The 144,179-nt window shown below is 35.9% G+C and overlaps 1 protein-coding gene across 2 annotated transcripts; it reads right to left on the reverse strand.

Moving 5' to 3' along the window:
* Window positions 1-72,539: 72,539 nt before the first annotated feature.
* On the reverse strand, window positions 72,540-117,386 carry LOC149791906 (homeobox protein Hox-B1b-like). Of its 2 annotated transcripts, XM_089970422.1 has the most exons (3): window positions 117,141-117,386; window positions 116,376-117,050; window positions 72,540-79,645 (listed from the first exon to the last, which is right to left on the reverse strand). In XM_089970422.1, exons 2-3 carry the CDS (start codon window positions 116,971-116,973, stop codon window positions 79,326-79,328), a joined length of 918 nt encoding a protein of 305 aa, XP_089826548.1. In that variant the 5' UTR covers window positions 116,974-117,050; window positions 117,141-117,386; the 3' UTR covers window positions 72,540-79,325. The 2 variants fall into 2 exon arrangements, with proteins under 2 accessions (XP_089826548.1, XP_089826547.1); XM_089970421.1 differs by having other exon boundaries at window positions 116,376-117,386.
* Window positions 117,387-144,179: the final 26,793 nt, after the last annotated feature.

Here is a 144,179-nt window from a genome sequence, read left to right on the forward strand (position 1 = left end):
GCAAATCGCTAAGTGCAAAACGAAACTATAGAACGAAAATTTTTATATTCAGAAGGCTGTCCAGGTTGAATTTTAATTTGTTAATTTACAATCAAGCACACACTCACCCTAAGTAAACCCCGGGTGCTATATTGGGTTAGGGGAGGAGACCATGCAAGTGCACCTGGGTCAAGATTTACAATTACCCATTCAATGATATTTCATTTTTTTCAATTGCTCGTAGCCGTCTCCCCACTTATAATATTTTTCTACTAATTCCCACAATATTGTCGGTCACGTGTAGCTAAAGTAAGTTTCCACACGTGGATCAAAATATTGTATGTCCGTCCACATTACTATCGGTTGTGTTAAGTATATACACTTAAAGTAAATTACATAAACGATACCAGCGGTGATCACAGGTTATTTTATCAGTATAAACAGGCAGCTAATTTTATCAGTATACAAGCATTTATAGACAGAGAAATTTAATTTTTATCCAAGCATTTCAAACCAAAAGTCATGTATAATTGTAACTGGTATCGATTTTGCTTTAGCGTGGGCGTATTAAAACCGTATGTTATTGTTAGTTGGTGAATGCGGCATAGACATATTTAAATTAGGCTGTGATATTGTTTAGCTGATTTAAAATATTTTGTTTTTACTGTATCAACGATTTTTACTGGTCCTGGTGGCGTTTTTTTGCTTCAGTGTATTGAGTTTTCTCTCTGTGTAAGAGCGTGCACATTTTCTAGACGGTTATCTTGCTTATCAGAGATTACGCGATCGATGACAAGATTATCGTTGGTTGTGCCATTGAAAGGTTCATAAACCAACCTGTGAGCAAGATATTTTCTGTGCCAGATATTCAAATACGATTTTGATGTAACCAATCTTGTTTCCGTAGTCGACAGTTTCTGATTACAGCAGTTATATTTGCTTGTAGTTAGTGAATATCGGATGACATCGAAACTCATCAACGTTAATGTCATTTTTAACTTTCTCCATTAATATAAATTTATCTTTCTCTAATATTACATTATTTTTTAATTTATCTCTCAATGTAATCTTTGGCGTCTATTATTCTTAATTCATCAGAAGCCTTTTGTACCTTGTAATATATTTTTAGTGCACGATAGTTTCGTCCTCCACACGATGCACATAATTGTGTTTCCTTTGGCCCAACGTTACATTTTTGACATGGGTTTGGTTAAATACTACCATTTGACAGCCGCAGTACTCACAACGACTATTTATTCCACGAGTTGTGATTGATCCGATCATGAGTCCTGGTTTGTCCGATATCTTAATAAACTGATAACAGTGTTAATCCCAATGACTGTTGTGCAAACAGTCATTGTGGCTGGTCTCCATTGACCATGACGATATATTTTGGACGCTAAGATTGTCACATTGTCAACTATGACATCAGCGATAATTTCGTACAGGCCGGCGAGGACAATTTAGTTACCGCACGATGATAATGATACATGCAGAAAAGGTATTGGTAAGTTTATATCTGATGCGTCATCTGATAATACATGCCGTTGTAGAAAATTAATTATCGATCCAGCAGAATTAGATTTTGTGATTGCAGATAAGGCGGAGAGAAGTGTATTGATGTCAAGGATCAGTGACGGCACACATATTGGTACGGTCGTTAGCTACTACGATGGCGTTTCGCCTCAGTTTACTCATCTGAAATATTCGATGCTTGCATATGCGTCGATAAACCTATTATCTATGATTTACCGATTTCCGAATGACTCTGTACCATGAATTATGTTTATATCAGTTAATCGCGAATGGGCCTTGTCAACACCGACGATTCTAATTAGGATCATTGGAGAATTAAAAAATATCAACAAATGTGTAATTATTCTGAATCTGCGAATGTTAAACCACCCGCCGCGCATTACTGCAATGACAAATTATCCCAATCTTCATCGAGTCGGTCAGAGAATGATCCAATCGCGATAAATAGCACGGACTGTCTTAATGGTCCTGGTGGTTCTGGTAGAACAAAACGTGGGATATAATTATTTAAAAATTTAGATGTGATTGTGTTAACTCCCAGCTTATCATCTTGCCAGAGAGATGAAACACCGAGGTGTTAAGTCATGCACGTATCACAGCTTCTTTCGATGGCGGGTGATGTGTGGACCCCAGGCAAATGGGTTAAAATATATTTCTAAAATCAACATTTGGGGCGAAATATGCACGGCCTGAAAAGACACCTCAACAATGTTTCTCGACTGGCTGTCGTAAAACGGAAATTATCATGTGAGGCGATCAAAGACAACCTCGTCCGTTTACGTGAGAATCGCCACATAACTTGCCTTAAAAATTACGTCAACGTGTGCGAGGAAATGTTGTACGACCACCGATTGCGATAGGATTCATTTACGACGGCTGAAAGAGTGAATTAGACTTCATCCAGAATGGATTCTGCTTGAGATGTTGGAGTTTTGGAACTGATGACGCATTAATAAAATGATACTTGTAACACGAAAAAACATCCGTGATTCACTTCAGCTGTCACGGAATTGTATAAATCCTTTTATTTATTAAACACGTGTACTCGGGTTTCGTTTTTGTGTACAACGATACCCAAGGGTGATTTATGTATATTGTACAATATTTAGAAATAGTGAGTTCGGTTCATCCCATGCCGCACGTGCGAAGTGCTTTCAATGGGAAAAACCGAATGCTTCCAGCGCACAGACAGTATATGACGAATTCGTCTGTGTATAAATGCCTCAACGTAAGATTAAATCTACACATTACGGAACGTCTTCTCAGTGAGCGGTCTTGTTGTTGTTGTTGTATAGTTTAACGCTATTTTCAGCACACGATAGGCTATACATGGCGGCCAGTATTATTGGTGGAGGAAGAACCTGGGAAAACCCCGGAAAGAACCACCAACCCACGAGAAGCTACTGGCAAGCTTTCTCACATACCCACATTGGCTGAATCCGTGACTCGAACCCACGCAGACAGAGGTGAGATGGCAGTGATCCGTAACGGAGAGCGCTTTAGACCACTCGGAGCCCCCAGTGAGTGGTCTACTTTAAAGACTTGTACATCATGAGCTGTAGGGGTATGTGAATTATTAATTTCTTGTGTATAAGGTGTAACTATTGCACTACCACGTTTAGTTGTGTATGTTTGCTATGCAGCTTCGGTTTAAGTAGTATAATGTAATTATTTTTTATTCTTGTTTTGTAACTTAGCAAGGGATTTATATTAGCAATATAAAGCTGCATTTTTAAGAAACATTTAGTACCGTAGGATATTTGTCTTCCACGGTTAGGTTTACTTCTGAACCTGTTTGTTGTTTTGTAATTATTGTGTCAATAATGTAATCTTTGTAGCTTACCGTATATAACGTCATTACGTTTTATCGTATATGCCCGTGTCATTCATAGTTGTTGTTGTTGTTGTTGTTGTGGGGTTTAACGCCATTTTTCAGCACACGATACATGCCGGCCAGCATTAATGGTGGAGGAAGAACCCGGGAAAATCCCGGAAAGAACCACCCACGACAAGCTACTGGCAAGCTTTCTCACATACCCACATTGGCTGAATCTTAGTCTCGAACGGACGCAGACAGAGGTGAGATGGCAGTGATCCGTAACGAAGAGTGCTTTAGACCACTCGGCCACTCGGGGCCCCATAGAGCTGAGTAAAGTGTTGCTGATTGAGTAGCAGGTGATCGGTCGGTGCTGACCGAGATTGGTGGGCGCTGATTGCTTGATTATGGAAATACTGACTGCTTGATTGACCACTGTGACTGGTAGCCGAGCGGGCTGATGACGGAGTGTGTGTTTCCATACATGTAATCTTTTAGCCGTGGGTTAATTATGGGGGTTTGTAAAACCCAGTGTGTTTTGGGGACTGTAAAGATAATTTGTATATTTTAGTGAATACATTTTACTATATGAGTGAAATACTACATCTGGTTTACTATTTGAGTAAAAGAAGACATCAATCTTTTCGTTGTGAAATCACTATAAATCATTCACCCCTTGTCCTTGTACTGTGTAAGGTCATGTATTTGTATTTTCATTATTAGGTCCGTGCGTTTTATGTTAATTGATCCAATATTTGGATGATATACACGCACATAATAATAATTAATTGCTCATTCAAATCGTTCGATATTACACATTGTATTTGTATCACCATCAAAAGTGTTCTGTTGTAAATCCGAAATCCCACCCGGTTATCTTGCTAAATCAGCGCTGATTATTTGAGCTTCAGCAGGAAAGATTGCCGAAGCTGCTATTTCCATTGTGTTATTGTCCAGCAAATACCTGTGTAAAAAATATTCTAGTAACTATTCCACGAACGTATAGACAAAAAAGCTCTTGCTTAATGATATCGTTGAATTTTCCACAGAGGTTGTACAACATGCTCTGGCGCAACAGCCACCGTGCTCGACTCTAAGTTATGCAATAACAATTCATTCGTTGCAGGGGCTAACAATCTCAGATACCAATATCTGGATTGTCAATGATCGCATCGAATGGTCAAATTTAGTATATTTGGCAGTATCGATAGTTACAAAAATATCTCAACTACGAAGAATTGTTTACTGAGACAAATCCGACGACAGTCCAACGGCGGCGTTATCTTCGACGACACCGCTGACAACCATAAAAAAAAGATCAGCCGGCTTGATCTTGATGTTCAATTTATCATTACTCTGAAACGACGACCAAAAAATAATCACTGCGCCTGCTGTAACACAACAATGTTGTGGAAATATTTTCCTAATGACTTACGACAATTTGCCGTGGACAGAGTTTATAGTACTCTCGGCCACACACGTCGCACTCTCGTGCCTTGAATGTAATAGACGTAGGTGTACACACCTGTAAGTGCTCGCCAGTTAATTTTTCGTCGTTGTTGCCTTTCACCCAGATCTATCCGTGACCGTCTTACATCGAACACAACACATACTCATGATTATAAATAATACTATATTTGTACAATATGAACGTGATTTACTTTTCAGCGACACACAAGCAATCTCAAGTCAAGCATCATCCAGTGTTATTATATTGAAGTTATTATAATTTGTCCATCTGTGTCTGGTAAACTTCAGTTGTTGCTCAACCTGATAATGAGGAGGCTCAAATGGGACAAACTTTATTTAGTGGCCCTATCCGTAGATGACCAACGATGCTATGATTTTCTCAAAGAATTTAATGAAAATGCAAAAGATGACAATGATGTTATTGAATTTATCAATGAATGATGATGAAGCATTCATCAAGGATCTTACTAGAGATTTAAAAAATCTAGTGGTTTACAATGATGTCATCCTTGACAAACAAACAAATCCAGCCAGAATGTTTTTACGGGGCAAAATTAAAAAAACAAATGTCATCTACGTTACACAGCAGTACACCCAAATCTCCAAAGTGCTCAGAGATAATTGTACTTTTTGGTTAATTTTAACGGTTTTGGCACACATATTTATTAGCCTTTGTGACAGGGCCATAACGATGTTTAAAAACGTCTTTGCACATACTCAAAAAGACGTACATGGGTTCATCACATTAAGTTAACACGATCGAGCAACATGTTATTGAATTAGTCTTGATAAAATATTTTATTAAAGAAATATATTTGCTGTATAATGAATCAGGAAAATATTAACGAGATTATCTCTGAGATTGAATATTTACAACAAGATGGTCTAGCGAATCAACTTGATGTTGAAAAAAATCAAAGATGATTTTCAAATGATATAACAGCGACGGGATTAGGGTAGATATACAGAAAATCGCGCTTTCAAATTGCTCCAACGCGAAATGGAATTGTCTTCGGCGGGTTTAGTCAACGATGAACGTGAGATAGCTAACTTTGTTCCACTCAAAAATAACATTGAGAAAATACAATCAGAGCTATATCGGCAATATGAAACTCGTGCGGCTGTAAGTACGCGTGCGAGACAACTAAAAAAACTGTGTTCGAATCTAGCAAAGTTCCCAGTACCAAATACAAATTAACGAAACACAATTATGACATCGTAAATAAACATAATTAATGGGCACTGACACAATCAAATGACCTGGCGGGACCACCAGAGAAAAGCTGCAAAGAGCATATCCCTGGTGGGGCTGCCCCGCCTGTGATCCGGATACGGTATAGTTACAGTCAACTGAGTCGCGTAAAAGATTTACAGAATTCGTCGACGTGATATTAACTACAAGCGGCGATACATGGCGACCACCACTCGTTCGATCGTTGTTATTTCAGAGAATATTTTAGGGCCTTTTAGTTTCTCCCATACGGCATAAATCTTCAGAATATATTCGCTAATTAGGCCATCCAGACCCTGCTGCATCTGATCGGTATCCAACCCAGGTAGTTTGAACATATGCAATTGGTCTTCGGTGATTTTAAAATGATCAACATTTTCGATAATATATTTTGTATGAGACGAAGCATCGAAATTCACCTGGTTCAGATGTCTTATTGTATAAGAATTTTTGTTTACATCATTATTCGGATATTCCATAACATACTGTTCAAATTGCGCTTGTAGATAGTGCCGTGCAGTTTCATGTTGGCGATTTCTTCTACTTGAGGGAATACTAAGCAGCAGAGGGGGCGAATCCGACATTTTGTCCAATCGTCATTTGGCTTAATTAATACTTTCTGCACTCAGCGGATCCGGTGTCGTCAGCGCCTGGTAAAAAAAAAAAACGTCGTCGTCGGGGGGATCGTCCAATCGTCATTTGGTTTAATTAACACCTTCTGCGCGCCGATCCCAGCGTCGTCAGCGTCCGGTAAACACATCGACGACCGCGTCGATGTCATCGCCCCCTCTGCTGCTAAGTGGTTATTTACAATTTAACCGAATATTTGGTCGAGTCCGATACGATATCGTGTCCGAGGATCATGTAAATTTATCGTTACAAATCCATGTGGGGTCGACTGAGCATGACTAAAAAAGTTTCGAAAAACATTAAAGTCCATGTCACCGCCGCACCATGTCTGCCAAATATTTCGTAGCGTGTGTGTATCAACGCCGTTGAATACAGCAAGAATATTACAGTTGTCTCTGATTACTTTTGGAATCTGAGTGTATCGTTGAGTGACATATATCACGTCGGTGTTTTTATGCCTGCCTCTGGAAAATATCCTAGCTGGTTTTTTTTGATTGTCTAACATAACATCATCGTACACGACTAGATTGTTAACGTCGCCATCAATATCATCGATACCTGGTGCATCATTGATATCTGTAATAAACTCGATGACATTTTTTTTAGCGATCGCTGATGCATTCTCGTTGAAATCTTTCAACACCTCGTAGCATCGTTGATCATCTACGCTAGGAGCAACCAAATACAACTTATCCCACTTCATCCATCTCATTATTAAATTGAGTAACAATTGCGTCTTGCCGGATCCAGATGGTCCGATGATAATCATCCGGATCGAGTTTGGTAACGCTGCAACATGCTTAACTGGTTCTCTTGTTTTAGTCGCCGAAAAATCAATTATATTCATATCTCTATACATAAATTATGGATCTATATTGTGTGAAGTGTGGAGTGCGTACTGGCACAAATGATATGACAACCGTTACAACAAGAAATAACAGATCGGCCCTTACTGGTAAGTGTGTACAATGCGGTACAAAGAAATTTAGATTTATTTCTATTAGACCCGGAGATGTTTTAAAAAAAAGCGAGGAGGTGATATTGCAGCCAAGTTATCAAAACTCCCCGGAACACCGTGGGCAAAGTATCCAGGAGAAAAGCACCTCCCAGGATATAGCTACTGTGGCCCCGGAACACGATTAGATATCAGACTCGATGATCAAAATCAACCCAAACCCGGTGAGTATCCAATAAATGCTATCGATAAGGCGTGTCATGCTCATGATGTTGCTTACAAAAGTAGCGATCTGCAACAGCGTCATATTGCGGATGTAAAATTAATTCACGCGTTAAATGCTATTCCTGATAAATCCGTCAAAGAAAAATTGGCCTCATGGTTGGTAAAATCGGCTATGAAAGGTAAATTAATGATTGGAAGCGGAGCTTCTCGCGCCGGTAATTGAAAACGCTAGCGTTTATAATAACAACATGGAATCCATCTATTATTCTCCGAGAGGATACTGGAAGGGGAAGGCCGCAATTGGTAAGCTTGCAAGCGCTGCAAAAGTAACGAGGGCCACCGCGGCTAATTGGTTATCCAAACAGGCTATATGGCAAATTTATCTACCACCGCCTAAACAAATCAACTTTTCGCGCTTTGATGTCAGCGTACCCAATGAAGTTCATCAGGCTGATATACTATTTTTGCCGCATGACAACGGTTACAAATACGCGCTAACCGTAGTTGATGTTGCGAGTCGATACAAACAAGCGGAGCCGTTAAAAACAAAGTCAGCAACTGAAGTAGCCGATGCGTTTGAGCGGATTTATCGAAGAGGTCCTCTGCGCTGGCCAAATCTATTACAAGTTGATCCCGGTAGTGAATTTCGCGGCGCTGTTCTATCAACGCTAAAACATCATAGCGTCGCGGTACGACGAGGTCATACTGCGCTACATCGTGATCAGGCAATTGTTGAACGATTCAATCGGACTCTTGCTGAACGGTTATTTGGATATCAATACGCGAAGGAATTCATCCAAGAAAAACGATCTCGTGAATGGGTCAAAAGGTTGCCAGGCGTAATTGCAGCGTTAAATAACGAGATTACCCGAGCAATCAACATGAAGCTCAGCGACGCGATTAAATACGAGTATATACCCGGAAGATCAAAAATAGATAGCGTTTCCAAGCCGATTCTCGGCGATGTCACTGTTAGATATCTATATGAACCAGGAGAGCTTGAAGGCGGTAAAAAAAGAGCTACTGATCCTATTTGCAGTGTTACCACACATAACATATCAACGATAACACGATCAACTGGTAGACCACCGATCTATAGACTGGATTCAACTGCCCCACAGCGGGGGTTTACACGCGAGCAACTACAAGTGATATCTGACGATACTCAATTGCCCCCGCGTGGTCTTAACTAGCGCCGTTGCGTCTATTGCACTCAAGAGAGGTCAACTTCACATTGGTTTTGACATGACCGAGACTGTTATCGATCCTGTCCACGGTTAATTGGCGAGCGTCTTTATCCGAATAACGCCAACTCATTATACAATTGCAACTCGCGCAGTGATTATTCTGTTGTTGTCGTAACGCAATTATTAATTCGGCATCAATATCAAAACGCCGCTGTTTTTTTTATCCTGTTGGCGGTAACCCGAGAGTTTTCTATCGATGACGCTTGCATCGATGATGTCGTTGTCGTTGGTGACTCCGTCACTGACTCCGTCAACAACAATTCTTCGAAGCTGATTTATCCTCCGTACTCTGGACACTGCAAGATAGACTAGATTTGACCATTCGATGCGATTATCAACCATCCAAACAATTGTGTCCGTGATGGTTAGTCCCTGCGAGGAATGTGTTGTCGTTGCGTATCCTAGCGTCCACGGGGATTTATCAGCACGTAGCGCGTCCTCGACGACGCTGATATCAACGAGCACAATATCATTCAGCACGAGAATTTGTTTTTTTATCCCCGACGCTGTCGGGCCTGGAATTTCAACTTCAATGTTCTGCCGCCGTGTAGCCGCGTGTCTATAACACAGCGGCACTGGGCGCATTGGAAACTTTTCCTTATGCAACGTAAACAACTTTTGCTGAAGTGTGTCTCTGACTATCTTTCTACTCGCTACAATTAAATCGTTTGGTTTCCATGTTTCCCAGAATTCATTTAACGGCGTTTCCGGAATCACCTCGCGAATTATTTCACATTGAATTCTATCCGGCTGTAATCTGATTAATTTTTTAACCTCGCGCAGTTGTTCATCAAGTGCCCGGTAGTCAGTATCGGTTTCTTCATAATAGTCCACGAACCCGCTCAACCAATCATGTGGACCCTCGCCGACAAATGGTGGTGGTTGGCCATGATCCCCACACATGATTACCGCTGTATTCGCACGCAGCAACCAATCAAGAAACATTTGTAAAACATCTAACGAAACAGTACATATTTCGTCCCAGATGATAACCTCCGGAATAAATTTTTCACCCATTCGATCAGGAGTCCACTCACCACCGCTGTATCGAAAAAAGCTGTGATAAGTAACGGCGTCAACATTTCGTTGTTTTATCTCTCGCGCTAGTCTATGGGTCGGTGTAAGCACAATTATACTTGCCCGCGTTCGAAATAATTCAATTGCCCGAGTCGTCTTTCCCGACCCGCCACAGCCGCTTAAATAAACTGTTTTGTGTCTACAAATTGGATCAGAACACGGTGGTGCATTAGACCATTCTGACAATTTATCACTGCGTAAGTAATTGTTCTCAACGGTGACATCTGCTGACGGGGAATAATCGCGTCGTATTTCATTTTTAATTCTCCATGTACCCCAACTCTCGTCCGGACTAGTAAACTCGGCTATGTTTCCCTTATACTTTACGTCAATATAAAATGAATCAACGGCTACTCTAACTGCGGTGTCAGGAAATCTATTTATCATCGAGAATAAATTGATAGCGGCGTAACCCAGCATAGACGCCCTCAAATGCGGGTATGCCGGGCTGTCTCCATCGCTGTAGGTAACAACTGTACCCAACTTTGTTCCATTGGACAAGAAAGCTGTTTTGCAGTTCACGTATCTATTTTTCGCCACTGCGTCCTTGATTACGAAATCATATTCTGCGTCATCTATAATCAGCCGTGAGCAATATCGTTTGTAGTCGCAGTTTTTTCCACCTTGTGTGAATTTACCAATTATTTTTCTACCGAGATCTTTTGCCTCGCGGTTTCGTTGGTTGAATATCCTCCTGGACCATTCGATGATATATTTCTCGTCGGCATCAATGTTTTTTCTGGACTCGTCAATTATGCTATCTAGACGCTCCGGTTCTGGTAACCAGACTTCAGTCTGTGCCCGGTATGATATAATCGCGTCACTGACAATCAACGAAACTAGCATGCTACAATCAATCATATACCGTAGCAGCGCTATTGGCAGCCACTTCTTTTCAGTCATGTGTCTACCGATCCAAATATAGCAACAGCGATGAAGTCCTGCTGCGAATTCAAATGATACTATGCGAGCGAATCCGGTTAAATCAAAATCAGGCAGTGGTCCATTAATAGCAACACGAGTCATTTCATGTCTGGGGTGTCCAAATCGTTTGAAATACTCAGCGGCGGATCCATACCCGAGAAAACTCGCTGGATAACAGGCAACCATATCAACGGAAATCATAGCGTCGCGGTTGTATTCAGTGTTCCATAATCCACCGTGATAATACTCCAAACAACTGGATTGTACATCCGGTAGAAATTCCCTGCGCGTTGGTCTCCACGCATTTTTCCTTGCTGCAACATGAGCCGCAACCGATGGAATCGTAAAACAATTTGTTAGCAGTTGTTCATCATGCTCCTCAAATTCTATGGCAGTTTTTTTCATCTTGTTGTGAAACGCTTCAGTGCGGTATAATTCACCGTTTGGTCTTACAAACTGATCAAAGGTATCCGCATCGTTTTCAGCGCTGCGAAGTAACCACACTGATACAGGGTCGTTTTTACACAAACAAGCAATAGCATCAAATAGTTTCCTCTCCGCGAGAAAACCATCCCGGAAGAATTCTTTTCCCAAAAATTCCCCCGGGATATACTTTACTGTTCTATCCCGTGGAAATATTGTGATCGCGGGCGTCCATGCGTGTTCGTTATGATCAATAATTTTGATTGGGGCCCCATTTGATTTATACTTCGATTCGTATAATACTTCACCGGTTATCGTTGTAACGGTTATTGGAAATCTCAACGACGTTTCTAATCTCGCTATGTCGCTGATGGTTGCTCCACGCTCTTTTACGGTTAGTTCCCACTGGTTGATTTTGCTACGTCGTAAATCAGTCAATTTGTTTCCTCGACATGCATTTGTAAAATGCTCTATTATTCGTTCTGCTACACAATTTATCCCCGTTGACTGTTTCATTGGTTTCAGTTTTCGGATATCAGGTTTCTTATTTAACGGGTATATTCCATAAACAACTGCTGTTTCAGGATACGCTCGTTCATAGTATGGTCTGTCAATTCCGGTTAACAACCCCGGCTTGGAGTCGCGGCTGACAATGACTGTTTTCTTGTCGCTGAGAACTGGTTCAAATTTATCACGTATGATCCAATCGCCTGATTCCACCCGGACAATGAATTTTACTCTAAAGAAATACTTGCTGGAGCCAAGTTGTGATATTATCGTTGCTGCGCGGTTGTCGTTCATGGTAGCATCAAAAACACCATCAATTCGAAATGTTGACCAACTATGAGATGCACCATCACGCTTGAATTCATTGATACAATCACGTATTTTATTCAACAGGGTTCTATCGTTTATTAACGCTTTTGGTGTGTCCTTGAGGACTCTATCGAGATTTAATTTAATATTTTTCCAGGGCTTAATTGCTGCTAATCTCTCGAACTCATCCATATAATTAAAACAAGTATTTAAATAAAAGAATATAGTATAATGAATAAATGCAAATGGTTGATGATTGGGTCGACAACCCCGTGCAATAAATCATGTAGAGGTGAATTCTGCGGGTATCATTTACAAAGCGTTCGTAATGGTTCTCTTGGCCCCCTCCCGTGCTTGGTTTGCCGTGTTGGTGTAAGAGGAAAATCGCAGTTGTGTATTAATTGTGGCGGAAAGCGATACAGGGAACGAAAACGCTATTATGACAAGCGAATTAAAAACGCCGTCATTGACCCCACCGCTGACTCCGTCATCAAAACTCCTCAAGACTACGTTGAAAGATTTATAATTAAACCAAATAATAAATTAGACAAGTAGTATTATTATATAAATGGACCAAGAATTTCAGCCGCATCCCCTGCTCGTCAATTACGAGGCATCTCGCGACGGCATTGTTAGAAACCGCAGACTGAAGAAGCCGGTTGGTACCGTAAATAATCAGGGGTATTTGATGTTTGGTGCCGGAAAGAAGAAGTATTATGTTCATAGGGCGGTATTTGAGGTATTCAACGGATTAATCGAGAATGGACTTGTGATTGATCATATTAATAATAATAAGACTGATAATTCTCTTATAAACTTGCAAGCTATCTCGCAAAGTCAAAATACCAAAAAAGGCCAAACCGGTAAATACTCAAAGAAAGCAAAACCCGTAAAGTCATTTGATACAACAACTCACGAGGAAAAAATATTTCAGTCGATGAATGAAGCCAGTAGATATTTTGACATTTGTGGAGCCTCGATACGATTTGTTGCAGAAGGAATACAGAATTCAGCGATCTCAAAAAAGACCGGACGCAAAATTCGATTTTCATATGTAAATATCAGCGAGTGACGAAGTCACCGGCGCCTATGGCGCTGACGAAGTCACCGGCGCCTATGGCGCTGACGAAGTCACCATGACAGTGCGAACGCGTCTGTTCCGGTATCCTACGGTTAACACACCTCGGATTGATACGCGGGGTTTCATTTTTTTTATTTAAAAACAAGATGTTTTATAAGAATAATGAATATCGAAGACATCAATAATATATTAGCCGAGATTTCAAAATTAAAAAATCAAGGAATTGAATTATCTGATGGTCTCAACAGCGAAAAAATATTATCCGATTATGAGATTATTAACGAACAATCGAAACGGGGGCGTTTTACCCTGGCCCGCGAGTACTTTTTTTATAAAACGATTACAACATACGATTAATGAGAACTTGTACCACAATGACGCAAATGCATTCATTGGACTATTTACTGCCGTTGAAATAATACGAAAAAAACTTGGACGTGTTTATGAACGACGCCGGGAGATTTCTAGTAAGATCAAAAACATTAGAAGGATTATAGACGGAGCCCCCGATGGCACACTCGGCGGGAAATTAGAAATTGCGGAGCAATTGCAATAATGGTAGGCGAATCACTTACTACTCGGCTAGCCAGAGAGCGGCTAGCGGCGCTTAAAAAGTTCATACCGTTACGAGACAGGGTCCGAGAACAACTTCAAACGCGGCAACAAATGCAAACTGATTTTGCTGTTGGAAGCGAACAACTCTTTGCCCCGGTAACTAAAGCGACAAAAGATGTTACGGCGGTAACTGTGCCCGTCCTCGGTGCGCTTAAAAAGATAGCAACTCAGACCGAACAAACAAAAAGGTCTTTAGAAACACTCCCTGCAAAAATAGTGGCTGCTACAACACGGAGGCCACCACCACTCGCTATAACGGACCCACAAGAACCTTATGTTACAATGGCCGACGAAGAAGAACTAGGTGCTACTGCGAAAGAACCAGAAGAAGAAATACCGGAAGAAATACCGGAAGAAATACCGGAAAAAAAAAGAAAGAGGGGAGAATATACCCCGTAATGTGCTTAGAAAGGACACAATAGATCAAATTAGAGCTCTCGACAGCGAGGAAGAATTAGTTGATTTTGCCGATGCAAATTTTACTAAGGGCATACGAGATAAAAAGCATATCAATAGCGGTTACGAGAAAAATATAAAGACGTTAAAGGATTGGACAAGAATGGTGTATTTAGCAAGTAAACACAAAGATGCATTACCACATCGTGGTGATCCCGATTACGACGCATTCCACAAGAAAGTTGAAAGTAAAAGACCAAAAAAAGGAAAAGGATACTCTGTTGGTAAAGAATCCTACGGCGTTACCTGTCCTGGTAGTGTTCTCAGTGATATATCACGGCTGGAAGTACTAATTGGAGGAAAACGAGCCGGAAATAACTCTCCGGAAATAATCAATGAGGCCGCTGATATTTGCAGGCGTTTATTTGCGGGCGGTATTATGGACATTAATGCATATCGAACGCTCATAGACGAGCTCGTGGATGATTAATTGGAAAACTGGTGTTTTTATAATAAAGATGATCATACACTACAACCATGATAAACCAGTACTCGTCCACGTGGTAAACTCGCGATTGCCTGTTTACCGCGCGTACTATGGAGATGGTCTCGGTAGCACCATTGCGGGGTTATTTACAAGAATGGCTCCAAAAGTAGCGCCGTTAGCCAAACAATTAGGAATGAAGGCTATTGATGTTATTCGTGATAGGGGTATTAGTGCTATTGGAGATGTTGCCGGAAAGGCGCTTTCAGCCGCGCGGGACAAACTAATGTCGTTGGTGAGAAAACGAAAACAGATGCCATCAACGACAGTGATGCCTGCAAATGTCAGTAAAGTAATAAATAACGCCGTGGAAGAAAAACTAGAGTCGTTGGCGGCTCAGTCATTGATGACGACTCCGCCAATGGCGACTTCGCCATCCGCCGATGCGGCAACCAACGCGCTCATGAACGCGATAGCGGGAAGTGGTCTACGACGAAAACGACGTTGATGGATTTCAATTGAAAACACCGACATGAATAATAATAAAATGTTTGCGCGAACCGCTGATCCCGCGTTTGATATGGACGCCCCAGTGCGCAGGGATGATTCTGTCCGTGATTATCAATTTTATTCTTATTATGCAGCGCAACCTGACCTACGATCGCGAATTGAACTTCAAGTCCAAGAAACCAGTAAATATTTTTTGCCGTGTGAAGCGTTTATCGAAATTGAGGGAGAACTCGTGACAAATGCTGCCGATAATGCATCATACGCAGATGACGATCGTGTTCGAGTTGGCTTCGTTAACAACGGTATCATGGCGTTATTTTGAGAGCGCCAGATATCTTATTGACGGGCGAGAAATTGAATCAATAGAACGCGAGGTTGATGTTGCAACGACGATAATTGGGTTAGCGAGATACTCGGATGATTATACAAGATCGGCGGGCCCATCTATGATGTTTGCGAAGGACACCACTAATAACGCTGATCATCTTCAGTACGTTAACATGCTGGCGGAAAGAGATACCGCAGTTGACCCACAGGCTGAAGCAAATAACCCAGACCGCAGAGCAAGACCAGGAGCTAATTTCAATATTATAAAGAGTATCAACAATGATTACAATCTAGGATTCGCAGCACGAGTAGGGATGTTGCAAAGACCACGCCGACAGTTTTCATGCGCGATTCCACTCCATCACATATTTGGATTCTGCAGAAATGTCAGAAAAGTTATCTATGGGGCTAAGCATACAATCGCGCTGACGCGAAGGGGCGATGATAACAATGCAATATGGCGTGCTGCTGGCGTCGCTGCCGGTAAAGTCATTTTAACTAAAATGGCATTGTGGATGCCGGTGCTGACTCCATCAGTTACCACGGAAGCACGATTGTTATCATTTATGGAACAGGGAGGAAAATCGTTGTTGAGTTGGCTAGCGGTAACAACTGATGCTAAAGAGGATAACGTCGCCGATACGTTTACATGGCACTTGGCGTCAAAACAGGGTGTTTCAGCCCCGCGTCATATATTCATAGCGCTACAGAATAGGGAACGATTGGGTAATCAAGAACGCAGCCATATGATATTTGATCAATTAGGAGTCAGGGATGTTTCGCTGAGAATAAACGGACAACAGGAACCATCCGAGGATATACAGCTTAATTACGGCGACAACCATATCGCACGTGTGTATCATCGATTGCTGTCATATATGGGTCGTGATCAAAACGTCGACACTGGTTTGCAAATATCACAACTTGATTTTAAAAACCTGTATCCGATTTATTATTTTTCGTTGGAACATCTTGATTTAACGAGACAATCCGTCGTTGATATACACTTCCGAGCTCGTATAACCCCGGGTGGTGCCAATTATAGAGCGGTTGCTGTCATTCTCAGCGATAAATCAATGCTGCTAGAAGGCGTTGGTGGACGAATGAGAATCGTTGATGCGCCAGTGGAAAACATGTAATTGAAAACACAAACGCGTTTACAATAAAATGTCGTATAGTGTTGTCAGTGTAGAGTTGACTGATGGTCAAGTCAAGAAATTACGATCAAAGTCGGCTAAACAATGCGGGACCACAATAACGCTGAAGCCGTCACAGATGGCAGGTGGTAATCATAAGATATCGTTGACGGCGCGTCAAATAAAACATTTCAATAATGCGATGAAGAATAAAAAGGGTGTTCAAATAGATTTCTCAGCCGCAGCGATTAAAAACATGGAAAAGACCGGTGGGATATTTCCGCTGTTAGCTGCGATTCCAGCGTTGATTGCCGCGGCCGCACCAGCAGTGGCTAAGGCGGCGGCGTTGGGGGCCGTTGGTACCGCGGCGGGAATGGCATTGAAGAAGGCAACCGGGAAAGGCTACAAAAAAAAAAAAACGACCCGTAGCCGGAAAGGGTCTAAGACTACCGGGGACCCCGTATTCATGGTACTCGGGAAAGGGTCTAAGACTACCGGGAACCGTTTATTAACTCCTATGTCTAATTTTGATTTAATAGACGCCGCAAACGCGCTAGCGATAAAAAACTTCAGAGGTGTTTTTATGAGGGATCAATTACCGGCGGCACCAAGGAATACTGAAACCGGCATAATTAACCTCGATGGGTCCTCCGGAGCGGGAACTCATTGGGTTGCATACGCAATTGATCCGCGTGCGATCGTCTATTTTGATTCATACGGGTTAGCCCCGCCGAACGAGTTCATGCGGTATATCCGGGCGTGTTCAGCCCGGGTTTTTTATTCCACGCTGCCAACACAGCAGTTAAGTGACCCGCCGATATGCGGCCGCGAGGTATTGAACGTACTCGCGGCGATTTCATCATCGCGAAAACCACCTCATGTGGTTGTAAACGAATACACTAGTGGGGTCGTAGAGGCCCGGCGGGTTAATTAGAAACGCTGTTTTTTTTACAATAACGATGATTAATATTTGGGGGCAACTGTTTTCGGCGCTGAAAGAATCCACGGAAACGCTCGCCACCGATGACATAAAAAAACTAATTGAGGATGAAATCGCTGATACGTTGAATTTAACCAGTGTTGACCCAGGTGAAATAGTTGTATTTCAGGACCGCCAGGGTAAATTGAAATCCAGTAATGTGTCGCTGGATGACGTTTTAACACGACAGCGTAATGCCGCCGAGGACACTATCGCGTTGTATACCGGCGACGGACGACTCAAATCAGGTGAATCCATCTTGACAATAAATGGAAAAATAAATACACTAGACGACAATTATATATTCATGTCGAATTCGTTTAAAAATTTATATGATAAATTTAACGCGCAAGCAAATCAGTTCGAGGGGATACAAAAGTCTGTCACCGATATACAACTCACTACTGCTAGTTTTTTTGGGACCCCGACGGTGACCGAACCAAATCTTGTAGGGATAAAAAATAGTATTTTGGAGTTTACAACGCTGTCGGGCCAATTTACCTCGTTACGAAAAAATTTTAACAGGGTTGATAACGCCGTTGATAAATTCTTTGGTAGAAAAAATGTCAAACCGGATGAGATTACAATAACCATAAATGATATCACTGCGTATAGACAGGAAATAGAAACAATCAAAACTGATGTTGCAACGAACAAAGGGAGTGTGGACGTGCATGAACGGGAAATAGAAATAATCGGCGCTAATGTTGCAACGATCATAAATAATGTAGACTCGCATGGACGGAAAATAGAAACAATCAAAACTGATGTTACAACGATCATAAATAATGTAGACGCGCATACACAGGACATAATGACAATCAAAACTGATGTTGAAGCGAACAAAAAGGGTGTAGACGCGCATACACAGGAAATAGGAACAATCAAAACTGATGTTGAAGCGAACAAAAAAAATGTAGACGCGTATTGGCGGGGAATATGAATAATCAAAACTGATGTTGCAGCGAACAAAAAAGGTATAGACGTGCATACATATGAAATAGGAACAATTAAACTTGATGTTGCAGCGAACAAAAAAAGTATGACCGAGAATACACGGGAAATAGAAACAATCAAAACTAATGTTGCAGCGAACAAGAATAATATAGACGCGAGTTGGCGGGAAGTAGAAACGATCAAAACTGATGTTGAAGCGATTAAAGACAAACTACCGAGAATAACAGAGCAACTCAAAAAAATAGAAACCCCTCATAAGAACACCATCAACACAGTATACACGATTCGGCATGGATCATTCGATTGGACTCCTACACAGAATACAGTAAATATTACCGCAACTGTTAAGGGCATTTATCGATTGACACTGGTTTCAATGATGCAGTTTAATATATTATCGTCGAGTTCATCCTGGTTTAACAATACAATATCAACAATTATAGACAAGGACGCAACTGAACCGTTTACAATTTATGCCGTTGATAGAAATTTAACCAGGGCAAACATCACATGGTATGTGGAATTTGTAGTGGATCTAAGTAATTAAAAACACTAGCTCTTTTAAAATAAAATGACCACCAAGGTAATTGAATCAGAGGTATCAGCGACGTCACATCAATATCGATTCGATACCGTAAAAGAGTTCTCCGCGAATTTGAAAACGCTTTCCGAACAATACCGCGCAAAAATAAAAAAATACCGTCGAAAAATAACCGCCATCGACGCGGTCGTGTACTCGGTGTCAGGTATAGTAGCCGGTACCGGTGTTATTTTATCCACGGTGACCACGATAGCCCCGATCGCTGTTCCAATCGCTATCTCCGCGATGACAACAATTGCTGGAGTTGCCAACGCAATCACTAGGAAGATATCATCGTGTTTTCAGAAAAAAACTCAACGAGTATACAGTAAAACATCAAATAGTATCCGACGCGTACTCGAAATTATCCGGGTTGATCTCGTTGTCGATTGATAATTTGTTTATATCCGATGTTGAATTCTCCACGATGGTCCAGTTGTATAGCTCCGCGATGTCAAAAATCGAGGATTTTCAACTGGAAGCCGGAACCACTTCAATGGGCTCTGGTTGTTGAAATTAGACACTAAAGACAACGAATAATAATAATGTCGCTGAACCCCGAAGGGTTTCAATTACTTCAGCGGATCGCGGAGAATACCACTCCGGTACAAACAAATATGATATCGATAACGTCAACGAAGCCCGAATTCAGTGTGAACTTCCCATCGCCGGTTCCAGTGAAGGAAATAGCGCTGGCAAAATTGCGAATATATCACAGTTGGCCTAATATTCGAGCGGAAGCATTTAACGGACAACAACCTAATAACTCGCTGGTTTTTGCATGGACAAATAAACCCAATGGGACCCCAGACTGGAAGGAGGTTACAATATCAACTGGGTCATACCAAATAGAACAAATCAATAAAGAATTTCAACGCAGGATAAAATCGATCACAGGAAAAGAATCAAAAATCGCTATTACGGTTCATGAACCGACGTTATCGTCGACGATTGAAATAAGCACACCGGGGTATATGGTTGATATTTATAACAGTTCAATAAGAACCATACTAGGATGGCCTGAGAATCCACCTCATAAAATCGCCGCGGACTTACACACGAATGCGCAATCGTATCATGAGATTACCCCCCGGTATCGAATTGATTTGTCTATTATAAAAAGCGCGTTATTACCCAGCGAGTTTATATTTCAAGACGGGAATACCATGCAATGGTATTTTCCGTATAAGGAAACTCCTAAATTGTCCGCTGCGGTCACAGTTAGTTTAAATGATATCACTGGTGCGTTTGCCGAGATTAATCATATTTACCGATCACAACTAGAACAGCTACGGAAAACAAAAGCACGAAAACACGTTGAGGTGTTAAATCAACTTATATCAGACATGGAATATATCAATGAACGAATCGTTAAAACAATATCCGCTAACAGAACCGATGATAAACAAAAATTCCTAGCCGAGTATAATATCGCAGAAGCCAATTTACCCGATTTCAAGTTTCCAGGATACAACGCACCAGAACTAAGAAAATCTCTTGATGATTTTCTCGGTCCATCAACTTATATCCTCAGACACGATAACGGAGATGGTGGTATGCATATTGCTCCATACAACGTAAATATCGCATCGGTGATAGCAATCAATCTAGTGTGTGATGCTATCGAAGGGAGTTACCAGGTGGATACCAAGCAATCAAATCAAGCTCAACAGGGGTATATCCTTTATTCATTTTCACCAACAGCCCCTCCGGGATTCTTAATCGTTGAGAGTCCAATTAATCCGGTCTATATGCGATGACATAATCGGTTTTTAACGAGAATTAATTTTAGACTTACCGATCAGTCAAATAACCTAATTGATCTACAAGAGGAGGAGTTAGTGATCACTCTATTTGTAAGATCATAGCAGCAGAGGGGGCGATGACATCGACGCGGTCGTCGATGTGTTTACCGGACGCTGACGACGCTGGGATCGGCGCGCAGAAGGTGTTAATTAAACCAAATGACGATTGGACGATCCCCCCGACGACGACGTCGTTTTTTTTTTACCAGGCGCTGACGACACCGGATCCGCTGAGTGCAGAAAGTATTAATTAAGCCAAATGACGATTGGACAAAATGTCGGATTCGCCCCCTCTGCTGCTTACTATGCTACTACCCAGAAATAACCATCTAGAGAAGGGTCTCCAGTACTCTGGTTCTCTCATATCAACAAATGTTCTCGTTGAATAATCCGATAGCGTTGGTTGTGGTGGTGTACTATAAACTGGTGCTGCCTGAGACCACCGAGCTCTTGTTGATTATTATTAACACCGTTCTGTATATTATTTGATTCTGTTTTCAACGCATTTATCTTTCCATCAACTCCTTTAACTGATCCTGATATTTCTGCGAGCGTTCTGTTAATCGTTTCGATTGAGGCATTAACGCTGACTAGATCTTGTGTTGTGTGCGAATGCCAGCGAACTTAGTGTTGACGAGTATTAGGTTTCCAACGAAACCTTAGGCAACTTCAAGAAGAATTTGACATGACTCGTAAACGCAGTTACATGTCCTTTATATTCGGATCTCATTCTACCACTCGTTGTCGTTAATGGGGTCCTCATAACTGATTTGCTGTCGTCCACGTACTTCTTCATTGCAGCAGCATGGACTAATTATGGTTCCCCCAAACCAGCAATTATATTGCAAGTCATGGCGAGTAAACCAGTCATTGAATAACCGGATATAGGAACATATCTACGGAACTCACTGGGATCGCTGTGATTGATATATTCGAGATTTGTATTCTTCGTCGTCGGTAAATAACTAGATGTTATCGTTGGTTGCAAATAAAACTCGTAGGATAATATCTGCCCACATGATATTACTCGTCTTTAACCGTCCAGGCTGATCCTGAAAAACAACTTCATTCTGGCCAACCCCGGTCAAACTCATAAGATCAGCAAGTTCATCTCGCATCACATACACGGATAAGTCAACGTAACTTGTTTAATTACGTGTAGCATATCTACCATTATAAATTATTAAATTGTTTAAAATGACGTTGCACGGCTATGCCGTCTCCTGGTTTACTCATGCACCACTTTATGCGGTGGCGCAGATGCCCTTGATACGACGTTAAGAATATGAAGTCTTTTGAACCGCCTATAGGTGGATCCATTAATGTCTGTGTTGATAATGTTAAATACCTTATATGTATGTTGTAGGTATGTCAAAGGCTTGCAACTTCTTAATCTAACCGGAGGTCAGAATAACGGTTGCATGATGATATAACATTCCAACATCATAAATTATCTAATTACCTGTTTTCCACTGGTACATCAATGACTTTCATTCGTCTACCAACCTCTTTCGAGCAGCATTAATTTGTCTGACAACATAACAGCGATTACTCTGTAACAACTAGGACCAGCCGGTATGTCACTGCCAGTAGCTCGCACGTGTATATCAAAGAAATATTGGTTGAACAAATCCACATGTTTCAGCGAGAAATATTAGATTGCAAAGAGCGTTGGTATCCTAGTCGCCCTGTGTTATGCTGTGTATGGTCATGGTGGTCAGCTACATCCTTTGAGAACATCATTGATAGACCAGCAGACTTTGAATAATTATCGGAATATCTTGCAAGACGGGTATCATCGTAGCAACATCGACGTCATTGTAGCATACTCCTATTGGTCTACTATCAATCATAAACACGGCTCTTTCAAATAACGCCATAATACCATAATTAATAAATTCACATTTGTCTTCTGCAGCGTATGCATTATTGTTATCTTCAATGAATGCCTCGACAGGTAGAAAATACCTTAATGTAAATTGGACTTTTAGTTTGATTCGTCCACGATTGTTTGCTTCTCGTGCTTCATAAGAATAATATTGGCAATCATGCACCGACTCATTTGTGGGTACTGGTAAATCCATGTCAACGCGCGTGAACATTGTATTATATTCGTTGTTGTCTAAAACGATGTTCTGACACCTATCAAGAAGGGGTTGATCTCCGACGATGACGGACCAGATCCCTACCCACTATTAGGTTTGGCGGTATATTTTTTCCATCATGGCTGCGGCTTGATAGAGACAACAGTGTCAAGACCCTTATCTTAACAACTTCGATGACCTCCATGCCTAATTGTTTTGCAATCGGGATCCTTCTGAATAAACCTTGAATAACATGACAAGCCCATCTCCGTAGATCATTTTATAAACCAGTAATCATAAATATATCACACTGACGATTTGAAGTCCACGTTGGGGATTGTGAATGATCATGTTATTTTGTTATCTAACAGGTAATCGCTGTAGTAATTCATCAATTAGTGTCCGATAGACGCTGCCGTCCACGATGCCACCAGTGAATAAACAATGACAAATAGCGTCTGCTTCATTGATGATTTCGTGGGAATTATTGCCAGTTCGTCATCTAACAATCAGAATTTCTAGTCGACAACATTAGCGAGGAGTTTATCTTGAATCACCGAATAGGTTTATTTTTTACGACTTCGGTTACTTCTTCAAGTGATTCGTCGTTCGGGTCAGGATGTGTATCAGGAGAACGCTGCGGGAGTGCCTCTGATTCAGCTTTTCTCTTTTCCATCATTGTTATATATATATACACATATATATATATATATATATATATATATATATATATATATATATATATATATATATATATATATATATATATATATATATATATATATATATATATATATATATATATATGTGTGTGTGCATGTGTGTCCTTGAAAGCTGCAGTACCTTCCTCGGCAAATCTATCCATAATATCAATTCTTACTTTTGGTGGTGGTGGTAGTTGAACTTCGGGTAGCAGCTGTACTATTGGAGGTGGGAGCTGAAGACGCCCAGCAATACGAACAGGTAATGTCTCAAGAGCTTTTAGTGTTGCATCAGTTGATGTAAAAATAAACTGGGTTGGTTCCACAATTGGTTTAAATAACTTTTATGTACCTTCTGTAAGTTCCACATAAGCTTCCTGTCTCTATTGTAGCTGCTGTTTGACAAAATCACGGAGTGGAATATATTTTAATTGCATCTAGTCGTTGACAAGCTAATTTGGCCGTTCCAGATTCTTAGGAAGCGCAGAATCACTCATTATTATTATTATTACAACAATGATTTAATTACAAAGTTATATATATATATATATATATATATATATATATATATATATATATATATATATATATATATATATATATATAATGTGTATATATATATAATGTGTATGTGTATGTGCATGTATGTATATGTATATGTATGTATATGTACGTATATGTATATGCATGTTTTCTTTTGTGCTTGCCAATTCGACTCGCAATTTAGAGTCCTCGAGTCACAGCCTAGCCGAGAAATGTCTATGACGCATTGACCCACTAACAATTGCACGCGGTTCTAATGCGCCCACGGTTTAAAATTTTCTTTTTATAAGTGCGTAAATATTGATAAAATTCTCTGTCAATAAATTATAAGTACGTGTATACTTATTAAATTTTCTCTGATCACCGCTGATATCGCTGGTACCACATTTGTAATTTATTATAACTGTATATTCTTAACACAGCCGATAATAATGTGGTTAGCATCGGAGGACAGACAATCTATAAGTGGAAACTTAACTTCAAGCTCGATCCGAGCAACACGCGACCGAACATATTGTGTTGAGTTCTCCACAATATTGTCGGCGTTAGTAAAACAATTATTATGAGTATGGAGGCGGTCACGAGCAATCAAAAAGATGAAATATCATTGAATGAGTAATTGAAAAACTTGACATGGGTGCACTTGCCTGACACCCCGCGGGACAAAATAAGGGAGTTCGTTTTATAGCATCCGGGGTTTTCTTGGGGGTACTTGATTAAAATTTAACAAATTAAAATTCAGCCTGGACCGCCCTCTGAATTTCTAAAATTTCGTTCACAATTTTTGTTTCGCACTTAGCGATTCGCCCGGTGGGAGAGGGGTCACTTACGATGGAACATTTCAATTTTAAGTAGATCCATCAGTGTAACAGGAAATTTAGTATTGTTGAAGTTTAATTTCAGGATTTGTTTCAGCAGATTCTTTTGAACTGTATGTTGTCACTTACTATTGTATTTTCCCCTAGTACTTAGACTATTTGCAACTGAGGACCTATTGTCTTGAAAAGTTTATTATGACTACTGTTTTCATGCACTTTAGCACTATAATCACCTGGTCTTGTACTTGAACATACTTTTTTCAAACTTAATATACGTTTGATCTCATCGTCTTGTTCTTCGGGTGCTAAAGGTTTGAGTCTTAATTAATTTGGCTTTAATGCTGGCTTACTAGTTAGCTTTGGTAACGGTTTTTCTGCAACAGTGGCAACACCAATACGTTTCCATATTTTGCCATTTTTCGGAGCATTTAAACAAAATGTGTACGGCATTCATCAATATCATAGCCCATGCTAAACACTGGGTTTTAATTATATTTTGCTTTTCCTTTAAGAATAACTACTTTTACTAGCTTTAGATATTTGATTTTGTTTAAGGGCTTCGAATGGGATTTTGTTTTTGGATTTTGGACTGGTAGCTATGCCAAGATTTGTTGGTACCTTGGACACATATTTACTCTGTTAGCTTTTATAGATATCTAACAGCCCACAATTCCCAATAATGTTAGCTTCTCTTATAACTGGTTAGTTTGCAAATCAAGAAATTACAGGTTTATTTTAATAATATATATACTGTTTTATTTCATTTAAACGCAGTTTTTGTCCTCAGTTTTCCAGATGCTAAATAATACAACTTTGTTTTTTTTATTTAATCCCATTTAGGTCTAAATATTCGATCAATTTGGCATATTTGCTCAATATTAAACAGGCTCAAAGAAATATTGACTACGTATTATTATAAAACGTATGAAAGGTACAATTTAATTTCAGCCACGGTATTTCTTTGATATATAACGTAACCAGTCGTATTCTGCACTGTACAAATGTTGATGAAATACCCTACAGAAATAGCAGAATTAGCTAATTTTGCATTAATTTGATTTAAGTGATAAGATAATCGAGAAAATATCACCAACCATAAGCAACTCGGCAAGTTTAAAGGTACTACACCTTAAAACGAATAAAATACAGTTAATAGCTACAATTGATATCGATATATTAACGTACAAAATCTTAATTTAAATAATAATAAAATAGATACAATGCCACTGGGCAGAATTAACAAGACCAATATGGAGGAAATTGTGTAACAGTTTCATAAATTACACAAAATTCCTCATGAGATATATAAGCAATTTAACTTACAGAAATTATATCAAAGCAAAAATTAAAAAAATTACCAGCAGAAATGGCCAACGTAATTAATATGTAAGATCTCGGAGATAGTTTTAATGAAATGAAACCAAATTCTGTGGTTTTCACTAAAAATACCTTCCATCAAATATTGAAGATATGCCTGTAAGGGTTTACTAACTTGATTGATCCCATGAGATAAATTATAATTCGCTGTTTAATATACAAGTTGTTAATTCACAGGGCAAATTAATACGTTTTGTGCTGAAAATTCTTAAAGTATTCTTAAGTATATTGTACATATGTATAAGATTCATAAAACATTCATCAAAGAATCAGACAGTTTCCACAGGAAAATCTTTTAGATTAAAAGAATGATCATGTGGATTGATATAAATTAAAGAATGGCAGCGAAACCAACAATGAGGCTACTGATTTCTGTTGAGACAACAAACTGATATTGATAGCAGCTATGTTTGTTTGTATTACGCGTGTCATCACCGATAGAAGTGTCTGTAAAAGATAGGTTTAAAACACGTAATCGTAATATAGAATCAGAAGAACATTACATTATAACAAAAAATGTCGCATACAAATTTTATTAGATGATTTTTAAACTTTAAACGGTACAACTTTAAACTGCGAAACGAGAGAGAAAATGCCGACAAAGTGTTAATAACACAGCTAATTTGCGCAAAAGTCATTTGCCAGATGAAACAGGGGCACGAAAACTTGATAGTATCTATCTAGTAGCTGCATAAATCAACATTAAGATATCTAAAATAAAATGAAAACGTTATACAATGCCTTGTGGAATAACATTAAAAAAATTCTTTGCGATTTTAACACCAGCATAGTGTTTAGTACATAATTATATATTATTCTTATAAACAGTAACAAAAGAAAGAGTGGAAACAACAAGCTTTAAAAAAAAACATCACATATAATGTATTTCCCTGGAAAAAATAAGAACTTACGGTTTTAAGACTCAAATCCAAAAATAATCCAAGAATATTTGAGTGCTCAGTTTTGTCTCAATCAATGTCGGGAACTAAGTAAAAAAAATAGTGTTTCTATTATTAGGTATTTATGAAAAGATTCAGGTCAAACTGAATTTCTGGAAAACATACAGTTCCTAGTAAACAAAATTACATGACATCGACATGTAATGAAATAAAAAAAATTTAAAACTTACAACCAGACCATTAAATGAAATCAAATCAAAGTTACATAACATTATAATGAGCTAGACAAAATCGTAAATACTAACTGATTGCATAAGCGTTGTTCAATAAGTTACAAATTAAATTTGCAACAAGAATTGAAGTTATTAAGGAGCCCGAGATCTGTTTCCTAATCCGAGATCTCGATTTACTAATCCGAGATCTCTGTTTACTAATTCTAGATCTCTGTTTGCTAATCCGAGATCTCGATTTACTAATCCGAGATCTCGGTTTACTAATCCGAGATCTCGATTTAGTAATCCGAGATCTCGATTTACTAAATCGGTTTACTAATCCGAGATCTCGGTTTGCTAATCCGATATCTCGATTTAGTAATCCGAGATCTCGATTTAGTATTCCGAAATCTCGATTTACTAATCCGAGATCTCGGTTTACTATATGTAGATTTAAATTGATGAATTTGTCATTTGGGTGCCTCGTTTTGACTGGATGCGTTTATTATGGATAAACTGCTGTAGGTTGGAGGCGAAATATTCAAGCATCTGAGGTAAGTTGTATCTGTAGAGTTTTGTTATAAGGGTGTTTATTACAATTAAAATAAAATACTACTCGATAGATACGACGATAGATAAGAAAGTATTCTTTGCTGTATCAAGTAAGCCAAGCCTTCTCACTGTCAGTGATCCTGTAGTAAAGCCCAACTTCTAAAATATTTAAGTGTTCATGATTATTACGTTTGAGATAACGCTTTCATAATACCTGCTTGTACGATAAATCAGGTATATTTGTTTTGTCACGGCAGTTGAGTGTTTGTCAACTAGTCCGTCTGAACGTCCGTCGTTTTTTCATTGTCTCTTGAAGCCCCAATTTAGAGTATATAGTTAGGTTCCGTATAGGGCTTGTTTATACTGTGTAGATTTTGGATTCGGGTTCGATCATAGAGAACCCTTGTTCGGGTTGAAAGATCTAAAGATTACATGTCTTTGTTAATATTGAAAAGTCTACACTGTGATTCTTTGTTTTCAAATTAGATGAGGTGTATGTGGCTTAATCAATTAGTTCTTGGTTTTCGATTTGACCTCATGCAATTCATAGAGAGAAGGCATAGAGATGAAAAGGTAAAAGTATGTTTAATTTAGTACTCCAATATCTCGATTTAGTAATCCGAGATCTTGGTTTAATAATCCGAGATCTCGGTTTACTAATCCGAGATCTCGGTTTAGTGAACTGTCATGCGCAAACCTCACTTTGATTCTTGCAAATGGAAGGAGGGACGTTGGAGAGAAGTAAAGCAGCTGAAGTCAGTAATTATATTTTTTGCTAGTCAGTAGTACAGGACAGTGAAATGCCGCCTAAGCAAGCAAGTGGAAGCAAAGGATAGAATAGAATAGTGGTATGAATTTTGTTGATTAATTGCAATTTCTTGTTTCTTTTTTCCTTTTCAATATATGCTTTGGTGTTATGCTCGTATCCCGGCTGGGAAACGTTGCACAATTTGTAATTTTGTTTAGAATTTTCGTTTGTATTAATGACCTTCATTCATGGAAAGGAGTGTAGGAAATTTTTGAGGTAAGGCATTAGTTAATACCTTGCGTGCAAATTCAGTAGGGCGTGAACGCCTTGATTTTGGATCAGTAGAGGTTTCTTAAATAGAAATTTAACATTAGTGGTGTGCGACCTGTACTTGTGTGATTATTGCTCAAATACTTACGATGGATTCAGTTGAAACTGAAACCATGCCCGCTAGAGCGGTGCCGAGAAGGTCAAAATTAAATCAGTTTTTTCACACAAGAGTAGAAGACAGAAAGTTGATTGTGTGCTACCCAGAAGAGTGTCAGACACTCGACTTTGGTAACGTAGCATCAGTACCAAAACAAGGAGAAATCCTTATGGCTTTACATACAATGGGCATCAATATTGGCAAAATAGATGGGTTAAACACATATGTGATATACCCTAAGCACCCTTCCCCCCTACTGGAAATGACGAATATTGACATAGATGGACTGACAGCGATAGTACAGAAAACAGAACCTTTCGTGCGTGAAATTGAGCCCAGGGCAACAGAAATCTACATCATAAGCCTACCGCTCGAAGTTACAACTGCAGAGGTAGTGAGGAAAATAGAGGAAAAAGTTCACGCCAAGGTCATCACCCATAAAATGGCTACCATATGGGATTTCGCACCAATAAAATCTGGAATTAGAGTGATCTACGATGCTAAAAGAATTCCAATGTTTTTCTATGTACTTGGTTTTAGACTAAAGTGTTTGTGTAAGGGATCAGAGCAGGACTGGAAATGCCCACGATGTTTCCAAACAGGTCATGGACCTAGAGATTGCCCCTGCCCCGGCCCAACAATGCAGCCTGTAGCATCCAACAAAGCCACGTATGCGAGTAAAGCTGCTACACCGGCAATTTCCCAGACGATAGACCCACAAGACCAGATTTTAACTTTGATACAACAAATCAGAGCAGAGAAAGAGAAGGACGGAAATAACAGAAACATAAACAATGAAGAGGAAACTGACACAGTAAACTCTTTACCAAGCATTGATGTGACGGAGATACAAGAAGATGAACAAAAAAACCAGAAGGGGCTCAATATCTGAGCCCAAATAAAACGGGAAAGTTAAAGACTCCAGACGAGGAAGATATTTTGGCACTGCGAGAAGAAGGAACATAAGAGGAAAGTCCAACAGAGAAAACAGAAAATGACCTGATGGGGATTAAACCACTCCAATACCCAGAAGAAATAGGAAAAAGAGGAAAGCCGACTCAGGCCCTGGATCACCCCAAGAGAAAGAGAGGGAGGGAGCCAGTCAAAACACACCGAACGCAGACCAAGAGGAAAACGTGACCATGAAGATAAACACCAAACTCAAAAAGAAAAGAGCAGAAGAAAATGAGGAAGGAGAGCTATGAAAGGAAGCAGGAAGTGAACTGGAAAATGATGATGAAAATAGCGAAGAAGATAAAAATTTGGAAATCGGAAACGAAGACGAAAGCGACACACAGGACACACAAGACATGGAAATGGATAACGACACAACGGAAATGACAATTGATCAAACAAATAAGACAGAAAGTAATACAACAGGGGAAGAGACCCCTCCCAACAGCACCGCTGGGGGTTGGGGTGGGTTGAGACCAGTGCCCACATTGAATAAAAAATAAATTCTAATAAATTCTAAAACCACTATTAGGAAACTACTATATAAAATATTTTATTATCAACCATCACTGCGGCAACCTGGAAGAGACAAAAATGGAAGGGAAAAACTTCCAAGTTTTGTCAATAAATATAAGCTGAGTAAATAAGGAGAAAATCTCAAATTTAGAAAAGACCTAACTTACGACTTATTATTTATGCAGGAAACACATAATGGGTTCACAAATGATTTAAAAGATTATTGTGAGAATCACCTAGATGGGATATTAATAACAAACGATTATGAAGGGGAAGATATAAGAGTGTGAGTGGCAACTCTAATAAAATATAAACGGGGGATTAACTGGGAAAGGATAGAGGAAGGCAAAGATTTTAAAGGTAGACTACTGTATATAGAAAAAATACATTTTATAAACCTATACATGCCTGCAAATAAGTATCATAAGCATGAATTCCTGAGGAAACTAACAAAACACTTAGAAAAATATACTATGGAAAATGTTATATTTGGAGGCGATTTCAGCTGGGTAGGGGATAATATAGATAACGGGATCTAACAACAAACGACATTAGGTTTAAACAGGAAATGGAAAATTTTATCGCAAAACATAAATTTACTGACGTATATAGACTCTTAAATATGCATCGGAAGGAATACACATTTGAATATAAAATTAATAAAGGCAGTAGACTAGATAAGTTTTTATGTACTAACTATGATAAAGAAACACATATAGAAGCAGGGATAACAGATTTCAAGATTTCCGACCATAAACTAATATATATAAGATTGGAATTTAAAAATAAAAGCAAATGGGGAAAAGGGAGTTGGAAATTAATTAACAAAATATTAGAAGATCCAGAATTCGTAAAAGAAATGAAAAAAGGAAATAAAAACTATCGTGAATAACGGGAATATAAATATATTTAGTGAATGGGACCATTTAAAAATAAATTAAAAAAGATAGCAATTAAAAGTTCACAAATGAGGAGTAAAAAACTGGAAATGGAACAGGAAGCAATAGATTTTCAACTAAAGATAAACAACACCACAGAAATAGAGAAACAGCTAAAAGATAGACCAAATAAAATTATAGGAGAGAAGAGGAGGGTAGGGAAATTAGAGCAGGGAAATATACACATTTATATAGAAATGCAGAGGGTTTGTATAAACGCGAAGATATAAGGGGAGGGGGATTATGGATAGCCTGAAAATAAATGGAAATAAGCGATCAACAGACAAACATGAAATCTTACAGTACATTAAGGAATTTTACAGCCACTTAGATTCATCACAGGTTATTGTAGATGGTACAATAGAGGAATATGTACAAGAAATTCAGTGCGAGATGATATCAACAGAACATAGACTTATGTGATGATTTCATCTCGCAGGAACAAATTATGAGAAGTATCTAAAATCTCACTAAAAGAAAATCCCCAGATAAAGATGGACTCAACACGGATTTCTATATGAAATTCTGTGGTGAGCTGTCGCTCATACTAGAATGGTTATACAACAGTATTTTATTAGGGATGATACAATGACAGAAATTATGAGGGAAAGGATTATAACTCTAACTTATAAAAGGAAAGGAGATAGGGAAGATCTAAAAAAATCTGGAGGCCCATCTCCCTCCTAAATACGGATTATAAAATATTAAGTAAAGTACTAGCGGGAAGAATAAAGAATGGAATGGGAAAAATTATAAATATAAATCAGACATGTGGAACGAAGGATAGGGACATACAAAACAATATATTGAGCATCAAAACAATTATAGAATACATAAATGAAAGCGGACAAAAGCTGCCATGGTACTTTTTGATCAGGAAAAAAAGCTTTTGACAGATTGGAACATAACTATATACAACAAGTGCTAGAAAAATTTGGATTTGGAAACAATTTCCAGAAATGGACTAAAATCCTGTTTAAAAAATAACCTCAAAAGTGCAGGTAAATGGAACAAAGACAGGTAAATTTGATATTAAAAGATCGGTTAGGCAAGGCTGCCCACTATCTGTTATTATATGTAATAGCAATTGAAATTCTAAGTATAAAAGTTCTACTAAACAAAGACATTGAAGGGATAAAAGTTCCAAATATAAAAGAAGAGGTAAAAATGCTGCAACACGCTGATGATTGCACTAACTTTATAAGGGTTCAAAATTCCTTTAAACACCTGATCAAGGAATTAGAAAAATTTGGAAAAGCTTCAGGATCCCAAATCAATCATGACAAAACTGAAATTTTAAAAATAGGAAACTGGAGAGGAAATCACCCAAGATTACCCCCCCCCCCCCCCATCAGAGAAAAGGTCAAAGCATTAGGAATCTATTTTGGAGCAGGAGATGAGAAGAAAAACTGTAAAAACAGATGGAAGAAGCAATTGGAAAAAATGTGAAAATCTGGGCACTAACGCCACTATGCCTTATAGAACGAGCCCAAGTGGCAAAAACGTATATGTATGCCAATACTAATTTTATCTTAAAACCTACAGATATTAGCAATGCGACACTAAATACAACAGATAATAAAATAATAGATTGTATTTGGGGTTTTAAAATGCATTATATTAATAAAGAAACATTATATAGGACAGAGAAGGGGCGCTAGCACTACCTAGCCCCATACTACTTAAAGTTTCAAATATTTTAAACAGATTTAAAAGGATACAAGTCGAAACAGAGTCACCATGGGAAGGAATTTGCATATACTGGTATGGATTTACATTAAGAAGCAGAATAGACATATATGAAAATAATAAACTTACCAAGAAACTAGAAATACCCAGAAAATTCAGATATATATTAAAGAATTATTACTAAAATACAGGGACAAAAAAGATCTTTGGGATCTAGAGGAAAAATTAACATACAATTGGGTAAGAGAGGACATTACAAAGAACATAAAAAGTAAAGTGGAAGAAAAAAAACATACACATAGACTGGAACAGAGCATGGGGGCACTGGGTCGAATTACGCTCCCTAAAATTGAAAGCCTCTGCTTCAAATACATGCACGATGCATGGTTGACGGGAGAGGTTGCAATGAGACGGCACATGGCCAGAGTACCGCCTAAATGTCCTATGTGCAAAGAAGGACCTTTCACCAAAATACACTATGACACAATGTGAAAAATCCAAGGATAATAGAATAAAAGCCATAGCAGAAATAAACAAAAACGAAAAGTACAGAAAACAAAATATTTTATATTTAGATGGCAACTTTAATAAAAGAACACTATATGCGATAACCGACTATATTGTCACAACAATAAGAGCCTGCGGCCAAATAATAGTACTAGACAGATAGGTACAGGGGGTAGAAAGGGAAGGGGTAGGGACCATGAGACTATCCCCAGTGGATAGGTACCCAAAAGGGACATAGCACCTCCACCCCACCCCCGCCGGCTAGTGTTTAAACCTGTTGAAGTCTAATAGGCTTTCTATATACTAATTCTTTGAAAATTACTTGTTTCTAAAGAAGAGGGACAGGGACCACCTATGGGGGAAAGTACGAGATAAGGACGCCGTGGGGCTATGTCACATGGCGCCACGCGAAGGGAACAGGCCCACGGAAGAGTCGTGAAAAACAACCCCATGGGTGAGATCGATATGAACAAATCAAATAAACAAAGACATTACCTTTCTAGAAATACTAACACCAGTACAGCTCCCGTACTGTACTGCATACCCCCAGTGGGGAACTAAAACGTTTTGGACAGTCCTATGACAATAATAAAATAAATAAAGGCAGCCAAATTCGAGAGGGTGAAGTACACTAAATAAAGAAAATACGGAGCTCACTCGAACACAGCTGACCTTAGCCATTAAATAGAATTGCGAAGAAAAACACCCAATAAAGCACGCACTAAACAATAGAAGTTTTTTTCTTCTGAAAAATCATTATCGCACCGTTGCTTCGCCCGAATTCCAAATTTAAATATAAACATCAAAACATATTGAACAAATATTATTTGGATCCATTTAATAAGGATCGATATAAAAGGCTACCCCTACACGAACTTATGTATAGCACTAACAACATATAGCATACACACAAATAGCACACATGGGACATAGGAGACCTCTGGCCAAGGTCACGGAAAAGAACATAGGAAAGAGACTCCGAGTTAGGTGATAGAAACCTACTCGGGATGAATAATCCTATAGATTACACTAGGGACTTTAAATACCCCGTCAAAAATTCAAAAAATCTTTGATCAAAATGCTTTTATAAATTTACAAACAAACTACATACCTGGGTGACACAACAACACATAAAACACCTTTTTCTTTGGTTAAGGGGGGAGGGGCACCAGACAGATGCCCCCCCCCCCCAGTAATTATGTTTGTTGCAATCAAAGTAAAATCATTATCGGGAAAGTGACGAAGCGAGAAAGTTTGTGAGAAATGCGTTCGGTATATTACACAAGTAAGATCCTCTCACCGTTAGCCAACCTGTATTGATTAAGTCATTTATAAAAATATGCAAAAGTCACGGAGCTTGTGCTAATATTTTGAGGATAACTTTTACGTCGCAATATATATACCTATTGTACTGTAACTAAAATATGGTTTAATACTTTGTGTATGTACCATGCCTCATTATTATTCGTTTTCTGTTTATGACATTTGTATGATCCACGATATGCAAAAGGTGTTATTCCTGCATCGTGATACGAACAACAAAACTTATTTAACATGAACATTTAAAATCACATATAGGTAACCCCACAAGGCTTACAGAAAATACTTCTTGACATTATCTCTTTGGATCAAAACTTTCCTTTAGTTCATACGAAAAACTGTACAAATGTGAAGTTATGGCTAAAAGTCGCTACGCCTATAAATCAAAACATTCCTCGGAATAATGTTCCCTGATTTAAAATATGATTCGCTTTTAAGGCTCAAATAGAGAACATTATAAAGAAGGAGCACTGCTTAGCAGATGCACTTTACATTTGTATGAGATGTACATGACTGGAAAGCATTGGGGGGGGGGGGGGTTGATCATTATAATAAGTAAAGGTCTATCGACGTACACAGACCAATATATATATATATATATATATATATATATATATATATATATATATATATATATATATATATATATATATATATATATATATATATATGGAGAATAAATGTTAAAATTATGATTTGCAAAGTTAAACTTAAATGCTGCAATATAAATAGAAGAATTTTTTTTTTAAAAAACATTTACCTCCAGAGTTGTACTGAGAGAAGCAAATCCTTCGAATGTGCTCTGCATACTAGTTTTAGAAGAGCAGTTCAGTGGTTCTTATCTTTACAAAGGGATGAGGTTTTGAAGTTTTTGTTCGTTTCACACTTCTCTTGCACTGAGAAATGGTGTTAAACTCAACAAGAACAACATGTATACATCACATGTCCACATTAAAATATGTAATTAAACCATATGTTGTTGTTTTTTTAAATTTATTTTGATTAATTAATCTCTATATATATGTTCATCTACTGTATGCATTCATTTATTCATCCATCTGTCTGACCATCCATGTATCCATTAATTGATGCAAACACGGCTTAGAGGAGTCATGCTGTGTTGTGATTTACTGGTATATATGTAACCAGTTAAATCACTTAGTTTTAAAAAAATAAAGGTTATGTGCTAGTTGTTGATGTGGCTTGAGATGTTATTTTCTGGATCAGTATAATATATAGGAGTTACTTTGACTCTAGATGAATATGAAAGGGTTGTAATATATAGGACTTTGGCTCTAGATGAACATGAAAGGGTTGTAATATATAGGAGTTACGTTGACTCTCGATGAATATGAAAGGTTTGTAATATATAGGAGTTACTTTGACTCTAGATGATTATGAAAGGGTTGTAATATATAGGAGTTACTTTGACTCTAAATGAATATGAAAGGGTTGTAATATATAGGAGTTACGTTGACTCTTCTAGATGAATATGAAAGGTTTGTAATATATAGGAGTTACGTTGACTCTAGATCAATATGAAAGGGTTGTAATATATAGGACTTACTTTGACTCTTGATGAATATGAAAGGGTTGTAATATATAGGACTTACTTTGACTCTAGATGAATATGAAAGGGTTGTAATATATAGGACTTACTTTGACTCTAGATGGATATGAAAGGATTGTAATATATAGGAGTTACTTTGACTCTAGATGAATAAGAAAGGGTTGTAATATATAGGAGTTACTTTGACTCTAGATGAATATGAAAGGGTTGTAATATATAGGAGTTACTTTGACTCTAGATGAATATGAAAGGGTTGTAATATATAGGAGTTACTTTGACTCTAGATGAATAAGAAAGGGTTGTAATATATAGGAGTTACTTTGACTCTAGATGAATAAGAAAGGGTTGTAATATATAGGAGTTACTTTGACTCTCGATGAATATGAAAGGGTTGTAATATATAGGACTTACTTTGTCTCTAGATGAATATGAAATGGTTGTAATATATAGGACTTACTTTGACTCTAGATGAATATAAAAGGGTTGTAATATAAAGGATTGTATCCCTGATTACAAGATTCAGATTCATTTTACCTGATGAATTCCCCAGATGTACCAGGGTCTTAAGTGTTGCAGTGCCAGATATTGTTGAACACTTTATATTCTGGGTCAGAGGTCAAGGTAAATGTAACAGAAGCCAGAGATGGATGTGGTACAGTTTTTAAAATGGTTACTTTATAAGAGAGAGAGAGAGAGAGAGAGAGATTATACTGAAAACATTCCGTGCATTTGGCACGTAGGATCCCATGATCAAGATGGAATGAGAAGAATCTGTCATGAAGAGGAATTCAGCATCTTCGCTTATGAAGGTATGATGATTATAAAAGGTAAGTATTGTATTTTATTATGTACCAATAATTTCACAGTAAGTCACTTAATAATTCAGGCACTTATTCAAAATATTGAATGTAAGATATATTTTTATTTTATGTATAGTAGATCCTGATGGAAGAAGGTAGACAACTTGAGGATTTTTTGAAGAAAAGGTGACTTCAGCAAGATTTGATTGCGAAAATGCAAGAGCAGAAGGTATAATAGATTGGGAAATTTAGTGTCGTCCATGATTTCTCTTTTCAGGATGTAAGTCACATGAATGATCTGATTGTATGCATAAGGAATCACGCTGGTAGCCTAAGTGGTTACAACGTCTGCCTTGGATGCAGGAGGTCGCAGGTTTGAATCCTGGCTGAGTCATACCAAAGACTTCTAAAAATGGTACTAGCGGCTGTCTCACTTGGTTCTCAGCATCAAGAGGTTGGTGTTAGGACTGGTGTCAGGAAAGTTTGACTGGGTGGGAAGTGATGCTACATGTCTTCAGCCTGATGCCCCATTGCTAGACATCATTATAAACTACCACACTGTACACATCATAGCAGTATGACTGAAAAATTGTTAAAACTATGTTCAAAATCCAAATCACACACACACACACACACACACACACACACAAATATAAGGCTATATTTATGTATCGGCTCACTTTGGCCACTGGCTTGGTTGATGCTATTTTGATTATAATTTGCATACCTGTCGTCTGCCCTTAAATATGTTAATGTTACCAGGATAAACTGAGTAAACTTAATAAAATGTTCAGACCAGTAGACACATATTTAATACAGACTTCTTACAAATTTAGTACCTGTAATATATCTGTAATCTTATGGAAAAGTGTAAAAGGCACCACTATCTTGAACATTTATTGGACTTCATTCTTCTTTAGTCTTAATTTGCAAATTTTATATTGTGGCTCTAATAGCTCTAATATGACACAATTATTGGAACCTTGGAAAGGACATAGCCATTATAACATATGAAGTCTATTATATCATGAATTGAGAAGTTTGTGAGGTTACGGTTGTTACTATTATTATTTTGGGTAAGTAATGCAATCAGTTTGCATTTTACTGCTATGTAAAGTGATACATGTATTTTTTTAATTAGTAACCTAAACAATAGACAACAAGGATCCATGTGACTAATATCAAACCTATGTAGACCTACCTCCATGTGTCCATTGTTTGTTAATACTGTGCATTAATGCTCCATTAAACGACTTGTCAATTTTTTTTAAAATTCTCAATGAATGATTCTTGGACCTTGACCTTTCAATATTGCACAGATGACATCATTTTCATTTCTCTTATTATGTCTGTCTCTATCTCTCTCTCTCTCTCTTGGAGAGATTTTATAATATACAAAGAAATTTATAATATCTGCAAATAACACAACATTAAAGTCTGCAACATTTACATGTGCAGTCATGTAAGTGTAGGTTATTGGCTGGAGACATTTACAAAATTGGCAATAGTATAGGTATGCAAGAACTGTCCATATCATGTCTGTATACAGTAGCAATGTGAAACAGTATCTTGAAGAAACCAAAGTTGTTTGTCCTATATTTTTCAGATGTGTTAGAAAACACTTGTCTTGCCAACTGAATCCTCTCACATTCAAGAAATCAGGAAGCGGTAAAAAGAATACCAGCATGAAACTAAATATTTTTAATTGTGATGCTAACACGCCTAATATGTTATCCATCTTATCATTTTCAGGAACACTCAATGTGAACTCTTCACTCTTCTGATATAACTCAACTTCTGTTTAGTGAGAGTGAGGAACTTGCAGGAATACACCACAGCCTAATCATTAGATCAAATTCTCTTTTCAGCCACTTGGACACTGTGATTTCTGAAAAGTCACTTGTCCCTTTTGCATTTTCACTTGTCCCAAAATTTTAGTCTCTTGCCTGAACTGGATTAGATGTATGTATTTTAATCAATATTAGACTTGTTAGCCACAAAGAAATGTACAACATATTTAGTTCTTCAAAGGACTTGTTGTTTTAGTTTATGTTACTGTCAAGGTAGCTTATATACACTATTTCTTGCTCCATTATGGTAGCATCCATCTGCAAGAATGGAAATGAAATTACTCGAATTCAGACATTTCCTAAATTCTTCTCACAAGACTCAGTCAATGGACAGAACAAAGTCTCTTGCCCTGATTTGTTTTAATAGTTTAAAACCATCTTCTCCTGGAGTGCACACACCGTTTCCATATCAAGATATTGTATTCCATCTTAGGCCATGGTGTAGGCTGTGTTAAGAATTGTATTCCATCTTAGGCCATGGTGTAGGCTGTGTTAAGAATTGTATTTGTCTTAGGCCATGGTGTAGGCTGTGTTAAGAATTGTATTCCATCTTAGGCCATGGTGTAGGCTGTGTTAAGAATTGTATTCCATCTTAGGCCATGGTGTAGGCTGTGTTAAGAATTGTATTCCATCTTAGGCCATGGTATAGGCTGTGTTAAAAATTGTATTCCATCTTAGGCCATGGTGTAGGCTGTGTTAAGAATTTGTTTTGGATTTTATTCTCATTTAGTTTTAAAATAGCCTTTCCTAGTAAAGTGTTAGCAACTCTAACTTTCAGGATTTTCAACACATGCTGGTTAGTGTCATGCAATACATTGCAGCACAGAATTTTCAAAGTCCAAAACTCTCATAAGTGTGCTTGATTTAATACTGATATTTTCAGTTCCATTCACAAATACAATGGCTGAATTTCCGGTCTGTGCCAGTTGGGATATTGTTTGTAATAACTGGAGAACATCTTTTCTCCTTCTCAATAAATTCAAACCATGGATAATTATTAACCCAATGTATCAGAAAATTTCTTTGGCTCATAGTTTTGTCATATCTTACATTTCTTGCTGCCACAGTATCTGTCTTACGTCTCTTTGGAATAATAGTTACATCAGACTCATTGGCAACCTTACATTTTATCCTACAAATTTTTCTTTTGATGAATTTCCTTGCAAAAATGATTTAGTAAACTCATTTTATCCAAATAGAAAAGATCTCCTCATTGGACAATGTCTTCTACTAAAGTGATCATAACAAACATCTTGTCGTGTAAATGCAGACACATACGGCTGCCTTAGTGTAATTATTCGACTTCAAATGCAGTACAGCATGCTAAAATAAATCTTCTGTGCAATCATTTAAAAAATTAGCAACTCATTACTGTCATTTAATGAGTTCATAAATGAAAAGGACACTTGTGCTGATAAATCGCCTTTCATTAATTTCAGTTCATGGTGGATTGAAATCAAATGGTGATCTGCTCATGAGTTTCTTTTGAGTAAACACAATAACAAGATCATTTTAAAAAGATGCTGTTGAGTAAACACAATAACAAGGCCATTTTAAAAGATGTTGTTGAGTAAACACAATAACAAGTCCATTTAAAAAAGATGCTGTTGAGTAAACACAATAACAAGGCCATTTAAAAAAGATGTTGTTGAGTAAACACAATAACAAGGTCATTTAAAAAAGATACTGTCGAGTAAACACAATAACAAGGTCATTTAAAAAAGATGCTGTCGAGTAAACACAATAACAAGGTCATTTAAAAAGATGCTATTTCATCATGTCAGATTTGTTTGTTTTAGATGTTTTGATTAGTTGATAATTGGGCCCAATATGCAGTCAAGTAGGAATATAAATGTATTACAGTCCTTTACATCAGGCTGTAGGTTTTCACCAGCTCTGCACTATGGTGCCAACAGTGAGCCAATGTTTAATGTTACCAGTCTCTCTCATTTACTTGCACGTATCACAAGAAATTTGTATGACTGAAATGATTGACCTTAATTTTTTGTTTGTGTTTTAGATTGACTGCCAAACCCTGTGTGCAATGCCAGACAGTCAGTTATAACTGTATATTCCAAAGCTTGGTGATGTACATGCCACAAAAGTATTTTGCTAGGAATTATTTAGCAAACAACAGAAGTATAATAGAAAAACCACATTGTTGGAGAAGCTACGTAGAAAGCTAGGACCAAAATACAACAAACATGATTTATCTGATGCAGAAGATGAGTCATCAGATCAAAGAAGAGCCAAGCTTTGGGGCAATGGAAATGCTTCTATAAATGAGAGAAAGATTGAACTTGGCTGGTGCGATTTTAATATATGCTCAGAAAAGTACCAACGGGTTAGAAATAAAAATGGTGGTGGGACAAGGGAAACAAAAGTAAGCAAATATTGGAAAGCAGAAGACATTCTTAAATATTAAAATGGACTTTTTTCCCTGGAGGTGTATCAAAAAAGGGTTGTGAATTAGAATTTGAATTTCATTTAAAAGATTTCCATCAGTCAGCAGTTGATGATTCGGCAACAGTGGAAGATCTGTACAAAATAACACAAATGACAATACTTAGATTCTATGTTTATACGAGAAAAAAGCAGCCTGTTATTGCTGTAGATGCAAGTGATAAAGGTCCTCTGGAGGATAATTTGTCTGGATTAACCACTTGTGTTGGGGAATCAGTCCTTGGATTAGATTTATCATCTGCCTCAGCCTCTGTCAGTCCTGAAGGATATGTGCCAACAACATACACAGCATTTTGTGAAACCCCAACGGCACCGAATGCCTTTACACCATCATCAACCATACAATCCAGTGATTCAGATCCGCAGTCAAGTTTGTTGACAGTTCAAGTAGATAATGAAATAATGTTTTCACTTTGTGCCGAAAGATACAAGATTTTGTCATCAAAGGAGTCTCCTTCAGTCTCGTGCAATTCCTTACCCAATACTGCAATATCAGAGGCTGGAACTTTATGCATGGATGACATAGATGATATTGTTGTGTTTGAATCAGTATCTTCTGAATCTGGCAATACTTTACCATCAGAAGTTCCAACTCCACAAACAAATACGCTTCAGTCTGCACAGGAGCAAGAGACCTGATTCGACACTTAGGATACATCAAGGTAACAGTTTTACTGAACTGATAAAGCTATATCAGAAGGAAGAGATGTGTCTTAACAGTTGCACAGTGAAAAGGGTATTACCCAATGGAGAAGATGAAAGAGGTGATGGTGTTGGACTTCTCAGACATATTTCCACTGAATTCTGGGAAAGCTTCTATTCCAAATGTTGTGAGGCTGCTGATATCAAGGTTCCTATTTTGTGACATGATATGGGTGAAGATGAATGGAAATCAGTTGGTAGAATTATATGTGATGGTTGGTCAACCTTGAAATACTTTCCAGTACAACTTGCGCAACCTGTACTTTAAGATGCGATATTTGGTATGATTACAGTAAGCCTTACAACAAACTTTCTTGGCTTCATACCAGTTTCAGAAAGAACCATCATTCAAGCAGCATTAGATAACTTTTGAGTTGGTTGATATGAATGCCCTGTTGGAGGTTTTGGAATCCCATGAGTGTAAAAAGTTGCCAAAACCTGCAAACATCCAGTCCATCATTGAAGAAATTGCACACAAGGAAATCTTAAAGGAGCCAAAGTTTGTCGTTGAAAGATGGAGAAAGGTGTTTGGAACCAATTTGGAAATGAACCAAAATGTGCTTTGTGACATTTTTTAAGAAAAGCAGCCAGCAGTGAAGAAAATATTGAATGCTTTGAACTTTCCAGATGTGATGGACTGCAACCAGCAAACCTCATCTAACTACCTAAACGTTTTGTAAAAGCGTTGGACAAGAAAGGTATGGAAAACTTTCTGCGGTTTTGCACAGGTTCCATTCTTATGAGTGAGAAGATCACTGTTGAATTTACAAGGTTATATGGCTTTGAAAGATGCCCAGTAGCACATACATGTTGAAGTATTCTAAGAATGCCAATAACTTATGAAACCTTCTCAGATATGCGAGAAGAATTTGAAAATATCCTTTCAAGCAGTGTTTGGGAGATGAGTTTTGTTTAATGTAATCAAAGCATATAGGACGGATATTTATTGTTAGTGTTGTTTCTTAGTAGATACAATATTAGTACATATAATATTATTTGACCTATGTCATTGTCAACGAGGAAAAGATCTATCCATGTACAAAAAACCCACGAAACACTTAGAATAATGTGCTTAGCAGTCCGGAGAAGTGTGACAGTAATTTCTTTTCTAGATACTGCTGAATATCAACTGATGTAAGAGGTAATAACAATAATATTCAAAGATAGATGGTACCATCATTACATTCATTAATCATCATTTAATATCAATCAGTATGTTATTGTATTTAATTCGGAAATGTTCAATACATTGATTAAGATTCTTTGTCATTGTTCAGGTCTCTTTGTAGCTTTCTTGTTTCATTGTAACGATGTTAATATTACAATTTATTGGAATACCTGCTTATTCTGAAGGAAAAACAAAAGAATGTTGTATCCTGAAAAGGTCAGAAAAATAATGGATAATTATGTTCAATTTGTATTATGTGAAACATTGCATTTAAGCTTGTGTAACTGGATAATATATTCAGACACAGATAAAAACATATATTTATGTTACCTACCATTATAATTTTGTTTCATGTTTTTCTAAAGCATGAAAGTTTAAGGACATTGAAATAAATCTTGGTTCTATATTTCAGACCTCTGATGATTACATCACAGCTGCATGTACTTTGATTAATAATGTGATTTCTGTTTGTGTCCATAAATTCAGATGACAAAGAATTTTTGTATTTTGACAGTGCTAGAAAGTAAATGAGACATATTTGTTTCTTTGTGAATTATTCCAGTAGAGCACATACTCCATTTCTTCTCAGGGTAAAAGTTGACTTATTTCTGTTCCTTTCAGGATTAAAAGACTTATTTCTGTTCCTTTTAGGATTGAAAGACTTATTTCTGTTCTTTTTAGGATTGAAAGACTTATTTCTGTTCTTTTTAGGATTGAAAGACTTATTTCTGTTCCTTTTAGGATTGAAAGACTTATTTCTGTTCTTTTTAGGATTGAAAGACTTATTTCTGTTCTTTTTAGGATTGAAAGACTTATTTATGTTCTTTTTTAGGATTGAAAGACTTATTTCTGTTCTTTTTAGGATTGAAATACTTATTTCTGTTCTTTTTAGGATTGAAGTTGTGATTGATTACATTGTTTTACATCTTCATTATGATTCAGTACTTTCCAAACAAGTTTCATTAACTTAAATGGTGTTGCATCTTTCATATCAGTTAATGTTTCAATATATATCAATTGGATTTGATTTATAAGTATATTATGTATAGATTGCATAATATGCAGATCTTCTGTTTAAATAATGTACGAATATTGTCTCTGGAATGCAAGAATAACGAGTCTAAGAAGTCTTTGCGGCTGAATTTCATATTGCAGGACATGTGATAAAAGTCAGTATTGATATTTTGCCTTTCCTCCATGATTATCAACTCTTTTTGTCTGTCGATCCATCATACTACATTTATGAATAATAGCTTGAATACTAGTAACGGGATTTACAATTTACTTCTTGTCTGTTTCATACATGGGATTAAATTGACCCATTTGATTTCAGGGCTTAGTGATTTACTTTAGAATATAAGAAAAAAAAAATGGTAATTTCAATCAAGCATAATTGCAAAGATTTGGTTTATACAGTTATGTTTTGGCAGAACATCAATCTCATGAGTTCTCTTGTCGATACATAATGTATCCCCATCCACATTCTATAATTGTTTATGCATACCATGGATTACTATACGGCTGAAATAGATTACCAAGTTTTATACTATTATTCATTTCTTGGACTATCGATTTTGTGAAGGTTTATAAAATACGTATGATTAACCACACAAAGTTATGCATTTTTTTATATTTATATGTATCAAATGAGCAGCTGCGCAAGAAAATATCCATTTGGACACTGTGACATCATCATAGACACTGACACTATCCAGAGAAATTTCCAACGTGTGGACGTTTTTTGCAACATTCAAGCCATGATCTCTCCATTAAGATTCATGATATTAGCATACTGTACATGTTTTATTTATACCCACACACATACACATACTTATGTTTCCAACTCGTGTAAGATTGACTACAGGAAACTGCAATGAGGGAGGGAGTGTTCTTTATACATCCATTCCCAGTGTGCCCGGTACGAAATATCGTTTTGGCTTAACATTTTTCAGCCCAAGATAGGTCATGCATGGCTGTCAGTATAACTGGTGGAGGAAGAACCTGGAAATACCTCGATAAGAACTACCGACCCATGGGAAGTCATTGGCAAGCTTTTTCACATACCTACATAGGCCAGGCCCGAGAATAGAACCCTCGAGGACAGGTGGGATGGCATTGATCGGTAAAGGTGGGCACTTTCGACTACACGGCCACGTGGGGCCCCTGCTACGAAATATAGCTCTGCATCTGTCGTAGTTACTCACAATCCTTTTGGAAATTTTTAGTTTGCTCTATTTTTGAGCTTCATTTACATTTGTTATAGTCGCGTAGAATTTAAAAATGAAATTTTGATTAATGAAGAGTGCACTACAAGCATTGTATGGCTAGCATACAGAACAGTGAACGTGCTGCCATTCGATAACCGGCAAATACTTCTAAACGAGTGAGGAATATGCTAATTGTTGTTACTGTTGTGGGGTTTAACGTCATTTTTCAGCACACGGTAGAATATGCATGGCGGCCAGTATTAATGATGGAGGATGAACCCGGGAAGAACCACCGACCCACGAGAAGCTACTGGCAAGCTTTCTGACATACCCACATTGGCCGAATCATAGACTCGAACCCACGCAGACAGAGGTGAGATGGCAGTGATCCGTAACGGAGAGCGCTTTAGACCACTCGGCCAATCGGGCCCCCATATGCTAATTGAAATTACTAACCAACGAGAGGTAATTCAAACATTGAAGTTTTGGTTTGGTTTAGTGCTTTACGGTACAGCAGCACAAGTTAGTTACCTATGGCACAACAACACAGGTAGGCTATTTAAGTAATTGGAGTAAAGTACCTTGCCCAAGGGCACACCACTATAACTGACCTAAGCTGGTCTGATGGTAGGATTCGAACCCGCACTATTTCGCTAATGAGTCCGGCTCCCTAACCTTTGAATCATTGCATCACCCATGTTACAGTTATTTACGGGTTCGAATCTAGGATTCGGCCAATGTGGGTATGTGAGAAAACTTGCCAGTAGTTTCTCGTGAGTTGGTTGTTCTTCCCGGGGTTTTCCCGGGTTCTCCCGCCACCATTAATACTGGCTGCATACATAGCATATCGTGTGCTGCAAAATGGCGTGAAACCCCAGAACAACAGTTATTTACATTGCTTTACTTATCGTTGCTACTGACCATAAGATTGTTTTTATCCTCCATATCTCTCTCGCTGTTGGTCAGTTTGTCTGTCAGACTTACCATCATAGACCGGGTCTCATGCAAATCCGATACGCCCTTTGATTTCCGCCTGTGTCTTGCGACGATCAGAGAGAGATGGGGGTATTCTGGATCAATTATTTTTCGGGGGAAGGGGCTGTCCATAACATTGTATATATCGTCCATCTCTTTGGAATTTTGTTGCTCGATTAGTCTGTCCGTTTTTACCATCATAGATCCAGTGAGAGACAGAGCGTGATCATGATTAGTTAAGGTAAAAATGTACATGCTAACTGACCAACGTGCACAGAGAGAGAGAGAGAGAGAGGGGGGGGGGGTCTTAAGCCAGTTTATTATTTACAAATGTTACATTTATAGGTTAAAGAGAACTTAAGAGCAGAATCAAGCATACAGTAGATTATAAGTATATAAGTGCCACCTGGCCAAGAACGGCCTCATCGTTTCGACTTGTAAGTTGTGTCTTTAGTATTGTGTAAGACTCAACAAATCCCAAGGAAAGATGTACACATAATATTATAACTGCTCCGGTCCCTCTAGGATGCTTAGTATAAGTTCAAGGTTTTCATCCAGCTCAAACTATTTCTTTCTCTCTCTCCATCCACATTTTTCCACGTAATTTTGTCCATCATGAGAGAGACAGAAGGAGGGATGGAGAAAGATAAAAGGATGTAGTGAAATGACTTCGAAATACATTCGGAAGCCTCAGTCGTTACGCCTTTCCTTTGCCTGACGTTATTTGTGACGCCAGTATGTGTTACACACACAAAATATTATTTGGGTATATTAACGTAAATAACACAGCAGTCTTGAGATACATTTATATTTAACTGAATAACAATATCAGTAAGTATTTCTTGCAACGCGGGAGCATTAGATTACAATTGCTGAGAATGCGCGCGAGGCAATAGGCATCACATCTCACAACTCCATGACAACACGCAATGTCATTCAGCTAACATAGAATGTACCTAGCTCATATTATAATTTATGTTGGCGGTGCCATCGAAACTAATTAATATTTTATTTTATTCCCGCAACATTGGAATGTACAAATTGAAGAAATCGTTTGCTTTCCAAGATCTAAAGTTATTGTTTACGTTGCCGTTATTGATGACACGTAATGTAGTCATTGTGTTCTCATTAACTTATTATAATGTAACTCTAACGGATGTCAGAGAAGTTCGAAATGGTTATTGTTTATATCAGAGGTGGTTTGTTGCATCATGCGATGGAAAATGCAAGGGACGTCCCGATTGCGCCGGATTCGTGTTACACATTATGAAGTAATTAAAGTGCGTCGTAATCACACCGTCATGTGAAGACATGAGTCAACGTATAAGATAACCAATTAGAGACGACGAGTCCAAAATATAAAAAGCCACGATAGTGTTACACGTACAGGGGTATTTACTTGACCGTGCGGTTGTCAAAACCCTGGCGCGATTCTCGCTAGAAGTCATAAGTTTACCCCAACTTTCCAAAGACTTCCATACAACTTCATTTGTAAATTAGAAAGCCCGACGTGTCCATTATATACCTAAATTTTACTCTAATCAATGCAAGACCACAGATAAATCAATCTGCCAAATATATATTACCTACACGTCTGCATGGTTTATCTTCATCAGGTTTCCGTACCGCCACCCGTTCACGCGGTAGAAACTATAGCAATGGGAACTATTTTAACTGGACATAGAACACAATTAAATTTACTATATGTTGTCTACATTTGTTTCTCAGTACTGACCTTTCCACTGTGTGACAATCAATGCAAATCATATGTTAATCTAAAATACCTTCAAAGATGACTTCACGGTGAAGTTCTTGTCAAAGGTTGACATGCTCCTTTTTGAGATGCCGGACTGTCAACATAGCAGCATGTAAACAACTCAGATTTCACTTCCGGATCATCACCAAGGCCTTATTACTCACTGTGCACTGTCGCCAAAATACACACAGACAACAACACCCTGAGCTCATATTATCAAGAATAAAGAGTTACCTTTAAATCCCTTCCAAAAATGTATAAATAAAACTCTTCTATCACCACAAAAATGAGAGAGGAAAAAGTTTCTAAAAATAGACTAGAACTACATTCGTGGTTACTGAACTGGGTACTGAACTTGAAGTATTAATTGTGACCCGATTCTAACTACGCCACGCTAGGCCAGTCAACCCATATATTCCAGGCACATTTCGCCACCATTGCGACATAAACGGTATCTGCCGAGTCCCTTCTAATTTATCCCTTTGTGTAATTTACCGGTTTCCTACCGTAAATACTGCCACTGCAGTCACACCACCAATGTACACCACTCGATTTTGATAAGGACTATCTTACGAATGGGACATTCATTCGGTTTTGGCCTGAATTCACTACTAGTGAACCATGGCACCATGGAAACTCACTAACACTTCACTCCGTGACGTTTGCTCCTAGTAATTGGCTAATTATTTCGGACTAAGGATATTTCCATTGCGCCGAATTCCATAAATCACACAAGTAATCACGCAAATCTAAGAATTCCTTAAAACTGGGAGCTATAACCAAATGCGCATAATCCAACTGTATTACAATAGCAATGCCCAACATACCCTGATATTACAATCAATTCGCATTCAAAAAGTGAGACATATCCAAATCGCTAATATCAATTTGTTAACAAGTCCAAGGTCACAGCTCCGAGCTGAATCTGAATGTAAAATATATGTGCAATCTCAAAATAAAATTTGCAGAAATGTACCAAAGGAACGTTTCTTTATTTTACTTTTCATGTATTAATTACACCGGTGAGGTATCGTTCTTTTGTATTCATGTAACATTTATTTTACCGCAGCCCAGCGCACTGTGGAAAGATGGCTGAAATTTATTTATTATTTTGATTTTTAGCGTTACAAGATTTCATTGGAGCTGCAGGGTGATCGTGTTTGTGTCATACCAACACCATTTTCATTTAGAACAAACTATATTAAATATTTTCCTAAGTTTTGCTCTGTTGAAAATGTCGTCCACTAAGGAAAAGCGATGACAAGATTTTTTAAGGATGCGGCCATTTCGGACATGTTAATCATGCAGGATTTTGGACCAGCACATTTTTTTTTAAATATAAGACCGATTATCTGTCGTATAAAGTGTTCAAGTGAGAAACTATATATCGATGTTACTATCTGTTCACACGGTGAGGCGATTTCACGGCCTTAGGCCTATGGCTTCTACGAAGGCCATGCTATTGGATATTAGATCAGGACGATTTTTATTTATTTATTTTACTAGCAATGCGTTGTAAGAAGTGTTCCTGGAGAAGAGAAAATTTCGTGTTGATATGACCATCCATCCAGTAGGAGTAACGATTTAAAAACTTTCAAGATGACTGCATCGAGTTGAATGCCAGAAAGCAAAATCATTTTCATTTAGCACCCATTAGACCTCAATACAAAGATATTTGCCTTGTTTCTTGACCATCAGATGTGGGAGGAGTGAGAAATAAAAACCCAGGTGCAAAGCGGGCAACCTATCGACAGCGACATATCTTGGCCTAAACCTCTGTCAACCTTAATGCCTACAGAGCTAATAATAATGCGAAGTAATTTGAGAGCATATTACATATAACTCGTCTAATTCATCCTGAAATAAACACAGTTACCGTATTTGTTATAGCATGGTGATATTGGTACACAGAAGAACATGCCATTCCTTCAGGTAGACATTAATTATAAAAGTTGGAAAAGTCCTCTACATTGAGCAAAGAAAAGCTGTTAAAAATGTTCAATGAAGAAGTTCAAAAGAGAACGAGTAAATAGGTTAAAATTCCATAAGAAGAATAAGACAACAGTGGGGAGTATGAATTTTGTCCTTGCGTTTCAATGTACACTAATTTGATATGAAGGTTTCTAGAATACACCCTCTAGAATGGAACCATTCGCCTAATAGCCATATCTCTCATGTTGTAAAACTGCAATTGTGTAATTGTGACTATTTAATTTGTATTCATTTTTTTTTCGTTCGTTGATCCTATTTTTGTACCATGTTTTATGTATTGAGATTACACGTAATTTGTTTTCAAATCTGGTGAAATGTATTCAATACTCAAAGTCAACTTAAACTAAACAATTATATTTGGCCAAATCAGGTGATACTAATGACAAACGTTATTACATTATCACCACAAAAATATGCATTGTGTGTGTTCTTTATATGTTGGAAACAATTGTGAAATTAGTAACTTTGGCTTTTTCCCCGATGTTTACTTATGAAAGACATTTTTTAAGTATGATGGTGGGGTAGATTACACCTATAGGTTATTTAAATATTTGTCTCGATGTTCTATATTTTAGGAAAAATGGAGACACATACCTACCTAACTATCTACCTACACACACACACACGCACGCGCGCGCGCGCGCACACACACACACTTGCATACATACATACATACATACATACATACTTACATACATACATACATACATACATACATACATACATACATACATACATGCATGCATGCATACATAATACTGTACCTGCAATAACCCCATAAGGCAAAATTGTACGAGGCTGATGTCTAGTGCATTCCCTGAGAATAAACCACTATCTCGAAGTACCTTTATTTCTTCCATCCAAATCTGACAGCACTCTTTTCTAAGTATTCCACACCATGACTCAATTCTGGTGTTCAGAGTGCTTTTGCCGTATATGAAAGTTCTGTCATTGTCAATATCCATGCCATCAGATCGTCGAATGAACCTCTGCATAGCTGCAACTCTGACGTTTTCTGTATCCATATCGCCACGCATAAACGTTGGACATCCTCCATATTCTTCAACAGCATCAAGAAAATAATTTGCAATGACTTTTGGGTCACTGTTAGATCTTCCAGCCTTTAACCAGATTAATTTCCTGGAATATTCGTCAATGCAGCCATTTATGCGCAATCCATACGGTTTAAGTTTGTCATATGAGTCAATGTGCCAGCAGCAGTTTGGGCCTTTGGAGAAGTATTGTCGGCGTCGTAAGCATCGTCTTTGTCTTCACTCAACTCCTTATGGATCCAGTATCTTAAGCACGAGTCTAATTTCTTCCTTCTTCACTTCACCATTTATAAGGCACTTTTGACACATCCATCTGTATCCGTGCATCTGTCCAGATGTTAACTGATATTCAATAAATGAAAGCACAATATCTAAATCAGAATAACCTTTCCTCCTTGTTAATTTAAGTTCACGCAATTTCCGTTTTAGATGACGCACAGAGATCTTGATATTGTGCTTTATTGATAAAATCATCGTTATTTCGTCATATGTGAAGCCCACATAGAAGTACAGCTCAATTAAATGCCTTGTGTACATCTCAAACATGAAAAACTTAATTTAAAATTAGTAACTTTTTAACCCTTTTCCTACATACAAATATGTAGCTTTCTGCAGTCGTTGAACTTTGGTTCTTGCTCAGATACGATAACTCGTCTGGTCATGTTTTCTTCTTCCACCAAATGTCACCTTCATGAAATTAACTTCTAAGAAAACTATATGAATCAGAAACTTTACCAATGATAATATAAAGTGATCGCAAAAACTAGCTTTTCTTCCTGAAGGTCAGGCTCTGAAATGAGGTCGGTTTATCACATTTATCGTTTATATGTCTTTTATCCTTGTAGACTGATGAGGTATACACTATCCTTGCCAAAGTGCTAGCTTTTACATTTCTAATGTTATTTTTGGGTAAAGTTCCAGTTTCTAATCCGATAATAAAAGTGCATCTATCTCCAGTCATTGAACTCGGGTTCTTACAGAGATACGGTATCACTATACTAACTGAGCCATTCAATATTTTTTGTGTCCTATTGTAATCTCGAAGAAAATAATTGAAATTTATTCTAAACAATTTCCCCCTGAAAATTTGCTAACAGTGAACAATTTGATTTGCATTGAATCGAAAGCGGTAATAAAGCTTAAACAGAAAATACAGTGTTTGTTTTAGTTCAGCCCATGGTTTCTGCATAGGAAGATCAAACAAACAAGTGTTGTTCAACCATATTTTGAAAAGGTTTATCGCAGTATAAAATCCAATGATTTAAGTCAGATGTAGCTATTTCCATAAAATCCCACGTAACTTAAACCGATTTTTGGACAGGGTGCATCCAAGTTAGTGCCTAACATAAGTAAATAGTCTTGATGCACCTGCAGTTCTAATTATTTTAATGGATTTCATAAAAAAAAAAAATATGTCGAATAATGAAGAAAACATGTATGGAACTTAAATAGCGGAGTAATACCTATAGAAAGATTTGTAAAACAGTTTATCAAAGTCACTTTTCCAGACCTTGAAATAGCATCATATCAACTTTGCAGGACGTGATAAAGTCCTGCTTATTTATTTATAAAGATAAATCCTTACCCTATTGCTGTGGAATACTCAGTTCTGAAAAGACCACTCTGCCCATAAAAGCACAACCTTTTATCAGTTTCACGAGTAAAACTACTTAAGGGATGAAATATATCCGTTATTCACACGGAGCAAGCAAAATTTCTTTTTAATTGAATGCCTAAACGTATTGTCAAGCAATATGTATAACAAATATTACTGTATCTCGCTCGGTAATATCAGAGGTTTCAAGTTTGTTCTACAGTGTGCTATTGCATTCGCACATAAAATATAAATAGTGTCATATATCTCGTACCTACTTCAAGGTAAAACAAAGCGAATAAAAAATAATGTTTGCACATTGTAGGATTTGAACTTTCTTCGTCTCTCTGCGAGATGCCCATCTCTACCAAGAGACTAATCAATCGTCTACTATTAGCTAAAACTTCTTGGCCATAATATTATCGACGCCAATATAATGGGAGGTATAAAAAAAATACTCCAGTGAATTATCAAAATTATTTCTCTTGAAATATCAGCAATTCACAAATGAAATTTTTCGTTGTCTATACTTAAAAAAAAAAACTAGTTTCTTTTAACTTTCATATATACTTTGATTTCGATTTGCATGGATGTGTTCTCCATTCCGTTTCAATGCAATTAACGGATTCATTACTACATCAATTAAACGAAGTTCCGAAACGATAAAATTAATATTAGGAAGGCGATTTTTACAAATTTAACTTGTATCTATAATGCCACACTAAAATTAAGAGATTTTTTAACAGATATTTTCATTAACCTAATTCTTTCTCGGATTGATATAAGAAAAAATTCCTAGTGTGAGTAGTAAGGTTATAAAATGCGAAATTAAACCCAGTTGCAGAGCCACCTTGAAACTTGAATGTCCCTCGCTCAGCCAAACATAATAACGCTTCAGTGGCATTAATGTTATCCAGATCTGAGGTAATATAAATGCAGAATACCGGTGGAATATTTCCATTCCGATAGCAACGGATCCAGCGGTCGCATGTGGTATTAGGAGTTGCTGGAACTGCATCCGGGATGGCGCTCTAAAAGGCGGTTGGTGGTCGTATAAGAATAAAAAGGAAAGGACTTCGATTACAATGAACAAGTTGTCAAATACCACCGGAAGGTGGCTACTCGGTACAACACCCAGAAGACCACGCGTCCATTGACCAATCTTGATTTATTCGTGATGTAAAAATCAGTCAAACATTTTTATGCTGTCTTTATGCGAAATGAACTTGCCTCGATGGTGCCACACACAAATGAAACTATTATTGTCAACCTGGATTGGACAATAAGACTTGACACTGACTGGGTCGCATACGTGGTGTCACCTTGACATCGTTATTTTTTGACACATATGGACTTGTGCCAACAGCTGAAGTTGTTAATTATTTAACAAAGAGCAGTGGACCAGAATGATAGAGTGGTCTACCATTATTTTATTCGACTATACCAGTACAAGTCGGTTGGATGGATCATTATATGGTCATCTTCTTGTTGCAGCATTGCGTGCACTTGAGCGTTAACCAACCCCTCAAACACGTATTGATTTCACATTAAAGTAGGTCTAATATCATATAAAATGTCTAGCAATATTTAGAGACGTTTCGTATGTTATATGTGCAGGCTCGAATAAACAACAACACAAGAAAGAGTGAAAATTACAAGCTTTGAAAAATTTAACAAATAATTTATTTCCCTGGAAAAATACTGTAAAAATGAAAAACATAATAACTTACGGTTTTAAGAATCAAATCCAAAAATAATCCAAGAATAATCCAAGAATAAAATTTTAGAAGTCCTAATAATAAAATGTTCAAATGATTTCGCGTCCCTACGAAGAATCCATGATGGTAGGCGATGACTTATGCCGTATCCTGTATTGTGTTGATGTCTACAGTTCCTTGTAGAAACACAAGAAATAATTCGGTGTTTGAATTAATGAAATTTCTTTGTTCAAGAGCTCTGCATGAGCACTCAAAATATTTCCAGAGAAACGAATTTAATCTTTTAGAATCCAAATATTCGAATAAAAATTATAACTTCAACTGACACAGCAGACACTTTCCAGTGTAAAAGCCCAACTGAGATTATTTCTCTGAAACAGTGGTTATACAGTAATTTTGAGGCGCATAATGGATGCCCGTATGCGGGTCACATGATCATGTTTACATCACGTCCTCAAAATAGCCCCTGACGAAAATCAATCATTTTACTCTAAGAAAAAAAAAAATAATATAAAGTTGTTTACTTCAGTGAAAACTACTTACAAGCCTAGGGTCACGTATCCAATACAGCATCGATTTCACGATTATCATTCACACATTAAAACTTAATTTAAAAAAAAAAGAAGTTGTTTACTTGGCCCCCAATCAAGGCAAATAACTAAGTCAAAATTAGAAACAGTGTTTCTAATATTAGGTATGAAAAGATTCAGGTCAAACTGAATTTTCTGGAAAATATTAAATTCCTAGTAAACGAAACTACATTATTTTGAAATATAATGAAATTTAACAAAATAAAACGATTTTAAAACTTACAAACAATTAAATCAGATATAAATTAAATCAAATATACATAACACGTTACTCAGCCAAACGATAGGGTGCTGAGCAGGTTTTCTACGAACGGGGTTTTGACTGAATTTGCTAGTCGTTAGTTTGTTGGCGTTGACACAGGTGAGCTTACTTAAGATGAATGTGATAAACTTAAAACATCTAATGTTGAAATCCAAAACAAAGGCGACTTTGTTGTAAAGAATCACCGAAAACGGTGGAATCAGAGACGCTACTGTGTCGATATCAAAGAGAACGTTGATGATAATAATGATTCAACAAAGCAATACGTGGATTAACAAATCGCTAACGTGTCCGCAACCACCACGTGTAGTATGTTGGGGGGGGGGGAGGGGTGTATATTTTTGGACATATTAACCAGTGTAGAAGAGATATAAACTCTAGGCATATCACATAGTCGACACTATTTCATGTTTTGTCGAGAATGGCTTTGATATACCTAAATCTCACACCTTAAAGGTTTGGATCATATTTATTAATCCTGGTCGGTTGTAATGGCAAATGGACATAGTATAATCAATAATAATGCCCCTAGGGGTTAATCATCAGTAACACGTAGTATTAACGACGATACTATTAAAAAATTGTTCATATATACAAACTCGGTGTCTTTGGCTGCCGGAGATGAAATTCAGGTCGAAGCACTCATCATGTTTCCAAAAGGGTATTTAACCATTTTTGGTATTTGTTTTCAAGATTTATCATACGTGATGGATTCTGATTGAGGTGATGAGCATGCGGAACTTAACGAGGGGATGCTAGACCAAATGTCAGCGGATGCTTACTTTGATGATGATTTTGATCCACTTCTTGAGGAACATTTGCTTCAGAGTTGTATTAACAGACTCTCGTATACGCAAAAATGTAATCTTTTTAAAGGTCAAATAGACATTGACCGCTGGGGCTATCATGATGAACAACTATTAACTCGATGTCAGCTTTGGCAAACGCCGAAAAGTTGACTTCACCAATTGATATTAAAAAACACTGGGATTTATTCTATGACAGCTAAGTGGTATTCATCGCTGTATCCATCCCGGTTACGCTCACCAACAAAAGTTTTACATCAACATTAACTCGGATGAGTAAAAGAAAGATCTCAAATTTTATTCAACAAGGGCGTACATGTTCGAGTAACAATTATTGGGCAAAGAAGATAGTCAGATGCAATAAAGGACATACATAATTGGGGTTTTATTAAAAAATGGTGCTAGACCTCCAGAATGCACAATCACCGGAAATTTAAATATTCCCCAGGAAGATATTTTCTATTATTGAATGACGGTTTAAAAAAGGGACAATTGGCTAGACTTGCGTTTGCTTGTTGTACTGTGACATTATGAGTTTAGAGAGTGGCTGTCATACCTGCAATCAATCTACTACGCAACTGTAGTAATAATAGAACAACTATGATAGACATTCAATGTTACCGACGTGGGGAAAAAAATCAAGGAGCAGCAGCTGCGAGATGAAATTACAAAAGAACTACATTGATCATGAAATACAAGCGCGCGTGTTTGGTCGTAGATACTATTTGTAGTCTTGCTACAGCAACCACTATATTTCATGGTGTGTTTGGAATCGCAACCATTATAGGTGCACCAATCGGAACTATGGTCCGGGCTGTATCGATAGTAACCGGTATCTCTGGTGGTGCTAGCAAATTAACAATACGTGTTTATTCGGACTGCTTGCAGCGTCATAAAGTAGTCTCAACAAGATTAGTAAACTGTATAATGAATAAAACAATTTGCATGGTCGAATTCGAAACAATGTTGATCGAAATGGAAAGTCACCGACAACTCCGAGCACACACAAAAAACCGTGCGGGTGAGGATTTATATACAATGAAAGTCGAGTACAACAATCGTCACTTTCGTGAATTATTAATAATCCACATGTTGCACGTAGTATGTAGCTTACTTGCCAAAATGGGCACAAGTAATGGCTGTGACTTATATCAGGAATTAAAAACGGCATAATAACACAACTCCATTTTTCAGCACGTGACATGACATACATGACGGGCCAATTTAATGGTTTGATGAAGAACCCGGAAAAAAACCTACTGACAAGCCTTCTTACATACCTACGCTGGCCCAGCCCGAGACACAAACCGGCTCGGCCAGAGATGAGATGGCAACGGTTTGGACGAGAGAGAGAGAGAGAGAGAGAGAGAGACGATGATGATGATGATGACCTAGGATTTGTCGGTTGTAAATCCACATGTAAAAATACGCGCACAGAATTCATAATATGCCATTCCACAGATAAAAAAATATTTCAAGCTAGTTATTTCCCTTGCACTGCTCCGTCCAAATCAATGAGGATTTTGAAAATTTAATCCAACAAGAGTATTTGATTTTTGCAATGTAGATCTAAACATTTGAATGTAAATATACGGCATCGATTCATTGAAATGTATGGTCTATGTTCTTTTCCCCAGTCCGTAATTAGGTCAAAACATGTTGGTTCTCTGTGCTACATGTGCGATAATCCTTTATTTGATTTTTGTTATTATACTTTGTTGCGCTGACCGCAGGAAATTTTAGACATAGTTTACCGCGTTGGTTGTAACCGTTTTCAGTTTATTTTTCTTTCTTTCCACTGTTACATTTATCTTTTGTTGATGACTATGGACAATAAAACAAACATGTATGAATCAGGATTTTCTCTTGGCTTATGTGTTAAGTGGGTCTTTTTTGTGATACTGTTTTGCTTTTGCGTCGTTATATGCATTGTTTGTCAGTTTTTTTTATATCATTATATGCTATAGATAATTGTATTTTGGACTTGTCCCTGTCCATATTCAAGTTCATTTTGTACCTAACTTGAATCAATGATCTTGGTTTTGTAAACAAGATGCTTATCTTAATATGGGTCCAGAACATTGGAAATTCCTCATGAAATGCCGGGCGTACCTGTCGCTTGCCTATTTTATATTATAAGTTAGTAGCACACTTTCCAATTATAACTAAGATTTTATCTCATAAACATTTGGAACCTAGAAAGAAATTATCCATTGGGTTGTTTTCTTTTATAAAATGTTAATTGTGACCTGAGAGTAAATAGATGACTATATAATATTGCTTATCAATAAACTATTCATTCGTGCTGTAATATCTGAGCTGAATCATTTGTAATAGGGCTTTGTCCAGTATTTCGTTTGGGCTGGAACTGATTAATTCAAATTATTTAATTCAAGTTATTGTTCTCTGAAAAAAGTGCTAAAGGTAACATTCTTGGAAATATAAATTTGGATTTAGAGTGAAATTCAATTAAAGATATATTTATTGGATATTATTATTATTACTATTATTATTATTATTATTATTATTATTATCATTATTATTATTACTACTATTATTATTACGATTCAACAAAGGAATGTTAGCACCGCATTACTATTCAGGCCATTACAGGCATATCAACATTTACTGCATTGGATTTAGTTTTCAATACCACGAAAGTTTATTCCAACCTTTATTTATTATGACTTGTGTTAGTATTTCTATGATTATTTTGGGATTTAATTCGCAATACGGTAAGTTATTTTTTTTTTTCATTTTCGCTTTGCATTTTAGGGATATAAATTCTTTATTGAATTTTACAAAACTTGTTGGGTTTCGCTCTTTTGTGTTACTTTGTTGAAGACCATACAGTCGTAACAATATATAAAACGATGTAGACTGCAGGACTGATAGATCGATAGATAACCATTATTATTATTATTATTAGTTGCTTTTATTGTTGTTGTTTTCGTTTTCGTCATGTTTTAAACGCAACTAGCTTTATTGCTTGGACAATATCTCATTTATCTCCGTTAGGATCACTTCCCTTACCAGTTTCAGCCCTAAGATGACACCAGTTCCCTTGGGAAACGTTCTCCTGCCTCAGTCACAAAAAAAAAAGAAAAAATACTTCAGATTATGTAGGCGTCAAAGCTGACTTTATGTTTACAATTTTGCGTAACACTCACCTAGCTCGAAGCCACAAGGTTGACTTGCTCCCGTCAGTACTGTATTTTTTTAACATTATTGGTAGTATAGTCTACAAGAATTGCGATTAGGCAAACTGATCGCGCAAATTACAATACATTTATCTTTGAAATATTTTCTTTACTTATTTGTTTATTTATTTATTCTTGTCGAATGATTGCATTTTAAATAGTATTATAGTGTTCAAGGAATTTTTTAAAACTTTAATATAATTATTTTCCACAATTTATTTATCTAATTTTTTGTTCTTTCTTAAGCGCGTTCATATACACTTATAAACATGCAAATACGACTATATGGGGAAAATCATATTTCATAACACGAGAACGTATTTGCTTTAATTCTGATTTTCTAATACATCTATGTTTTACATGAACACTAAAATCATTACCGATCTGGTCGTGCAAGAACTCATTAAAAATAGCTAACATAAAATCAATTGATTCCTGTATTATTAGACATTTGGTAGAGGAAAACAAATCCCAATTTGTTTTTTTGTTTTTTTTTCAATGTGCTTGTTTTCTTTTGTGTTCCTTCCAAAAATGGATTACGACTTGTTACATCTTCTATACAAAGGATAGGAAATCCGCATTAAGGCTATTTACATTTTATTTAACTGTTTATTCTAATAAAAGTGTCCCAGTTTATAATCGTAAATTTTAGGAATCTATAATTTGCTACCCGATGTTGACTTTTGATGCATTGAATTAGAATGCTTGACTTGGTTTGTTGGCATACTGCACAGTAATACTATGTTAGGGTTATATTGTACTTAGACCAGTATAGTCAAGTGTCTTGCCAATGGACACATCGCGGTTGTCTATACAAACTGATCCGATAGTGGGAATTAAAACCAGTACCATTCTGATCAGACAAGTTCAACTCCTTAGCCAGTCAGACAACGTCATTCCGCATCACCATGTCCAAAGGTAAATGATATTTATCCATAGTCAGTAGTCTCTTAATTGAAATCCATCCACTAGCCCAATTTTAGTTTTATTACTTCATTGGTTGCATGCAATCAATATGAATAACAAATACATTATTTTATCATTCTTTTATAGGGGGTCCAGAGTGGCCGAGTGGTCTAAATCACGTGACGGATCACTGCCATCTCACCTCCGTCTTCGTGGGTTGCAGTCTCGTTCTCGGCCAATGTGAGTACGTGAGAAGGCTTGCTAGTAGGTTCTCGTGGGTCGGTAGTTCTTTCGCGGATTTTCCTGGTTTCTTCCAGTACCATTTATACTAGCCGCCACGTATAGTCTATCTTATGCTGAAAAATAGCGTTAAACCTTCAACAACAACAACAACATTTTTCAATCCTCTTCTGTCTTCCTTTTCGTTCCTTCCTTTTTATTCATTCAATGTAATCACATTCATCATCATTTTCATCATTCCTCTCGCATCCTGGTTGTTCGCAAGCGCGCCACGTATGACTTTGCGACATGCTCTTTAAATTTTGCCCTGTTTTCGACTGCTTTTTGGGACTTTGCGAACTCATGCCTCTCTACTCTTTCATGTGATCTTCCCATCTCTTCTTCTGCCTGCCTCGTTTTCTCCGTTCTTTCACTGTGCCCCGTAATAATTTCTTTGACAGGCTAGATGACCGTGAGACCTAACCATGCCATCTTAGTTGGTTTCTTACAGTGGTGAGCAGATCTTCGTATGATAAAATTGCACTTTGGATTCTATTGTACACCTCTACATTAGAAAGTATGAGATGGATTCAGGATTCTTTGATAACATCTCATCTCTAAGGTATCAATTCTTCTCTCCAGTTCCGCTGTCAGTGTTCATGTCTCGCTTGCGTACAGGAAGGTGGACATGACGAAGGAGCGCATCAGCTTGATCTTGGACCCAATCGTGATGTTGTCCTTCCAAATAAGCTTCAGCCTAGCCAGTGCAGCTGTTGTTTGTGCAAAACTGGAAAGAGCCTTAGATTTTGTAACCTTCATCAGATACAATAACACCTAGGTACTTGAAGCCTGTCACTGTGCTCAGCTTCTGCCCATTCGCTCTTATTTCCTTCTGGATGCCACTCGTGTTGTTAGTCATTAGTTGGCCTTTTCAGCACTGATCTACATCCAAAACCTTAGTGATGCTTTACTGAGACGGTTAACTAAGGTTTCCAGTTCTTGTTCTTGGGGTCTGTTCTTGGACCTGTTCTCTTCATTCTGTACACGCAGCCGCTTTCAAGTGTCATAGATCATCATCCAGTGTCTCACCAATTGTACGCTGATGACACCCAAATATACAAATCTAGCCAACCAACTGAAGTTGAGGCTACCATCCAAGGTGTAGAGAGGTGCATTTCTGATGTGAAATCATGGATGACATGTAACAAGCTGCAGATGGATGATGACTCTGTCATTCACATCCTTTACCTCAAACAATAAATATCAGCAACGCCAGGATTAAATTCACACAATCAGTACGAAACCTAGGTGTTACTCTGGACAGTACTCTCACATTGCACCAACATGTCATGAACATATGCAAGGCAGCATATCTTGAGCTGAGACGCATCAGCTCAATTCGCAAATATCTTTCAGTTGATGCCACTAAAACACTTGTGTGTTCATTAGTACTTTCAAGACTGGACTATTGTAACTCAATTCTGTCTGGTTCATCACAATATCTACTCCAGAAACTTCAAAAAGTTCAAAACACAGCTGCTTAGATCATACTTAGAGTACCACGATCAGAGCACACCTCCCCGCTGCTCTGTACCCTACAATGGCTATCCATTCGATCCAGAATCAAACACAAAATTTGTTCTCTATGCTACGTTTCACTGTCGGACTCTAGTCCAACATACCTATCCGATCTCACCCATGTGTATACACCAGCAATATACTTACGCTCCTCTTCTGACAATCGTATACTCATTATTCCCACTATGAAAACAAAGTCATATGGACAGCGTTCTTTTGCATACGAAGGCCCAGCAACGTGGAATGAATTGCCCACTGAATTTAGACACAAAGACACAGTGATCACATTCAAGAGGGCTCTCAAAACTCACTTATTTCGACTGCAAGAACAAACTTAAAGATCTAATAATGTTTCCTACCTTAAATATTCTCAGCATGTTTTTTATTTTTTAATGTTTTTTTCTTATTTCATGGTGTTTGTTTTTGTAATAATATTATTATATGTTTTTTTATCTTAAAGGGGTTGTCTAATATTGTAAAGCGCTTAGAGCTTCTAAAGATTAGGCGCTATACAAAGTCCTCGTTATTATTATTATTATTATTATTGTTCATCTCCTGCTAATACATCGATATCACCACTGATGTGTATGTTGGTGATTGTGTTGCCTTCAACGCTGTCACTGTCCTCTTGGCTTCCAAGGCATCTGACAATCCTTCTCAGGTAGATATTAAAGAGAGTGGACGAGAGGAGATACTCCTGTCTGACTCCCATTGCCGTTCTGAAAAAGCTCTTATATTGCCATTGATGACTACTTCGCTAGTCGCCTTGCCATAAAGTTTATCTATGGCGCTGATTAGTTATGCGTTTATGTTTTTATCTGCATGGTGGCCCGCAAAGCAGCATAATTTTTTGAGCCTTCTTGAAGCCAATGAAGATATGATCGAGGTCATGTTGATGCTGCAGATACTTTTCACAGAGGATTCTATGGTCGAAGATCTATCCTATAGTGTTACATACTTCTCTGAATCAGTCTGTTTCGGCAATGATGCGTTCCGCTTGAGAATTCAGTATATTGAGGATGATATTAAGAATAAACATGCGTTGATGACTGATGAGGCTGATTGTTCGGTAGTTCTGGCTGCTGTTTCCCTTTCTTAGGGAGAGTGATGATCAGATACTGGGTCCATGGGGTAGGCCATTCTCTTGTTTGCCTAATTTTGTTGCAAATTGTAGTGAGGACATTTATCACAGAGGTTCCTCCGGCTTAAACAAGCTCTGTTGATATAGTATCTACCCAGCTGATATCCCTTTCTTCGGTGCCTTTTATTATGGCCTCTACTTCTTCCCTGAGAATCTGTTGGTCAACCTCAGTTGGAGTCAGTTTAGTAAGTTTTGTGTCCAGACGTCTTCTGGTTGGTTAGCTTAGATCAGTAAGAATCGTTTTGTATTCAGTGAGACTCTTTCCAACCTTGTCCTGGATCCTGGTAGATCTCGTCTGTTTCTCTTTTCAGGTTATTCACCAAATGACATCCCTTTTTACTATTATTCTGGTTCAGGCTTTTCTCGAATTCCTTACATTGGTCCTGTAACCAGTTTCTCTCTCTCTCTCTCTCTCTCTCTCTCTCTCTCTCTCTGTCTCAATCTTTCTCTCTGATTTTGTTGTTGCCAAGATTACTAAAACAGCATTTTTCTCTCTCTTTTTAAGCTCTTCTAAATTCTGTTGTTAATCTCCCTCTATATTTCTGCTTTTTCAAGGTCTCTCCGCTTCCTCCTCAATTTTGTCTTCAAAGCACAGAGGTCGAGAATATCTGCTATGATCCAGGGCTTATTTATCGTACGATGTTTACTTAGGATCTTGCTGGCTGTGCCAATTACTACCGTGTTGAATGTGGTCATCAAGGAGTCTGTGTTTATTTAGTAAGCCCTCGGAATTGTAATTGTTGCGAATTTGCCGCCTAGTCTTGCAACACATGTTTGTGCCACGCATGGATTGTTAAGTGTTTCAAGTTCAAACCTGATCCTAACCTGGCTTGGCTCTTTTCACTTCCTCGGACCAAGTTTGATAATCATCATTACCAAGTCATGGTCGTTTCCTGTGTCAGCTCCTGTGAAGCTACGTGTTTTGGGAATGCTGACGCTATACCGGTAGCGCCTCTACATCAAGACAGTCAATCTGGTTGTGGCCGTTTCCGTCTGTGCCAATTTCAACATATAAATGATTTGTGTTGGCCAAGGGTGTTCGTTAACACTAGGTTAGTATAGGTGCCAGTGTCTAGGAGCTTTAGTCATCTCTCACGGGTATGTTCATTACCGCATGGACCACATACTTCTCACCAGCACGCCTGTTCTTCGTCTCCTTTACATTTCACTCTCCTTGAATAACTAGAATATCTTTCTTGGGTGTCTGGTCAATGAGTGTTTGAAGCTACTGGCTTGGACAATAGTTTAAAACGGAGTTGCAGAGCTGACAACCCATTATAATTACCATTCAACTAGTGAAGGCTATTATATTATATTGGGGAATTACAGCTGGTTCTGATTTTAAGGGGCACATAACTTGGAGATAAATAGAGAATACTTACACCTGTTTATCAGGTTTCACACAAATATTTCACGAGAAGTGAAAAATTCGTATCGTCAGGATTTAAATATATCCTTAATTAATAATTAAGGGTAGGAGTTTGAACCTAGCCAACTTATAAACAGCATATTGCATATCTAATTCTTGTCTGAGATTTCGGATTATAAATTAAGATCACTATTACTTTTGACCTTGGAAGTATCATGGTTCTGCTATTTTGTCTTCGTTTTTTATATAAGGGAGATATATACAAAATTCTATATTCCTATCTTATCACCAGTCTTTAAAGGAATACATTTTAGTTGTGTTAAGCTAATATCTTAGAGTATTTATTTACTTAAATTATTCACTGGAATTACCTGCTCTTTAAAAAATAACATTCTAGGAAATACATTATTTTTCTGAATTTTACTTAACTTTTAACTCTCTTCTGTTACTTAGTTTAAGACCATATAGTCGTAACAATATACACAAAGGACTAATCCTTCGATTTGACTGGATTTGTTTCTCTATTCTGTGTAATTAACGGCTGCATTGCCACATCGACAAAACGAAATTCCGATATTATACAATAAGCTTGGGAAAGCCAAATTTGACAAATAGTGTATTTAAAAAAAATTAAAGTATGTTTACATACAAAAGATTAATTAAAAGAACAGTGAACGTTACTGAGGTATGGACAGTTTTCAAACATAAATAACATACTTCAGAGCGTAATATCATTAAACAACAAATTTCAATGATTGCGAGCTTCCTTGCAAGGATTTCATTTTCTGTTTTTGTTAGTATCTGCATTCAGACGTGATTGTGTGTATTGGAAAGCCTGTAGTCTATTTCGATCAACAAACTGTGTCCAGATTTCGATTATCAAATAATTTATCTTTGCAATCAATACTAATTTCTTGTTCGTTTTCAGTAGATATGTGCGGTATTTCCGCTATATCGGTTTGTTTCGGGTGGCAGGTATAGCGGTACTTTTTACTGTACCGGTCCTTAGGCAGTTTCCTTCAGTCGGCAATGTACAGAAATTTCCGACTAAATTTGTTACGGATGTATTTATATCTTTTCATTTTTCATGAGAAAATGATTACAAATTCTTGGGGGGTTTACAAAAAATTGCTTATCAAAACCTAATTTCGAATATTACAAACATAATTATATTTATGAACATTTAATCACATGTTTGGCACGTGTCATGAATGCTAACATAGCTTCCAAATAAGATGTTGTTAAAGATATTCGGGCCAAATCCAACTTTTAAAAAATTTCGAAATACAAAATGGAAAACAATATGTCATTGTCTTTATTTATATACTAAGGTATGTTAATGTGTTAATTAAATGTCTTCTTTTTTAAGATAAAGAATGGTCTATCAAATATGTTCTTGTTTCTTTTGGCAGTTTGTTTTATGTTTACTGGCCCTCTCTGATAATTATCTTGCCTGTATGTTAGTATCCCACTCAAAGTTTTTCTGCCTTGTAATATCAATAATGCAACTAGTAAACTGTAGTTTATGTCAATACTTTTCATTTGTATCAGCAATCTCTCTGATATCAGCAAAATGTGGTTTATTACTGGCTGGGGGGAGGGGAGGGGCACGATTTCCTTTCGAGCGGAGATATTGTCTTTCAGTATATCTGAAGATAATTAATTTGTTTCAAATAATTTTTTGTAATTTCGCTATGAATTAGAGCGATATATTATTTTAGCTATTTGCGAGCCGGAAATTTGAAAGAAAATCACAAGTCTTTGCCTCTTAATATTAAATTGCTGGTTCTTAATAACTAGTTTACCATGGTACGTTTTGCGTTATGTTGAATACAGGTTGTTTAGTACCCAGTTCTATTTTTCAGATATGATTGTTATGATAGTAAAAACGTCACTACTTAAACAATTGTATTACTATACGTAATCAGTTGGGTTTTATTCTTAGAATTTTTACCATTGGTAGCTGAGGGTAACGTGTATGATTTTGTATGGTTGACACCTAATATTGAATATAAACAGATCATGTAAGTCAAGCCATTTGGTAGTTTGCATGATTCATCTGTGAAACTAGTTTGAAAAGGATTAATACTTAAACCTACTTTTATTTGGAGTTCATTAGGTCTTCTTGATGACACCTTTTCACTGATTACATAAATGTATACTAGAATGTCAACAGTCCTGATATATTTTAAAATCTATTCATCCCATGGAGAGAGAGAGAGAGAGAGAGAGAGAGAGAGAGAGAGAGAGAGAGCGAATGAACTAGGATATATGTCTGAACAACATACACGATCATTAATGTAAAAGAAAGCAGTTCCGAATGTGATATCGCCACTGTGTTGATTAAAGTGGTTTAAACTTTTACCACTGATATATTATACAATATATAATAAAAATGTATATCTTAACATACATATGTTTTAGTATATATTTTCTAGCCAATTCAAACACCAGCAACATTACAACTACTGCATGTAGCACCACTACCACTACCATTACTACTTCCATAAATACTACTATCACCATGACACAACCATCATACATTCTACAAACACTACACTGTATCATACCACTAGCTTTTTGTTGGTGTGACTGATTCTGCTGTTAAATTTATGTAATTTGCATCGAAATTTGTAGAAGACTGACAGTGTTATGCAGAAGTACAAGATGTAAACACTGGGAAGGGAATACAAAAGTCACATGTATGTGATAGAATTAGATAATGTAAAAAAATATACTTTTCAACACCATCGGCTCCTAGAGAGTAGAAAAAGACTGATACCTAAAACGACGAAAAGATAACAAAACTGAATAAAATATATATTTGAAAATTTACCAATCGAGTGATGTCTTGTGTGAGTCTGAAAACAGATAACACAACTATATTCTGTTAATAATTGGTCTCCTTTGGGAGATTCTCAGGTTCTTATGAGTCGTCATCGGTTTGACACTTTACAACCGGTGATAATTTGGAGTAATGTGCAAGGCCTTACCGAGTGACAGATTATGTTTTTCATCGTTTCCCGATTGTCAGCTCGGTTTCCGATGTGCTCTGGTTCGGGCGTCCATCACACGTTTGTGGCGATAATTGGACTCCTTTCTCAGATACGTTTTAATTAAGAGACCGTTTGCACAGACTGTCGTCCTCTGGAAGACGAGAACCAGTCTTTCTTCGGCCAAAAATATTCAATTATTATATTACAGAATGCAAGGAACAGTTCTTAAAAATTCCCCAAAGCCAATTTTTAACAGTGTAAAGAAAAATACAAACGTGAAAATCAGATCTAAATAATAAATGCATATGATAAAATTACGCGAGTTTAGAAATAAAATAAAGCAAGTATTATAACGCATGTTGCTTGTTTCAAAAGTACAAAAGCAAGAGACTCAAGATGCTATATCGCGTGAAAAAAGATTAAACATACACAATAACAACGCTAGAAATGCAGTATCAAGGTTCAGATAAAAAACTGAAGTTTTATACTGTTGTCTACATTTTCACAAAATTGAATTTCTTTAACAAAACTGTTTAGACAAAAAGAGATATTCTTTTTTAAGTCATCTTAGCAAAAATTTATCCTTTAGGTCTATAAACATTTCTAAAACGACTATAAAAATAAAGAAAAGTCAATAAAATAGTTCTCAATGCACACGCGTGCATAACCAGTGCATAACCAGAATATAGTTCATTGTGTGTGTATGTGTGTGTGTGTGTGTGTGTGTGTGTGTGTGTGTAAATTTAAACACAAAGACTGGACCAGCTCAATACAGCGAAGACCATTTTGTTAGAATCTAGAGCATTACTGATATTTTTATCTTATCCTAAATAGAAATACACTGGGCTCTGAAATGACTCGGTCTCAAGTGTAAATCGCTGTAATAAATTCATTAATCAAAGACACCCTTGGGTTTGAAGAGATTAATTCTTTAACTATGAAATCAATCAATCAACAAAGACTTAAAAATAAACTAAACTTAAAGAAAGCATCAAGGTCACCGAAAAGATAACATACTAAGATATCGTATTAATCATGCTTTATCTATCTATCAATATGTGGGCAGCAATACCAAACGTTTCCATATAACGGCTGTATCTGTTTGAAAGAAGCTCCTAAATGTTCAATACATTCACGATAGCAACCTTTTACAAATTTATCTGGTACAAAACATACATCAAATTGTGTAACTTGTCAAATTAATGGTGTGCTTATACGAAAAGGAAGCGATTATTGAAGAGATTAGTATTAACACCGGGAAGACTGATACCGGGTACATTGGCTGTATTGTAGACACAACACAGAGCGGTTGTACAGTTTGACATACGTTAGATTGTGACATCTGTAAACAAAATATTTTAATGATTGATGAGTTTACTTGTTTTTATTTTTATTCAATTATCCATTTCACGCGAATGTTTGGCCCTAGCAAATTTGCTGTCTAATTCTGTAAAGGACTATTCACCCAAATTTTCATTGTCACAAACTTTCTGTTTGCAATCACCACTCATCATCCGATTTCTCCATAGTTTTCAGATATCATTATGACTGCAACCAGATTTAAAATCGCTACTTTATAATACAAAATGTATATGTTTAATGAAGAGTATATTTCCCTTGGCAATGTGTCCGTTTGTCGTGGAGTATAATAGTTGTACGATACTGTATGTGTGAAAGAGAATATCGAATAGGTCATTGTAAGTTCACTAACTGACAATTTATATGATTCAGATTGGAAACTAATTATGAAATAGTTAGGACTTGAAGTGTGCGTGTTGCTGCTTGGAGTACGAATGGCTCCTTTTTTATCAATTAAGGGATACTACAAGGCCTTCAGACCTGACATATTTTAAAACTTTATCCTGATTGGCGGGGATGGGAGGTGGAGTAAGTGCAGAATACGATAAATGAAATAAGCCCAAATATGGATATATAGATTTGAATTGCATTATAAGGCATATATAATACCTATATGAGAAAAGAAAGTATTTACAAAAGTGATATCGTCACTCTGGCCATATATTTTGCCCACTGAGATATTTCAACATTTCATTTCGGCTTATTTTGTTAAGACTATATCGTTTTTATTCAGGCATTATGGGTCTGCGGACAACACGAAAGAACCACTAACTCCTGAAACTAAGAGCTTGTAAATATGCAAAACCTTTCGTATTTCCGAAAGTGAAGACTGGACTATCGTATGTACTCCACTGAGCAGGAATATTTTCTTGGTTTTGCAAAAGCACGTGTTCGTACGTTTTTATGAAACATTGTTTGCTTAGTTCAAATTACAAGCAAGTCATATGGTAGCAAGTCGTCACAACCAAATGCACACACAGGTGTATGTCAGCTAGTCAGCGTAGGGATGCTATCGAAAATTGGATAGGAAATCGCCAGAGAGCCAAGGCGCTTACTTAGAGGCGATCATGCATGGTACATTATCTTACCAAGAAGAGGTTAGTCTGCCTTTACTGGTACCAATGCGGACAATACGTAACGTTTCTTCAGTGGTTATCTACAATACATTTTCTCTTTTAATCATAAAGTCAAGGATGCCTTGTATAATTATTTATGAACTAAAGTGGATGTTAGTAAAATTTTACTTCTACTTAAGATATGATAGCTGATTCAAAATCTATCACCAGTCGTTAAATATTCATAATAGATATTGTAGTTCATTCAAAATCTCTCACCAGTCGTTAAATATTCATAATAGATATTATAGCTCATTCAAAATCTATCACCAGTCGTTAAATATTCATAATACCCATTATCATTTCTTCAAAAGCAAGGCTGTCGAGCGCACGCGAGAGAGAGAGAGAGAGAGAGAGAGAGAGAGAGAGAGAGAGAGAAAGAATGATTGCATCGCAGGTAAAGCCATGAATAAATTTATGTTCCAACGAATCCGACATTATGACAGTGTAAGTTTGATTAGTGTAACTGTTTAGGAGACACGTACTACTATTAATTCTTACAACTACCTTTTGTATTTTCTGACTCCATTCATTGTCAAACCCAGGCCAATGATATGAAACTTTATCGGTATTCTGCTTGTGCGGAAATTTTGATGATCGAACGTTTATTGCTTGTTATCGAGAAACGTCCGTAAACCAGTGACTGATTGACAACCCATTATAGAAATCATCTCTATTTCCGAGGTCATCCAAGACATGAACTCTCTAACTGAATACTTTCATTTCCCCATTATCAAGAGATGAACTGTCTAACCTAGGACAATAATAGCCTCATCGAATGTCTCCAGAATATCCAAGAGGCCGCATTAGCTAAGTTGGACTAGCGCGTCAGATTCGTAATACAAAGGACGCGTCTTCGACATCGGTTCATGCCTGATCGGCAACATATGTGTGTCCTTGGGAAAGGCACTTAACTCCTATTTCATCGTTAATGTGTTAAAAGTGTTGTTGAGACTAACAAACACACACCCTAACAGTTCTAGGAATATCTCTAACATTTGCTTCTGTTGGTCGTTGGATATGGATAATCTGAAAATAAAATTCGTGTTATAATATTACGTGTATGGTACCCTAAACTGTTTCATGTTTGCTATCGAATCGACGAGAATGTAGTACAGTTATCGTGAAATTTCCACTTAAAGTTTCAGATAAAATAAATATTAAGATGACCCGGACTTTAAAGTATGACTAAATTCCGTCACAAACAAGTACATCTAGAGGTGTTGTGCCTCTTACGGCAATAGATTGTAATCCTATGTAGACATACCTACATCTTTCCGGACCTGACAAATATTTAGAACATAAATAAAGGCATGGAATTCAGCTTTCTCCATTTACATTAGACAAGTCGATCTTCAATAAATTCGCTACTGTATCAGGCGTTAAAATATTAATAAAACATATTGACATCCGTAAAACTGGCATGATTGGGTTTCTTCTTCAATGTACTGTTTGGCTGGAGGAACCTAACAACTATACTGCCCTTTTATACCTTTCGGCGGATGAAAAAAAATTGAAAGACTTGTATAGTTACTAAATTGTTTTCACAAGCATTTGCTGTCATGATTTGAATAAGACAACAGAGAGAATGAACAAAAGAAAAATAACAAAGACGTTGTAGAGAAAAGAAAGAAATAATAACTAAATAAATGAAGATAATGCATTCAGACTTGTTCAGAATATTTTGTGATAGTTTTCAATACAAAGAATGCAACAATCAATCGCATAACAAATATTAAGGATTTGATCAAGAATAAATCCGTGCTATTTATATCAGAGTTTGCGTTTAAATTGTCATATACTTCACATAATTATACAACAGGATAATAAATAAGACTGTTAGATCTTTTGAATTTAATTCAAACAACTTGAATACAAGAAAACGATTTGAGCAGAAAACCTGTTATATAAATACCTGATGCACAATGTTGTAAATTCACTCCCATCAGACTAATCGAAATACGTTAACATCTTAAAATCGTCAGTATTATTTAATTTAATCCCATGCAACTATAATATATATATATATATATATATATATATATATATATATATATATATATATATATATATATATATATATATATATATATATATATATATATATATATATATATATATGAGGGTTATAATTTAAGAAAAAAGTAGAGACTTAGTATATGGTCAATCTTATTATTTCTTCCGCATCTTAGCATATTTTAACATATTACATCGTAAGCAATAATTCTTGAAAAATAAACTTAATGCGACTAAAAGGTCAAGTTCTAATTTTATTACTCTGGCACTGAATACCTTATTTATACCAAAAGCATATGTGAATTTGTAACAAATCAACGTTGTTAAAAGAATCCTTAGATAAGGTCCGTCAAATTTTCTCATATTCTTTGTAGGGGCGCGGGATGGAGGATAACTGGAATAATATTTATGCTCTGATTTGTAGAAAACAACAAGTAAATCCATCATACTAGTTTAGAAAAAAATCACATCCCCCAAAGCCACCCAACGAAATTTAAAACGGTCGGTTGTTTAGCTTATGATTAAAAAAACGAGGTATATAATTTCTGTTTCAAGTTACAAATTCTATATTATTTAATTGTTAATCCAAAATAAAATGATCGCAGCACCACACGCTGTATGTCAATTCGATTTTTCTGTAATTAAAATAATGAAAGTCACAAACGTATTTGACAATAATGCAAAATGTATTTAGCTCATTAAGTACCAAAAAACGGCACAATTACAGCTAACAAACAAATACAAAATATATGCCAATGCATTGATTCGACTATCACACACATATAAAATGGGCAAATATAAGGATCAAGTAACAAAACACCCATTGTTTTTACACACAAAAAGAGACAAATTTCAATTGGAGAAGTCTTTATATTTTCTGTTATAATGTAGAAATTTATTCCGATCGGATAATATACATTATCGCTACACTGAAGGACACGAACATTCAAATACAGAAATGTTAGGATATTTTTCTGTTGGAGTATGGACAACTGTATACAAATATTTGGTTATTCATAGTCACTAATTTCCAAACTATACATGTGATAAGGCTTGTAATTTAATTTTATGTCCACTTTTTTCAAAATGAAACAGACGAATATTGTGTTCTTCGATTCAAAATAATGTTACTGTGAGAAATATGCAGTCCATTAGTAGAAGCCGGCACGGACAAACCTTCCTAATAACAACCAGGTGCCATTTAGGTCTAGCGATTGGATAACTACTGCCAGATTCTGGATACATTTTATCACTGCTTTTCAAAAACTCAGTCACATGTCTCCATATCTTTTATTCTTATTCACTAATAGATCCTTTAAAACACTCCATATACCCCAACTTTATAAATCTCTCATGGAGAAGTATGACTATATTAGCTCTCGAACCTGGTATATCCATACCAAAAATAACAAAAGTCTAAAACCACTAGCAGTCAGGGTTTCCAAGCCTATTATTCTGCACATTCGATTCATCTGTTGATGTAGTACCACTTGCAATTACAATAAAGGAACTCGAAGTAATATCCTATACATATAAGTATGGTTGGATTACATGTACTGCATCTGTTTATAGTATGCGTACAGTATCAATATGCACCGGAAGATGGACTTGAACAAAAATAACAAAATCAAAAAAGTTATAACTTTGAACAACCTTTGAGGAATGATAGTATACTTATATGGGATTTTATATTTGGCCATTCAGTTTATATTTGCAGGCGTATTTTGAGTATCTATAAAAAAAATGTTTGACTTGGTCACTGCAATAACCGGAAGTAAAGACTTACAATTACAAATCAAATTTCGTCTACAGAGAAAACATGAATGAACAAATTTCCAATACGTTTCTATCATTGCATTTCACAAAGGTTGTTCCCTTCAGCTTCATCCGCTTGTTTTAATTTTGCAATATTTCCATTCTTCACTGCACATTTACGTCGTATAAACAATATATCTAATTTGGGTCCCCATGAAAATCTGGCATCTTTGATAAGAATTTGATGGGCAGAACCAAAACGAACATCGCATGAAAGTACTAATTAATGGATATAATGCATATAAATCCCTGCTGTCACCAAAAGTAAAGAAATTCACTGAGGGTAAATGCAACGAATATTAATTTGCCATATTATTAGTGGTAAATAGAAAGAAAACAAAAACTATATTTGACTAGAACAATAATTATAAATCCATTATCAATAGGAACCATGTTGTTTCAATAATATCCCCATCTAATAAGACAATACCTGGATCATATTGTAGCCCTGTGTCTGGTAATTACAATGTTTGCTAATAACCCTACAAATGGCATAACAAAACAAAACCTGTATCATACAGTATAGCCCTGAGTCTGCAAGTTCCTAAAGACGATCTTATTTTTGATGACATTTCGTCAAACACAAAATAAATTATGCATTTGTTTCTATTGCAATGCATATCCAAACAATTATCATTACATCTTTTTATATTACCTCCTATTGAACGTAACGTTTTTGGCGTTTTGTGCAAAACAATATATATCTGATTTCCTGTATATTTGCAAAGGAACTGGACGGCCGAGCGTAAAATCTAACGAAAACGTACAAAATATATCGTTATCAATTTTCATTTATAAAAGCCTAAAGACACGATATTCTCCACCATTGACTCCCAATTTTATTGCATTGTTTAAAGATTCGATCATCATAATGTATCGTTAAGGTATTACCAGCTTATATTTTACTTTAAACCGACAAAAACGAAATAAAATAAAAATTACAAGATTTACTTACGACAGAAGGCAAAAACCAGTCTGACCGTTTTGGCTATTTTATGTACAGCATTAACGGAATTGAGTACTCTTTATATTTTGAACAAAGAATTGTAATTTGAAAAACAATCAAGCTGTTTACCTACTTGAAAATATCTTTGATGTTTTGTATATCATTAATATATGATCAGAATCCTTGGAATTTGTGGTAAGGGTAAAGGTAACAAAATTCCGTCTCATGGGTTCAAGTACTAAATATTGATATCAGATCTGGATTACAACTCCTTACTCTTGATAAAAGCTGTTGACACTGAGGATGACTGTAGGAAATATTTTCTTAGATATCTATTCACAGTAGCCGGACAGAATATTAACATTTTTAATAAACTAATTTTCCTTGGCTCTATTGTTATGCTGAGATAAAGAGGTAGATCATACGGTAGATGATATTGCATTAATGTGTCTTGATCATCTTCAAGCAAATTGAGGTTTATCCAAGTGACGTGCTCAAATCTTAGCGATAGCAAAAAGCCCGAGGTCTTATTTTCTGAACAAATTGTATCGTTATTGCCAATTTACAAGATCTTTCAGAAACTAAGGTTAACTTTTTTCATTGGCATGATCATGCTTTGAACCTCCTAATGACCGATTGTTCAAAACATATTCAGACTTGTTCTGGGACTTGTAATTATGACAGATTTAACACGACTGGTTGTCAGACTATCGTTTCCAGATATATGTGTGATGCATAAACTATTCAGCCTCGGTGCAGGAGGTCAGTTTGCGATTAAGTTGGGCATTAGGCAATCTGGACATAAAATGGTATTGATTACCGACTCAGTATGGTTATATGCCAGTGCCCAGCTACGTGGAACGAATTGCCCATAGTTCTTAAACACATGGACACTGACCTCATTAAATAATGCATTAAAACCCATCTATATTGACTACAAGAATAGACTTAAAGACTTTATAATGTTTACTTCCTTAATAATTTTTTGTCGGTGTTCTTGTTTTGTCATTTCATGGTGTTTGTTTCTTGTAATCTTGTCGCTGTATATACTTCTATGTGTTATCTAATATTGTAAAACGCTTAAAGCATCTAAAGAATAGGCGCTATACTAAGTACAGTTTATTATTATTATTATTATTATTATTATTTGTTGTCATAAAAGAGTGCCTTGGGGTCAAACTTATAAACGTACACTCATCCAGACATCAGATTTGTAAATCGACAGTAATTCGTTCACATTTAGTAAATAACTTATACATTTATTCCACGCTATTGCCCGTATTTCATAATTAAGATGGTAGGGCACTGCTACTGCTTATCATACATTATTTTCTTATGGACTATCTTCAACATGCATCGTATAAATTAATTCCTGACAGATGATTTTCTTCCAGTTATTAGAGATTTCATTGCATGCAAGTAGAATTCGGTGAATGAACAATACCGTGAAACCTTGTACATGCGACATACCTTGATCAGTTCAGTGGTCTGAGTATAAATTTCGGCCAGCATTACTTTGGTTCCAGCAATGAAGGCTTAAATTGTGTGCAACAATCATAACGGTAAACCAAATGTGCATTAATCTACTAGTTGTGATTGCATTGCTGCCGACGATCGTTGGTATGTTCTAGTTTTGTTTTTCAAGGATCCAATGTATGATGAATTTGGAGACTGTAACCATTTAAGGAACAATGTGTTGTTTCAAGATGGCACTGGTATTTCCAATTGACACGCTGAGATTTTATACAATAATTCACGTAGCACCAGCACTGCTAGCACCACCACTGCTAGAACCACGAGAAATAATGATAATGAAAATAAAGAAGTACTTTAAGGGCTTTTATATCGTGTACATTTTACCACGTATAAAATATAGGCAAGGTTCTTGTTTATATGTCACAGTTTATGTCAATAAAACTTTGTAGCAGTTTAGGTTTTCAACAACGTTCTCTTCTGTTTCAGCTTTATAGAACAAGAAATTTATATAATTTCATTTTAAATCGAGAAATATGTCTTTTCAGCAGCCAGATCAATATAATCCACTACAAAAGTTCACTATTGATGGAAAAGTTATGTGACCTTCCAAAGCTGTAACATAGCTCGTAAACATTGTAGACAACAATGACAGCAGTCTTCGGCTGACAAAGGTAAGAGCGGAAATCTTAGCAATACAAATGATAAACTTTGGATTAATAAAATAATTGTATCCCGAAACTTCAGCTAAAGGCAGCGTCTTACGTAGAAGACATCTGACATTACAAAACTTTAATAAAGTACATTAACATATATGTCATTGCCATATACCTTCGGGTAGCTACCTGTATAAGAAACACAATCGATGTAGAATGTGCATTTCCCGATTGCAAATTTGAATAGTGTATTACTAGTTTAAATTACCGTGTAGATCTTAACTAGATCATGCATCGTTTTAGAATATAAATATGCTTGCCACGGAAAACAGTTTACATTATCATATTTCAAAGTCTGCATGCATCCAAATATTACACTATATTCAGTTTGTTAAACCACATTAGGCGCATCTCGAAATGTAAGTCCCTTTCTGGCACGTTGACTGTACTCTACTAGCAAATTCCTTAGCATGATATCTGCAATATCGCATTCTTTTTACGCTTTCCATTCTAATATCTTGCATATCATTGTTTGGGGGTGGGGTCTGTTTTGTGATATGCAGAGTTTTTAAAAGTCACCGTTCCGTTTCGAAAAGCGGTGCTGGTCGGAAAATCGCACTCCTACTCCTGAAATGGCTTTAGACTTCCAAGTAGAGCGATTGGTCCCAAGACTGGTCAAAGAAGTTACATTCATATTGCACAAAGACAAGCGCCTCCTTTAGACGCAGAATAACAAGAAATAAATGACGCATATAGATTCAACATGTTTTGCGATAAAAACGCACCGAGTATAAACGACAAAATTATGTGATGTACTAGAAACGAACGTGTGTTGTTTAGTACCTAGTTGAAACGATAATGTTATAAACCTTATTTATTTGAACTGTAGGGATAATTATCCTTTAAATGGTCGTGAAAGACGCTGAGTTAATATAAGCAACATCTTCTACAAGTTCTTGAATTGTTCATACAATTACCATTTAAATATATTTTGTGGTTGAAAGAACTTTCCCAATTACGGAAACTATCTGACAAATTTAAATAGTTCTGCACCAGAAAACTTGGAATTAAAGAACGATATACCAATGTTTCGTAAATACACCATTTAAAAGGGTAATTGCGGCTTGCCTTAAATACAAACGCTAAAGTACATATGTAAACATATTTTCTTTCTTCCAGGAAAGTTCTCTAACATATTGTACTAATAAAGTAATCATAAATCATGCGGGATTTCAGGAATCTATATGACATCGACAGATCAAACTTGTCGTTTTATGCAGCTCTAGAGGCAGATGTATATATTGTTATTTATCAAGGCTGATAACAAAAACCAATGATTATATGATGGTTTTCCAGAGTATGACTTAATTATAGGCTATTTAGCCCTCTTTAACACTCGTCCGAGGGACCTTCCCATGCTGTTCGAGGTCAAAATAAATGTCACACATCCCGCTTGATATGTGAACATGTCCATTCTCTAATGTCGAGAAATGGCGGAATTGCGTCGAGGATTATGCTCAAAAATGTAAATTCGCAGTAGAACCAATTTATCGAGTATCGTGGCATAATGTCATTGTATTCACACTAAGCGGGTCTATTCCCAATTGGCAATTGTCACGTGGATTAAACTGAGATTCACGCATGCGCTTTTTCTGTTTCATTCGACGATTTTGGAACCAAATTTTCACCTGTGTTTCATTGAGCCCCAACGCTGCTGCGATCTCTATTCGTCTAGCTCTCGTCAGGTATTTGTTGAAATGAAATTCTTTTTCCAGTTCTGTCAACTGTTTGTTGGTAAAGTTTGTTCTGCCCATGTTTTGATTACTCTGCTGTGTTGTATATCCAAAATCTCCAGCTTTCGGCGCAGCTGAAAGGACATAAAAATATATTTCGAAATTAATGGAAAGAACATTGTGTTTGAAAAGTTATATACTATGTCAATTCTTATTAATTTGTTTATCGGCAACCTCCTTTGTCAAAAAAGAAAGAAAAGGAATATGCCAGGCGCTATTTCAGCTACCACAAATACGGCCATATTTTAACGCTGATGTATTTTTAAATAGGTTTCTAAATTATCTTCAACCAGAAGAAAAAAGGAGCGGGAACAACAACTCTTAGTACTGTAACATAAGATGTACTACTAATCACAACACGATGGACGGTAAATACTTATGTTCGTACTACCTATATAGCCTCTACGGGCATACGCATTATCAATATAAAATATTACGAATAAACGTACCATCGATATAACGACTACCAATAGAAGTAACATCGATATAACCGTTACTGATATAATACCGAAATGAATACTAACGATATAACTGCTATCGATGTAAGAACATTCGATATAACCGCTTCTCATATAATCGGTATTATTCTTCTGAACACCCAGTTCAGCCAGTATCCATTATTTTTAATAATGCCATCAATCCTTTCAAAGTTATTACTATTGACATACGTAACTAGTCTAAAGATGTAATATCTTTATCATCGATACTGAGCTTGGAAGTTTATATTCTCTGTCATCATGTGTCAAGTCTACTTTTCTCAACAGCGACGAATGACTTTTTATTGAGGCCCAGGGTGGCAGAGTGCTTGCTTTACAGATCAGCGACATCTCACCTCTGCATAGGCTCGAGTCTCAGGCTCGGCCAACGTTTTTGTTTGAGAAGGCTTTCCAGTAGCTTCCCTTGGGTCAGTGCTTCTTCCCGGGGTTTTCCATGGATTTTCATCCACTGGATGTACTGGCAGCCATGTACAGCCAGCCTATCATGTGCTGAAAAATGGTGTTAAAGTAGCAACACAGAGAAACGACATTAATATCGATATGGCTTTGTGCTCTGGTAAGTAGGGTATACATGTTGACATTTCTTCGCTGTATTTGGAGACAGAGCCATGTCAAAAGTGAAAAGAAATTATTTAAACATACAGCAATAAAAACAGGTTCGCATTTTAGTTTCGTGTATGTGTATATTGCTTTCATTACATGTGCATAGTTTTATATGTACATATAGTGAAAAGCGATCAGAAGAAGGAAACATAAATGGCAAATTAAAATTTCTGTCTTGAATCCACCTGCCCATATGCTGTGTGTACTGCATGACCAAGCTGTGTTTTAATGGTGCCCTGATGAGAAACGCGTTTATTTTAGAGCACGGGCTGGTCGTTATGACAACCTTGTTTATGATCGTGTGACATCATTAGTTCGAGCAAAGTATAAAAAAGAGGTACTGAAGAGAAGCAAGATGGGAGACACAGAGGACCTCTGCATGTATACAGTTCATACAGTGAAGTAAGATGGAGGACATGACGCCTTCATCATTGCTCCCTGTGACGAACTATATGATTGGGATGGGGTGCATCCAATATTTTATTTTAACTATTATAGAAGTCCCACACAACCATATAGTTCGTTACAGTGGCGGCATCGTCCGGGATCTGGATTAGACATAAATATTATATTTACGACCTAAGGTTTTAGTTATTAGGTAGCATTAGTGAACAGTTGTGAGATATATTCCATCCTGTGAATTTTAATTTTTATAATTTCCAGCTTGAGTATGTTATATGTTGATAATTGCATGCTTGGTAGATTTCAGTTACTTGCAGTAATTGTGAAGCAAATATCGGGGAAAAAATCTTACCTGAGAGAAGTTAGTTATTGTCAACAGGTAGGTATTGGGTTAGGAACTTGTAACATGTGTCATTTGTTTAGTACGTCGAGACAATTCCTCACTTACTGTTAGTATCATCATAAAATGGCTATAGAAAGGCAGATGATTAAAGAGTATCGCTCCATGGGCACGGAATATCTAGGGCACGGGGGAGATTGAATAGCAACATTCATAGAGGAGAGAATCAAAGAATGGAGCGACGAAAAAGCAGCCGAAAGAGAGTCACAGAAGGCAAAAAAAGGCATCAGAAAGAAATACACAGAAGGCCGAAAAATCAGCCTAAAGAGAGCTGGAGCTGGCCATAATATCAGCGGACAGAAATACACAGAAAGAGCTGGAACTGGCCAGGATAATAACGACCGCGAAAGACAGATAGCTCGCTCACCCACTCGAAATGGAGAAATTATGGGTAGAAGCTAGGACTGCCGATAGGGACGATTCCATTACGAGTTCTGGAGGGAGTGCACGATCGATTATCGACCACCGAATGGTACAGATAAATATGCCGCGATTCAACAGCAAAGAAGAGCCCATTGAAGATTTCCTCGTGCAATTTGAGAAACTTGCGTGCGTTTATAAAATTCCGGAGAAACATTGGGCGATTCACTTCGCGGCCTTTCTGCAAAGTGTAGCTCGCGAAGTTTACTAAATCTTAGTAGCAGAAGAAGCTGACGACTACAACGCGCTCAAAACGGCCCTATTTTGTCATTATCGGCTGACCGCCGAAACGTAATATAAACTTAGTGACTAGACGAAAAAGGCAACAGAAACCCACTCACAATTCCACACCCGTGTTTGAGGGTTATTCGAGAAGTGAATAAAGATAGCTGAAGTCGAACGATCGTACGACGGGTTATACTCAAGGAGCATGATCTGAGTACTTACAGTCGCGAGTTGACAGTATTCCTAGCGGAGAGAGCACAGTACTCTCGAAGAGAACGCCAGCATGAGAGATAAGAGCAGGCACACTCGAAGAGTGGAGTTTTCGGATGTACGGACCGACCACAACCCACTGAGTCGCGCCGTATGGTTGAGGGAGAGACAGTTGTCCACAACCGTCAGGGCGACGGGAAGGTAGGAGGGGATCAACAGGTGAGGATGCTACCTATAGACCAGGACAGGCCTCTCATACAAAAACGGGCCTTGCCTAACCGCCATCGTGCTCCAAGGGGAATTTTGCAAGGGACTGTCCCAAGGGCAGGCAAACCCAGGTGAATGCCGTCCCTACGAAGAAACGCGAGACGGAGGCAAGCTGTAAACCATCAAGCCTTCCGTACCAAACTATCAACGGAGAAGGTGCCACCCTCTTGTAAGAATTTTGGTGTAGCATTCCCGCCCTTGTCGACAAGAAATATGGGAAGCCTGAGGAGTACACATGGGGAGATAATTGAGGTCCAGTATGCAAACAGAGCTCATGACTCGTTTCCAGTGGCTGTTATTGACCTCGATTCACCGTACGTGAAGGGATAATTGGAGCTGTATACTTGGATGGACTAATACATGACATCATACTGTGATGTCGTTATGTGTTTCGACAACCGAACCCAGAAACCTGCACACTCACGCCGGTGAGTGCTGTGGAAACCAGGTCCAAGGGTAGTCAGATGAAACTGATGCCGATGAAAGTTACATCAAAACCGGTTAGTAACGTATTTCCGGCCGAGTTGAGGAACCTGCATCAGGAAGACGCAACTCTGTCACAGCTGTATAAATAGCTGAATAAGGAACTCAAAAAGAAACTCCACAGGGCGTAGAGAAGTTCGTATTCAAGAAGTAGTTATTGGATCGCCACGCTAGGAAAGGACACTAGCACTTCAAGCAAGTAGTCGTCTCCAAAAGGAAGCGAGGTGAAGTGTTGATAATTGCGCATGAAGGTCTCATGGGAGGACATATGGGAATTGCCAAGACGCATGATCGTCTTGTCAAGGGATTCTACTGGCCAGGCTTCCAAGGCGATGTTAAGCGTTTCTGTTTCTCCTGCGACAAGTGTCAGAGAATGTCGCGAAAAACAGATCATCTACTGATCCCCTTGGGGAGTAAACCGGTTAGTTATCAATGAATAATCTCGACGCGTCGCGATGGATTTGATAGGACCAATAAAACCCGCATCGGCACAAGGAAACCGGTATATTTTAACGGTCGTAGATTACGCTACACGCTATCCGAGAGCTGTCGCGTTTCGTAATATTGATTCGGAAACCGTCGATGAAACGTTGCTTGAGATTTGGTCAAAAATTGGAGTACCCGACGAGATCCTGACCGATCAAGGGACACAATTCATGAGTCGCGTGATTGGAGAGTGAACCGACTGATATTGATCAAGCACCTCACGACCACACCGTAACACTCCCCCAATGCAACGGACTGATCGAACCGTTTAACGGGACTCTAACAAACACGCTTATGAAGCTGTCTGAAGGCCGTCCCATAGATTGGGATAGGTATATTCCTGCCTTGCTTTTCTCATATCGGAAGTACCACAAGCGAGCTTAGGGTTTTCTCCATTTGAACTATTGTATGTGAGGACCGTGCGTCGTCACATCACCGTACTGAGACAGCTGTGGACAGACGATCTCGCTGTCGAAGAGGTACGCACTAGCTATCAGTAAGTCGCGTATTTGCAAAACAAACTGGAAGAAATTTGTATCGTCGCACAGGAAAACCTCAAGCGAGCAAAGTCACGTCAGGAGAAGCATTGCAATAAGCGCGCAAAACCGCGCTACTATGAAGTAAGGGACAATGGGTTGTTGTTGTTGCCCCAAGAACACAACAAGCTGAAAGTTTCTTGGAGGGGGCCGTTTATCGTAACCGGGAAGGTCGGGGGTCAAACCAATCGGACATGGCTACCGACTAAGAAGAAGATGTACCATGCCAATCTCCTTAAGAAATATCTAGATAGAAACACCGCCAGCGATTTTGTCGTCGCCACCATCGTCACTGAGGACGCTGAAGGTGATACAGAAGGTGCGAACACCGTTCCGACGTGTCCATTAACGAGGGCTCAGAATTAGAGTGTGATCAAATGTTGACTGTGTATCAGCGGGAAGAGATAGAGACGTTGCTGGCGGGTTATTCCGATGTACATACAGACATACCCGGAGGAACTCACTTGTTGTGTTCGGGTAAAAGCTGGCGGACGACCCTACCCTTTGCCCCACGCGAAATGACAAGTGGTAAGAGTAGAGAAAGAGCAGATGATGATCTGGGAGTAATCGAAACCGCCGATTCTCCGTACATTTCTCCTGTAGTCATCGTACAGATGAAGGCTGGCATTCACCGGTTTTATGTCGACTTCCGGAACCTGAATCAGGTGACGGAAGTTCAAGTCGAAATGCTACCTACACAGAACATATTTTTGATTTGTCTCAAAAGCGAAATATTTTTCGAAGGTGGATTTGTATATAAAAAAAGCTCTTGGCAAATTCCTGTAAGGAAGGAGTTTTGGGCAAAGCTCGATTTTGCATCTCTGGACGGGACCTATCAATGGTTAGTCATGCCGCTTGGAGTCCAGAATGCGCTCAGCGTCTTAACTAGAATGATGCGGCGGTTGTTGGAACCCTTGGATGATCTCTTGCTGTCCGCAGATACCTGGGGTGATCACCTGCCTCTGCTAGCTGATGTTTTGGAACGGCTACGCCAAGAAAGATTGACGGCTCGCCCTTCCAAATGTCCCATTGGGTTTCGGACGTTGGACTATTTGGGACACACGCTGAGTCAATGCACGGTGTCCCCAGAGAAATCGAAGGTTGAGCAGCTGAGAAACTCCATATACCCCATCACGAAAACTGAGGTGAGGTCATTTCTGGGAGGTATGTGGCCAATTTCAGTGCGATTGCGGCACCGTTGTCAGACCTTACCAGGAAACGGGTCCCGAGTAAACTTATTTGGACGGATGTGTGTGAGAACGCTTTCCTAACGCTGAAGGATAGGTTGACATCCGACGCTGTTGTCCGTCTACTGGATGTGTCCACAAACTTCATTCTCCGCAATAACGCATGTGACACGGGCTTGGGAGCAGTGCTACTGCAAGAGCACGAAGGGAAGCGTTCTCCCGTTGCGTTAGGCAGTCGGTAACTGTCTGCCGCCGGGACGAACTAATTCGTATCGGAGAGGAAATGCCTTGGAATCGTGGTCGGGATATCACTGTTCGAGTGGTTCTGATACGGGCGGAAGTTCATATTGGAGACAAACCACCAACCCCTCGCCTATCTCGTGCTGACGAAATTGACGAATGGACGCTTGATGCGATGGTCGCTGTTCTTACAGCAGTACCAGATACAGGTCAGATACGTGAAAGGAACCGAGAGCGTAGGTGTCGATTTCATGAGCAGGAGCGCTGAAACGGCATAGATCACTCATTAGATAACCGTGTGTTATATGTAAAATCGTGTCCGTAGTCAGCGTAAAGCGTCGTCATGATTTTGTTTCTTTTATTGCGTGTAGTAACACACATTTGCATTTGGAACAATTTTGGGTGAATAAAATCCTGATTTTATTCTCAAGCGTTGGGTATGTGTGTCATGTTTGCTAAGCCTCAGCTATAAAGTCATGCATAAGCTATAATCTACCTGTCTTGGGAATATTACCACGGCAGTTTGCTTGATCTCTAAACATTGCCGCGGGGTTAGTGTTGATCTCTTACGCAAGGTTACCATGACCAGCCAGAGAACGGAAACTTGAGTTGGCAAAGGAGACCGGCTCCGTCACTTAACAAAGGCTTGCCGTTACCACACCTATACGATAAATGTTATTTCATGGATCAAACGAAAGTTCATGGGGTGAACGGGACAAACAGCGAGATGGACATCGTCTGCGAAGCTTGATTGGATCGGTCCACAGCGATATCCAATCAAAAGTTGAAATAGAGGACGTGATTACAATTCAGACCCGAATGATACCTTTCGAAATCGTAAAGAGTAATTGAGTATTCGCCTGGAAGTTTTGCAGATCAATAGGGTTTACTCCGAGAAAGCAGCCACTCGTAATCTGGCGGAAGAACGTAGAGATAAATTCTAAGGAAAGACAAAGCTTCGAAAAGGAAGCTTTTCATGGGACAGGGAACTTACGTTTCTATTGGGTACCAAGACTTAAAGAATTAGAGACGGAATTGAGGCTGTAGCCGAAACAGTCGAAGTCGACAGAAGTGAAGTCGTGGGGAAGAAAATGGTGGAGGAGAAGGGGTCTAGATAGAGTGGAGGAGGAGTAGGAGAATCAATTTGAAGAAAGGTCGGGGAGGAAGAGGAGAAGAAATTGGGAGAAATAAGAGAGAAAGGGTACAAAAGATAATTATAAATACAACGACAGGAAATCAATCTCACACTACTAATCAAGTGATGCAATATTCTTGTTAAAGGGTCGAGCGGAAGGAGTGTAATTGGAAATTTGAATCATTTGACTGTTGCATTGTTATCAAATTGTTATTCATTGAATTTAAACCTTTTTGTATATTTGACCATCTAACTGTCAGCATTGATGACTGGTGGGCTCGGAGCTTTACATCTAGCTTTTACTAAATTTAACCTCCAACAAAATAGAGCCTGGGTAGGACTTCTGTAATATTTTAAATACAATATTGGGAGCACCCCACCCGAAATATATAGTTCGTCACACTCCTACTCTATGCTTGTTCTCACCTGAACTAGAACACATTCTGGCATTCGGAACACACTCGCCTTTTCCGTAAATTATTGGAGATCTCCTCGGAAACCCTACAGCAGTCACCATACATATATCTTGTTTACCATGTGACGTTATGAACACATCACACACCACCGTTCATTACAGAGATTATTTATTCTAGGCCGAATGATTCCCTGGTTTCTTTCTTCGTGATGAACTTATAAAGAACTTTCATTTACCATAAAGATATAATGCTTTTGAACTGGTTCTGTTCTATTTTGCCTAGAAAGCTCCTTAGCGTCTGAGTTCTATGTAATTTTCCATTGACTTCTTCCATTTTATTCTATTTTGCTCCAATAAAGAATTTCTGAGACAGATTTGGCAAAAAGTCACAAGGTGTTTCGACTAGAAACAGATTTGGCAAAAAGTCACAAGGTGTTTCGACTATCTTTCTCGCTCAGTCAGAAAAGGATTGAAGTAGGAACCCAACAGATAATAGCTGTGTGTTCTTTATTTAACCGGCGTACTACAGAGAGTTCTAACTCGAGATAATTTTTACATTCATAAATAAGAATAAGAGATGGAGACAGGAAATCGGAGGTTTTGGAATCAATGTCTATAACTTAAACGACGTTATATTTAAAAAAGAAAACATGCCAATCCCTATACAATTTATAAGCAGCGGAGCATTTCAGTTATTGACAATTATTACCAAAGAAACATTTCGCTTGAGAACTTAGGCCATCTCTCTCTGCGTCAAGGCCCACCCATATTTAATTGCCCGATGATAATTGGCAAAAACAAAACCAAGAAAAAGTATTTTATAGCCGTATGCCATTGGGTGTTAAGAAACATAAATCAGATAAATAAATAGTTTAGTATCACCGCGTACCATCATGGGCACAGCAGTTAAAAAAACAACAGGAACAATAAAATTGATTTCGTCTGGTAGAAGCATTTCATATATTCTATTTATTTTTATTTATTTATGAATTTCATCTTACAACATTTGTTGAATAATAATAATAATAATAATAATAATAATAATAATAATAATAATAATAATAATAATAATAATATAACGGTATTATAAGAGGAGACGTCTTTAGACTGTTATTTTCACATCTTTTGTTTAAATAGCCTCTTTTATCTCGTTCCATGATCAACTCAAATTTGTTTTTATCAACGGAAACAATAAATTGTTTTGCCCAACAGACTCTATCATATAACATGAATAACAGCATTGTAAGCATTGAATATTCTTCACTCGGTTTTCTATTATCGACAGTGTATAAAAAGGAAATTGAATTAAAGATATTCGTAAGTAACAATAAACAAGTGAATTATATCATAAAGTTTTGAATTAAAACGTTTCAAGAAATTAATGAGCTACATGATTATAAAATATAAATAGTGGGCTATCTTTCAAACTCTTTCTTCCTCGAATATGTAACAACTTGTATCACTCATGATTGATAACTTTAGCTCTGCACACAACAAATAACTACAATTCGATTTGCTAACTGGCTTGTTTGATTGATTTGTTTGTTGCTATTAAAAAATACGGTGAAATAAAGCAACCGACAAGATATAATTACAATGATCCATTTGTGCAATTCTGCTATAAGCAATACCAGTATGAATGTTTCATCCTTGTTGTGTTATGCGTAACAATTCAGGATGATACGACAAAATTTTAAAATGAATTTCGTCACAAAGTCTTAATGATTTGTTTGTCGCCTGCAATTGTCACCTCATCGTCTGCGTGTGACATATTTCGTCTGCATTTCATCATTTAAAAAATAAAAAACGCGCCCCACATCAAAGACTAGCCCCAACATTAACATTCAAGAACTCGATCATGAAAACAAATGACGAATCCCTGTTACGATTTATAGACATTTTTCCGCTGTAGATCAGAAGTAAACGCATTTTACTGGATATGTCAAGTGTATATCTATCTTCGTTGGAGATGACAGTAAGTAAATTGACATGTAAAGTGTTTATTTTGCTGCTTTTTCATTATTTCCGAATGAACTCTGTAGTAATTTTTATATAATGAAAAACTATTCTTTTCAATATAACAAGATTCCTCTACCCCTGCATTTTCAAACAGTGTTATTGATATTAAAATGAAGCTGAAAATATTTTTCAAGAATATGTTGAATAATTCATCATACATATAAAAGACTCAAGGAAGTGCGTATATACACAAATTCATTTCCTAACGAATTTATAAATTACGCACGGTTCTTTATTTCCCATATAGTTTCTCAGTAACGCAATAGCTAATCGTATAAACGGTTACCTTACGAGTCTTTTTGGAATGCCTCTGTACAATTGCATGTCTCCTAAGATCCGAGAGAAAAATTCATCATCGCAACACCTTCGTCGACAAGCAAGCGGACACGAAGCAAACGGTTCACAGCAATTGAATTAGGATTAATGATGAATAATACGTTTCTACCACTACATTGTCCAGTACGTCACACACTGTCGTAGGTGGGCCTTGTAAGGACCAGAACGCGTGAAAGGGAATGTTAGTTACGTCGGAACGATATTTGTATAACTGGTTTATGCACGGAACACGATGTCTTCGTGCTTAGAAGCATAATTTGCCGGCGTCGGTAGGATTCCAGTGTCAGGTATTTCTACATAGACCGTGAACCTTTGGCTACAGGTTGGGGAAATAAAAAGAAATGTAGCTAGGTAAATAAAAACTATATCAACGCTCTTATTTATCACTTTTATTATCTGCTGACTGAAAATTATTTGTCTGATATTCACAAAACAAGAGAAACTAAAATAATTATACTTTTGTAAAAACCTGAAAGAAAAAATTATTTCGCGATGATAATGGACAATAAAAAGGAAACATAAATATAAACTAAAACAACAGAATTAAAAAAAAAAACAATCTGAAAATAAATCTTTACTGTATTTGAATGCTTGATTAGCCTGACAACTTGGGAACAAATCGGAAATTTTAGCGAATATAATGTTATGTTGGCCGATATTATTTAATATTGTTATTATTATTATTATTATTATTATTATTACTATTAGTAGTAGTAGTAGTAGTAGTAGTAGTAGAAGTAGTATTAGTAGTATATTGAATTTGTTGAACGTTTTATTAAATTAGGATATTCGTAAAAAAAATATCAGGGTCGCTTTAAAGCTAATTTCATCATGAAATGTTGTCATATAAACATTTTGCCATACACTGTTTTCAGTCAGGACCATATTATGTCATACGCACTAGTATTTTTGATGATCTAATTTAAGATTATTTTTAAAAAATGCTTACTTACAACTCTGAAATTAACGAATCTACGATTTCATTTATGATTTATCTAATCCTCAAAGTCTCTGGTCCATGGCATCCAGTTCCATTATATATATATATATATATATATATATATATATATATATATATATATATATATATATATATATATATATATATATATATATATATATATATATATATATATATATATATATATTACGAATGATTATTTTAAGGGACTCCACATGTCAATGAAAACGGAAATGACCATATATTTTGTCAATATTTTTAAGACCACTTTTCCTGACATTCATATTATCAGTTCGAATTATTTTTAAGAATTGTACACTAAAATAAACAATTAAGCCCTGTTAAACCGTGTAACTGATAAGAACGCCTGTAGTCCTGACGGAAAGAAGACTTTACCGCTTAGATTCTAATCGTGAAAAATTCCGATTCGAATCAAAATAATAAATATAACAAATTTTGCTATCAGTACATTATTCAAAACCCGTTCCTAATTGAATGCTAAAGTAGATATTGACAGAAAGAATATATGAACCAGTGAGTAAAGCTTTCCAAAACAACAACATACAGAGACAAGACAAAGATAACTAGACGGAGTAACATAAAAGAACATCAACGTGTAAACCTAAGAGAGAGAGAGAGAGAGAGAGAGAGAGAGAGAGAGAAGGCGTTCTTTGTTCGTGGTGTTGCTGTTTTAGCAAGAAGTTTCATGAGTATTTTAAAACCAATACTTGAGTCACATGCACCCATAAATCAATGCGACGTGTCACTATAAACCAGGTAAATCCCATACCAACCGTTTGATCCCTGCCTGACATACTTTATGGTTGAAATTCAGGTAAAAGTGCCTTAGGCCCATCCTCTAATGTCTCATGAAAATCGCGATTCTATATTCGCTTGTTTACACCTCGAAGTCTAGTACTTTAATCAAATTATTCATTAAACTTAGTTAAATGAGGGTTTACAAACTAAACACTCATTATAAAAAGACTTCACATGAGGCAAATGTTGTACTTTATATTTTGGCCGTTTGCCTGTTTATCTCTTTGACCTAAGTTTACATATAGTTCTTATGCATTACTTAAATTAGCCACTCTATACATTTATCATTTTGTTTGTCTTTTCGTTTTCGCGCCTGCTTCTCTTTAGATAAGATTATGCTGGTGGCCGATAATATCAATGCAAATATATTTGTTCCGATACTAGTATTGCTTCCTCTTATACTTCACAACAACAACCTCACCATTTTGGCAACATCTTTTTCTGTATCCCTAGCAAGTTTGCCTGAATGAGGTTTAGCTTGTCAACTGGGATAACTGCTACAACAGTATAAATTCCGTAACAAAGACTTATGATTACAGTTACTAAATATTCCAAAGAAAGGATATTTAAAAAGTGTGTTTGCTCAGAGTTAATGTCTGCAAATACCATTAATGTGTATAAACACAACAATTTATATCATAGACGGATCTATCTATTTATCTGTCTATCTATGTATCTATCTATCTATCTATCTGTCTATCTATCTGTCTATTTATCTATCTATCTATCTATCTATCTATCTATATATATATATATATATATATATATATATATATATATATATATATATATATATATATATATATATATATATATATATATAGTGTGTGTGTGTGTTACTTACTTACACTCTTTATTGCCATGTATTATAAACAAAGTCTTGAAATATATTGTCATGAAATGTACATATCAGTAACTCTGGCAATTCATAAATAATTTTGTGATGACGCGTTACTTATCTAATGTGAATTCTTCATGAAAGGATTTACTGGTATAATAACAAATAAACAACATATTTCTCATAAGTTATGTGTACCTGCATAGAATTATACGCTGAACATGGCAGTATACTATTGAAGAAGAGAATGTACATATATATTATCTTCTGTTGCCCAAACATTACTTTCATTCTCCTTTAAGCATTTCATTTTACATGCTAATAGATTTCAAAAATACAATTGTGAAATCGCGTGAAAACTACACTCATACTATTACGACTACCCAAACTCTTCTGTGTTACTCGGTGTTAAGTTCAAGTTTAAGGGTTTCGTCCAGCTCAAATGTTTTCCTCCATCACTAAACAGATTTCCAGAAAACCCTCTTAAGAATAGCTGACTCACCGTAAGCAATAGCAGAATGGATTTCGACGAAATTGTGCACCATGTTTAATATATTTAGAAAAAAGGCATTATTAATGCTACTTTCTCTTTATTTTTGGGTATCAATAATGATAAATAAGTGGAAACTCATTACCGATCTAGATGATATAAATGCACGAACGCAATGTTGAAACCAGGGGCTGAAAATATTACCATATATAAATGACGAGTAAATGGAACATTACTTAGTGTCTGCTAAAACTTCTTCAGAACTACATTTTATACCTTTATTTTGTTTCTTTCAAGAACAAGCGCAATTCTGAGGTAGACAGCAGTGCCACAGACGGCAGACAAAATGAATCCGATAAGACAGAATAAGAAAAATGTTAAATTAGTTCAAGTTTGAGAATAGGTAAACTAGATAATAAATAGAAAAGCAATATCAAAATTTGAAGACAAAAACACTTTAATTGTATAATTTGTATCTTTATGAATTGATATGACTGGGACTTATTCAAAAAAGTCAAGAAATGCATTTTGAGCTGATATCACTGGGGCTTATTCATCCAAGTCAAGAAATGTGTTTTGAGCTAATTTGACGGCGAATTTGTTCATACAAGTCAAACATATAGAGCTTATATGACTGGGGGATTTATTCATGCAAGTCAAGAAATACAATTAGAGCTGATATGACTGGGGACTGATGGAAGTAAAGAATGCTGTTAGAGCTGATACAATTGGGGATGTATTCATACATGTCAAGAAATGCATTTAGATACTGAGGTGCACATTTGGAGCAGGAAGAGTTTGGAGACTTCTGGAATTCAACGGTGCTTTCACAAAGAGGCGATGCGTGTTCATTAGAGCGCATACGCTTTGTCTAAGTATTGATTCCATCATAAAGACTCAATAAGCTTTTCCCAGTTTGACTTTTGTTTTTATATTAACCTTCCTCCGTCAATATTAACAAATTATTTTCCTAGTCTAAATGTTATACAGCTTCAAGAGAATGATTAATGGAGCTACCAAGTTTGAGATCTCAGAGGGAAATGGTGCCGGAGATAGAGATTACTGGGTCCTTGGAGACCCATAAATCACTTGTGATACTTCTTTAAATTGTTTGTCACCGTAACGCTAAGGCAGCCCAGTCTCTGAAACGAAATGTATGTCCCTACACAGAGGCAAAATCAAAACCACCAAAAAAAATAAAAAATCAAAGAACAATTAGCCGTCTCCGAGGTATACGATCAGTATTATTATTAATGACGGTTGCAAAGTCTGTTAAGAAATAGCGTAAGTCTGTAGAGTAATTTACAATTACTTTCTGGACAGGTTTCAAACACTTTGTAGCATACGATGTAGGAATTCCAGTCAAATTCAATCTTCTTTTCCCTTTTTGATAAGTATACTCGAAAATGTTAAAGAGTTTTCTTTCATTTACATTAATATTCCTATATTTGTGAGAGCTGTATATCTTTGCGTGTGTAACCCGATCACTTTCTTGAAGAAAAAAAAAAAACAATTGTTCAGCCATATCGCTACGATGTCCGTAGTGTGGCAGTTTATAGTGATGTCTAGCACAGAGGCATCATGCCACAGATATATAGCATAATGTCCCACTTAGTCACATTATCCTGAAATCAGGCCGACCAGTCCTAACACTAATCTCTTAATGCTGAGCACTTAGCGAGGCAGCTGTTAGTACCATTTTCATAAGTCTTTTATATAACTCAACCGGCGTTCGAACCCGCGACATCCGGCATCCAGAGCGGACGCTCTAACCACCAAGTCAACGGAGCGGTCAATAAAGACAGTGTATTGTCTCCGGATCAAAATTGGTAAAGTGTATAATCAGATATTGTTATGACTCGATGATTGAATGACATAGTTTATTAAAAGTGAAACCCATTCACGTTGATAAAAATATAAACGTGTGTGCTTTTTGTTGGTTTGCTCGGGTAATATTTCCAGCCAGATATTAAATTAGAACTTCCCACTAAATTAAACAAACATAGTTCTGTTAAATTTTTCTAGAATACATAGTTGTTGAAGATCGTGGGTACATGAGTTAAAAAATATTCGCATCACCAAAAGCGAGATAATATTTTATGCCGATTTTAATGGTATTTCTTGTTGAATATATATTATCCGTGAAAATATTAATTTCATTAAACTATGGCGCCCGATATTGGTTTTCGCTTCAAATAAAAATTATCTCGACATAACACCTATTTCGAAAAATGTATCGCTAAATAGCACAGGTTTTAGTTTGAAAATTTTCAGGTAATTGTCGGTCACCCTTATATTGAAATATTGCAAATACTGTTTGATTTGCATCTGAACTCATTTAGAGAGATAGTTTAAAACAACAATGATCCACTGGTTTGAATTTTTTTTTAAAAACAACAATAAAGCATCGCCTATATTGTTTCATTTTATGAAGGCCACAATTTGTCCAACACTTGATATTTGCAAACCTTATATCTTGACAAAAGGAATTATTTCGATACTCTAAATCGATAACGATATTTATTGCATGTGAGCTGAAACGAATTAAAAATCGATTAGCCAGGTCTCTCAATGGGAAGCTGAATTTTGCATTTCTGGACGATTACACACAGCGCAGCAGGAAAGACTTGGTTACTGATTACAAGGAACAAAACCAAGGTTGCGTTTAGAATCGGCGCCAGTGTAATACAAGGGATGTTTATTCAAAGAAACAATACACTTCGTCTCCTAATCTTGTTTGCTTTATAATATTTTGTAAAGAACTTTAATTAATTTGCCGTATGGAATATGTTTTTAGATTTGATTAGCTATTGTTAATGGTCGATACGGAGAGAAAATGCCAGGAACAAGACACGGTTCTGTTATTAACATATATTGTGTGGTATATCTGGGCAAGTTAGGCTGTAACAAAGTAAAACGTTAGGCTGTAACAAAGTAAAACGTTAGGCTGTAACAAAGTAAAACGTCAGACTGTAACAAAGTAACAAGTTAGGCTGTAACAAAGTTATACGCACGGGCATAACTCTTCTCTGTCTCATTGGGGTTCAGCAACGTTGCTTTCACATAAGAAAAAATAATATTAGAAGAAATACTTTAGTATATATAAAAGGTTATGCTGACGAGTACAGTTACTTAAAACCTGACTCAGAAATCGTTCAGAGCTGATGAGAGCGTAAATGCTCTACCCGATGATACCAAATGAGTTTTTCTTCCTTTTGTATCTTTGCAAACTAATAGCTCGGTCTTTAAAAAATAGATGACCGTGTTTATATGACAGCTATAACCATAAAAGAATCCATTTCTCATTATAAAGATTTCGTTTCTTACGAATCATGTCGTTATTATTGTATGGGTTGTGCATACTGTATAACCAAAGTTTAGGCAATATATGCCGAAGAAAAAAATGTGTGTGTGTGTGTGTGTGTGTGTGTGTGTGTGTGACGTAGATATTTTTAACATAACTTTAACAGTTCTCCAGCCATATTTCTACGATGCCTTCAATGTGGCAGTTTTATAGTGTGTGTGAGTGTGTGTGTGTGTGTGTGTGTGTGTGTGTGTGTGTGTGTGTGTTTTGGATTTTTAACGTAGCTTTAACAATGTTTCAGTCATATCGCTTCGATGTCCGCAGTGTATCAGTTTATAGTCATGTCTAGCACTGGGCATCATGCCGCAGACATGTAGCATCATGTTCCCACCCAGTCACATTATCAGTCACATTATTATGACACCAGGCCGACCAGGCCTCTTAATTCTGAGCACTTAGCGAGGCAGCTGTTAGTACCATTTTTTATAAGTCTTTGGTATGACTCGACCGGGATTCGAACCCGCAACCTTCTGGATCCGAGGCGGACGCTCTAACGACTAGGCCACCAGAGCGGTAATATCTAGCACCGGGGATAGTGTCGCAGATATGTAGCATCATGCCCCATCCAGTCACATTATCCTGACACTAGGCTGACCAGTTGTAAATCTAACCTCTTAATGCTGCTCGCCAAGCGAGGCTGCTGCTAAAACACTTTTTTTATATTAGTCTTTGATATGACTCGGCAGGGGTTCCAACCCGCGACTTCCATCATCCGAGGCGGACGTTCTAACCACTTTGGCCACATGATCGGTCGAAAATGCAACATGATTTACAATTATAATAGTTTTAAATCATGTCATACGATATTTAACGTTCATTTGTCTCAACAACTGTGGATTGTTCATTGGATAGAACTGGCATAACTACCTCGTTCCAAAATGTTAGACATCGATTTTGGCTCACTCGACTTCAAGTTGTTCGTGTTTTTTTTTTAAGTAATCATAAAGCTATTAGTTTAGCTGAAGACACGATATGTTATGATATGATATATTATACGATACGGTATGGTACAGTATGGTGCCATATAAACTTTTCACGCGAAAAGCACTGACCTTTTGAGGGGTATAAAACTGATTACGGGCACGAAAAACGGACTCAGATATAGCAGTCGAATAGTGTACCTTTAAATCATGCATATACATATTGGGAGGCCATAACTGGTTGACAACGGCTTGTTTTTTTTTAAAATATTATTTCCTTTAAATAATTATGACTCGCCATTTCCTTTTTCTGTCTCCGTAAAATAAAACGAGGCGAACCACTAATAATGCATCTTCGTCATTTTATTTGGTTGAACTGGAAATATCAATACTGCATATGGCAGATTACTCCTTATCCACGGTATAAATATGAATTACTTTGGATTACGTATTTTTTAAAGAAGAAAATAATTCCGTGACTCTTCTGTTCTTGTCTACACAGAAACGTTTTAGCAGTGTCTTAAATCTCTATTCAAGAGCATTTACATATCAAACTATATTAATTTTTAAAAACAAAAAGGTACCAAAAAACTGAATCCTACAAACTGAGACCAACAAATCGTATGGAAACAAAAACTTCATCCTTTCAGCGAACCACTCTTGCTTTGTATTTCGGTTTACGTCAACATTCGAGCTCTCCCACCTAAGATTTGAATCAAATTTCAAATTACAATTGACATGTACCATTATCCATCGATCATCTGCTGTTAATATTTAATTTAGTCAAAACTATTTGGGGTAGATAGATATAAACTTTAACCACATAAAATATTTATATAAAATGCATCTTTTATTTAAAATATTCGAGACATTATCACATATCATTCGTCACAGATTTCCTTAGCGAATCATGGACAGGTTTCACATGTACATTATAAGGATAATGGTGTTAAACTAAATTCTGTATCGATAAAATTAGCCAGGACACCATGCATTTATGAGATTTGTCTGGAGAAAGACAATTTTATTTCTTGGAAATATTTCGAGGAATTTCTCAATAATTGATTTCGTCAAATTTTGTGACATTTCTTCCTGTAAAATTGAACGTTAAAGCGGTAATCGCTTATAATATTACATTTTTGTCATCTGTACTACAAATACAATCCATATGTGTGCGAGAGATAAATAAGGTTCATATTTAGGTAATGTATCAGTTTGGAGAAACAATGGCTGCTGCTACTACGACCACTACTACTATTGCTACGACTACTACTAGTATTGCTACGACTACTACTATTATATTGCTGCTGCTAATATACATACTACTGCAACTACTACTACTACTACTACTGCAGTGGCCTAATCTTAAGCTTTGGTTTCACTTGCAAAACTAAAGAAATAGGCCCTAATTGTAATAAAACTGTTGATTTTAGGCCCACTTCTTGAATCCCCCTCCACACACACACACACACACACACACACACACACACACACCTCGCGTACAACATTGCAGGGGAGTGGAGGTATGCCTCTGTACTAGTGTTATTACCACTACACTACTTCTACAAGAACATTATTCTACCCATCTATTCTACGACAAAAGGGATAAAAAGTTGCTCAATTACCAGCTATTGAATTATAAATTTCTAAGCATGTACACTTTCTGTTACTGTAAATCATTTTTCGTGTCTGCATTGACGTAATGTAAACCACACGTGCCATATATGTTCAATATACTTGGTAAGAGAAAGTGTTAAGTCAATATCTCTACTCGTATGTATAGCCGTACTATATACTTTGAGTATTTAATGTCATCCATTAAATTAGACAATATATCCAACCACTTTTGTGCTTAATCATTTACTGATTTCGTATTCATAATAACTCTAACCGCATCTGTTTTGTCACCGCAAACTTCACATCAATTAACATTACATAGCATAAATGTCTTTGATCATCGTAGAGCGCGCGACAACATATTTCATTCTGGGAATAAATATAGGCTTCTTTGTAACGATGTGAGCGGATTTTAAATAACTACACTGAAGCTTTGGTACCTTTTTGTGGCTTGGTTTGGTTTTTTTTTTGTTTTTTTTTGGGTCCAGCCTATTTAGCCTTAGGCAGAATTTCTCGACGTTGAATTGTTAGGTCCCCAAGGTAGATTATGCGAAAACGATTATTGTGCTAAGCGGTCTATTGCGGCGGTAATAGGCAAACGGGGACATAAACCGACCCATAACTGTCACAGGTCAATGAAATCTACGTAAAAATAACAAAGAGACGAATGACTATGCGCTCCAAGTAATATTGCATTTGTTTATATAGATGGGGCAATGTTACGTGGGAAAAACCATTGCAAGCTGATAAAAACAAACATTTCTTTCTTTGTGTTTTACGTGGTACAGCAGTATGACGACCATTAACAAATCAACATTAGTCTACACTGCTCCAATGAGTCTGTTCATCACGAAACCAAGAAAACAATATGGATGAGGTACATAAATAATAGAATCTTACATGGAAAAAAAATGAAAATAGTTGTGTGTGTGTGTGTGTGTGTGTGTGTGTGTGTGTGTGTGTGTGTATTGCTCTCTGTGTCGAATAACACTCTTTTTATGTGCACTGGATCCAGCAAGGGTTCGTATGTGTTTAGGATCTATTAAAATACATGCAAAACCTGAAAACGAACAGTGCAAAACTAATTTCGATAGCCTAAGCGCTTTCGACTCATTAAATATTTTATCGAATGCTATTACACAACAGAATATATATATATATATATATATATATATATATATATATATATATATATATATATATATATATATATATATATATATATATATATAGTTGTTGTAGGGTTTAACACTATTTTTCAGCACACGATAGGCTATACATGGCGGCCAGTATTAATGGTGGAGGAAGAACCCGGGAAAACCCAGGTAAGAGCCACCGACCCACGAGAAGCTACTGGCAAGCTTTCTCACATACCCACATTAGCCGAATCCGAGACTCGAACCCACGCAGACAGAGGTGAGATGGCAGTGATCCGTAACGGAGAGCGTTTTAGACCACTCGGCCACTCGGGGCCCATATATATATATATATATATATATATATATATATATATATATATATATATATATATATATATATATATATATATATATTTACTAAAACAGACATTACGGAGTCATTGATTTTGTTCTAGACATATCACGTGAATAATACGTAATACGTATAATTTGTTAAAGAAATTAAGCGCCATTATCCCGTTATATAAGTTTAAACGATGTCACAATCTATTTAACATTAACGTTCGGTGTTCCTTCTCAGAATAAAGTGTTATCTGCCAGAACTGGCATTTGCCAAATAATGTTAACTGTATATCTGCTTCAGTTAGGGTTTTGTTTTTAGTAAAGTTTATGTTCAGGCATGACCATTTTTATCATACTTTAATATCAGCACAGGTAGGGTGAGAGTGAAATCATTCAAATGACTTGGGTCAAAGAGATATATGAAACAAGCTCTTAGTCTGGCAATTTACACATGTCCATGTACATAAGTAAATCCAGTCTTCGAACATTGATGAGCAATCAACAGCTGTCTGGCAGTTCAATACTGTTACTCATGACCTATGATTGACTTTGATCGATCGAAAATATGCCATGTATCACGAATTGCGGATTCCAGGACCGAATTCAGTTGACATTCTGACATGGGCAAATAATGACGAGCGACATTCCTGAAAACATAGTACCATACTGAATAGTAGCAAACGTGGAAAAAAGTAAGTAAAAAATATCATGTTTGTCAACACATAAAGTTAAATGTATACGAGCCATATCTTGCCTGATCTCTTTAATACTATAGCACACAAATATTGGGTAGCATCGCATACCTGAAGGCTGTCTTCCATACAAGTCAAGTTTCCTGCACACTTTGACAGATACATGGCTCTTGGAGAAGCAATTTACTACAGATTTTAAAACTTGTAAACAGGGCAAATATTCATATTGTTATACGTAAGTCTCTTTTCAGATGATATAAATAATACAACGATTATCCTCAGCGTAAAATGGAAGAGTGGTTGTGCCTTCCACATAGCTGAAAACTTTGTTTAATTTGAAATTGAAGTTTTGATGAAAGGAGGATGAGGAGCAGAAGAAAAGGAGGAAAGCGGGAGGGGAGAGAAGAAAATGAAGATAGAGATACTACTTCATAATTCTTATTCAGCATTTATATTGAATTTAAAGTCATCAAAGGCGGCATATGGTGGGACGCAAGAAGATGATAATGCCAAAACGCAGAGAGATAAAGCTATATTAAAAGCGTCACACTTCAAATAAAGTCGACCCAAACTGAAAAAGACAGAATGAAAATGTCCGGAATAAAGCAAATTAGCAGTTTTCAAAACAACGATTATGCATCAGCACTTACTCTAAATATCAATGTCTAGTCCTCATTTTTCTGTTTCATCTAAACTACTTCTACGAGAGAGAGAGAGAGAGAGAGAGAGAGAGAGAGAGTCCATAAATATTATACGATTATAAATATGCACGGATTCAGTCTTGAAGATAATTAAGATATCTAGAAAATTATATTGAACTGAACGTCTGTCGAAGAGATTGATTGGGACTTTCAACCGACTAAGGTCACTTTCTGTTCTTATTTAATTAAGTAACGGTCCTAGACCGTTACAGTGCCCAAATTCCATCCATCATCCAATACACAACTCCGTCCGGGATCAGAAGATATTCTTTATGCAGTTAGAAACCGTTATGTGGATTGAGAAATAAGTATATTTTATTCTGCTAAGTTTCTAAGACTTCTGCATTTTGAAATGATATAAATAGTTCTCTGCACTTTAAGAATGGTGAACCTATTATTATTATTATTATTATTATTATTATTATTATTTATTATTATTATTATTATTATTATTATTATTATTATATGCCATAGACTATTGCTGCTGCAGTTGATATAGTCCTCTTTTCTAAGGAACTACAACACTTCAGTAGTATTTTGAGTGCGATATATACTTTTGGTCAGCAGATGATTTTTCTGTTCTAAATATAAACTGTAAAATTATTACCAGATATGAGAAAACTTTGTATACAAAAATATCTAGTGGGTACATAAAAATCTATGAACATTTTTATATGTAGCATCACATAGCGTAATGAAAGGCTTTCATGATTTTGATGTCATTGGAGATAAGAAATGTCATTTACGTCTTTGTTTAATTTAAATATATGAAGGTTATCTAAGTTTCTTAAGTAGATATACGGAAATATATCGCCACTCGTGACAACACACAATGTTACCACTTCACGAATGAAATAGTTTCCATAACTCTATATCTACTGTAAAAGGGTAAATTATTTTCATATATATACAAATATATAACGCAAACGCCGTAGATTACTGCATCGAGAGAAAGAAGTACCCTAACTTTACAATCATTTTGGGACAGGGATGTTTCAAGTTTCACAAACTTAGCTTGTACATACCATGTTTCAAATTGTGTATTTTGTCAAAAGAAGGACTGTATTCGTAAGCAAATGAAGACATTTTTATATTTTCTAACAAACTTCGTGCGTGGGTTGATAATTTTGGGCGATGCACCTAGAAACATTAAAGAGATGTTGTATCTGACAGACTTCAGAGTGTAAAATGTTTAACAAAAAATATTTTAATGGTTGTTAATTTATTTGCAAGGATTTTCATTCTTCCTTTTGCTTATTTCTACATTAAAACGTAAATTTGTGCATGGCCTTGGCAAGCCCTCAATCTAGCTCGGTAGCTGTTGTATTCAATTTTCGATAATCAGTTATTTCTGGTTTTCAACACTAATTGATGCCTGGCTTATCCGTCGTTTTCAAAACAGATTGTGATGGTAGTTAAAAGATCTACACAAAATTCTATTATTATATTTAATCACGAGGTTGTTTTTTTTTTCTACAGGTATACAATACTGTATTAGTGACACACTATCAGATAATGTAGGTTCAGTTATTTACAGTTTAACTGATTCAGGAATAAAAGTAATTTGGAAAAAGATAATATTTGAAGTCTACTTTTTGCAGTTTGGAGTTTTTTATTGGCATTTCTTGATGGCACCTGATTGACTGCATACTAGAGGGTCTACAGTGGACACATGTTAAGATGTCTATACCATGATGTGGAGGAAGACAAGCATATGGTGTGGAAGGGATGGAGATAGAGCAGGAGCAGAAGAAACAGAAAATGAAATAGGCCAAAATATGGAAATACGGGTCTGACTAACACAAGTACTTCCTAAATGGATAAAGAAAATTGTTCCAAAAGTGATATCGCCACTGTTGCGATAAACGTGGTATCACCATGGTGGTGATATCGTTTTTCTCCCACTGATATATTTCAAATCTCATTATAAAATATATAATAAGTAGTTCCTCGTTGAAGTACCATGGTAATGATTTTGAAATATATAGAACGTCATGATGATGGAAATATCCAAAATTACCAATGAGAGCTAGACTCGAAATAAATGGAAGAAAAAAATAGCTTTAATTATAATTAACATATATACACTTTTACAAATCGTATATATGAATTTCATTATTTTCATATTCCTTGTATTAAACAAATATTTATGTATTTTGATCAGTTGCATGATAAATTAGATTTAAACTATTCTAACGTTTACAAACTCGTTATCATCATGTATTTTAATATAAAAGAAGCCTTTCATTTTTGTTAGCCTTTCTTGTAAAATTATGTCATTGTTTCTTTCTAGATTTTGTCTCTGTTTCCTCTCTTTTTTCATTCTGATATATACATATTGGGTAATTTTTTGCACCACGTTGTACATACATATATCAATGGACTAAACAAATGAATCGTCGAACGTTTTCAAACGATAGTTCTTTTACAATTTGATGAAACGCAATTCAGAACAATGTTTTTTTTTTCTCTCTCTCTTCATAGTCATCATACAACATATACTCAAATATTCTGTGTTGTTGAAATACAAAACTTTCATCGAACATTGTATCTCGGATTGTTTTCACCGAAATGCATCGCTTATCTTTACTTTATTTGCTTTGCATTTAATGACAAAAAACAAAATACTGGAAGTTTATTAAATGTACAGTGAAAACTACACTTTTTGAATAGAAACAAAATTCACGTATAGGTAAGAAGTTTCTATGAAACATAGTCCTTATTGAGTAAGATACTAAGCTCGGTGATTTTTAAGTCGCTTACGTGATTTTCTTTTATTCTCAAGTTCGGATACTTGCTCTAGAAGTCTTTATGAATTTAGAAATTTCCCCCATTTCTCAAAACAAAACGAGTTCAGTTGTGTTAAAATATACGGGATCTATTTTGAATATTTCAGTAAGGAATTCATTACAGAATCATTTAGATCGGAAGCATAAAAAAAAGTAATGCATGAATCAGTTTGATGTACTACTGTCTCTCACTGAGAACCATTGAAGTATATAAACACTTTGAGAGGTATATCTGATGATACCAATGTTTTATCCAACCATTAGTTTCTTTAAATTCCACATGTTTATCGATATTATTTCATCTCAAATGGTTATGTACTCGGATTGATCCTCGCGGACGTCTGTAACTTCAGTGATCAGTATAATTTGGAGACCATGCTCGTTTTATTTTCGGAGCATTTCGCCATACATAAAAATTAAGACAATTTCCGATTATTTTTAAAATTACTTTTAAGTGTATTGGACATGTCTAGGTTTCGAATTTCAATGCCAGTATATAAATAAGGTCAGAGAAAATCGGAAATGGGAGTGGACTCTTAAGGTAAAAATATATTTATATGCGAAAAGATTATTTACGACAAAGAGTAAACCTTGCTATTGTAAAGCAGTAGCTAACACCATGAGATTATATAATTTATTTTTGTAGATCCTATAAGCGCTGAAGGGGAAAATGAAATAGAAGTTTACAGGAAGGTAAAGAAAAAAGATAACGATAACTACGATGACGATGATGTGAAAAAGGTGGAAGTGGAGGACAGGGGTGATGTGATGTGGATGAAGAATATAAAGAAATAAAAAGTAAAAACTTATTCAAAAAACAATACTGTTTTACCCTTACGAAGACTTTTAGGTAAATATGGCTCAATTATTGACCAGTTGCTTTAAGTTATTTTCAAATGAATAATTTAAGAGAGAGAGAGAGAGTTTTCTACGTTTCTGAACTTTATTCATCCTCCTGTTGTATATTCTAACAGAAATGTGGATCGGACGTTTTGTTTTATTCCTTTTTATAACAAAATGATTGGGAAAAGTGTATGACGATTCTGAGGACAAAAGAAATAAACGGTTACAATACATAAATCAAAATCCATTTCCTATATACCTTGTGAATCGATACGATCTTTCGATCAAATCCCATCAAGATGAAAAACGTGATTCTTAATGCACTTCATCCGATTGATTTTAAAGCTTTTCTGGTTGTTTCTGAAGCGAAGAAGTCAAAAGTGATAGAAAATTATGGATGCATTAAGTGAAATATTTGCGTTTCTACCAGAAGTAGCTATCGAATTACTGGTCAAATGGTTATTAGCTACTTTCAAAGGCTGCCATTAAGACACTACAGGAAAGTTAACAGGTAACATTCTAGTCAAAGAGGAAGCAGAAATGTAACAATTTCATGTTTCAAGTCTTCTGTGTCGGGAGGTATGTTTCGTATTACCGGAGAAGACGGAACAAGCGATAGTGGTTCTGCATAAACATCACGCCTTCAAAAGGTGATAACAGTAAATGTAATGCTCCAGACACCACTTGGATTTGTTTTTCGTCATTCAGGAATGAACTATTTGTCATGTAAGGCTTTCAATTGCATATTTATTTTGAATCATCTGATGTTTATATCGTTGCCAGCAATTACAAAATTACAATTTTACATTAATTCAAAATTGTACAACTCTCCGAGGTAGTTTTCCAGCAGAAAATATGAGAATATCATACAAGAAAAATATATTATATGTTGTAATGTAAACTATTTTCCAGGTACAAAAACCAAGTTTATTCAGCAAACACAAATTGGAGTTAGATCTTAATTTAAAACAGACTTTAGCACAAATTCACATACATTAACAAGCTTTTATAATAAGAAAGTGAAATTTTAAATGCTTGGCGACAACAATGTACATATGTATGTATGTATGTATGTATGTGTGTGTGTGTGTGTGTGTGTGTGTGTGTGTGTGTGTATGCATGTATGTATGTATGTGCTTTAACTTGCCATTTTGTAGTTTTCACGGGGTATGAAAGTTTGTTTAATGAAAAACTGTAATTTATTGAGGAAGTGAAAATAGCACGTACTTCGCCCTGAGCTGTATACAACATGGAAAGATACATATCATGTCCAAGTAGGTATGTTTATTGTATGGATGGGTGGATATGCAGGAGTGTTGTTGTTGTTGTTGTTGTTTTTTAATTTAGCGCCATTTGTTGTACCACAAGATAGGTTATGCATGGCGGCCAATGGAGGAAGAATCCTCGAAATCTCCTGTAAGAACCACCGGCCTACCGGAAACTACTGGCCAGCTTTCTAACATACCCATATTGGCCGAGCCTATGCGGATATTTTGGAGAGGGCATTGATATATAAAGGCAAGCGCTTTAGATCACATGGCCACCCGGATCCTCTTGAGCGGGAGTGTGTGTGTGTGTGTGTGTGTATATATATATATATATATATATATATATATATATATATATATATATATATATATTACTGTTATTTCAAAATATATTAAAACAAAGCCGTTAATGTTTACTTATGTTCTTATGTTGCATAGTAGATTTGTATTTTAAAAAATGCAGTGTAATCTATTGATTAATAGGTAACGATTATGGGCTCCTTGTCTTTGTTCGTGGAGGTTAAACAACAGTTTTGGGAACAGTATTCAATATTTTTAATACCTTGTCGTATTAAATGACAACAACAACTCATTATAAAACTAAGTGTTAATGCTCCACTATCACTGTTCAGGAACCACTTTTCTCGCTATTTTCTCAGCTTCCGCCACACGCAGGCGCCATTTACTAACTGCCCGTAAAGACACCTTTCCATTCGGATGATAATTTATCCGTCAATATGAGCGGATTGCCGCTGACAGCGCTGGTATTACAAGAGTTCTGCCACAAATAACTATCTATTAAGTCTTCATTGCATTTTAAAGTGTATGAAAACGTCAGACGGGGGAGTGTTATTTGTCTGTAAAAAGAACCATGTGTTTCCACATTTAGTGTAATAAGAGAGTGCATATTTGTATTTGCTTTAGTCTCTTATTTTCTTTTTCTTTTTAAGACAATGAACATGTGCTCATATATTATGTCAGTCTAGCTGTCAAGAATATGAACAGCTTACTGGATTCACATTTTAAAAAAATAACTCATGATGTGTGTACAGGTGTATGCATATGTGTGGAGGGGAGAGGGAGAGAAGTGAAATAAAAGGGAGATAAATTATTATGAGACGTGACAGAAAACAGAAGATTAAGGAAACACACTAAAGCTTTGTTTACATATAAATAAGTATGTATAATCAGATTTTGTTTATGTTCATTATTTCGTAATAACAAATTTATCGTTGTAAAGATAATTACTTTAATTTAAAAGAGTTATCTTCCTTGTTTAATTGTGTTCAAACAATCCAAACATAAATACGAAACGATTCAGAAATATAAATCAGTCTTTTAGATCAACTATAAATATAATTATATTTTAAAAATCACATACATAGTTCCCTACATTTAAGATTCATTTTTCTAGAAATACAATGGGTTATTTTCATACTCTACTCTAAAAGTAAAAATGAGCCCCGAGGAATAGCCATGTCTTTTTAAGGAATAAAATCGAAGGATACCAAGAGATTACTGCGCTGTCAACGCTATTCCAGTATAATCTAAAACTTTATACAAAGCCTGTGTAGAACACGATATGAGTGGTTAAAGTCACATCGTATGACGCAGAAAACTAAAAGCGTTTAGTTAATAATGTCTGAAAGGAACTTTTTAAATTTCACGCGCCTTCTTGTGTGACTAGACAATAATAAAAGTAAACAAGTTTTGATATCTAGTAATCTTATTGCAGACTTAATATTTGTTATTGTATTTAAAACTGTTTATAATTGCAAGAAATGAAGTTTGTTTGTATATTGCAAGCATTAAGTTAAGAAATGGAAAATTGATTTCACACAATGCACGCACAACCCTAATTTCGCTAAAGTCGTTCATATAGTGTGTGAGCAGTTTCCATGCCCACAACACAACGCCATTTCATAGAGTCTGTGAGCAATTTCTGAGCTTCACAGCGCGAAGAATCCTATAAAATATGAATTTCCGTTTTACATAACTATCATACTTACAACTGAAGACGTTTGTTCCCATTGTAAAGAATGCTGTTATACCAAGATTTGACTTTATTTTCTAATGGGTATGGCATATTATCCTTAAATGGCCGTTGAAAGTTAATTTAATCTTATTTCTCTACTCCTTGTATTCATCTTGTCACGTAGATGTTTTTAAAAAGTAATTCAGTTATTGCACAGGTATCATTTATATAATGTAAGATGAATAGAGTTTAAAATAAATATCAAAATAAAATTGATGTCCTGCACTTTTAAATCATTTTTTAAATAAGTCCATTTTGTAGAAATCCAGTGCAAATTCACGAAATATTAATATTAAAGCATCGTGCCTTTCTGCACGTTCAAAATCATCTTTTCATAACTTTTTTCACTTTTTCATTGTGTCCTATTTACATATTTGGCTTTTCCCTACGCATGAAAAATAAAGTAATAAACAGATTCACGAAAAAAGAACTTAAATTTAAACTGCGTCAATCTGCTTGCAAATTTTCCGATATATGTGGAAGTATGAAAAACAACAATGTGTAATCTTTCCTTATATATATCGTTTTATAAATTCTGCAAAGTATATTCCTGTACAATTTAAATAAAGTCTTGTGAATTAGTAATGGAGTTTTGTGATTTTCAGATAAAACAAGCTCTACAATAGTTCATAATCTCATGTATTTCTTAAATGCTACACACACACACACACACACACACACACATATATATATATATATATATATATATATATATATATATATATATATATATATATATATATATATATATATATATATATATATATATCAGGATTTCTTGTCTTTCTCTCTATTTCTTGGCATAATACAATAAATCTTAATCAGACTAAATGTTTGAAGCATATGCAATAAGTTAATTCATTCATATATGGAGAGCACTTCATATTTTATGCATATAAATGTTAATCTTGCGCACAACAGATAGTATTTATAGACATTGCTTGTTTCCCGACTCCAATCAAAATATGTAAGAAATAGATGCTAACTAAACGATAGAAGAGGCTCAGAAATAGCCAATTATATATATATATATATATATATATATATATATATATATATATATATATATATATATATGTGTGTGTGTGTGTGTGTGTGTGTGTGTGTGTGTGAGAGAGAGAGATAGAGAGGGAGGGGGAAGCTGGAGCATTTGATCAATATGTAATTATATAATTAACATTAATGTCTGAAGCTTGTATGGAGCTTTGAATCGCTTCGTCAAAATCGCTAGGTCAGTTTGGTGTGGAAAATAACTCAGTTTGACTCATTTGCAGTAATAGTCTAATGACGGGATACTCAATGTGTAAGGAAAATCAGAATTTTACATGTACAAATTAGATGTAAGTGGACTTTTAAAAAAAAAAAATCTTTCATAGCGCTTTCCTTGTTACATTACATCATGTATTCGTGTCTCGTCGTTAAACTCCATGATTTAGGAGGCATTATGGTAGTAAAGGCCTCTCTTTTCGATTACTCTGGAAGATTCGTAGAATGGCGCCGCTAATATTTTCAAATTACAAAGCATTTGAATGAAGAACCTGAACCTTAGGCGTGATATGAGCATTTGCAAACAGAGTGTCAAGCAAATTCTTCCAATGATTCGACTTACTTTTCAAATTAGGGGAAAATCTGAAAGCTGATACGGAAGATACAGACGAGAATCTTCAAAAAATGTCTGACGAAGAAGTCTTTGATCTTAGTCATAAGAAAGTTTGGCTGAGGTCAACTTAAGAGAAAGAAACACAGAAACAAAAATGTAAGGATAGTTCATCCATCATTGTTAGCAACGTAAACCATTAATAAACACCTCACCATAAAGTGACAATTTTGATAAAAAGAAACACCAAACACAAGTACGACATCCCAAGGCGAGAATGCCAGTTTCACGGCTTATCCGTCAATTCTTGTTCAATGTGCGGTGTGCCTGCTTCAAGCCCGTAGATGGACTAATTACAGAGAACATTTATCATTCTCGACTTGGTTGCCACCTCAAGTGGCCTTGTATGACCTGAAATCACACAAGAGGTGGCACTATCTGTTTTTCATTGTCACAGAAACTACTGCTTGGGTTATCAAAGCGAAATTGGATCCTGGGATTAGGTATGAGAAGAGAAAATTCTTTAATCAGAGAGAGAGAGAGAGAGAGAGAGAGAGAGTATTTGTTTTTCTGCTCATCTTGGACATTAGTTGTGTACTGGCTATATGCTTCAGCACGAGAGAAAGATGCGATATAGAAACATCATTTAAGAAGTATCCAAAGCATATATAACTTGAGACCAAAGAAAATATAAGTTGAGACTAAAGAATATATAACTTGAGGCCCAAGAATACATAACTTGAGACCAAAGAATATATAACTTGAGACCACAGAATATATAACTTGAGACCAAAGAATATATAACTTGAGAAATATTTTACAACACCAGTTGATGACTTAATATAATTGAGAACTCAGTAGATTTTCTAGAAGTGCATGCTCTATAAACAGGTATGAACTGAAGTGAGTCAATTGACTTTAAATATTACATATGTATAACACGTGTGACTGGAATGAGTCAACTGACTTTAAATATTACATATGTATGCTGGATCAATGTTAGAAATAAACGTAAAGAAGTAAATATAAATGATGTTAGGATGAAGAATGAAGCAGATGAAGATAGATAGATAGATAGACAGATAGACAAGCGGACGGACATATAGATAGATATATAGATGAGTTATCACAAGCTCGTCGCTCTAATCTAAATTTCTGTCTTTAGATTAGAGTGATGATATCGTGATCAGCAAATAATAATTGCATGCTATTATTATTATTATTATTATTATTATTTTCGTACGTTACTAACTTTTGTCAGATTCAACATGCTTTTCAAATAGAGTCATTTATACTGCAGAGTCTGCTCAATAATGAATACTTCATTTTGACCACTTGCTACGTAACATTTTAATCATTTGCTACATTATATTTTAATCAGTAAAATTTTATCAAAGCTCGTAGAGAATTGTTATACCTACACAGCATTTTTATTATAACAACTACTTCCTGTTTCGCCAACAAAGGGCTTCCGATCCATGTAAGTATCAAATTTCTCCGCATTAAGGGGATAGACAAACATTTGTCAGCAAAAGTTTACTTTTCGCATTCGGTCTATAAGCTGTACCGCCAAAACGGCTGCGCCATGCTCAAACAATAGAGAGTGCATAATCGGTTTAACGGCGTATGTCAACAGTTTGGACGCGACAAGCACCATCGTATCATAGCGACACGGGCTGAAAAGATTATTTTTAAAAATGCCAGTTCGTAGTCCGCAATACGCAAAGATCTTAGGGCAGGTGAGGAGGATTCTCTAAGTAAACGTCTCCCATGTTGTGACAGCTTGTGGCAGGTTATAATTTCGATGTCAAAATGAATGGGAAAAATGTTAGCAATCTCAGTCGATATGAATCACACGTGAATTTTTTTATATTAAAGGAAAAGCGACAATATGATAATTGAAATAAGAAATGAATCAAGTACCTTTTGCAAAACATACGAAGCACAATGATACAAGAAAAAAGCAAGAAGGGAAAACTGGGAAGGGGAGAGGTAGCCTGCAATTTTATAATATAAATTTTATCGTCATAAAATTCAAAGAAATGTACACAAATATGATAAAAACTATATTTATCGACATCTGTGTAAAGGTGCATATAGAAAGATTACACTACATACGCACTGAAAATTTCTTTCTTGATCTCATGATTTAGGAAGTAAAATGAGAGCAATCTTTAAGCAAGAATAATTTTTTACTTCTTCGCCTTTGTATATAGTTTAAAACAGTCTTATACAGTTGGTACAGTTTTATGTGAATAAACGATATCATTTGCGATTCACTGAAAGTACAATGGTTGTAATCATTTCGAAAGACTTTCATTTATAATGTGTAATGTGTAAATAACGCGAGGGTTATCATAAAGTGTCTCTCTGTATACATTACTATCGTTCTGTTATAGTCATGAAAGGAATAAAATCGGGATATCAAACGCAATAAACATAAACTATCTGATAAGAAAATATTATCTTTGATACTATCATATATGAGATCATGTAGATAGCAAACACTGTTTCATCAAAGAGACAAAATATCAAAAGTAATATAGACCTTGCTAAATTCATTTCGTATTTATAAAACTGTGAGATATTTTCCTATAATCAATGAAGAATAACAGATTGCGCCAACTGCAAAGTTGTCTATAACATTTCTTAGTTGGTGCAGCTCTGAGCGCGAATATTGTCAATTTCATTCTTATTTTAATTCGTTAAAAGGTTTAGTTAAGTTCTATAAACACTATTAGATTATAACGTTACAAAATAACGGGTGGCTGGTAACTATCTTTACACGAATACGCATGCGTAGTGTGCATTGATGAGAATCTCAGCAAACATTATTCATAATTCTGTAATATTCCCCCCCCCCCACCCCGAAACATTATTCATGATACTGTAATATTGTAAGCTCCCTTAAGTTCGGCTGTTTATAATATTTTGGTCCAGTTGGTCCATAAGTGCACGATTTTATTGAAATTCATCTAAGCGAGAAATATTGGGAGGTATTATGGAATGTATTCCTTGCGATGGAAAGCTAGCAAATTATTATTGAATATGCTTAAGAAAAAAAAATCATTGGTGTGAAAATACATAAGTAACTGAGGTAAAACAAATATTGGTAATTTGTTTTATACCAATTTTAAGATAAAGTCCAATTTGTTAAGGCAGTGAATTACAAAGTACTTAATGTTAAGGCAGTGTATTACAAAGTACTTCTAAATTAGAGCACCGTAAAAGCTCGCAATAGAACAAAGTGCAATTTCATATGAATGAACAATTACTCTTTTCTCGATGACCAAGGAACTCAATAAAATGCATTTAATGACTAACACAACGGTATGCAATAATACGAAACATGATTAATTCAAAACATTTGATTTCTTTTCATGGTTGTATGCTAGCTATTTCATATCAAAATGCAATATCCTTCTGTTTGGAACCCCTCTTTCTCCGACGCCCCACCCACAAGGAAAACCTTGTTAATAATATGTTTTCGTTAGATATAGGTTTGGAATAATAGAGCACTGTTGATTTTCTGGTTGTTTCTGCAAATTCAACAGACACACACAGATATATATATATATATATATATATATATATATATATATATATATATATATATATATATAGGATCGCTTAATGATCGTTTCCGCGTCTTGTAACCAATCGATGTTTGTGACGGAAAATAAGTAAATAAGTTTATATTTTATTGAGGAACACGTCACATGGTTTATTAAGTATATTGTTGCTTCTAGGAAATTCGAAATGCAATATTCAGACGTACATTTCAGAGAGTTTTAAGGGTCACGGCAAACCTGCGTTCAACGCTAAATTTAGACTTGGTACGTTTCGAGCTTCAAGTAGTGGGCGTAAACTACTTAGAAATCACGGTGTTTGTGTGTTCAATTTTCTACCCACACATTTCCCAATTTAAAAATTAACTAGTGTTTCGCAAATTGTCAGGCGTGAAAATACCCGGAAATTTTTGAAAATCTCAATGTTTATCCTATCTCTGGCACTGTAGGCATCCCTTTGTGATGGAAACACGGATTTTAATTCCCCACAGAGATATCTCTCTCATCATGATAGGCTTTGTCACTCAATAGAGAAAATCCTCAATTGGCGTGTACAAATAAAGCCGGCAATTAACGTTGAATAGTGCGGTTTCGATTTCTTCTTTTCACATCTAGTTACGGCGTACCGATGCGATTTTAATTTTACAATTCTTGGCTATTGCTAATAGACCGACGCCATATTGCTAGAAGGGAAAAAGGCCCACCACTTAATAGCCTGATACGATCTTATCGCTAGTCATCATTATACGGTAGGCTTTAAAAGTCAAGAGGTTGGAGGCATAACGATTAAATGATATTATTGTTATGAAACGTTGAAAAATAGTATGAAAAAATATACTGTAAGGTTTCAGATAATTTGTTGATGTTATCAATTTGCAATAGGTAATGTATTATACAATGGGATTAAATACAACACGGGGCAAAAGTAGGAAATAGGTAGCGGCAACTGTTTGATCTAGTAATGAGTAAATTACTTATAACATGTTAACAAATGTATTTTAATGTAGAGTTTGCACTGAATTATGATAGGAATGTGTGATAATATTGCATCTATTTTAATTAACCTAATTATTTATTGCGTTATCAATCGTATTGGTGACCTCCAAGTCTGATTTATAATCATTACCTTTATATTTCCGATTCTTCAAAAGACAACAAACAAAATCAACCGTGGTGATCCCACTTTTCAATCATAATGATGTTTAGGTTTCTATTTTCACATATCTATATTACCTGTTGTATGTCCGAGTCAAACAACATGGTTTCAGACATAACATACATATTACAACACCAAAAATCACAAAATGTAGGTAATTACATGATGTACTCCATATTTATTTTTAAATCCATATATCCACCTGTCTTCTAAATGAAATAAAATTCCTTATATCCTATGATATACTCTAATGGTACCCACAATGCTAATATAATTCGTATTTTTCAAATTCTTTGATTACAAAAATACGCAAACATTTGTTTGAATATGATTAAACCATAGGGAGTTCGGATGTAAGTTATAACCTTGTATTAATTACAAAATACCCCATTATTATTATTATTATTATTATTATTATTATCTAGCTCTATTCCCAACAGTATTGCACTTAAGTTTCAAGTTACCCATGCAGTCGGCAAAATCGTGTCCTGTTTATCATACAATTTACATGTATGCAAGACGATTCTTAGTACTGACAGTGGCTACCAACAAACTGGGTCGGGTCTACCATATGTAGAATTCAGGTATGAACTGCAACAAATATCATGAGTTGTTCTATATTTGTTTCATAAACATAATTGTAAAATATGGCTAATGATTTACAATAACTTATTACCATGAAAAGGGAAGTCTTAAAGCAAATTATTTTATAATGATGTCTTGGTTTCTTTCCTTTTTTGTTCCTATTGTAATTGTTGTCATCAAGCTACTTTAAAACTTGACCACCGGGTTTATTTCCACGTTGCCAATTGTACCACTATCTGAATAATTCAGTTAATAATATTATTTTCATGTTTTGTTCACCTTCTTTAGAAAATTCATCAAATTAATATCAAATTGAATATATTGCTTTCTTCTCCAAGGATAGAAAACTGACAGATCATTTGAGTTATGCAGTATCATGTTGTGTCGAATAAAAATGGAGATTGCCAGATATTCTGTTGTGCACGTTTCTGGGGGAAAGAGAGTTTTCAAAGACGTTTATGCTGATGCAAAAGCTATTCGATTATTTCATGTATTCGTACAATATTGCAGACAAAATTACCAATTTGAACCACGTACTTTAATTTTACCTTTAACAAAATTAGTAACTGAAACATGTGTTTTAATTTAAGTTGTGACAACATTAGTAATTGAACCATGTACTTTAATTTTACTTCTGACAAAATTTTACAAATTATCCATTAAAACTATTATTGATTGTGAATCTCATTTCGGAAAGAAGTAAATGTGCAAAATAAATGTAAACACTATTTAGTCCACATAAACATATCCAATAATTTTATATCTGCCAATTTCGAGTTTGTAGTGTAAATTTAACAAAAACTTACAGTAATATTTAATAGCATTTTAAGTGAGTACTGATCAATGTCTAAAATATCCGTGTAAAAGTAGGCTAAGGTGGTAACTGTATACGGAAATCATCAGTTCAAAATTTACCCTGTCTTACCCCTGTAATACGTACATTTTTCTTGAATTATTAAGGAAGATGTTGAGCAATCAAACAAATGTGAAAATTAAATCTCGAGTGGGGGAAAATACATATTAACAAAGAATATTTCAATGAATGTTTTGGAAATACCTTGATATGCTATGCTATTTATCTTTTGGATTACACTTTGAACCTTTCTTGCAGATTGCAAGATAAAACAACTGACAATTGATACAGAGAAATCAAATTAAAATCCAACTGACTTACTGTTATCAAAAATGCATACATTTACATAAAATTGAGATACGTACTTGTTTTTGTTGGGTTTCTCTTTATCTGCATCCAGCGGAATGGTTTTGCTTGTAAACTCTGGGGACTGGGGGACTCAGATTTTACCGGGGAAGGAGAGGCATTTTGAGGTATGTACGCATTATGAGTTCCGTTAGAGATTGAGCATGGCACATGATTCTCCACACACGGACTAGCATACATCGCTCTCCCATCCCCAGGGGAAAGGGGAGGGATTCCCCCGTGGTGGAGTCCCGTTGTGTCCCCATTCACGGCAAGTCCTGTGTAAGGATCCATACAATGTGTCAGCTGCCCTTCCGTCATGTCGTGGTACACAGGGGTGCGTCCTGTACGCACCATCATAGGGGAAGTATTGATAGAATAAGAAATTGACGAATGATGCTGATTGTGTCCTGTATTGCCAAGGGTCAGGTCCATGCAGTTCCCGTGGGACAATGTATTTTCTGCTCCGTAATAGCCTTGTTGCCCAGTGTCAAGTGACCTGTTATTATTAATTGACGAATAGCCGTATAACGTAGCCGGAATTTCATTTCCATTATAAACATTGCTGTAATGTGGAGAATCTAAGTTACAAAGTGTGTAGTCCGTCTCTGTATTCATTATGAACAGCAGTTATTTGCCTTCGTGCTCGCTTGTAAATAAGGATGCACAAATTGCCTGTCGATCCTTGTATAAATCTGAAATAAATGAAGGTAAATTACTCTGTGAAAATGACAAGATCAGTAAAACCTCATAAGCCACGTGGTCAAACACAGCCAATCACAAACCTTCGATACAGCTTCAAAGACGAAAGTCAGGATTGATAGATGGGTCTTCACACATCCCTGGAAGCACTTTTCTAGTGTCAATTTGCTATGGATCGAACACTGCGAACGGAATGCCAACGGCCCACATCGGTACAGCTTCCTTCCAATTTAAAATCGCCGCAACGGTCACTTGAGGAAAGTAAAGACAAAAAATAATACGCTATTTCCTTCATAATTTTTGCCTTTAAAATTTCATGTATAATAGTCCCTATCTTCGAAACGCTATAGGAAAACCAGTGATAAAGTCATGCTTATACAGTGTTAAACCGCCCAAGCAGAACGCGACCCATGTTTACCGTTGCATTTTCTGTCACTGAGGCTATATACATGTAGATCTGGATTGCTATAAAGATCACCTGGTGAAAGTGAAAAGTATTACATTTCGCAAGGTAAGCGCCCTTAAACCATATTTACCTTACCTGTGTCACCGATCTCTTTTAAAATCATTGTAAGAAATTAGGCATGTAATTTACCTCTTGTTCTCTATTTCTGACATTGCAATTTCACTGATGGTTTGATATTAAACCAAAACTTAAATTGAGTCCTCTCAATATAAAAACGCATATGGCATCTGATTTTCATTCTAATAGATTTAGATATGCAATTAATATTTCATCGATAAATCAAAGGACAAGTATATTATATTATATTATATTATATTATATTATATTATATATATATATATATATATATATATATATATATATATATATATATATATATATATATATATATATATATATATATAAATAAACAGTCTTTCGGCACTACGTATGTAAATTCATAGCTGCAGTGTAAGTTGTCCATGATACTGTTCGATATGATATGCAGAGATTTCAACAACAGTTAGCAAAAAGTAATGAAAATATAGAGATTTATTTTATGTTCAAAAGTCTACGATACATTCTGCACTTATATTGATGGGAAACATTTTTACCACAAACTGTTATTAAAAGTTCTCCAAACACGACCTTCTGCTATTGAAAGAAAGTGTTATTCATCAAACACAAATATTTAAATATTTTCATTCATTTCAAAAATAATGTTTTGCACTCTTTCTACCTATGACATCATATTATCACTTCCCAAAACATATATTACTACCATTCCCCATCCTACTCAATGTCGTTAATATTAATTTTATTATTATTATTATTATTATTATTATTATTATCATTATTATTATTATTATTATTATTATTATTATTATTATTATTATTATTATCATTATTATTGTTGTTGTTGTTGTTTTAATCACTCTCAATATACAATCAGATCTTCATTTCAGTATCTTACGGTATTAACAACGACATCAGAGCAAAACTTAAGAATTCCTTATTGATTACGTTCACATAAATGAGTCACAATATTTATGCCTTTGAATGTTACGCATGTGTCTACATGTTACATTTAGGGATTGACGTAAATGGTTTCAGATGTCTAGAACATAGCTATGCATCACTGTTTAGTGAAAGTCTAACCTTCGTCACTCTCTCTCTCTCTCTCTCTCTCTCTCTCTCTCTCTCTCTCTCTCTCTCACACACACACACACACACACCACGCACACTTGGCTTTGAAACTCGTATCGCATCATTTTATTTTGTGATCTTATCATAATCTCAACTTTTCGTATCGTATCCACATACTGACCACAATATATTCTTTTTATCCAGTATGGTGACACATGGTGACTTACAGACAAAGCGGCTACGGAGGGCCTAACTTTGATGCAGCTTTCACTCTATTCTTTTATATATATATATATATATATATATATATATATATATATATATATATATATATATATATATATATATATATATAGCACAATCATTGTACAATGTAAATTCCAGTACCATTGCATTGCTTAGTTTTATAATTTCATTCTGTCTTCGGACACTCGTATATAACCTAACGGTACTGTTCTACGATAATGTTGGGTTCTATGATATTGTGATAATGCCCGAGCAAAGGCTGTATAAGTAGTTCCTAATGTAAAGGGCGGTTACCGATTTTGTACCTTTCAAGGCGTCATGTGCCATCATATGACACGGGCGGTAGGTCATATTATCTGCTGCGATAGGTGTAGCAACCGTTGTTGCCAATTACATATTCGGGAGTCAGGTGGAAAAGCATACTGTCTTAAAACAACAAGTCGGATCTAGAGAGAGTATCAATAAATGTTACACACACACACACACATACACACATACACACACACACACACTCTCTTTCTCTCTCTCTCTCTCTCTCTCTCTCTCTCACACACACACACACACACACACACACACACACATACATATTTCCACAACATACACTCTTAGTGAAAAGTGGCCACCGAAGTGACCGCATTATAATCTACAATTTTTTTTTCTCTCCGAATAAATGATTTTTTTAAAATTTTTGTCATGAAAAACATTAGTCTTTGCGAAAAACACATGAAACTTCTAACCGTACCGGGTTCATTTTATTGTAATCGCTTTGTGTGATGAAATGATTGGTGACACAATGCTTTAAATTTAATTTCTTGTATGGAAATTTGTAGCAACACATTTTTCAATAAGAGCCTATTTGCCACGGAAAACAACACATTTATAAACTATTTGCCATGGAAAACAACACATTTGTAAACTATTTTCTATGGAAAACAACACATTTATAAACTATTTGACATGGAAAACAACACATTTATAAACTAATTGACATGGAAAACAACACCATTTTAAACTATTTGACATGGAAAACAACTCATTTTTAAACTATTATACATGGAAAACGACACATTTATAAACTATTTGACATGGAAAACAACACATTTATAAACTATTTGACATGGAAAACAACTCATTTTTAAACTATTTGACATGGAAAACAACACATTTATAAACTATTTGCCATGGAAAACAACACGTTTATAAACTATTTGCCATGGAAAACAGCACATTTATAAACTATTTTCCATGGAAACAGATTTTTAATGTTTACATTAATAAACCTACTTCATATCACAGGAAACATCATATAAGAATACAATTTGCTACGAATATCATTTTTAAAAAGACTTTATTGCTTTGTTTTCTTTTATTTAGCATTAAATTTGCAAATTCTCAAGATTCACTTGATATTGTGAAAGACTCTTGACAATGTTTTGTATGCTAAACAAGTGCACTTGAATTACAAGCCAAATGAATAGTCAAATGAGTGATCATAACTATACTATTGGAAAATAGTTATCCACTTGTATAATTACCCATTTGTATAACTTGAAAAGATAAACAAATAGTGAAGTGTACTCCGTTAAGGTTTCTGTAACTTTGTACATGCGAAAAGAATAAAACAGAATACTACACACTTTTTATTCAGCAGTATATGACGTTTTCATAGAAATGGATGTAAAAAGGTGTTATTATTATTATTATTATTTGAAGAAGAAGAAGAAGAAGAAGAAGAAGAAGTAAAGAAGATGATGAAGATAGCAAAGTAGATTTTAAAACATATTTTAATACTAGCATACACGAATGTTATAAATATTGTATGTGTATCATTTATACAATTTTGCTTAAACATAGACAAAACCAACCGGTAATTGCAAATGGATAATACATCGTGAGTTGGTAATGTATATGCGCTCTCTTTTTCTTTTTTCTTTCTTGTTCTTCTTGTTCTTCTTCTTCTCCTCTTACTAATTATGTCTCTCTCTCCGTCCCTCTGTCTCTCTGTCTCTCTATCTCTCTCTCTAAATTGTAGATATGGCACTAAACAAGATGGTACTAGCAGCTGCCTCACTTGGCGCTCAGCGTTAAGAGGTTAGTGGTAGGACTAGTCGGCCTGGTGTCAGGATAATGTGACCGGGTGGGACATCATGCGACATATCTGCATCATGATGTCCCAGTGCTAGACATCTCTATAAACTAACACAATACAGACATCGTAGCAATATGACTGAACAATTGTTAAAGCTACGATAAAAATCCAAAACACACACACAGACACAGACACAAACACATACATGCAGAGACACGCACACAACACACATACTGGTTTAATCTTACAATATGTTGGATTCGGAATTTCTCAAATGCACCAATTTGAATGTCTTTAAAATTCTATTTGTTTTAAATTACATTCATGCTAGATAAATAAAATCTATTTGGAAAGTGTACAAGACGGGGTATGTAATCGATTAAAAACCGCATGAATACCTTGTTCTGGGTTGGTAAAAAATACTCAACTCGTCTGATATGCTTCCCAACCCTAACGTCTTTCTGTGCCATTTATTGTTGTATATATATATTCTACCCTAGTATGAGTAAAGTTTGTTATTGTTATTTTAAAGTTGACAACTGTTTTAATTTTAATCGGAATTTAAAGTTTGTTTTTCTGCTAATGACACAGTTCGTGACTTTAGGGCTTGGGTTAGTTAGAGCGTGACGACTTCATCATTTCTAAAATTATTTATCATTTCTACTTTTTGATCATCTCGTGTAAGGACACGAGAACACATTTTTAAATTTCTAATTTCCGCATTTCTGGTAGACATACGTGCAAATGAATAAACACCGTAAAATTAATCATACCGTTAACGTGGTTGACGTACGTCCATTTCTAGATTACGCAGCGAATAAACCATATACGTAATATACTAGAAGCGTAACGCAGAATCTAGTGCATGGAAAATAAGGGGCATGAAGACATGAGCGTGACACGTCAAATAAAGTATGTCAAAATGCAGAACAAAGTTCGATTCCGGAGTATAGATAATGATATGAAATAGGTAAAGTGGTTTCACTGCGGTTGAAAAGTTGTGATATAGAGAGGATCATTATGTTTTTTAGTAGATATAAGAAAATATTTCACTAGTGAAGTAGGAAACATTGGATTGTCAGGAGTGGAAGAAACGTTGAATATCTTTTGCCTTTATATATTGTCTTTTTATTATACATTTTTTTTAAGGCCAAAACTGCATGGATCTTTCCACAGTTGTGTGCCAATGCTAATAACGCCTGCTCAACTACACCGATCAAAAGAAGTTCCTAAATTTACAATGATTTTAGAAGTGCGGCCTTTTATAAATTTAGCTTAATAATGTTTCACATAGTGCATTTTGTGAAATTAATGACTTTAATAAGTAAACACTATTAGGATAAAGGTGTTGTAGAAATATCTCGGAGCAATCGTATCCGACAGAATTCCGTACGTAACAACTTAAAATATAAGACTTGAATAAATGTGAGTTTTCTTGTATGTATTTTGGTTCTTTATTTTGTTCCCTTCTGCATTTCATTGCTACGGTTTGGCCTTGGCAACCTTGCCGTCTAGTTCCACTACAGACATTATACCCAAATTTCGATTCACTTCGACTTTCAATTAATGCTTATCATTGTCCGATTTATCCATCGTTTTCAAGCAAGATTATTATTGTCCTGAATCGCTACTTAAACAACTTGGTTACTATATACAAACTAGGTTTTCTTACCAATGTATCTGTTTGTTACAGATCGTAACGGTATACTGCATAGGTGATATAAGAGAGAGAGAGAGAGAGAGAGAGAGAGAGAGAGAGAGAGAGATCTGAATAGCGCATTTAAAAGCAGATATATTTCCTAAATGGGAGAAGAAAGTAGTTCCGAAGTGTCATCGCCCCTGTGGCTATGTAAGTGGTATCGCTACGCTGGCTGGATTGTCTTCCACTGATATATTTCAATATCTAATAATGAAATACATAATAAATACTATCCACAGAGTCATAGGCTTTAGATATTGAATGATGACAAAGTTTGAATGTCCAAGATAGCTTTGTCACACAGACACACACACACACACACACACACACACACACACACACACACAAGAACTGAGCTGAAGAAATATTTTTATTTTAAAAACAATCATCACTATAAGACTAAACGAAATTTAAATCAGCACATATGTTACCAAGGCAACGTTAAAGATTTATTTGAATTATTCACTGATGTTGAACCCCACTTAAAAAAGAACATTATGTTAAAAAAATTGGACAATTTGGTTCTTTAAAAGTACATCTCGACTAAACGATCAGGCTTTTGAAAAGACCCACAAGTAGGGTGAGTACACTGCCTACATGGAATTTTGCCATGGACCAAGACCTGCGAATTTAATGAACAGCGGTGAAATGGATCATGTCATATGGTGTTTATTTCGCATTTCACCTTAACAATGTGGAGAGAAACACAAGGGAAGTTCAAGATGAACGTTTGTCTGATTGAACATTTAATTTTACGCAAAGGTAAGTGTCAGCCGCTCTGAGGAAATTCATATACCTTTAATACATGTACAAAATACCACTGAAGACACGTGCTAGTTCTTTCTATGCACTGGAATCAAGTTTAAATACTCCAACAAAAAAAAACCAAAGAACATCCAAATACAGTTTGGTTAGATGCAGAAATGGAACTGGAAATATTAAAATGGATGATATAACGAAATAGTGATTTAAATTACTCCAGGGTTACTACCGAAATACAAGAAATCTCAATCGCCATACATGGAGGATCGTACACTTGCTTCATTTAATTGTCATCGATTACCTCCCCTAATATTCGCAGTTCAAATGCTTCTGCGCGAATATTGACCGGATTGAATGAAAATTAATCTGCCCAGGACACAAACGCACAGCAGCAGCAGTAACTACGTCTGCTTGATTATCGTGTATCTGATTAAAGTTCTACTGAGTTACCTTAAATAATTGAAAACGATAATAATAGCATTGTGAAATATAGTTGACACGTGCTTGACAATGTTGCGATAGAGGCTTTAACTTTATAAAGGAAGGTCATACCATCCCATATTTCAAATGACTTTTATTATAGCACAAATGTAATGCAGTCTATGTTGAGTAAACATCATTTCCGTCCAATAAAAGATCTTCTTTAAATATCTGAAACGTAAGTATTATGAGATATTATTTATAAGACCAAACTGGACAATATTTGTTACATTATCAGGATTCTAATGCACCGCACTCAAATGTTCAAAATATAAAACAGGCAATGTAGAAATATTCTGGTTGAGCAAACTGTGTTGATAAAAATCATTTATTGAATAAAATAACTGAAATAGCATATTCATCGGTTAAAATGATCAAACTAATATACAAATACAGAGGACGATATTTTTCATAGCAGTTTAAATAACACCACAATGAAGTCATTTAGTGAGGAGTTAGTACCTGAACTAGAAAGAAATATACGAAGTGATACATACATGCACACATATTTAATTGGTGACATTAATATCCGTACATCTTACAAAACAGATCACATAGTTGATAATTGTTCAAGTAATGCATTTGGGTTTGACATGATTAATTCTTACTCAGTATAATCTCAATGTCCTTTAAATGCTTTTAGTCTGTAGATTATTAGAATTTATTAAGTGTTACGAGCCTTATGTGTCATAGATTGAGTGGGTACTCGTATTGGGAAATATACATCAAGAAGAGAGCAGGAGATAATTATGCAATGTCTCTGGTTGTAGTCATAATCTGAAGCTTAAATTCAAAACATTTTGTAACGTTATATTCCTATATTCATTGTGCACCAGAGTTATATTCCTATATTCATTGTGCACCATAGTTATATTCCTATATTCATTGTGCACCAGAGTTAATACTTACGTTAGAGAATCGCACAGGGAAAATAGAAAAAGAGAAAGATATTTAAAAAAATATTATATACGAAATGCTTATGGATAAATATTACAATGGGTAATTTCATTGAAAATATTGACATATTACATATACAGGATATGTACAATGCATTATTGTTTGACAATTAAAGTGACCCGACAGATGAAGCATTTGTTAATATTATAACTGAAAGCATTACATTTGCCTTCGAAAATAGTGCGGACAAATTATATAATCTAAATCAATGAGTTTAGAAAGGAAATGACTGGCCACGTTATGGCACAAGATGCAAATATGCTCCTAAAATTATTACTTAGTTCAAAAACTGTTTCATACCGCACGTAAGGAAAGTGATCGAAACAGAAGGACTGAAAGTAGTAAGAATTATAGATCTTACAAATTTAAATTTCCAAAACAAATCACGACAAATGAGCAAATCCGAACAAAACTTTCTTTGGCAGTGATTTATCGAAAGGCAAATCTTTATCACTATCAGTTGACAAACTATTCAAATGTTTCAAACCTCAAATTAAAATTTGAATGTTGAATCTTACAATACTACACTTCCGTTTGGTCTCGCTACTGTTTTAAATTTGTTGAATGCCGAATTAACTTCCGAGCGAATCAACATTTGTATCAAAGATTTGCAAATTAATAAAGAAAGTAGTATCCGTATTACTATTGGAAGTGAATGTATAGAGTGAACACAAGCTGTGTTTTTCCAATAGATGTTTAACTTATAAATTTTGTTTTTGAACATAGTGTGTTACCAGATTACTAATTGAACGGTAAGGTACACTAATTTACAATGGAATGAGTGATGCTAGGGTCACAACAAATTATCGTCCTGTTACAAGCCTTAGCTTTCCCAGTATGTTATTTACAAATGTTATAAATTCAGAACTGTCAAAAGTTGTAAATGATGGCAATCTTTTGAAAGAAAATGTGACAGGTTCACGTAAATGGCTTTTTTATATAACATATTTTATTACACTTACCTGATAGATATTTTAAGGAAATGTTATCGTGCATTTCCAACAACTGCTAAGGATTTCAGTACATTTTGGTAGCAGAGACGATGGCAAGATTACATCAATTTGGTATAGACTTTATATTTTATTAAAGACTATGTTATAGGGTAGACAACTTGATACCTATACTAATGTTTGAAGACGGATTGCAAACAGTCCAATTATCAGCGTTAATTAAACGCTCCCAGTTAGGTAAGTCTGATATTGACAAAATGTAAATGGATACTAACAATATCTGAACACATTCCATAAATGTGTGTGTGTGTGATCTGGATTTTTAATGCATCTTTAACAATTTTTCAGTCATATCGCTACGATGACTTGATTGTGACAGTATATAGTGATGTCTGGTACTGGGACATCATGCCTCAGACATGTAGCATGATGTCCCACCCATTCACATTATCCTGAGACCAGGCCGACCAGTCCTAACACTAAACTCTTAATGCTGAGTGACAAGCGAGGCAGTTGTTAGTACCATTTTTATAAGTCTTTGGTCTGACTCTCCCGGGTTTCGAACGCGTGAATTCCCGCATCCGAGTAGGACTCATTAACAACTCAAGCCAATTCATAAATATTGCAAAAGTACTCATTTATGGAGGAGGGTATTGATTTCGTTCAAATTTTCTAATAATTATATTCGTAACATCGCAAAACTACTGATCGGCAAATAAAGGCCCCAGACTGCAGGAAGTAAAGCATATGCAGTTGATCACAAACATTTTAATTTACATTGATCACATCTGCGTCGAAAATATAGAAGATATTAAAGATCGTAACGAAGACCATTTAACAGGTAAACACACAGGTAAACACACAGCATGGCGTTCAAAGCAAATGCAATTTACATTTCATATATACAAAATTCATCTACTTATTCCTTAACAATAGCATGCTAGACACATTTTTATCAAAGCGATTGTAAAATAAGTAATCCAGATAAAGAGGAAAAAAGCAACGACGAGAAGTGTATTTCACGTATCAATGCTTTTATGGTTGACAGGTTCACGATGAATTGTGAGGAGTTAACATCTACAAGAGCGATTATAATTCTTGAAAGCCTTCCATTCGTGGGACGATATCTTTGGAATTTAAACTATGACAAGATATTTGAGACAATGAAGCATTTTGCTGCAAAGTAAACTAAATTTTTCCATATGTGTTTTGCGATAGATTCAATAATTTCAACGAAGCAGGGCTACCTCTTACTTTTTACACACTATGAAAGAAGCAAGTGTTCAAAATGTCTACTACTAAAAGCTAGTGTAATTAAGTTTGATGGTTTGTTTTAGCCTTGAAGAGTCCCACAGACATAAATTAGAAAGAAAGTAATAGATTACTGGCATATACCAGCCAGTATCTCTAACCAAGGAAGTACTTTATCTTCAAAATCTATCACGGTCACCTTTTCATGTTTGAATGACCATTTATATCGTAAGAATTCTTCCCCGGAAAAGACAGATGATAACAATGTAATAGAAAAGAGTTTATATGTAGTTTTTATAAGATTCAGTGCAAAAATATTTACCCATAATTAGTCACTCCACATGTCGTTTTACGTGGTTCTATGAAACTTATTTATTCGTAGATAAATCCCACTTGTATACGTGGTCGTAGCACAGTTACACCGTTTATAAATGTGTACACTATAACAGATTTTAAATTTGTTTTGATATTAATCAGAGCATCAGACACGCAATAGACATTCATTTTATGAGAGTTAGAGTTTTTCTGTTGATTTGAAAATAGATACCTTGTTGTACATTACATACTGCTTCCATGAAATTATTTAACGCGTATACTTCTCAAATGTAATGATGTTTCGTGTAATATTGTTTTCATTTACGTTAATAAGTCTTGTCCTTTTGTTGCCGCCGATGTTGTTATTGTTCTTGAATTTTGTCATTGTTTAAGTCTGTCTTTTTGTTGCTGCTGATGATGTTAATGTTATTGTTTTTGTTTTGTTTTTCATCGAAGAAATACACAGTGGCTTTCGTTGCCTCAACTGAAAACGCCGATAATAACCAATATCTGCAGAACTGCTAATATATAGTTATTGTTTTAATTGCAGAGTTGCAAAATATTTCATTATACTTCTCAATTGTATTTTGCTTACTATCAAAATACCCTACAATATAATGGATTTTCGATGACTATGCTGTATGTTAACACCAGATAGGAACAACTTTATTGTCTGGCGTTTTTGTGTTGGTCGAGGATAACATATAACTTCTCCTTGTATCAAACGACAGCAAACTGTGTCTTATCTAATATATACATATAAAGGTCTCTGGCTATTGAAGCCATGCAAATTATTAATTTTCAGAGTTAGTTGAACGTTGAATTATTTGTCAAATGATCGACATCAATAATTTCTTCATTATTATTATTTGCAGTTATTTTCTCTTTCCTTTTTCATATACATTTCAAGGTGATAAAAACCACCAGTCATTAAACAGTTCCTGTCTTATTCTTGTTAATAGGGTAGTCAAACACATAAATACCCAAACATGTGTTAAGAAAAAGATAGTTTCCCATTACAATGAACTTAACAAACCCATTCCCAGAACTTAACCATTTTCCAGCTGGCTTTGTTCTAAAGCATAGCTAATCAACGCCAATGAGTACTCTATGGTCTATCTTCAAACATAAATTTCTGCGTAGGTTCGAGTCTCGGATTCGGCCAATGTGGGTATGTGAGAAAGCTTGCCAGTAGCCTCTCGAGGGTCGGTGGTTCTTTCCGGGGATTTCCTGGGTTCTTCCTCCACCACTAATACTGGCCGCCATGTATAGCCTATCTTGTGCTGAAAAATGGCGTTAAACCCTACAACAACAACAACAACAAACATAAATTCATAGAAACCATCAAAAAATTCATAGAAACCATCAATACCTTCGTACCCTCTAAACTTACATATACACGCTTTAATCAACTATTTAGTGACGTATAGAGCCATACGTCGCCTGACGACACGAAATCAGTGAACCTTCAAGAATGCAGCCTCTGCTTGACTGCAAACACACAAGCAAATTCAGAACAGCCAGTCAGCATGCAGTGATGCCTACAACAATTACATCAATGACATGGTCAACGAGTCGGACAGTAAGAACAAGAAGCTCTTCACTTACGTCAACAACAAAAAAATGAAGCGTGACAGCTTTAGATAATAAGGATGGTATTACCTATTCTGACACCAAAGTCAAAGTTGAGATCATCAATAATCAGTTATCTTCGTTCATCGCTAACGAGGACTGTGGCAACCTTCCTCAGGTACTATCAATTTCTTCTCCAACTGCTCCCCCACTCCTTATTCAAGAAAACGTTGTGAAGAAACTCATAGATGATCTGAACCAACATAAATCAACCGGTCGAGACCAAATCTTGTCTCGTTTCGTGAAGGAAATTGCGCCAGCGATTTCACTAGCTCTCACCTCAATCTTTCAAACATCACATGATCAAGGTCAAGTTTCAGAAGACTGGGTGGAAGCGTACGTCACTCTATTATTAAAGAAAAGAGACAATATTAACGCCGCCAACTGTAGATCGGTGCTCTTGACACCAGTTTGCTGCAAGGTCATGGAACACATTGTCCACAGACACTTGATTAAGCATCTGGAGCAAAATAATATCCTATGTGACCAACAATAAGGCTTCAGAAAGTAAAGATCATGTGAGACGAAGCTAATTACTACTGCTCACGACCTTGCACTGGGATTAAACAATAAACAGCAGATAGATGCAGTCTTGCTGGACTTCAGCAAAGCGTTCGAAAAAGTGCAGCATCAACGCCTTGCAATCAAGCATCAACACTACGGGGTCAGAGACCGAACGCTTGCATAAATACATAGCTTCCTTGCAGATAGAAACCAACAGGTCGTACTTGACGGGTTTGCATCATCAAACTCCCCAAGTGTCCCACAGGGAGCAGTGCTAGAGCCTCTCCTATTCCTAGTATATACACCTGCCATCCGGCGTTTACCCCACAGTCAGACTATTCACCGACGATTGTCTACTATATAGAGTGATAAATTCCCAGCAAGATGCTTTCTTACTACAAGAAGACCTCAGCAAATTACAGGAGTGGGAGTGCGAACACGTACGCATAACCAATGAGCGAAAGGTCATGACTACCTACTATTCTATCCACGAGCAAATCTTGAACGACACCAACAAAGCAAAGTACCTTGGTGTCATCTTGGACAGCAAACTATCTTGGAACTCCCACAAGATTCCGTAACCAACAAAAGCCAGTCTGACGAAATCTTTTCTGTAAAGAAATCTGTCACCCTGTCCAAAGCACATCAAGGCTTTCTGCTACAAGACGATTGTACGACCACAACACAAATACGCTTCTACAGTTATGGGACCCACACTCCAAAACCAATGCAGCCTAGTTAGAAATAGTCCAAAAGCGGATAGCAGGATTTTGTCACAGCTGTTATCGATGAACCAGTAGCCTCGCAACCACGCTGAACGACCTTCAGCGGGAAGTCTGGAGAAGTTGACGTCTACAGAACAAGGTCTGTAAGGGGTACAACGGCGCTGTAGGTCCCATGTGTTAGCGCGTACACCGTTTGCTATTTTATCCTGTTTTTAACTTGTACAAAGATCCTTCCTTAAAACATGTACATATTTCACCACAGTGCGATTATAACTGCATATGGGCCAAGCACTTAATTGGAAGATGACGATGAAAATAAAGATAATTCTCAATTGGGTGGTTACAATATGTATACATACATACATACATACATACATATATATAATGAGGACTTTGTATAGCGCCTAATCTTTAGAAGCTCTAAGTTTTTTGCAACATTAGACAAGACGTATAAGATATAAAAAAAACATATATAATGATATGATTACAAACACAAACAGCATGATATTAGAAAACATAGAAAAAACATGCTGAGAATATTTAAGGTAGGAAACATTATTAGGTCTTTAAGTTTGTTCTTGCAGTCGAAATAAGTGAGTTTTGAGAGCACTCTTGAATGCGATCACGGTGTCTTTGTGTCTAAGTTCAGTGGGCAATTCATTCCACGTTGCTGGGCCCTGGTATGCAAAAGAATGCTGTCCATATGACATTTTCATAGTGGGAATAATGAGTATACGATTGTCAGAAGAGGAGCGTAAGTATCTTGCTGGTGTGTACACATATACTCTTTTGCAAGGAAATATTTTCACAGCTTGATTTTATAATATTTAAGTACATTGTTCAATTACACCTACCTGACAGCGTATTTTCTTTTACTTTTGTAAAGTTTAATTTTGTTCTAACAATTAACATAATAAATAGATGTACATGCCTAGCTATATACGCTCTTTGACATCAAGCTATTCACAATTACGTTAGACGGATTATCTTTATGCATTATCAACAAGTAAATAGAAATTCCATTACAAACGGAAGTTTTCGTTTATGGCTGAAAATAAAAATGATATTTCATATAGCGAAACATAGCGTGCAGGTTTTGTGCTATGAGCTGCTTTTAATGAACTTTTTATTATTAATAAATTTTATCTATGCTTTTTGGATTGGTCTTGTAAACTACTTGATGAAAGTTAGCCGAATGCAAAATTGTGCATGTATTCAGATATGAAAAGGAATTCATGTCTTCTTCTTACTGCGACTCTTGTTCTCTCGATATCATACTAACTGTAATCTGTAGGTCATGTCTGTGTTCCAAAGCATTGATACACATCTATTCTATGTGTGACATGTACAGATCTACATTCGGATTCTCCTGTATGCCATTTTGTAACGTAACTAGATTGAAACTCACAATTAAATCATCCAAACTTGTAAGCAAATTAACGTTATGTCTTGATAATGAGATTGTTGCTTTAAAGTCATTAAAGTTTCATCACGCGCCTACAAACTGCAGCATCTATCACTGTATGAATTTGTGTAATTAATAATGTACTGTAAACAAAATGTTCCTTTAGTTCCACTCGACGCACAGAATATTCGAATGAGCTGAATGCAGTCTAGGTCTGGGGTCTATTCCTTGTGGTAATTATGCAATTTTTCAGCAACATACATGCATGAATGCATACATACATATATACATAAATACACAATTACATACATACATACATACATACATACATACATACATACATACAAACATACATACATACATACATTCATACATACATACATACATACATACATACATACATACATACATACATACATACATACATACATACATATGTATAGTTCGAGATAAACTTTGTGCACTGTTTCTTGTGTACACCAGATCATCTGTCAATATTTTTATTTGCTAGAAATACAATACATTTTGTTTCAATGCTCTTCTTGCTACAAAAGTTTCTGTATCACGTTCTAGCCACAACATTGATTATTAATGTGTACTATATTATGTGCCACGTTGCTAGTAAGTAAGCCACACCACCCATTATTAAGGTATCTATACTTTGTGCCACATTTCCAGTACATTGGCCACATCATTATTTATCAACGTATACTACATTCTGTGAAACGTTTCTATTATGTTAGCCACACCATTAATTATCAACGTACACTACGTTGTGCTACGTTTCAAGTATGTTAGACACACAATTAATTATTAACATGCACTATAGTATGTGTCTTGTTTAAGTACATTAGCTTACAATTAAATTTATCTTATGTTTTATTTAGTTATACCCATGTCATTGTTGTGAACTTTGTATGGGATCTTTTAGTGACCGGAATATTTTCAACTGCTATTTATGTTGCTTACATTAGAGACGTAGATTGCTCTCAGAGATATAGGATGTTGATTTTCTTACATACTGTTTCTGTCACCGATAGTATTATATATCCATTTTTTCCCGTTAACTTTACATTGTCAGAATTGTGCAGTATTTTACGATACTGAAGACCTTGATATTGACGCACGTGCACGACATGTGTGCCTTAAAATAGTATAGTGTATATAGAGGATTAGGAGCTACTTTTTAAACAAACCATGTACATTCATGTAGTAAACTTTAGGTTTTAGTTTATTAGATTTGTTTGTCGATTAACTAAAGCAGCTGTTGCGTTAAAGATAATAAAGTGAACAATGTCGATGAGTTTACTAAGTCACAAAGGAAAGGTTAAAACAAGCAAATGCATGAACGTGTTATTCGTAATGTCCACAGCCAACGCGAGAGACACAGTACTGAACATACCTTTCCGACCATTTAAACAATTATTTAGGAGAAATGTTCGTAACTTTAAAATATGGTTCAGACTATGACTAGTGCTCTCCTGTGTATATAACAATAGCACTGAAAGGCATACTGACAGTAGGGGCTATCACATATCTATCATTTTTAAAGTGAAAGTGCTAATTTTGTACGAACACAATGCATCTGAAAGTGTTGGTAGAAAAGTAAGGGCCTCAGAGCCAATAAGTCAGGACAACGAAGAATTATTATGCTTGCTGGCTGAATGGGCTGTCACATACGAGCTGCTTTGCAATTTACTTTTAACTTTGTTGAAATAATGTTCCTACAAAGAGCATGCAAGTGACAAGGCATAAAGATGTATTCTTTAGCTGGTAATAAGAATGGCCAAAAGTATACTTATATTTTTCCACCTTGAATTTCCCCAAAATGCAGTTTATTAGTTCTGCAAGTCCGAATTCATCGGCCATGTCTTGGGTTCTAAAACATTTCGAAAATATACTGTAATTTCGACTACGTTCCAACTGCAATAACGTTCGCTTACTGCTCTTAAAACGAAATGAACTTAATAGTCCATAGCGTCGTTTTGATAATTAGAAGTGAAAGAGTTAATATTTTCCCCACATAATAATTCCAAACATTCAATGACAGAAAATAAACACAATCAGCTCAGTCAAGACTCGTTCTTCTCTGCTCAAATTAATGTACTTCATGTGGAATTGACACATCTAAATCTAGTCCTTAATCTCCAAAACAAAAAAGAAAAAAGAAAAGAAAAAAAGAAATCCTGACCAACTGGGAAAGCTGTTACAATGAATATTCTTTAACAACAAAATTTAATTTTAAATTAAATTTAAATTTTAGGTAAAACAAAACGACAATTCTATTTGAAAGTGATGTCGAGGGAATGACTAAGTTCAAATTGCGCTGTGCAGTTTCTATGTGAGCATTAATATTGTCCTTGTGTATTGATGAATCTACGGTTGCGTATTTATTTTGGAATACAACATGAATTCAAACAATGTGTTGCTTGTAGTGTTTTGTTTTAATTAAGCCTTAGATAGAATAAGAAAATGAGCATATAATAAAAAGAATACTGCATTTGTATGGGAAAATATGAACTCGTTTTCTCGGATGGATACTTCACTCCCAAGTTAGTGCACGATCCATACGAAAAAAACTCGTTCATATTTATCATACAAATGCAGCAACCTATAGGTGTTGTAATGATATTTGATTGATTAGGATTCATATTTGTTTCTTTATTTCAATATTCTTTAAAGTCATTTTCAAGTTTTAAAGCTTTTTGAAAATGGAAAGCGACCGTATCAAACGCAACCTCTGAGTGGCATATACATACTATAAACGGTAAAGGGAAGGCATTATAAAAGCAGAACCAACACCTTTGTATTATCTCTCTTGATCATTGAAGATCTGGAGGACTCACCATACTAATAGTATGAAAAATTGGAACCATTCTGGAAATAGAGTATATATGAGCTTGGCCATGTTTAGCTGATAATGGAAGTTAGACTTGATTACAAAGAATTTTACGAGAGCTTATCCTGAGTAGAGAAAAAAAAATGTATTAATGGAATTGCAGTTCTTTAACAACCTTGAGTTTGGAGCACTCTTTTCAACAAATACAGCAAATTCACAAGATCTAGGGAGCATATTAGCGTGCAATGGAAGCAGAACTGCTCAATTCGAAAACGTTAATAACTTTCATAAATTGTGTTCCCTCCATTCGATATTTCTGGTGCTAGCTATTACTTTATTGTTTCATAACTCATTGTTTTCTGTGTACATAGAGGATATTTATACATAGCGCCTGTTGCTAAATACAGCCTTAGTAGCGATACAGTATATGAATCAATAAAAATTTCATTTTGCCAGGGAAAATCTGACTTGGGGTGAGAACATAATTTGCATTAAAAGCTCTCCCAACTGATATTATGGCATCTGTCATAAAACAGATTTTTCTAGTAATGAACAAAGAGCAAGCATAAATCAGTCAGAGAGAGAGAGAGAGAGGACCAAACGTATTGAACACCATCTGAAATGTCGTGGAAAGAGGATTTGAGAAAGTATATTATGGTCAGAGATCTTACATTTTGTGATTTGAATAATTACGGTAATTGTTATTGTGGCAGAAGAAATTTCAAATAAAACTATATGACAGCCAAAAGATGGAAGATCTAGCGGCATACCGTCTCTCGATTTGGCAAACATATATGTAAACTAGGCACGAATGTAAGGTTATAATTGTTATCTGATGAGACACATTAACATAACCTATTTGTAGCTAACTACTGATGAAATAATAAGTATAATTAAAAGTCTTGAACTTTACTGCATCTTTGTTTGACGACGTGGCCTGATAAAAGTAGGTTGTCAAAAGATATAGCAAATAACGAATAAGCCATATTGCTACAGGATATCATTCCCGGAGGTAAGGTATTTAAAAAATAGGACAACGTTCTGTAACTCATTGGTCTACCTAAAACATATTCACAGTTTCTCTTCTTTACTCTGCCATGTATGTTTAATTTGTTTATTTGTAAGTTATATTTTTATTACATTATATTATAATGATACATTGCATGTTGGACTTGACCTTGTCCAAAACTGAGTTCATCTCTGCTTGACCTAAATCGACTGGGTTTAAAATCAGTATTATTATTAATAGAAGAAGTAAATATGTTTATTTAGGTCAAAGTGTTGAAATTTCATAAGCGAATTATACGTAATCCAGGTTATTTTTAGTAGATATCAGGATCATTCTAGATTACTTTTCATTAGGTGACAATTTTGTTTGTTTGCTAGAAAATGCTAAATGTGACCTACCGTCAAGTAGAGAACTATTTAATCTTGCTGCTGTGAGGACTTGGTCATTCGTGCTTTAAGTCTTAGCTCAATCAATTTGTATCATATTCTGTGATAAGTATTTTTTTATTTCGGGTTAGAATCTTTTTTCTTCAAATTATTGAATTCAAGTGATCATTTTTTCTGGCAATATAAAAGTGCTCTGATACAATTCTTGGATAGGAGCCTTCGCTGGAATTTATACTGAATTTCAACCTGGAATTATATTACTGTGATTCAACAAAAGACTGTTGACACTCCAATACTCTCTAAGCTATAAACAGACAATTCGTCGCCTTCAGTTTTTTGGATTTCTTCGGGACTTGTACTGAGTTGTATTCAAGACTTTAAATTACTACCACTTGTGTCTGTAATGCTTGTATTATTTTAGGATTTAATTCGCAATACCGTAAGTTCTTTTTTCTCATTTTTACTTTGTATTTTAGGGATATAAATTATATGTTAAATGTTACAGAGTTTGTTGTCTTTCACTCTTTTCTCTTACTTATTTTATCAGCATAGACTCGTAACAACTCTTCACTGCAATTCTTGTCGTTGTTCCACAGATTTTTATTTATCGGCCTTTGCAATACTGATTTATCCTTCACCGGTACTGACGGCAGAGCTTAACAAAAGGTTAAAATAGGTCAGGAGATTTGTGTAAACTGTTGTTGTATCCAATGATACTACCCATCTTAATCAACTGTTGTTGTATCCAATGATACTACCCATCTTAATCAACACGTCACTCGATAAGAAAAGGCTATCGTCACTACTAACAGTATAGTCTAATAACTTTTTATTCATGTTTGGAATGTATTGCCCAAATTCTCTTATAACATTTTTCGTTAATGTCGTCATCTTGTTCTAATACAATGAATAGCTCTAGTCGCTTCTAAAAATGTCTAACACTGTTCAAAACAGACCAGTAATACATCATCTGCTTTTAAATGTGCACCTACATTACAAATAACAGTATCTAATGCTTTGAATTGATCCTGAAATACCTAAATCTGTCAGACAATTACTGTCGCACAAAACCCAAGCCTAACCAGTATATTCATTATGATCAAGTGTGTCTGCCATAATATGCATTTCATCAGCTAACAATGTTCCCAACATTTTAGCATTGCCATCCCTATAGTTGTACTGGAAGAAACCGAATTTCAGTAATGCAAATTGTTATCTCGTCTGCAAAATCAAGGTACACAACAGGGTTACTATAAGTTGACAAACATTGGTTAGGGGCCCTACTGGTTTGTTTTTGTTCATTTATTTGTTCATTTATCAACAATAAAGTCTTCGCTACCTCGTTATTGAGTATGATTAGTTAGTGTTTTGAACAAAGTTGATTTGTAACTCACAAATGAAATTTGTGTTCTCTTTTGCACATACAATGACCCTCTATGTGCTATTTTCCTTATTTAAGCATAATCCTGTGTTGAATTTCCTTTTTAGTTGGTTCATTGCCTCATCTGTGATGCAAGATGAACCAAGCGTCTTTTGCACAGTCTTTACGGGTCCTGCAATCTAGTCTTTCGTTTTCATTTTCCTCTCTCGAGTTTTCTCCTTTACTTTTGTGACAATTTACAATGTTACGACTTGGCAATGTAACTGGTAAGAGTGAAACCAACAAGTTTAGAAAAATCAACAAATTATATATTTCTCAAACTGACAAAGTCAAAAGTTAGGAGACCTTAACATTCTTGTGAATTCAATCCGAAATAACCCACAATGTCCTATCAAATGTACCAAAGTATAGAATATTACAAAAGAATTCCAAGAGTCCTGAATGTCCTCATGTACCAATACTCTTGAATGCACGTATGTAACACAGTGGTGCAATCCAGAATGTCTTTGAATGTGTTCTCAATAATCCCAAAGTACTGGTTTAGTCCAAAGAGTCAATGAGTACTTTGTAATTAAAATTAATAATTTAAACGAATAATTCCTCTTACGTTATATCTGAACACAACTACAAACTCTGATCAGAGATTCCCAAAGATGGATAGAAATGAATACTTTTACCACGTCCCCCTATATTTATCAGTCGCACTTAACCTAAGACGCAATAGAAAGTTCTGGAAAACGAATAATTTCTAAAGTTTAGGCCTTGAGTTCAGTTTTAGTAAACATCGTGTCTGCCAATATCATCATGACAGTAAGGCAGGCAACAGAGAGAGAGAGAGAGAGAGAGAGAGAGAGAGAGAGAGAGAGAGAGAGAGAGAGAGAGAGAGAGAGAGAGAGAGAGAGAGAGAGAGAGAGAGAAAGAAAGAGAGAGTAGGTTATCACTTGTATATTCTCTAAATTTGTCATGAATTTCCACTGATTAATAATTAACTTTCTAATAAAATAAAAATAAAAATAATAATTCTTGTCTTCTTAATGAATTAAAAAAATGGCGCAGAATTTCAGAGAAATCCTCTCTGCTTCCCCATCTCTCTCAACAGGAGAACATACGAGTAAGTATGTGGAGTGACATAAAGGAAAACTGAACTTGCACCATGTAACCTACAATAAACTTTGACTTCCTAATGGTTAGGTTCCGAGGGACTTTAATAACGTGTTTACAATACGAATGATATGAAGTTGCAGTTGCATGTCAAAACTTGTATGGTACATTTATTTGCAATAAGTAGGAATAAACATACGGTAATCTATTTAACGTTTTGTTTGTTTTTATTTTTTCCCTCTTTTTAAAACCTATTAAGATGGGTCTAAAATCATTCAATATTAAAATGTTCGAAATGTGCTTTCAATATCCACTCCTTTAACGTCTACATTTTCTCAACCTGCATAAACACTAAACTTACTTGACTTCTTTTTAATATTCATATTTTAGAATTCATATTGTCTATATCAGACCACTGTTGTAGTTTCATTATGAACAAATATGCTTGGCATACTCTACAATTCGCAAGCACGTTGTAGCAATCATTTTAGAAATTGCAAACTTTGTTAACATTTTCCTCCTCTTTACTGGTGCCGAGAACTCGACACCAAACATCAATCGGTCGAACAAGACTTAAACATTAGTGTTCACCAAATATTATCAATGTTATTAACTTTAATGTTAATACTTTTTGCTCCCAATATGCACTAAATCTGTATTGTCTTAATGTCTTATTATACGTCAAATTCTAACACAAATAAATAAATAAATAACATACAATACATCCCAAATAGAAACGATTGGAGAGACTATCTTGTGTGTTCGTTTCATATGAGGTTGTGGAACGAATCATATTAGGTTGTTGAACGGATATAACACCTTTGGTCGTTTTCGAGCCTCAGCGGCAACAATTGAGAAAACATCAACGTCTTTGGCTAAAACGTGTGTTAAGCAGGAAAATTAAATTCAACTTGTCACCTGACGAAATACTTGGATCTATATTTAGCTAACTGCTGGTGGAAGAGGTACATCAGAATTAATATGTAGAACTAAAATCCTTGACCTCTATGGTAGCATTATGTGACGCCCTGACTTGATATAAAGAGGATGTCAACATTCTAAGTATAAATACAAGGAAATATTGTATTGTCACGAGTGGCTAAGTTAAAAGTGACAATACAACATGTTTTCGTTGTTCGAGTAAAGTATTTCCTTAAAATCTAGTCAAAAGCATGTTGATTTTATTGTAGTTATATATTTTTGAAGAGAAAAGCTGTTGATTCCTATGTATTTTTTCCATTCTGTTCCAAAGCGGCTTACGGCTGTAGTACCACATCGAAAAACGACGTCGAGATATTTACACTAATTTCGGACAGTGATTTTGTGTAGATTTGTCTGACACATACAATGTTTTAAGTTGTTTATTTTGTCCAAATAATGATTGTTTTCTTACGAAAAATAAAACATTATATTTTTCGATAACATTTCTTGATCTAATTGAGAGTCAGCATTTTTGGAGTGGGGACGAATATAAGAGGTTGCATCCGAAAATCTTCTAAGTGTAATGATTGGGAATTTACCTATAGCTTTGTTTATTTGTGTACTCAAAAGTAAATTATGTAGCATTGGCACAGTCTCGATCTGTACTAGATGTTACACCCAAATTTCGATAGTCACTTAGTTTAGGTTTAGGTCACCTGTCCCCGACATCTCCATTAGTTTCAGACATGATTATGAATGTGATGAAAGTCAAAACCGCAAATAAAATATTTTGTAGTATTACCTTTAATCCAGCATTCTTGCCTTAAAACGTTTGTGGTCTAGTGTAAAGGGTATGGATGACATAGAATATCGATAGAGAAATTTTTATTGCACGATTTATGTGGAAAACGTTTGAAAATAATATGAAACATAAAAATACTCTTGGTTGTTTGGAGATTTATGCATTCTGAGGACACCAACTATGGCAGCAAATGCAAAAAACAACATTACAAATAATAGGCATACTCAATATAACCAAAGTTTACACTAAGCGTACGAGAATAAAGTCTAAACGCAATAAAGCTGAATATAACAGACATGATCCTTAATGAAACGCAATTTATATCGATTATGGTGGCAAGAAAATAGCATTAGCAATAAAGGACAAATTAGGAAAATAGTGGGTATAAACGCTGTGATCAAGCTATGTAACATGATATGGACCATCTGTGTTTGTCTGAAATCTATTCCAAAGATAACACTAACAGTGTTTATTTATCAATTATTTAAAAAAATAAAGCTCCATATAATTATTGTCCTTTCTAATCAAAATAATGAAGGAATGATTACACTCATTGTCTGATTTTTAAAAAGTGGACATAACATGTCACGTCGTGTTCCTTATTAAAGTGTAATAGTGGTAAACCAGAATTACATTCTGACAACAGGAATGTTAGACAGCACGCTATGATGTATAAACTAATCCAAAGGTCTTTAAAGGGGACTGTATATGTAAATAATATATTTCGAAAGGTCTTTAAAGGGGATTGTATATGTAAATAATATGTATCGAAAGGTCTTTAAAGGGGACTGTATATAAAATAATATGTATCCAAAGGTCTTTAAAGGGGACTGTATATGTAAATAATATGTATCCAAAGTTCTTTAAAGGGGATTGTATATGTAAATAATATGTATCGAAAGGTCTTTAAAGGGGATTGTATATGTAAATAATATGTATCCAAAGGTCTTTAAAGGGGATTGTATATGTAAATAATATGTATCCAAAGGTCTTTAAAGGGGACTGTATATAAAATAATATGTATCCAAAGGTCTTTAAAGGGGACTGTATATGTAAATAATATATATCCAAAGTTCTTTAAAGGGGATTGTATATGTAAATAATATGTATCGAAAGGTGTTTAAAGGGGATTGTATATGTAAATAATATGTATCCAAAGGTCTTTAAAGGGGACTGTATATAAAATAATATGTATCCAAAGGTCTTTAAAGGGGACTGTATATGTAAATAATATGTATCCAAAGTTCTTTAAAGGGGATTGTATATGTAAATAATATATTTCGAAAGATCTTTTAAGGGGATTGTATATGTAAATAATATGTATCCAAAGGTCTTTAAAGGGGATTGTATATGTAAATAATATGTATCCAAAGGTCTTTAAAGGGGACTGTATATAAAATAATATGTATCGAAAGGTCTTTAAAGGGGATTGTATACGTAAATAATATGTATCGAAAGGTCTTTAAAGGGGATTGTATACGTAAATATGTATCGAAAGGTCTTTAAAGGGGATTGTATATATAAATAATGTGTATCCAAAGGTCTTTAAAAGGGATTGTATATGTAAATAATATGTATCGAAAGGTGTTTAAAGGGGATTGTATATGTAAATAATGTGTATCCAAAGGTCTTTAAAGGGGATTGTATATGTAAATAATATGTATCGAAAGGTCTTTAAAGGGGATTGTATATAAAAATAATATGTATCGAAAGGTCTTTAAAGGGGATTGTATATGTAAATAACATGTATCGAAAGGTGTTTAAAGGGGATTGTACATATAAATAATATGTATCGAAAGGTCTTTAAAGGGGACTGTATATATATGAATGATATGTATATACAAAAATTGACCGCTAAAATATTTCAAGAACGTTAATATCTTTACTGTTGCCAACAAATCAAAATTGATACACTTTTTCATTTTAAAAAGCAGTTAATATCGTGATCCATGGTTGATAAATCAGAAAAATGAATTGATAAATCAACATTAAACGTTTTGAATTGCTTTGATGGTGAGTGTTATCAGCTAAGGGAAACGTTGATATTACTTTAAATTTATGTGCAAATAAGGCAGAATACAAATTAGAAAAAAGACATAGTATATTAAAACACACACATACATACACTCGCGCGCGATTTTATTTATTTTTTCTGCGTCTTTTACTATTAAAAAGCGTTGCTTGCATCTAGCGTTTAGAGAAAAAATGTGTGACTTTTGTCCTGATTGCATATCGTTTTCAGAAATAAAAATATATCACCTTTTGCCTTAACGTGTATAGCGTTTAGAGATAAAAAGAATGTAGACCTTTTGGCTTATTGCGGAAAGCGTTCAGTTATAAAAATCTAAGACCTTTTTTCTTATTGCGTACAGCGTTTAGAGATAAAAAGAATGTAGGACCTTTTGGGCTAACTGCGTATAGCGTTTAGAGATAAAAATGTAGGACCTTTTTTCTTATTGCGTATAGCGTTTAGAGATAAAAATGTAGGACCTTTGAGGCTTATTGCGTATAGCGTTTAGAGATAAAAATGTAGGACCTTTTTTCTTATTGCGTATAGCGTTTAGAGATAAAAATGTAGGACCTTTGGGGCTTATTGCGTATAGCGTTTAGAGATAAAAATGTAGGACCTTTTTTCTTATTGCGTATAGCGTTTAGAGATAAAAATGTAGGACCTTTGGGGCTTATTGCGTATAGCGTTTAGAGATAAAAATGTAGGACCTTTTGGCTTATTGCGTATAGCTTTTAGAGACAAAAAGAATGTAGGACCTTTGGGGCTTATTGCGTATAGCGTTTATAGATAAAAAGAATGTAGGACCTTAGAATACTGTCACTTTTGGTGCTCCTATTGAATTTAGTGCCAATTAGTATCACGTTAAGTATATATATTTCATTTATTTCTAATTATATTTAGTGGTGGAATAGACACCTCCACACTGGTACTTACATACATATATGGTGTTGGCATATTTTAATATAAGTTTGTCCTTTTTGAGAGAGAGAGAGAGAGAGAGAGAGAGAGAAAGAGAGAGAGAGAGAAAAGATAATGACAAAAACAATTGAATATGCATAAAATATGAAATTATAATGTAACTAGCGGCAAGCATACAATACAGTGATGTAGTTAAATCGGTGATACGACCACATGGAGATATAAGTTTATCACATTTTTATAAGATTCCCTATCACATTACGAAATCTTTACCATTGACCATAACGTCATGTAATACAACGATGAGAACCTGCAGCAGCATGAACTATTTCTGGGAACGACAAAAAGATAACGGGAACGTTTACAGCTATCTATCCCTCTATTTATGTATATACACTTCCTTTTGCTTACCTATGCTGGATTCTACCTTTCTTTCTCATAGTCTGCAGCCCATCTTTCTTTTCACCTGCCTTTCTTCCCAAAATCTCCTTCTAGTCTGCCAGAGTTATCCATTTAATATTTCACAGAAATTTATTCGTAGAAAGGTTGACCGCATCAGAAGAAAAAAATACATTTCCATCTCGATACATTTATCAAGACGAAAACCACGATACTGTAGCTATTTCCGGATAGCTGCTTATGTGCAAGGCTTTAGCGCTACCAATACAGGTTGTTTTAGTACCTTCTTGATGTAGACCCGTTGGGCCGAAGCATCTCTATTAGACATCGAAAGATTGTGTTGCAGTCTTCGTTCCTGAGTACCGTAAGCCATATTATAATGATCCGACATGGATATTTAAAATAATTCCATTCACAGTTAATGATTTCAAACAGAAGTTTTCTTGAACCATTATGAACAGAAGACAAACGTGTTAGACGCTTAACTTACTTGGTAAAGTGAAAGGTTTCATGCAAATTGCCTCCAAGGGCTATTACGTTGACAGAGGATAGATAGATAGATAGATAGATAGATAGATATAGATAGATATGTAGATAAATAGATAGACATATATATATATATATATATATATATATATATATATATATATATATATATATATATATATATAGAGAGAGAGAGAGAGAGAGAGAGAGAGAGAGAGAGATTGATTGATATATTATAATTGGCGTATGGCAGGCTAACCACT

The sequence above is a fragment of the Sinohyriopsis cumingii genome, chromosome 9 (assembly GCF_028554795.1).
Source record: "Sinohyriopsis cumingii isolate HCF-2022 chromosome 9, ASM2855479v2, whole genome shotgun sequence".
NCBI lineage: Eukaryota > Metazoa > Mollusca > Bivalvia > Unionida > Unionidae > Sinohyriopsis > Sinohyriopsis cumingii.

Bases quoted from the DNA above. Each gene is read 5' to 3' on its own strand.
- LOC149791906 (XM_089970422.1), bottom strand. From the start codon at position 116,973: ATGAATACAGAGACGGACTACACACTTTGTAACTTAGATTCTCCACAT. The intron at 79,646-116,375 runs GTACGTATCTCA...ATGTCCTTTCAG, and splicing joins GAGAAACCCAACAAAAACAA to CTGCGCCGAAAGCTGGAGAT.